This window comes from Anolis sagrei, chromosome 4, assembly GCF_037176765.1.
Source record: "Anolis sagrei isolate rAnoSag1 chromosome 4, rAnoSag1.mat, whole genome shotgun sequence".
Classification (NCBI taxonomy): Eukaryota; Metazoa; Chordata; class Lepidosauria; order Squamata; family Dactyloidae; genus Anolis; species Anolis sagrei.
In genome coordinates, this window is record NC_090024.1 from 121272 (window position 1) to 263327 (window position 142056).

Here is a 142056-nt window from a genome sequence, read left to right on the forward strand (position 1 = left end):
ATTACACAAGGTATTGGAGATTCTATATATACCCTATAAAACACATCTAATTTTAAATCTCTGAGGTATACTTTCTTGTTCCTTCCAATATTGTCATGTCTTCTTCTTCTTTTCTCTTCCAGCTCTTCTTTATTGAAGGTTGGTTTTGGTTGTTCTTGACATGATTATTTATTTTAAATCTTTTCTCTGATTATTAATAGCCTAAAAAGAAAATTCTACGGATCATTTAAGCTGTTAATAGATTCCACAAAAAGAAAGTCATCTCCAACCTCAGCAACGTGGAATGGACGAAGGAAGAGAGGACATCCAACCCCAAATAGGGAAGCAAGTCACCCAGGAATACCTGGCCGCTCTAAACACATCCAAGTCCAACTCTGGCAATCATCTTTGGGAGTTCCTGGAGAATGGGAGAAGTCCCAGCAGATTGGAAGAGAGCCAGTAAGGTCCTTATCTATCTTCAAGACTGGAGTTCTAACTCCAGTATGCTGATGACAATGTCGTCTGTGCGCATTCAGAAGAAGATCTACAAGCCACTCTAAACACCTTCGCAGAAGCATATGAGAAGCTCGGCCTGTCACTGAACATTGAGAAAACCAAGGTGCTCTTCCAGCAGTCACCAGCCAATCCCTCCCCAATGCCAGAGATACAGCTTAATGGTGTAACATTAGAAAATGTGGACCATTTCCACTCCCTTGGCAGCCACCTCTCCACCAAAGTCAACATCGACACCGAAATACAACACCGCCTGAGCTCTGCAAGTGCAGCATTTTCCCGAATGAAGCAGAGAGTGTTTGAGGACCGGGACATCCGTAGGGAGACCAAGGGGCTTGTCTATAAAGCTATTGTCCTCCCAACCCTGCTATATGCCTGTGAGACGTGGACTGTCTACAGACGTCACATGCAACTCCTGGAACGATTCCATCAGCGCTGCCTCCAGAAAATCCTGCAAATCTCCTGGGAAGACAAGCGGACAAACGTCAGTGTGCTGGAAGAAGCAAAGACTACCAGCATTGAAGCGATGGTCCTCCAACATCAACTCCGCTGGGCCGGCCACGTTGTCCGGATGCCTGACCACCGTCTCCCAAAGCAGTTGCTCTACTCCGAACTTAAGAACGGAAAACGGAACGTTGGTGGACAGGAAAAGAGATTTAAAGACGGGCTCAAAGCCAGCCTTAAAAACTCTGGCATAGACACTGAGAACTGGGAAGCCCTGGCCCTTGAGTGCTCCAGCTGGAGGTCAGCTGTGACCAGCAGTGCTGCAGAATTTGAGGAGGCACGAGTGGAGGGTGAAAGAGAGAAACGTGCCAGGAGGAAGGCGCGTCAAGCCAACCCCGACCGGGACCGCCTTCCGTCTGGAAACCAATGCCCTCCTCACTGCGGAAGAAGATGCAGAGCAAGAATAGGGCTCCACAGCCACATACGCACCCACAGGGAAACCCATGATGGAAGACCATCTTACTCGTCCAACGAGGGATCGCCTAAGTAAGTAAGTATCTTCAAGAAGGGAAAAAAGGACAACCCAAACACTGACCAATGTCCAGTCAGCCTCACGTCGATACCAGGCAAGATTCTGGAAAAGATTGTTGAGGAAGTGGTCTGCAGACACTTAGAAACAAATGCGGTCATCGCTAATAGTCAACCTTGATTTCTCAAAAACAAGTCGTGCCAGACTCATCTGGTCTCTTTTTTCAGTAGGTTACAAGCTGGGTAGATGCGGGGAATGATGCCGTGGATGTAGCGTATCTGCACTTCAGTAAGGCCTTCAACAAGGTCCCCCATGACCTTCTGGCAAGGAAACTAGTCCAATGTGGGCTAGGCAAAACTACGGTGAGGTGGATCTGGAATTGGTTAAGCGGATGAACCCAGAGGGTGATTCTCCCCAAGGCTTCCTCCTCTTCATCTTGGAAAGAAGTGACGAGTGGAGTGCCATCAGCAGGGCTCCGTCCTGCTCAGGATCTTTACTAACGACTTAGATGAAGGGCTAGAAGGAAGGATCATCAAGTTTGCAGACGACACCAAATTGGGAGGGAGAGCCAAGACTCCAGAAGACAGGACTCAAAGGGATCTTGACAGATTAGAGAGATGATGGGCCAAAACTAACAAAATGAAGCTCCACGGGGACAAAGGCAAGATACTCCACTTGGAATCCTAGAGTTGGAAGAGACCTCATGGGCCGTCATCCAGTCCAACCCCATTCTGCCAAGAAGCAGGAATATTGCATTCAAAGCACCACCGACAGACGGCAGAAGAAATTGAAATGCAAAGGTACAGAATGGGGGACAATGAGGCCTGGCTCGAGAGCAGTACGTGTGAAAGAGTCCTTGTGGAGAACAAGTTAAACATGAGCCAACAATGTGATGCAGTGGCTAAAAAAGCCAATGGGATTTTGGCCTGCATCAAGAGGAGCCTAGTGTCTAGATCTAGGGAAGTCATGCTCCCCATGCTCTATTCTGCTTTGGTTAGACCACTTTACCTGGAATATTGTGTCTAGTTCTGGGCACCACAATCGAAGGGAGATGTGGACAAGCTGGAATGTGTCCAGAGGAGGGCGACTACAATGATCAAGGGCCTGGAGAACAAGCCCTATGAGGAGCGGCTTAAGGAGCTGGGCATGTTTAGCCTTCTAAAGTGAAGACTGAGAGGAGACATGATGAGGGCCATGTATAAATATGTGAGGGGAAGTCACAGGGAGGGTGCTTCCTTCCTGTTTCCCTGGAGACTGGGACACAATGGCTTCAAACGACAAGAGAGGAGATTCCACCTGAACATGAGGAAGAACTTCCTGACTGTGAGAAGGGCTGTTCAGCAGTGGAACTCTTTCCCTCTCTGCCCCGGAGGGAGTGTGGTGGAAGCGCTTTCTCTGGAGGCTTTTAAGCAGACGCTGGGTGGCCATCTGCCAGGGGTGCTTTGAATGCAATATTCCTGCTTCCTGGCAGGAAGAGGACTGGATAGCCCACAAGGTCTCTTCCAACTCTATGATTCAAAAGAGGAAAGGGAATACTGTGGAACTGAACCTATGGCTTTGCATTTTGAATCAAGCTCTCAATACAGGCAATAATAAGAGGGATAGATTACAAGAAATATAAAAAAAGATAAAAAAATGTGGGTTTTCATGGCACCGTCACTCCCTTCTCTTTGAACTAGCATCTTCTAAGTCACCGTTAGGTAAGATTCCTTTTGGTATTTATTAAATCACAACACTTATACATTTCCACGTAATTGGAGCCTTCCCTCTATTTCTCGTCTCTCTTTCATCTTCCATTATTAATGTATTAATACCTTAATTAATTAATTAGGATCTTCTTGCAGCAACACCAGAAGCACTCCAAGTGGCCAGAGACTGGTCAAAGGACATTTAATCAACTACCATACTCACAAATTTTGTAATCTGCTTCTTTGCTTTGTTCTGTTAGAAATGTAATGTAATTTGACTGGTTGTTCTGACACGACAAATAAAATAAATAAATGTATTAACAACATATTGTGGAAGGCTCTCATCGCTCGAATCAATGGACTGTTGTGAGTTTTTCAGGCTGTAGGGCCATATTTTAGAGACACTTTCTCTTGATGTGTTGCCAACATACATGGGTGGCATCTCTAGAGTATACGAAGGAAATCTAGTGCGGCCCCCTTCGGCCAGTCAGGTGTAGCGGCAGATGCCGGCTGCCAATTTTCAGGATTCGTAGAGATCGTAGAGAATGGAAAAGACCGAGACAGCTTCCAGTTTTTCCAGTTTTATTTCTCACCTAGGAGAGGGTGCCCAGCACTGCAAGACGGCTGGAAAGCACACCCTCTCATAGAATCATAGAATCAAAGAGTTGGAAGAGACCTCATGGGCCATCATCCAGTCCAACCCCATTCTGCCAAGAAGCAGGAATATTGCATTCAAATCACCCCTGACAGATGGCCACCCAGCCTCATATAATCCTAGAGTTGGAAGAGACCTCATGGGCCATCATGCAGTCCAACCCCATTCTGCCAAGAAGCAGGAATATTGCATTCAAATCACCCCTGACAGATGGCCACCCAGCCTCTGCTTAAAAGCTTCCAAAGAAGGAGCCTCCACCACACTCCGGGGCAGAGAGTTCCACTGCTGAACGGCTCTCACAGTCAGGAAGTTCTTCCTAATGTTCAGATGGAATCTCCTCTCTTGTAGTTTGAAGCCATTCCTCCATTGCGTCCTAGTCTCCAAGGAAGCAGAAAACAAGCTTGCTCCCTCCTCCTCCCTGTGGCTTCCTCTCACATATTTATACATGGCTATCATATCTCCTCTCAGCCTTCTCTTCTTCAGGCTAAAGAAGTATTTATAGTATTTATAGAGCGAATATCCAATTCGCTCTATAAACTTAGTATTTATATCAACTTAGTATTTATAGAGCGAATATCCAATTTTCACATGCGTATATTCCCCCTAACACGTACACACTACATAATCATTAACAGCATCCCGTTGGCAGAGTATCATGTCCCAAATATTTGTTTTCCCATTTGCCTTTTGTCCTACACCAAGAATGACGTGGTTTGATTTCTTAATCCTAAAAACAGACCACAACTTTATATGCTTTAATCATACTCATTTCCAAGTAAGTTTCTTATTTATTCTTATTTATTCTTATTAATTAGCTTCACAATCTTGATTTACTAGGTTTGATTTCATTATAAAATGCATCTGAACCTTTTGCCTGTTATTTACTTCGACTAACCAGGAGATGACGCTAGCTGACCTTGAGAAGTTCCAACCTATGGTTTCCTTGAAAGTCAGGTGTTTTCCATGTATCTTTTGCCAAGAACATTTTCTTCTTCAATATGACATTAATTTCTATTGTTTCAAATGACATGTTCCATTTAATATTTAACTTCCTTGATCCTGACCCATGAAGGCTTATTTGCTTTCATCTCATGGAACAAACTACTCCTATTAATTCTAGCGTAGAAATCTTTCTTGCCAGCGTTTCAAAGTAAGCTTTCAATTTTTCAAATATATTTTTATAATCATTATTTTTCATATTTCTCCACCTGACCGCCACAAGGAAGGCCGTCCAGCCCCGGAATGAAAACCCCCATCGCTGCAGAAGTGGAGTGCTGGCGCATTCAAGCGTAGGGACTGTCACAACGTTCATTAAATGCACCAAGTGTTGAATGAATTGAGATATTCTATACATATAAAAATGCTCTGTGCGTCATGAGTACCTTAAAAACAAAGGAACCAATAAACGAAATCACACCAAATTTGGCAACAAAATGTCTCACAACACAAGGAGTGACCATCACTCAAAAATTATGATTTTGTCATTTGGGAGTTGTAGTTGTTGGGATTTATAGTTCACCTATAATCAAAGAGCATTCTGAACTCCACCAACAATGGAATTGAACCAAACTTGGTGCACAGAACTCCCAAGACCAACAGAAAATACTGGAAGGGTTTGGTGGGGATTGACCTTGAGTTTTGGAGTTGTAGTTCACCTAAATCAAGAGAGCACTGCGGGCTCAAACAATGAAAGAACTAGACCAAACTTGGCACGAATGCTCCATATGCTCAAATATAAACACAGATGGCGTTGGGGGGGGGGGGGGGTATAGACCTTGACATTTGGGAGTTGTAGTTACTGGGATTTATAGTTCACCTATAATCAAAGAGCATTCTGAACTCCACCAACAATGGAATTGAACCAAACTTGGTGCACAGAACTCCCAAGACCAACAGAAAATACTGGAAGGGTTTGGTGGGGATTGACCTTGAGTTTTGGAGTTGTAGTTCACCTAAATCAAGAGAGCACTGCGGGCTCAAACAATGAAAGATCTAGACCAAACTTGGCACGAATGCTCCATATGCTCAAATATAAACACAGATGGCGTTGGGGGGGGGGGGGGATAGACCTTGACATTTGGGAGTTGTAGTTACTGGGATTTATAGTTCACCTATAATCAAAGAGCATTCTGAACTCCACCAACAATGGAATTGAACCAAACTTGGTGCACAGAACTCCCAAGACCAACAGAAAATACTGGAAGGGTTTGGTGGGGATTGACCTTGAGTTTTGGAGTTGTAGTTCACCTAAATCAAGAGAGCACTGCGGGCTCAAACAATGAAAGAACTAGACCAAACTTGGCACGAATGCTCCATATGCTCAAATATAAACACAGATGGCGTTGGGGGGGGGGGGGGGGACTAGACCTTGACATTTGGGAGTTGTAGTTACTGGGATTTATAGTTCACCTGCAATCAGCGCATTTTGAACCCCAGCAGTGATACAATTGGCCCACACTTCCCACACAGAACCCCCATGACCAACAGAAAATACTGTTGTCTTTAGTAACCCTTCTGACACCCCCTCATGACCTCCCCAGGGGTCCCAACCCCCAGGTTGTAATAGAGGAAAAAGGACACTGTAATAGAGGATAACATCAGAATCACTAGACTGGGCCACAGCAACGTGTGGCAGAGCATGGCTAGTTACCACTAAAATGGATAACTTTCTAATTGAGAAAATAAAATCTGTAGAGAACAATGTATTGTCGAAGGCTTTCACGGCTGGAATCAATAGGTTCTTGTGGGTTTTTTCGGGCTATATGGCCATGTTCTAGAGGCATTTCTCCTGACGTTTCGCCTGCATCTATGGCAAGCATCCTCAGAGGGAGTGAGGTCTGTTGGAATTAGGACAATGGGTTTATATATCTGTGGAATGGCTGGGGTGGGGCAAAGAGCTCTTGTCTGCTGGAGCTAGGTGGGAATGTTTCAACTGACCACCTTCATTAGCATTTGAAGGCCTGGCTGAGCCTGGGGAAATCTTTTGTTGAGAGGTGTTAAGCTGTGCTTGGTTGTTTCCTCTCTGCTGTTTTGCTGTTGTAATTTTAGAGTTTTTTAATACTGGGAGCCATTGTAGAGACCAATGTTTGTCATGACCACCATGAGGAGCTATAGAGGAAATGACACAAGAATTGCTTATACAGTAACGGCTAAATGAAACTTACCTATATTATGATATTATAATATATATATTGAAAATGTTATAAGGGCTTGTTTTAACCTCCGTTTTGCTAGTTAAACTGAATTATTGTGCCACAAAAGGCTGCAAGCCTAAAAAGAGTGTTGCCAACATGAGAAGTCTGGAAAGCTCTGCCTTGGAGAGTCCCTATGGGGTTAAATACCACTGTTCTCTCCAATGTAAATTCTATGTATATGTAGATTTGATCTCTCAGAGAAGCTCCTTCCGCATGCCGTGTGTTTATAGGTTTTCTCCCCAGTGTTCTCCTCCATGTTGATGTTTATGTAGATTTCTACTGTGAGTGAAGCTCTTTCCACACTCAAGGCATGTACAAGGTTTCTACCCAGTGTGAGTCCTTCGATGACTATTCAGACTTGAACGACAAGTGAAGCTCTGATTGCACTCCAGGCATTTATAGGGTTTCTCCCCAGATTGAGTCCTTTGATGCCTACGTAGAGCTCCACTCCGAGCAAAGCTCTGTCCACACTCCAGGCATTTATAGGGTTTCTCCCCAGAGTGAGTCCTTTGATGCCTATGTAGAACTCCACTTTGAGCAAAGCTATTTCCACACTCCAGGCATTTATAGGGTTTCTCGCCAGTATGAATCCTTTGATGTGAACGTAGACCTGAACTGTATTTGAAGTTCTGTCCACACTCCAGGCACTTATAGGGTTTCTCTCCAGTGTGAGTCCTTTGATGTGACTTTAGATGTCCCCTCAGAGTAAAGGTCTGTCCACACTCCAGGCATTTATAGGGTTTCTCCCCAGTGTGAGTCCTTTGATGCGAACGTAAAATTGAATTACGAGTGAAGCTCTTTCCACACTCCAGGCATGTATAAGGTTTCACCCCAGTGTGAATTCTTTGATGCATACGTAGCGCTGAACTGTAAGTGAAGCTCTGTCCACACTCCAGGCATGTATAGGGTTTCACTCCAGTGTGAGTCCACTGATGGGAATGCAGGCCTGTACTTGTAGCAAAGCTCTGTCCACACTCCAGGCATTTATAGGGTTTCTCTCCAGTGTGAGTCCTTTGATGCAAGCGCAGAGATGAACTGTATTTGAAGTTCTGTCCACACTCCAGGCATTTATAGGGTTTCTCCCCAGCATGAGTCCTTTGATGCTTACGTAAAACTGAATTATTAATGAAGCTCTTTCCACATTCCAGGCATTTATAGGGTTTCTCCCCACTATGAATCTTTTGATGTGAATATAGACCTGAACCGTCGGTGAAGCTCTGTCCACACTCCAGGCATTTATAGGGTTTCTCCCCAGTGTGAATCCTTTGATGTGAATGTAGACCCGAACTATGAGTGAAGCTCTGTCCACACTCCAGGCATTTATAGGGTTTCTCCCCAGTGTGAGTCCTTTGATGTGAATTTAGTTGTGCCCTCTGAGTGAACCTCCGTCCACACTCCAGGCATTCAAAAGGTTTCTCCCCAGTATGAATCCTTTGATGGGAACGTAGATGTCCAATCTCAGCGAAGCTCCGTCCACACTCCAGGCACGTATAGGGTTTCTCCCCAGTGTGAGTCCTGTGATGCGATCGTAAACTTGTGGGATGAGAGAACCTCTTTCCACACTCCAGGCATTTATAGGGTTTCTCCCCAGTGTGAATTGTTTGATGTAAATGTAAACTTCTCCTGCTCGTGAAGCTCTTTCCACACTCCAGGCATTGTGATGTTTTATCCTGCATGTCAACAGTGATATGGGTGTTTAATTACAAAACAGATATTTGACTCTTCTTCTTAAATTTCTTATCTGGAAGTAAGGTCAAGATTTCGGTAAGAATATCACCTTCAGAGGATTACATCTTCTTATAGTATTGGTTTCCTTACTGTATCCAAGAGGTTGCGCCACAAAATCCTTATTTCCCTGGTGAAAAAAAGAAGCAAGGGATTAAGAATGAGAGCCAGAAACCTTATTTACCTCCAAGACCCCCCCCCCCCCCACACACACACACACTTATCATTCATGGGCCGTGTTGAAAATGGGAATACCAAGTAATGTAGGCATCAGGTCTCAAGCACATACATAAAAACCATTCTCTGATTCTGAAAAAAGGGAATGAATCCAGAGAGAAGGAAGAAAAGAAGGGAGGGAGGGGGAGAGAGAAGAATGAATGATAGAAGAGGAAGAAAGGGGAACTGCTTCCAATATTGAAACGTCACATAGATTTCATTGGGTCAATCCCAAAAGTAGCTAAAGGAATGGAAGGCGGGCAGGCAGGAAGACACAATGGGGTTGCGGTGAGTTTTTCCAGCTGTATAGCCACGTTCCAGTAGCCGAAGGCCTGTCTCCACTCCTCCGTCTCCTCCTTTTTCATCTCTATCTCATCCTGAATTTTATCATTTTAACTTACACATCTGGCCCGCCCTTGGGATTGATTTTACATTGAATCATAGAATCATAGAATCAAAGAGTTGGAAGAGACCTCTTGGGCCATCCAGTCCAACCCCATTCTGCCAAGAAGCAGGAATATTGCATTCAAAGCACCCCTGACAGATGGCCACCCAGCCTCTGCTTAAAAGCTTCCAAAGAAGGAGCCTCCACCACACCCCGGGGCAGAGAGTTCCACTGCTGAACGGCTCTCACAGTCAGGAAGTTCTTCCTAATGTTCAGGTGGAATCTCCTCTCTTGTCGTTTGAAGCCATTGTTCCGCGTCCTAGTCTCCAAGGAAGCAGAAAACAAGCTTGCTCCCTCCTCCTCCCTGTGGCTTCCTCTCACATATTTATACACGGCTATCATATCTCCTCTCAGCCTTCTCTTCTTCAGGCTAAACATGCCCAGTTCCCTAAGCCGCTCCTCATAGGGCTTGTTCTCCAGACCCTTGATCATTTTAGTTGCTCTCCTCTGGACGCATTCCAGCTTGTCAATATCTCTCTTGAATGGTGGTGCCCAGAATTGGACACAATATTCCAGGTAAAGTGGTCTAACCAAAGCGGAATAGAGCATGGGGAGCATGACTTCCTTAGATCTAGACACTATGCTCCTCTTGATGCAGGCCAAAATCCCATTGGCTTTTTTTTGCCGCCACATCACATTGTTGGCTCATGTTTAACTTGTTGTCCACGAGGACTCCAAGATCTTTTTCACACGTACTGATCTCAAGCCAGGCATTGTCCCCCATTCTGTATCTTTGCATTTCATTTTTTCTGCCAAAGTGGAGTATCTTACATTGTATTTAGTTTGTGCTGTTCTATTGTATTCTTATGTTTTTATTGATTTAATTGTATTGTTGCATTGTTGTTTTGGTTTTATTTTATTGTAATGTACTGTTGGGCTTTGCCTCAGGAAAGCAGTCCCGAGTCTCCTTTGGGGAGATGGTGGTGGGGTATAAATAAAGTTATTATTATTAGTAGTAGTATTCTCTCCCGATATTTCATCTGCACCTGTGGCTGGCATCTTCAGAGGTTCTGTTGGAGGTGAGGCAAGTGGAGTGTATAAATATCTGTGGAATATTTGCAGACTCGAGGCAAGAAAGGCTACCTCTAGGCAGATACCCTCACTGATTGACTTTGCAAACTTCATGGCTACTCAAATGCCAATCCCTTAGACAAGAGTTCTTTCTTCCACCTTGGCCATTCCACAGGTATATAGACACTCCACTTTCCTCACTAACAACAGAGCCTACGAAGATGCCAGCCACAGATGCAGGCGAAAAGTTAGGAGTGAATGTTATTGGAACATTGCCCTTCGGCCCAAAAAACTGAAAGCATCCCAATGATTCTGGCCATGAAAGTCTTCAACAAGACAAAGAAACGGTTATTTACAACATTAAAAGGTGTCATTAATTCTGGATTCTGTGAATTACCAGGATGTGCTAAATGCTGAGGAACACAAAGATCGCTGGGCCGCCTCCCATCCCACAATGTCCGGGTCCACTTCCTGGATGGAAGGAAGGGAGGGAGGTCCGGAGAGAAAGAACTTGAAGGCCTGGCTGTTCCAATGTGCCTTCCCAGAATAGGAAAACTCCATTAACAAGTCCCAGAAGCACTTTATTAGAATTAAGATGGCTGCACACTGCACTTATCCCATAATCCTTACATACCACCTGCCACATCAGCACTTTTAATCCTGTACCCATTACTCTGCCGGGGGACATGAGAGAAGCCTCCTCGCAGGATTGCAAGATATCCGGCGTCCCCTGGGCAACGTCTTCGCAGACGGCTGATTCTCTCAATCCAGAAGAAACCAGAGACGACTTGCAGCATGCAAGCAAGCAAGCAAAACAACCAACGGACCTTTTCAGGACCAACCATGACAATAATCTCAATCAACATCGAAGGCATGTCAGCCGCCAAAGAACAACTGCTCTATGAGCTGTGTCAAGATAAGAAATGTGATGTGCTGTGTGTCCAAGAAACACACAGGGATGAACAACAGATACGACCCAAAGTTCCAGGAATGGTCTTAGTAGCACAGTATGGAAGCGCCGTCTTTGTCAAACCAGGCCTCCAAGTCAGCAGTGCCCACAACACGGAAGAAAACAATATCAAGGTTATAGTAGTAGAGCTTAATAACATCACCATCACCTCTGTGAACAAGCCCCCAAATGAAGATTTCTGCTTCTCCTCCCCCAAGAACTTTGACAGGCACCAAAGGGCGGTAGTAATGGGTGACTTCAACAGCCATAGCCACGTATGGGGCTATGCCCAAGAGGACAGAAATGGAGAGGCTGTCCTCTCCTGGTCTGAACTGCACAAACTATCTCTCATCCATGATAGCAAGCTCCCACCATCCTACAACAGTGGAGATGGCATCGAGGTTATAACCCAGACCTCCCATTTGTGAGCGACAGCATCATACAGCAATGCACCAAATCAGTGGGAACACCAATTCCAGTATGCCAACTGTTCCCAACTATAAGGCCTCAGGAAGTTTGGTTTAAACGAAGATACAACTTCAGAAAGGCAGATTGGACTAAATTCTCAGACAGGTTAGATGACATGATCACATCGGTCGCGCCAATCCCCGAGGAATACAAGCATTTTATTGAAATAGTGAAAACCTGCTCACGGGCCTCGATACCGAGAGGCTGCAGAACCCACTACCTTCAGGGCATCACTCCTGAAACAGCTGCCTTGTTGGAAAACTATTACAGGCTCCACAACAAAGACCCATTCAGTGAGCAAACCCTCCAGGCAGCGCAGAGCATTGTGTCCTCCATCTCTGAAGCCAAGAAAGAACCGTGGATCAAGCTGATCACAGAGGTCGACATGGGCAGGAGCAGCCAGAAGGCAAGGAGGTTGCTGAGACGGTTGAGCAATGACCCCTCACAAACTAAGACCCATGCCAACATAAAGGCAGATCAGATGGCACACCAACTCTTGAAGAACGGGAAACCCAACCTTGCCACCAAAGTAGGAAAGAAACCAATAGCCAGACAAGCAGAGATTGAGAACAACAACCTCCATGAACCCTTTACATCTACTGAATTGGACATGGCTCTCAACAAATGTAAAAATGGCAAAGCAGCTGGCCTGGATGATCTATGGATGGAACAAATCAAGAACTTTGGTCCCAAAGCAAGGCGCTGGCTGCTGGAGCTGATGAACAACTGCACTGCATCCTGTCAGATCCCCAAAATCTGGAGGAAAGCAAGAGTCATCGCCATCTTGAAGCCAGGCAAAGACCGTAATGACCCAAAAAGCTACAGACCAATCTCCCTGTTGTGCCACCTCTACAAAGTTCTGGAGAGACTTATTCTGCATAGAACTATGGAAAACCTAGACCCATGTCTGATTCCACAGCAAGCTGGCTTCAGGAAAGGCAAAAGCTGCACATCGCAAGTATTGAACCTCACTCAGCACATAGAAGATGGTTTTGAAAGGCAGCAGATCACAGGAGCCGTCTTCATAGACCTGTCAGCAGCCTATGATACAGTGAACCACCGCCTCCTCCTGAGGAAAATGTATAATATCACAAAGGACAACCACCTCACCCGCCTCATAGGAAACCTGCTACAAAACAGGAGCTTCTTTGTTGAGTTCCAGGGCCAGAGAAGCAGATGGCGGAAACAGAAGAACGGCCTGCCTCAGGGGAGCGTGCTTGCTCCATCCATGTTCAACATTTACACAAATGACCAGCCACTGCCAGAAGGGACAGAGAGTTTCATCTACGCTGATGATTGTGCCATCACCGCTCAAGCAGGGAGCTTTGAGATGGTAGAACAGAAGCTTTCCGAAGCTCTAGGTGCTCTTACTGCCTATTACAGGGAAAACCAGCTGATCCCTCATCCATCCAAAACACAGACATGCGCCTTTCATCTCAAGAACAGACAAGCATCCCGAGCTCTGAAGATCACCTGGGAAGGAATCCCACTGGAGCATTGCAGCGCACCCAAATACCTGGGAGTCACTCTGGACCATGCTCTTACCTGCAAGAAGCACTGCCTGAACATCAAGCAAAAAGTGGGTGCTAGAAACAATATCATACGAAAGCTGACTGGGGAGGCACAACCTGGGGATCACAACCAGATACAGTGAAGACATCTGCCCTTGCGCTGTGCTACTCTGCTGCTGAGTATGCATGCCCAGTGTGAAACACATCTCACCACGCTAAAACAGTGGGTGTGGCTCTTAATGAGACATGCCGCATTATCACGGGGTGCCTGCGCCCTACACCACTGGAAAAATTACACTGTCTTGCACCACCTGACATCCGCCGGGAAGTAGCAGCCAATAGTGAAAGGACCAAGGCAGAGACATCTCCAGCTCATCCCCTGTTTGGGTATCAGCCAGCACGTCAACGACTTAAATCTAGAAATAGTTTTCTAAGATCTACAGAGACACTCGCTGGAACACCTCAGCAAGCGAGAGTCCAAAAGTGGCAGGCTCAAACCCAGAACCCGAATCCATGTCTGATACCAAATGAGAGACTCCCCCCTGGGCACACAGAGGACTGGGCGACCTGGAAGGCACTGAACAGACTGCGCTCTGGCACCAAGTCATGCGGAGCCAACCTTCAGAAATGGGGCCACAAAGTGGAATCCTCGACATGCGAGTGGGGAGAGGAGCAAACCACTGACCACCTGCTGCAATGCACCCTGAGCCCTTCTTCCACATGATGCACAAGGGAGGACCTTCTTGCAGCAACACCAGAGGCACTCCAAGTGGCCAGAGACTGGTCAAAGGACATTTAATCAACTCTCATACTCACAAATTTTGTAATCTGCGTGTTTGCTTTGTTCTGGTAGAAATGTCATATAATTTGACTGGTTGTTCTGACACGACAAATAAATAAAGAAATAACTCTGGCCCGGCCCAGTTTTATTGTGTCTTGGTGTATTGTTTAATATTGCTTTAACTGTTTTTAATTTGCTTTAGTAGTAGTAATTTTATTGATTAGCCCTTAGGCCACATCACAATAAGAAACAGAACAACAAGGCCTGACAAGACCTGATCACACTCCACGTAGAAAGTTAAAATAAGACACTTGTAATAATAATACAGTAAATACATATGATAAGACATGATAAAACTGATAAACTGATCAAGCTGAGTATATACATTATCATATTTCATTATCACCCCTACAATTTCCCCCAATCAGCCCTCCATATGTGGTTCTCAGGCGTATTGTTTTGCTGAAGTACAGAGCTGTTTTATATGTTATTTTTGGGTCTTGGCCACACATAAAATATGTTGTTCTGATGTGAGAATCCCAACACATTGTCCGTTTGAGATATGGACCAAGGTGGAAGTCTCTCACCTTTTGATGATACAATTTGCGATCAAACAATATGTGAAATGCTATATCCTCAATTTCGGGTGCACCACAGATACAACTCCGTTCGTTATAAGGGATGCTGTTAAATCTCCCGTATCTCACCATTGTCTGGAGCTGATCCAATCTGGCTGGAGTGAATACTTCCCTGAGATGTTTTGGCATTTGCATTTTTAGGTAGTTAGCAGTTTGCAAGGTACGTTTATATTGACTCAGCCATTTGCTTCAGGTTGTGTATTGTTATGTTGTGTATTGAGGCCTCGGCCTTTGTCAGCCGTATCGAGTCCTGCCAGGGAGATGCTAGCGGGGAACAAATAAAGTTAATAAATAATAATAATAATAATAATAATAAATAAATGTCCCCGGGAGGGAGCGCCTTTCCCTCGAAGAAAGGAAGGCAGGAAGGAAGGAAAGAAGGAAGGAAGGAAAGCAGAAAGGCAGGAAAGAAGGAAGGAAGACAAGAAGGAAAGAAGGAAGGAAGGCAGAAAGGCAGGAAAGAAGGTAGGAAGGCAAGAAGGAAGGAAGGAAGGAAGGAAGGCAAGAAGGAAAGCAAGAAGGAAGGCAAGAAGGAAGGAAGGCAGAAAGGCAGGAAAGAAGGAAGGAAGACAAGAAGGAAAGAAGGAAGGAAGGCAAGAAGGAAAGAAGGCAAGAAGGAAGGAAGGAAGACAAGAAGGAAAGAAGGAAGGAAGGAAGGCAAGAAGGAAAGAAGGAAGGAAGGAAGGAAGGCAAGAAGGAAGGAAGGAAGGCAAGAAGGCAAGAAGGAAGGAAGGAAGGCAAGAAGGCAAGAAGGAAGGAAGGAAGGCAAGAAGGAAGGAAGGAAGGAAGGAAGGCAAGAAGGAAAGCAAGAAGGAAGGCAAGAAGGAAGGAAGGCAGAAAGGCAGGAAAGAAGGAAGGAAGACAAGAAGGAAAGAAGGAAGGAAGGCAAGAAGGAAAGAAGGCAAGAAGGAAGGAAGGAAGACAAGAAGGAAAGAAGGAAGGAAGGAAGGCAAGAAGGAAAGAAGGAAGGAAGGAAGGAAGGCAAGAAGGAAGGAAGGAAGGCAAGAAGGCAAGAAGGAAGGAAGGAAGGCAAGAAGGCAAGAAGGAAGGAAGGAAGGCAAGAAGGAAGGAAGGAAGGAAGGAAGGCAAGAAGGAAAGCAAGAAGGAAGGCAAGAAGGAAGGAAGGCAGAAAGGCAGGAAAGAAGGAAGGAAGACAAGAAGGAAAGAAGGAAGGAAGGCAAGAAGGAAAGAAGGCAAGAAGGAAGGAAGGAAGACAAGAAGGAAAGAAGGAAGAAAGGAAGGAAGGCAAGAAGGAAGGAAGGAAGGCAAGAAGGAAGGAAGGAAGGCAAGAAGGAAGGAAGGAAGGAAGAAAGGAAGGAAGGCAAGAAGGAAGGAAGGAAGACAAGAAGGAAAGAAGGAAGGAAGGCAAGAAGGAAAGAAGGCAAGAAGGAAGGAAGGAAGACAAGAAGGAAAGAAGGAAGAAAGGAAGGAAGGCAAGAAGGAAGGAAGGAAGGCAAGAAGGAAGGAAGGAAGGCAAGAAGGAAAGAAGGAAGGAAGAAAGGAAGGAAGGCAAGAAGGAAGGAAGGAAGACAAGAAGGAAAGAAGGAAGGAAGGCATGGGGGGGGGGGGCGGCCACGGAGGCTTCGTCTCTTCCCGGGCAGCCGTGTAGTTGGGGGGGGGGGGGGGGCTTGAGGGGCTTCAGCCCCCCCCCCAAATTCTGATGGTGGTCCACGAGAAGGCCTTCCTGGTGCATTATTCGAACTGTTATGTTTATTCCTCTCATGATCTGATCACCCTACTACAAAAGGTTTGCTAGGCTAGACCCTCTTTCACTCAGGCTCAGCCCCCCCCCCAAACCCAGCCCCCCCTGAAAAAAACTCAGCCCTCCCCCCCCCCCCCCCGCAACGAAATCCTGGCTACGGGCCTGTTCCCGGGTGAAGCCACCCCCACCCCCCATCCCCAAGGGAGGCCGAGGGAGACATACCGCCTTCCTTCTCTCTCTCTCTCTCTCTCTCTCTCTCCCGGTTTCCCGCTTGACAAAGAAAACAATGGCGGCGGGCGGGCGGGCGGGAGAGGCTGGCTCTGCTGAGGGAAGCCGGAGAAGAAGAAGAAGCCACGCCCCCTCCTCCTCGTCCTCCTCCGGACCGGCCCCCGCCCGCCCTCCCATTGGCCGAGCCCGGGACGCCCCGCCCACCGGAGGCCCCCATTGGCTGCACGCCCGCCCGCCGCTCTGCGCCTTCCCTTGACAGTCTGCGCGGAAAGATGGGAGAGTGAGGAAGGAGGGAGAGAGGGAGGAGAGAGAGACAAATAAATACATGAATGTCTTGTCGAAGGCTTTCATGGCTGGAATCACTGCTCTCTTGTGGGTTTTTCCGGGCTATAGAGCCATGTTCTAGACTAGAGGCATTTTCTCCTGACGTTTCGCCTGCATCTATAGCAAGCATCCTCAGAGGGAGTGAGGTCTGCTGGAACTGGGGGAAAGGGGTTTATATGTCTGTGGAATGATGACCAGGGTGGGACAAAGGACTCTTGTCTGCTGGAGCTAGGTGTGATTCTGGCTAGGTGGTCAGTTGAGTCCAAGGCTCCCTTTGGGGGAAGGCAGGCTCGCAGCTCGGGAGGGATGATGAGGATCCTGGACTCCTCCTCATGGCTGAGCCTGGAAGCCCAGGTCTCCGCGGTGGCCGGGAGAGGTTTCCCACCATTAAAGCTTGTGCGCCAGCTGCACCCTTACCTTGGGAAGCCTCACCTGGCCACAGTGGTCCACACTCTTGTTCCATCCCAAATAGACTACTGCAACGCTCTCTACGTGGGGTTGCCTTTGAAGACTGTTCGGAAACTTCAACTGGTCCAGCGGGAGGCAGCCAGATTGCTCACCGGAGCGGCGTACAGGGAGCATACCACCCCCCTGTTGTGTGAACTCCACTGGCTGCCGATCCAGTTCCGAGCACAATTCAAAGTGCTGGTCTTCACCTACAAAACCCTATACGGTTCCGGCCCAGTGTATCTGTCCAAACGCATCTCCCTCTATGTCCCACCTCGGAGTCTAAGATCTTCTGGGAAGGCCCTGCTCTCGACCCCGCCTCTATCACAAGTGAGGTTGGCGGGGACGAGGAGCAGGGCCTTCTCGGTGGTGGCCCCCCACCTGTGGAATTCACTCCCCGGGGAAATTAGATTTGCGACCTCACTCCTCTCCTTCAGGAAAAAACTGAAAGAAAGGAGATTCCATCTGAACATGAAGAAGAACTTCCTGACTGTGAGAACCGTTCAGCAGTGGAACTCTCTGCCCCGGAGGGAGTGTGGTGGAGGCTCCTTCTTTGGAAGCTTTTAAACAGAGGCTGGATGGCCATCTGTCAGGGGTGATTTGAATGCAATATTCCTGCTTCTGGGCAGAATGGGGGTGGACTGCATGATGGCCCAGGAGGCCTCTTCCAACTCTTTGATTCTATGATTCTATGGTGGGCATTGACCTTGAGTTTTGGAGTTGTAGTTCACTTACATCAAGAGAGCACTGTGGACTCAAACAATGATGGATTTGGACTAAACTTGGAACAGATACTCAATGTGCTCACATGTGAACACTAGCGGAGTTTGGGGGAAAGAGTCCTTGACATTTGGGAGCTCTAGTTGCTGGGATATATAGTTCACCTACACTCAAAGTGCCCCTTGAATCCCACCAATTATAGAATTGGGCCAAACTTCCCACATAGAACCCCCATGATCAACAGAAAATACTGCAGGGATTTGGGAGGAATTGAGAGTGATTTAGGGGAGATGTAGTTCACCTACCACCGAAGAGCACTGTGTTCCTAAGACCATGAAAAATATGTGTTTTCTGATGGTCTTTGGTGACCCCTCTGACACCCTCTCGCGACCCCCTCAGGGGGTCCCGACCCACAGGTTGAGAAACGCTGCCTTAAGACAAGTGGTATTCATAATGTAATAGCACACAGGTAGCTCAGCTGTTAGACCCGAAGCACCGTGTCTTTAAACAGCCAAGGATAAAGACATGCCATTACAAAAATATATTTGGTTAGCAGAGGATGGATGTTTCATCAAAGTGGAATTTGCAGTTGTCATTTGCTGTTGCCCAAAAGATATATTTATTTACTATTATTTAGTAAATAAAGGGAATATACGTTCCCTTAAAACCTCTTCTTTAAAACATGCACTCAAGACACAAAACAAGGCAGCCTTCTTGGAAAAAGAACATATCAGGTTTACTAACAGACTTGTCTACATTCCCCAGGCAGGTCTTTACGTGTCTTGAAGCGTATCATCCACATGTCCACAAGCGGACACACCTGCCTCCAAAGAGGGGGCAAACAGACTGATCACGCCGAAGTCCAGGAGCACAAACACCCCCCTCCCTGAAGTCCAAAAGCACACTGGACACAAACCGGGGTGCCCACGTCTGCACACGCTCAGAACCGTCACGGCTATAGCTCCTCCCACACCAAAGAGGAAGGCCAAACTGGGGAATCAACATACACACAGAATACAGGCTAACCATTGTATACATTAACAAAAGGTCAGTGGAGGCTTCTGGGAGGTTGCTATTCCCAACATCCATTATTCAGAATTTCTTAAATTTTGGGTAAGGACATAATACAAAACACACACACAAGTAATAGTGATATTGTTGTAACTCAGCGTGTGCCTCATGTAGCTACTAGTGATAGTAGGAGGAAACGAGGCTTGGAAGAAGAAGACGCTCAGCAACAGCTGAAGCGCATTAGGGAATTGTTCTTAGAGCCTACGGATGAGGAAGACTTTGAGGGGTTTACTCGTGAGGAAATGGAGGTGGAGGATTACCGTGGTGTAAAGCGAGTAGCACGCAGCTCAGTCAGTGATGGGGAATCTATTTCCAAACGGCTTAAAGATGTAGCAGATTGCGGGGAGTTTGACAGCGAGGATGAAGAGCTGGATTGGACCAGGGTCCAAGAAGTGTTAGATGTGGTTAATGCTCCAACTTCCAGCGATGAGTTCCATGGTTTCACAGACACTTGGGTTTCAGATACTGCTTCGCAGGATGCAGTCCGAAGTGCAGAATGGCAGCAATGGAGAAGTCGTGATTCACCTGTGGAAATGGATGCACCTGGAGGTGAATCCAGTGACTCTGATGAGATTTACGGAGTAGCTTGGGAGCAGTCTAGTTGCAGAGTTCAAAGTGTTGTGTTTCCCTGTGCCTTGTTCCTAAACTCTTGCCTTGAGTTCCTGCTTACAGCTTCGTGGCTTCCTGACTGTGTTGACGACCTTGCCGGAATTGGAATCGTGAGTCTTATCTCCTGCCCTGACCCTTGGACTGCCTTGACCACTCTACGCTCCTGCTTATCCCCTGTGACTTCGTTGGACCGCTCCTCATGCTGAATACTGCTTAATGATTTGTTTGGACTTCAGAATTGACTGAGGTTTGACGCTGACTTCAAGCCTTTTGCCTGTGTTATTCTTGCTTTCCTTTTCGCAGCGCTGACTGCCTGGACCTTTGTTTATTTACATTCCTGCTGGCTGCAAGCTCTTTTGTGTTTATTGCTCTGCTTTTAAGAGCCCCTTTTCATGTGTTAATTGACATTAAAGACCTTCTGTTAACTCTTTAACTGCTGTTCTGCCTTGCTGGTCCGCCTGGGTCTTCACAGATATCCTTTTTCACCCACAGTTCTTGAGCTGTTCTTGCCATTTTTTGTATTATTTTAATTTAAATGGTTGAAATTATTCAAAGCCAAATTTAATTCATTTGATTTGGCCATTTCCTTATTGTACATCTTCCCTCTTTGTACCCCACACATCTTATGTAATTCTATATGACCAATCCAAACGTTTGTATAATCCTTCCCAATCTTCTTCAGTGTTCAATGTATTGTCGAAGGCTTCCATGGCTGGAATCACTGGGTTGTTGTAGGCTTTTCCGGGCTGTATGGCCATGTTCTAGAGGCATTCTCTCCTGACGTTTCGCCTGCATCTATGGCAAGCATCCTCAGAGGTAGTGAGGTCTAATGGAACTATGCCATGTGCCATGTGTTTATAGGTTTTCTCCCCAGTGTTCTCCTCAGTGTTGATGTTTATGTAGATGCTTACTGTGAGTGAAGCTTTTTCCACACTTGAGGCATGTATGGGGTTAATCCCCAGTTTGAGTCCTTCGATGACCATTCTTACTTGAACAACAAGTGAAGCTCATTCAACACTCCAGGCATTTATAGGATTTCTCCCCAGAGTGAGTCCTTTGATGCCTACGTAGAGCTCCAGTATGAGCAAACCTACTTCCACACTCTAGGCATTTATAGGGTTTCTCCCCAGTATGAATCCTTTGATGCAAACGTAGATATGAACTATCAGTGAAGCTCTGTCCACACTCCAGGCATTTATAGGGTTTCTCCCCAGTGTGAGTCCTTTGATGTGAATTTAGATGTCCCCTCAGAGTGAAACTGTGTCCACACTCGAGGCATGTAAAGGGTTTCTCCCCAGTGTGAGTCCTTTGATGTGAACATAGATTTCCAATCTCAGTGAAGCTCCGTCCACACTCGAGGCACGTATAGGGTTTTTCCCCTGTGTGAGTCCTTTGATGCGAACATAAACTTGAACGACGAGTGAAGCTCTTTCCACACTCCAGGCATGTATAAGGTTTCTCCCCTGTGTGAATTCTTTGATGTTTATATAGATTTGAACTTTCAGTGAAGCTCTGTCCGCACTCCAGGCATGTATAGCGTTTCACTCCAATGTGAGTCCACTGATGGGAACGCAGGCCTGTACTATGAGCAAAGCTCTGTCCACACTCCAGGCATTTATAGGGTTTCTCCCCAGTGTGAGACCTTTGATGCCTACGCAGAGCTTCACTTTGAGCAAAGTTCTTTCCGCACTCCAGGCATGTATAGGGCTTCTCCCCAGAGTGAGTCCTTTGATGCTTACGTAGACCTCCACTATGACCAAAACTATTTCCACACTCCAGGCATTTATAGGGTTTCTCCCCAGTATGAATCCTTTGATGTGAACGTAGACCTGAACTATCAGTGAACCTCTGTCCACACTCCAAGCATTTATAGGGTTTCTCTCCAGTGTGAGTCCTATGATGCGAATATAAATTTGTACGGTGAGTGAAGCTCTTTTCACACTCCAAGCATTTATAGGGTTTCTCCCCAGTGTGAGTCCTTTGATGTGAATTTAGGTGTGCCCTCTGAGTGAACCTCCGTCCACACTCCCGGCATTCATAAGGTTTCTCCCCAGTATGAATCCTTTGATGGGAACGTAGATGTCCATTCTCAGTGAAGCTCTGTCCACACTCCAGGCACGTATAGGGTTTCTCCCCAGTGTGAGTCCTTTGATGCGATCGTAAACCTGAAGGACGAGAGAAGCCCTTCCCACACTCCAGGCACGTATAGCGTTTCTCCCCAGTGGGAGTCCTTTGATGTAAATGTAAACATCTACTGCCGGAGAAGCTTTTTCCACACTCCAGGCAGTTTGATGTTTCCTCCATGTCAAGAGTGATATGGGTGTTTATTTACAAAACAGATACTTGACTCTTCTTTTTTAATGTCTTATCTGGAAGTAAGGTCAAGAATTCAGCAAGAATATCACCTTCAGAGGATTACGTCTTCTTATAGTATTGGTTTCCTTACTGTATCCAAGAGGTGGCTCCACAAAATCCTAATTTCCCTGGTCAAGAAAGAAGCAAAGGATTAAAGATTATCTGGGCACCACAATTCAAGAGAGATGTTGACAAGCTGGAAAGTGTCCAGAGGAGGGCGACTAAAATGATCAAGGGTCTGGAGAACAAGCCCTATGAGGAGCGGCTTAGGGAACTGGGCATGTTTAGCCTGAAGAAGAGAAGGCTGAGAGGAGATATGATAGCCATGTATAAATATGTGAGAGGAAGCCACAGGGAGGAGGGAGGAAGCTTGCTTTCTGCTTCCTTGGAGACGAGGACGCGGAACAATGGCTTCAAACTACAAGAGAGGAGATTCCATCTGAACATTAGGAAGAACTTCCTGACTGTGAGAGCCGTTCAGCAGTGGAACTCTCTGCCCCGGAGGGAGTGTGGTGGAGGCTCCTTCTTTGGAAGCTTTTAAACAGAGGCTGGATGGCCATCTGTCAGGGGTGCTTTGAATGCAATATTCCTGCTTCTTGGCAGGGGGTTGGACTGGATGGCCCATGAGGTCTCTTCCAACTCTGTGATTCTATGATTCTATGATTCTATGATTCTATGAGAGCCAGAAACCTTATTTACCTCCCTGCCCCCCCCCCCCCCCCCCCGTGTCCCTCCCCCTTTACCTTTCATAGAGATGTGCTAAAGACGTAGATGTCCATTCCAGCAAATTCCATGTAATCTCACCCAGGACAACCCAGGAAGTTGCATCAAACTTCTGAGCAGGAAATGGACTTCTCTAAGTTTGATGCAACTTCCTGGGTTGTCCGGGGTAGATTACGTGAGAGCCATGAGGCATGCCATCACCATGTTTTGACCAATCTTTAGCTGGTAGTGTACCAGGACAGTTTGTATGTTTTGGACTGTAAATAATGTGTAAATAAAGATAAGAGCCATTCTCCTTTTTGAACTGATGACGGCTGCGAGTGGACTGATGTATGGATTCCCCGTGCTCTTAGGCAGGAGATTCCAGCTCCCCATGCGAAGGGGGCGCGAGAGAATCCTCCCACAGGAAGGATGGCAAGGCATCGCCACACATCCAGGCACCCCCTGGGTGGCGTCCTTGCAGGCGGCCAAGTCTCTCACACCAGAAGCAACTTGCAGATTCTGAAGTCGCTTCTGACACGACAACAAAGGTTTCTATTGGTGAGTCGTGTTGGTGTAGATGAGCTCCCGGGGCAAGTCAGGAGGGGGGCCTGCATTCTTGATCCCTGCCCTGCCCCATAGCTGGTCGCCCAGGCAGGGAGGAGGGGCACTTGGCCTCCAACGCAGACCATTATTATTATTATTATTATTATTATTATTATTATTATCTTTATTTGTCCCCCGCTAGCATCTCCCGAAGGACTTGATGTGGCTTACAAAGGCCAAGGCCGCAAAATATACAACGTAAGGCAAATTAAAAACAGTTAAAGCAATATTAAAACAACAAGCAATAAACAATACACCAAGACACAATAAAACTGGGCCGGGCCAGAGTAATGGGTACAGGATTAAAAGTGCTGACGTGACAGGTGATAGGTAAGGATTAGAGGGTAAGAGCAGTGGTCCAACAATCTTAATTTCTACTAAAGTGCTTCTGGGACTTGTTGTTGGAGTTTTCCTATTCTGGGAAGGCACATCGGAACAGCCAGGTCTTCAAGTTCTCTCTGAAGACTGCCAACGGAGGAGGGGCCTGCCTAAGATCTTTGGGGAGGGCGTTCCAGAGCCGGGGGGGGGCACCACGGAAAAGGCCCTGCCTCATTATGAATGCCTCCCTCAGGGAGAAGAACCTTCCATCCCCCATTGTAAAGAAACACTAGGGAGGCCACTGCTGGGCAGGCCTGGGCAGGCTTGGCCCTTCCCTCCCTCCCCCCCCCCCCGGGTGCCTTGGACTCCAACTCCCAGCAGCACTCCCTCCCTCCTGCCCGGCCGCCCCCCCCCCCTCGGGCCCCTTCCTTTTTTCCCCCTCCCTTGGCCGCTTGAGCTGGGGCCAGGCAGGCTGTTGCGAGTTGGAGGGAGGGAGTGGGGAGGCCCTCCTCCTTTTCCTCCCCCCCCCCCCCCCGCTGCCTCACCTCCTCCTCCTCCTCCTCCTTCCTGCTCTTCTTCCACCCCAAAGGGCGGGGCCAGCGGTGACGTCACTCCCCCCCTCCCTCCGAAGAGCGTCTCTCTCTCTCTCCGCCAGAGGCCGCCTTCTTCCCTCCCTCCCTCCCTCCCTCCCTCCCTCGCGGAGTGTCAATCAAAGGCGCCGAGCGGCGGGCGGGCAGCCAATGGGGGGCTCCTCCTCCGGTGGGAGGGCCAAGGCCGGAGGAGGAGGAGGAAGGGGCGTGGCTTCTCCTTCTTCTCCGTCTTGCTCAGCAGAGCCCCCCTCCCTCCCTCCCCCCTCCCTCCCTCTCCCGCCGCCATTTTGTTCTCTCTGAAGGCGGAAAGCGGCCGGGTGAAGCAGACCGAGAGAGAGAGGGGGAGAGAGGTGTGTGTCTACATGGGTCTCCTTCCCTCGGGAGGGCGGCGGGACCCGAATCCCCTGCTGGCAGGCAAGGCCTCTCCCCCCCCGCCCCCATTCATGGAGAGAGAGGGGGGTGGGGGTGGGGGTGGGAGTGTCCCAGCGCGGCCTTCTCCATCCCGCCTCCTCCACCCAGGCTGTGCTCCGCCCGGGCTGGGCTTCCTTGCTGGGCCCTTTTCTTTCCACAGCCTCCAGTTTCCTGAGGATTTACTTCCTGGAAGCCAAACCTAGAGTTCCATCCCTTTCCTTAGCATGCTTGGAGGGGCTGGGTTATCTGCCCCTTACTGTTTCCAGCCATGGTCACTCAGGCATTTGTGAGTCCGCTTCCATGGCAGGAAGACTGTTCTTCCCAGGTTGGGATCTATGCCTTTGGTTGCTGCAGACACTTCCCTGCAACCCTGCGTGGAAAGCCTGTCTTTCTCTCACTCTCGTTGAGCTCCTGAAAATCTTCCCCTGGAGAGAGGGCAAGGGAGCCAAGGGGGAAGTGGGCCGAGGGGGAAGGAAGGGGCCTTCTTGGTGGAGACGCGCCTGTCTTTGCATCCCATCCTGGGGATCTGCCGAGGGACTGAATGGGCCAAAGGGGGGTTTGCCCAGAAGAGACTCATTTTGGGAACACCTCAACAAGCCTTTGGGAAAATGCGGGCAATTTTGTGGCAACAGGTGCCTCATTTGGGATGCTCAGGAAGCGGACACGGACATTGTGGGATGGGATGCGGCCCAGCGATCTTTGTGTTCCTCAGCATTTAGCACATCCTGGTAATTCAAAGAATCCAGAATTAATGACACCTTTTAATGTTGTCAATAACCGTTTCTTTGTCTTGTTGAAGACTTTCATGGCCAGAATCATTGGGATGCTTTCAGGTTTTTGGGCCGAATGGCAATGTTCCATAACATTCACTCCTAATGTTTTGACTGCATCTGTGGCTGGCATCTTCGTAGGCTCTGTTGTTAGTGAGGAAAGTGGAGTGACTGTATACCTGTGGAATGTCCAAGGTGAGAGAAAGAACGCTTGTCTGTTTAAGGAACTGGCATTTGAGTAGCCATGAAGTTTGCAAAATCAATCAGTGAGGGTATCTGCCTAGAGGCAGCCTTTCTTGCCTCGAGTCTGCAAATATTCCACAGATATATATACACTCCACTTGCCTCACCTCCAACAGAACCTCTGAAGATGCCAGCCACAGGTGCAGATGAAATATCAGGAGAGAATACTAATACTACTACGACTAATAATAAAGTTTATTTATACCCCACCCCCATCTCCCCAAAGGAGACTCGGGGCTGCTTTCCTGAGGCAAAGCCCAACAGTACATTACAATAAAATTAAACCAAAACAACAATGCAACAATACAATTGTGGGATGGGAGGCAGCCCAGTAACCTTTGTTAAAATAACATTTTCATTAATAGGAAGTTGTTTGTTTGTTTATTTACAGCATTTTTACCCTGCTCTTCTCAACAAAGGCAGAAATTCAATGCCACAAATCAATAACACAGTATAAAACCATAAAGACATACAGAGTTAAAACAATAGCAATCAATTATAACCAAATTATCCTAACGATCATTAAAACGATGCTCAGTCCACAAACCCATTGATAGAACAATAAAACCGTATCCTCACATATATCGTCGTGCCAGTCCATTTCCAGTCAAAGTGCTGCTTTATGTTTATTGTCCAAAAACCTGGTCCCAAAACCAAGATTTTAATTTCTTCCTGAACGCCACGAGGGATGGGGTCGATCGTATTTCATTTGGAAGCGCGTTCCACAGGCGGGGGGCTACAGCCGAGAAGGCCCTGTCTCTCGTCCCCGCCAGCCGTGTTTGCGATGTTGACAGGAGCGAGAGCAGGGCCAGATCTTAAGTTACGAGGTGGGACGTAGAGGCAGATGCATTCGGACAAGTAAGCTGGGCCAGAACCGTATAGAGCGTTATAGGATTTTTATAATATGTGTTAAATGTTTTTAATGTTGTTTATGTTCATTGTTGCATCGAATTGTGCCAGTGTAAGTCGCCTTGAGTCACCTTCGGGCTGAGAAAGGCGGCACAGAAATACAGTAAATAAATAAATAAATAAAATATTGTCATAAATACAGTTAAAAGGACATAGAAAAATGGGGGAAAGGATGGGGGAGCAAGAAAGAAAAAAGTAGGAGGGGAAAAGGTTGTTACTTCGTATTGTCGAAGGCTTTCATGGCCGGGATCACTGGGTTGTTGTAGGTTTTTCCGGGCTATCTGGCCATGTTCTGGAGGCATTCTCTCCTGACGTTTCGCCTGCATCTATGGCAAGCCTCCTCAGAGGTAGTGAGGTCTGTTGGAAGTAGGAAAAATGGGTTTATATATCTGTGGAATGACCAGGGTAATGTTTCAGCTGATCACCTTGATTTGCATTCAATGGCCTGGAAGCGCCTGGGGGGAATCTCTTGTTGAGAGTGAATTGATGTGCCGGGTTGTTTCCTCTCTGCTGTTTTGCTGTTGTAATTTTTGAGTTTTTTAATACTGGTAGCCAGATTTTGTTCATCTTCATGGTTTCCTCCTTTCTGTTGAAATTGTCCACATGCTTCTTGTGGATTTCAATGGCTTCTCTGTGTAGTCTGACGTGGTGGTTGTGAGAGTGGTCCAGCACTTCTGTGTTCTCAAATAATATGCTGTGTCCAGGTTGGTTCCTCAGGTGCTCTGCTATGGCTGACTTCTCTGGTTGGAGTAGTTTGCAGTGCAATTTCATGTTCCTTGATTCATGTTTGGGCAATGCTGCTGCGTGTGGTGGTCCCTATGGAGACTTCTTGTCCACAGCTGCATGGTATACAATGGTAGACTCCTGCAGAGGTGAGTGGATCCCTCTTGTCCTTGGCTGAACGTAGCATTGGTTGGATTTTCTTGGTGGGTCTGTAGATTGTTTGTATGTTATGTTTCCTCATCAGCTTCTTCCCTCTGCGGTCAGTGGTTCCCTTGATGTCTGGCAAGAACACTTTCCCTCTGGGTGGATCTTCATCTTGACTCTCGTGGCTTGTTCTCGGTTTTGCAGCTCTTCTGATGCCTGAGGTGGAGTCTCCCTTGGCCTGGAGAGCCCAGAGGAAAAGTGTTCTTGCCTCCAGAACATGGCCATATAGCCCGGAAAAACCTACAACCCGGTTGTTACTTCCATTCTTCGTCTTTGCATTAGGACATATTTTTGTTCTTCATATTTCAGACATTCGCCTTGTCCCCTATTCTTGGGTCTCTTTAGGGAACCTTTCTTTCTTGTATCTTTAATATATGTTTTTATTAATTTGACTCTTTCTACTTAGTTTTCATATAGTCCTTGAAGGGGTGCGAATCTGTGGGTAAGATTGGTCTCCCTGGGTGTCTCTTCGTAAAAAATGTTAGTGAATCCATATCCAGTAATCTTTGTGTGCCTCAGCTTTTAGTGCATTCTGGTAATTCACAGAAACCAATTATCCGGAATTAATTATGCCTTTCAATGTTGCCTTGTTGAAGACTTTCATGGCCAGAATCATTGGGATGCTTTCAGTTTTCTGGGCTGAATGGCAATGTTCAGTAACATTCTCCTCTAATGTTTCGCCTGCATCTGTGGCTGGCATCTTCAGAGGTTCTGTTGTTAGTGAGGAAAGTGGAGTGTCTGTATACCTGTGGAATGACCAAGGTGGGAGAAAGAACCCCTGTCTGTTTAAGGAACTGGCGTTTGAGTAGTCACGAAGTTCACAAAATCAGTCAGTGAGGGTATCTGCCTAGAGGTGGCCTTTGTTGCCTCGAGTCTGCAAATATTCCACAGATACATATATATATACACTGTACTTGCCTCACCTCCAACAGAACTTCTGAAGATGCCAGCCACGGGTGCAGGAGAGAATACTACTGGAACTTACTTACTTAGGCGATCCCTCGTTGGACGAGTAAGATGGTCTTCCATTATGGATTTCCTTGTGGGTCCGTATGTGACTGTGGAGCCCTCTTCTTGCTCTGCATCTTCTTCCGCAGTGTGGGCATTGGTTTCCAGGTGGAAGGCGGTCCCGGTCGGGGTTGGCTTGACGCGCCTTCCTCCTGGCACGTTTCTCTCTTTCACCCTCCACTCGTGCCTCCTCAAATTCTGCAGCACTGCTGGTCACAGCTGTCCTCCAGCTGGAGCGCTCAAGGGCCAGGGCTTCCCAGTTCTCAGTGTCTATGCCAGAGTTTGTGAGGTTGGCTTTGAGCCCGTCTTTAAATCTCTTTTCCTGTCCACCAACGTTCCGTTTTCCGTTCTTAAGTTCGGAGGAGAGCAACTGCTTTGGGAGACGGTGGTCAGGCATCCGGACAACGTGGCCGGTCCAGCGGAGTTGATGTTGGAGGACCATCGCTTCAATGCTGGTGGTCTTTGCTTCTTCCAGCACACTGACGTTTGTCCGCTTGTCTTCCCAGGAGATTTGCAGGATTTTCCGGAGGCAGCGCTGATGGAAACGTTCCAGGAGCTGCATGTGACGTCTGTAGACAGTCCACGTCTCACAGGCATAGAGCAGGGTTGGGAGGACAATAGCTTTATAGACAAGCACCTTGGTCTCCCTACGGATGTCCCGGTCCTCAAACACTCCAGCCAGGGGTGCAGGAGAGAATACCACTGGAACATGGCTATACAGTTCAAAAAACTCACAGCAACCCAATTGTTTCTTCCTGCCTGCTTGCCTGCCTGCCTTCCATTCCTTTAGCCACGTTTGGGATAGACTCAATGAAATCAATGTGATGTTTCAGAATTGGAAGCAGTTCCCCTTTCTTCCTCTTCTATCATTCAATCTTTTCTCTCTCTCCCTTCTCCCTCCCTTCTTTTCTTCCTTCTCTCTGGATTCATTCCCTTTTTTGAGAATCAGTGTTTGCCTTTACTGGTTTGTGTGTGTGTGTCCTTGAGACCCTACATTTCTTGGTATTTCCATTTTCAACACGGCCCATGAATGGTGCGTGTGTGTGTGTGTGTGTGTATTGGGGGCGGGGGCGGAACTTGAAGGTTAAGAAGGTTTCTAACTTTCACCCTTGATCTTTTGCTTCTTTTTTCACCAGGGAAATAAGGATTTTGTGGAGCCACCTCTTGGATACAGCAAGGAAACCAATAATATAGGAAAACATAATCCTCTCAAGGTGATAATCTTCCTGAATTCTTGACCTTACTTACTGATACAAAATTAAGAAAGAAGAGTCAAGTATTTGTGTTGTTATTAAGCACACTTATCACTGTTGACATGAAGGATAAAACATCAAAATGCCTGGAGTGTGGAAAGAGCTTCACGAGCAAGAGAGGTTTACATTTACACCAAACAATTCACACTGGGGAGAAACCCTATACGTGCCTGGAGTGTGGAAAGAGCTTCCCTCGTCTTTCAGGTTTACGATCGCATCAAAGGACCCACACTGGGGAGAAACCCTATACATGCCTGGAGTGTGGACAGAGCTTCGCTGAGATTGGACATCTACGTTCACATCAGACGATTCATACTGGGGAGAAACCCTATAAATGCCTGGAGTGTGGACGGAGCTTTGCTCAGAGAGCATATCTAAATTCACATCTGAGGATTCACACTGGGGAAAAACCCTATAAATGCATGGAGTGTGGACAAAGCTTCACTAATAGGTCAGGTCTACATTCACATCAAAGGATTCATAGAGGGGAGAAATCCTATAAATGCCTGGAGTGTGGACAGAGCTTTGCTAATAGTACAGGTCTGCGTTCCCATCAGTGGACTCACACAGGAGTAAAACCCTATACATGCCTGGAGTGTGGACAGAGCTTCGCTGATCATTCAGGTCGACGTAGACATCAAAGTATTCACACTGGGGTGAAACCTTATACATGCCTGGAATGTGGACACAGCTTCACTCAGAGTTCAAATCTACATACACATCAAAGGACTCACACTGGGGAGAAACCCTATAAATGCCTGGAGTGTGGACAGTGCTTTTCTCAGGGTGAACATCTATATAGACATCAAAGGACTCACACTGGGGAGAAACCCTATAAATGCCTGGAGTGTGGAAAGAGCTTTACTCAAAGTGGAGCTCTACGTAGGCATCAAAGGACTCACTCTGGGGAGACACCCTATAAATGCCTGGAATGTGGACACAGCTTCACTCAGAGTTCAAATCTACATTCACATCAAAGGACTCACTCTGGGGAGAAACCCTATAAATGCCTGGAGTGCAATCAGAGCTTCACTTGTCGTTCAAGTCTGAATAGTCATCGAAGGACTCACACTGTTTAGAAAACTTGTACATGCCTTGAGTGTGGAAAGAGCTTCACTCACAGTTGAAATCTACATAAACATCAACACTGAGGAGAACACTGGGTAGAAACTCTATAAACACATGGCATGTGGAAAGAGCTTCTCTGAGAGTTCAAATCAATGTATATGCAGAGTTTACATTGGCGAGAACCGTGGTATTTAACCCCATAGGGACTCTCCAAGACAGAGCTTTCCAAACTTTTCATGTTGGCAACACCGTTTTCAGGCTTGCATCCTTTTGCGGCGTGATAATTCAGTTTAATTAGCAAAGTGGAGATTAAAACAACCCCACATAACATTTTCAATATATATTATATACTATAATATCATAAAATAGATAAGTTTCATTTAGCCTTTACTGTATAAACAATTCCTGTGTCATTTCCTCTATAGCCGCTCATTGTGGTTCATGACAAACATTGTTACCAACATATTTTATTTTCTTAATTAGGAACATCCGTTTTAGTGGTTATTACTAAATGGTAACTACTGCAACTCAGTCAACAATTGGTGCAAATGATGAAAGCTATAACAGTCCCTACGCTTGAATGCACCAGCACTCCACTTCTGCAGTGGGGAAACCTCTCTGGGTGTTTTTAAGCAGAGGCGGGATGGCCTTCCTGACTGGCCGAAGGGGACCAGACTAGATTTCCTTCTGAAGATGCCAGCCACATACGCATGCGAACCATCAAGAGAAAATGCTACTAAAACATGGCCCTACAGCCCGAAAAACTCACAGCAACCCATTGGTTCCATCGCTGAAAGCCTTCCACAAGACATTGTTTATAACAGTAATAATGGAAGATAAATGGGAGAAGGAGGGAAGGCTCTTCTCGTCGGGGAATTGGAGAAGACACTCGTCCAATACGAATAAAGAATCTTCCCTAATTGGGATTTAAAATTTGCTAGCTCAAGGAGAAGGGAGTGAAGGTGCCATGAGAACCCCCGCTTTTGATTGCATTTGATATTTCTTGTAATCCATCTTATTATTGGCTGTATCGAGAGCCTAATTCAACATTCAAGCGGTCCTCTCAATTCCAGTTTCCCATCCTCTCTTTCTTCTTCCTCTTCTAAATCCTTGCAGATAATCATCCTTTGCATTTTTTCTCTCTCCTTCCAATTAAACATTTTAGTGAAACAGTACAAACAGGGACCCCGCTCCTTCCGCGCAGGCACGTCCTCGGTCCTTCTCCCTCAATTGGTGCGATGACGTGAAGGGGCTCCCCCGCGACGGCCCCGTGCGCATGCTGTTCCCGTGACCCAAAGCAGAGCCGACTGCTGGGTGGGAGGTGGGAGTCAGAGGCCGGCCCTGGGAGACTGCCCCCTCCCTCCCCCGCCCCTCCTCCCCAAAAAGAGAGTTGTTGTCCGGAATCACCCTTATTGGACCAGGTTCCCCCCTCCCCAAGATGCCAATCCCAAACACACGGGCACGGCCTGGGCCAGGCACAGAGGGCGGGGCGGGCCTGTCCAACCCTGCACCCCCTCCCCCCAGGTGTTGTGGACTCCTGCTCCCACCTGCCCTGAGGAGTTACTGTGGGCGCTGAAGCCCTAAAGACCTGGAGGGAGGGAGGGAGGGAGTGCCGAGGTTGCCCAGGCATGCTTGAAGGGCTCCCCCCCCCCTTCCCGGTCTCCCGCCAGATCTCAGAACAAAACCACTAGGCCTGGGTAACAACGGAAAAATTTGTTTCTAAAATCGATTTGTTTTTGGGGGGGTTTTGCGTTTCGTTATTTAAAATAATTACAAAATTTTTCTTAAAAAAAGTTCGATATTTACGAAATTTCGTAAATGGTAAAAAAAAATTACAAAACAATAACGAATCGATTCATTAATGGCGGCCGCGATCGTGCAATACGCTAAAAAAACTTCTGAAGCTTCCCTCTCCCTCTTGTTGACTGTTGGTGTGATATTATAATTTTTTTTTTATTAATTAAACAAAAAACAACTATAAAACTTGCCCCAGACATGTGGAAATAATAACGAAACGACCTCAAACCAATAACGAAATGAATACATAACGAAATACGAAGCATTTACAAAACGTATTTTAAAATTCGTTTCGTTTTTAAGTTGCTCCAGAATGGTTCGTTATCGCTTCATTATTAAAAAATTTACGAATTTTTAACAAATTACGAATTAACGAAACGAAACCACCCAGCCCTAAAAACCACGCTCACAAGAGTAGCTTCTTGAATACGGGGTTGTTATTCAGTCTGAACAGGATGAGGATGAAGACAGATCTGAGAGTCCCCCCCCCCCCCCCAACAGCCGGCAATACATCCCTCCTGGTTCCCCCTCCTCCCTCCCTCCCTCCCTCCCTCCCTCCTTATCTCAAGTTGTGACTACGTTCCATTCTCCCAGGAACAAAGCATTCCCGTTTGCCAGATGCCCCCCCCCCCCATCAAACCACAATTCACATCGATGTCAGGAAGGAGTCTTCGAGGAAAGGAGGATCTGGCTTTGTTGACTTAACTCGAAGGCCACATCCCGACACAGAGAGGATGCCCCCCCCACCCCCGCCTTCATTCACAATAAAAATATAGAATTGAGCCCAAGGGAACATACAAGCAGTACAAACAGACTAGTACCGTTACTCCTTTAAATCCCTAGCTGGTGCCTTTTTATTCTATCCAGCGTGCCTTCTCAGAATAAGGAAAACTCTTGGCAATATGCCCTCAAATGCACTTTCGTATTGATTTAGGATTGACTGCGCGCCCTCCTCTCTCTCCGAAAACCCGGTCCTAGTTTACCCTTCCTTGTTCATGCCCAGCATTATTTTAAATTTTAATTATTACATTTGGCCCGGCCATAGGTCTTTCAATGCTGTGTGTTATTGTTATTGTTTATTGCTTATTGTGCATTTTTTGTTTTTGAGTTTTATTTTAACTGTTTTGTATTGATTTCTTCACAACCGTGGACAGCGAGTGGAGAGGGGAGGCCTGGTCTCTGAGAGGTCCCCCCCCTCTCTCTCTGTTGTGGGGTTCCTCCTCAGGGGGCCATTCTCTCCCCTCTGCTGTGTAACATCTCTATGCGACCACTTGCTCAGCTGGTTCGAGGTTTTGGGCTTGAGTGTTATCAGTATGCCGATGACACTCAGCTGGTGCTGAAGATGGAAGGCCGACCGGACTCTGCACCCGATTGTTTCCATCCGTGCCTCATTGAGGCCGTGACTGGATGGCTGCGTGCCAGCAGGTTGAGGGTGAATCCAGCAAAGACGGAGGAGATCCTATGGCTGGGTCGACAGGGCAGTGGGGACGTCCAGCTGCCTACCCTGGATGGCGAGGCCTTACGCCCGTCATCATTGGTCAAGAGTCTGGGAGTCCTTTTGGACCCTCTTTCTGCTGAGGATGGAGGCCCAGGTCTCTCTCCGCCGTGAGCAGAACCGCCTTCTTTCTTCCACCTGCGGCAGGCTAGACGGCTGGCCCCCTCCCTGTCCAGGGACGACCTAGCTACGGTGATCCAGGCCACGGTCATCTCAAGACTGGACTACTGTAACGCCCTCTACATTGGCCTCCCTCTGCCGGTGATCCGGAAGCTCAAGTTGGTACAAAACGCAGCTGCTCGGCTTCTGGCGGGAATTCCGATGAGATGCCACATAACACAATCTTACTGCAGCTGCATTGGTTACCCATTGAGCACCGGGTCACTTTCAAAGGGATGGTACTCACCTTGAAGGCCTTGCATGGTCTGGGGCCAATGTATCTGAGGGATCGTCTCACCCCCTCCCAACCCCAGAGATCCCTCCGTTCTGAGGACCAAGGTCTATTGGGAGTCCCCAGTGTCAAGACCTTGTGTCTAACGGCTACCAGGCGCAGAGCCTTCACAGCAGTGGCGCCATCAGTCTGGAATGCTCTGCCACCTGAAGTTCGTGCGCTGCGGGACTTGCCAGCTGTCCGCAGGGCATGTAAGACATACGTGTTTCGACAGGCTTTTAATGTTTGATACTGTTGTTTTTAAATTGTTTTAAATGGCTTTAAACTTTGTTAGATTTTAGCTATTCTTGTAAGCCGCTCCGAGCCCCAGGGAAGGGAGTGGCCGCATAGAAGTTGGAATAATAAATAAATAAATAATCTATTACCACTTTTGTTTATTGATGTGCTGTGGGCTTGGCCTCATGTAAGCCGCACTGAGTCCCTTGGGGAGAGTGTGGCAGGGTACAAATAAAGATGATGATGATGATGATTATTATTATTATTATTTCTGTTAACTGGGTCTTGGAAAGCAGAGTCTCTCACATTCCTTGTGAGGGGTCAAATCTTGTTCAGTCTCTGTTGCCTTCCAAAGTCATTACAAAATGGAAATTTCAATACCGAGAGCTGATCATCCTAAGGCAATACAGGGAGATGTGAAGAAGAATGAGTCGAGTGGAGAGGAAATAAAACAGCAACCGGAGCGTATTCAGATAAAAGACCTGCAAGGAAATACACAGACAGAACCACCATTCGTTTGTTTACAAAGACCCCGGCCCAGGTGGGAGGTGCCGAATCCTATGGAAAGGTCCAAATGCAGAAAATGAAGGAGAAGAGGGAGATGAACCAGATGCTGGAGGCAAGCTTTGGAAGTGCCAGGCGGAAAATAACTCTGAAAGAAGGCTTTATACATTCAGAAAATAAGAGTTTGGGAGACTTAGTCTTCAGGTGCCTATTATTATGTTTATTTATTATTCATTTACAGCTTTTATATTGCTTTATATGCTTAATGATTTTGTATTGTGTATACCTAAATTGTTGTAAACCGCTCTGAGTCGCCTAAGGGCTGAGAAGAGAGGTATACAAATAAAGTAAATAAATAAATTATATTTATTTATTTATTTACTACACTTATATACCACGATTCTCAGCCTACTGGCGACTCATTGCGGTGTACAACATAGAAAAAGGTGCAAAATACAACATCAAATAAAATATCCACAGTACATAACTCTCAACATCACCAAAACATCAACCTTACTACAAGATCATTCCGAGTCGTCTCATCGTCCAATTCACAATCCGATACCATTTCTGTTGTTCCATTCCTATGGTCAAGTTACCAGTCATTGCACTTCTATTCAAATGCCTTCTTAAACAACCAGGTCTTCAGCTTCCTGCGGAATATCAACAGGGAGGGGGCTTACCTGATGTCTACGGAAGGGCGTTCACAGCCGAGGAGCCACCACCAAGAAGGCCCTATCTCTCGTCCCTGCCAGCCGTGCCTGAGATGCAGGCGGGATCGAGAGCAGGGCTCCCCGGAAGATCTCAAAGTCCTCGTGGGCTCATAGGCCGAGAGGCGGTCAGTTAGGTATTTTGGGCCGGAACCGTTTAGGGCTTTATAGGCCAATGCCAGCACCTTGAATTGAGCCCGGTAGCAGATCGGCAGCCAGTGGAGCTGGTACAGCAGGGGGGTTGTATGCTCCTGCGTCCCGCTCCTGTTAGCATCATGGCTGCCGCGCGTTGGACCAGTTGGAGCTTCCGGGCCGTCTTCAAGGGCAACCCCACGTAGAGAGCGTTGCAGTAGTCTAAACGGGACGTAACCAGAGCGTGGACTACCGTGGCCAAGTCAGACTTCCCAAGGTACGGGCGCAACTGGCACACAAGCCGAAGCTGTGCAAATGCTCCCCTGGTCACCACCGAGACTTGAGGCTCCAGGCTCAGCGATGAATATATTCCGCCCTTCTCCTCACCCCATAGCAGGGGACTCAGGGCGGATTACAGTGTCCACATATATGGCAAACATTCAATGCCAATTTTTGACATACAAACATATACAGACATACACAGAGGCTATATTTAACTTTTTTTCTGGCCGCCAGGGAGCTGTCGCTTTCCTCGTCCATCTGCAATGCTGATGAAGCACTTCCGCATTCCCCGCATGCTTCCCCGCTGGAATGCTTTGCTGGAGTCTTCTTCTTTATGGCCTCATAAATCAGTTAATTTAGCCTCCCCACACTTTGAGGTGGTACCTAATTTTCCTACTTGACAGATGCAGCTGTCTTTCAGGTTGCAAAGGTCGACAACAGGCTACACACAATTGGTTGGAAAACCCACTCCAACCCGGGCTGGCTTTTGGTCAGAGTGATCTTAATGCAGCTGACACTCAGCCAGCTGCGTCACAATCCCGGTGCTTGTTTTTGCTGTTAATTTATAACACACTTTATCTCTCTCGAAGGAGATTCAAAGTGGCTTACGTAATGGATTGGCCTACTTTGCAGGGTTGGTGTAAAAGTCAGACCACAGGCCTGGCTTGCAAGGCCAAGGAGTAAGGGATGGAGCCATCGGGCCGCCTCATAGCTGGTAAGTGGAGTCTGATTGGCTAGAGACAATTGGAAGGAGTTGATTAGCAACTGGAGATGGGCGGAGCCAAAGGGAGGAGGTAGACTCTAAGGCAGCCATTTTATGTCAATTAGGAGTTTGGTTTTGAAGAAGATAGTTGGGAGATTTGAAGGGGAAGGAAGAAGAAATTTTGGGAACTGGTTTGTTAAGAAGTGTTGCAACCCAGAGCAGGAAACGAGGCCCTAAGGTAACCCTCCGCCACACGTGACTGGGAAAAACAATCCTTTTTATTGATGAAAAATGGTTACAAAATAATGGAAAAATGCAAAGTCAAAAGCCACAGCAAAATCAGCAAACATGAATGTCCATGAACAAGATCAAAACCCAAAGCCACACTATAAAATACTGGAACCTGTTAGCAATCCACTAACCGTACTTGGTGTCCTAGAAATCTCTCAAGACGATGGCCAGAGGAACCGGGAGAACTGCCAAGGTCTTCATCAATCTAAAACGATGCCTGAACTGAGAAAGGCATCCCAGCGGAAGGCACTTAAAGCTGAGAATTGGTTTCGTGATACGCCTCCCTGCTTTGAAGCCCTTGTTTGTTTTTCTTTTAATCTGGAAGACCTTCGCAAGCTGAGTGATTCACTCCTGTCTCGACAGATCTGGCCCCTTCTATTCTCATTAAGGTTCCGAGGTGCAGAAGGGAGTGAAAGGTCATGGCTTCCCTCTGAAACCTTCTCATGAACACTGGTACTTTCATTTTCCAAATCTACAGAAGTTTCTTCCTCACTAATTTCAGGAGCATTGTCACTAGTTTCAGGATCATTGACATCAAGAAGTACATCAAGAAGTAAATATATTTTCATTAGCATCAGGAGGTACAAACAGAGAATCAGGTTCAAACTCAGAATCAGGTTCAAACTCAGGTTGAACCCCAACAAGAAAGCCACAGGGAGGAGGGAGCAAGCTTCCTTTCTGCTTCCCTGGAGACTAGACGCAATGGAACAATGGCTTCAAACTACAAGAGAGGAGATTCCACCTGAACATGAGGAAGAACTTCCTGACTGTGAGAGCCGTTCAGCAGTGGAACTCTCTGCCCCGGAGTGTGGTGGAGGCTCCTTCTTTGGAAGCTTTTAAGCAGAGGCTGGATGGCCATCTGTCAGGGGTGATTTGAATGCAATATTCCTGCTTCTTGGCAGAATGGGGTTGGACTGGATGGCCCATGAGGTCTCTTCCAACTCTTTGATTCTATGATTCTAAGAAGAGACCTCTGAGGGAAAATAGTTAAAAACCTTCAGGGAGAAGGAATAAAAACAATTCTAGGCCTCTGTAGAGATCGAGAGCTGAGGTGAAGCGGATTCACAAGGGTTTAAAAGATCCTGTCTGTATTCCTACTTGTGTGGAACTTTGTTTTGTTTTGGTCATGTCAGGAGTGACTTGAGAAACTGCAAGTCGCTTCTGGTGTGAGAGGAGCCCCCGGTGGCGCAGTGGGTGTTTAAGACCAACAGGTCGCTGGTTTGAATCCGGGGAGAGGCGGATGAGCTCCCTCTGTCAGCTCCAGCTCCTTATGCGAAGGGGACATGAGAGAAGCCTCCCACAGGGATGATAAAAGCATCAAATCATCCGGGCAACGTCCTTGCAGACGGCCAATTCTCTCGCACCAGAAGTGAAACACCGGCGGGAGATGCTGACGGTGAAATGGCCATTCACTTCGGGTTGTTTTGATTTCCCATTTGCTGCTTAGAAGGTGCTTTGTTTTAAGTTTATCACGAAGACTGCAAATACGTTGCACGGCTGATTTTTGTTTTGCAGCCTTGCCAGTTGTGTTTCATCTCTGCGAAGTTAAGAGAGTAAAGATTTTCTGTTCACTTTGACGCTTGGTCTGAGACTATTTTGCATTCTGCGTTACGCAGCGCGTGTTTTAATCCCAAATACCCAGAATGCAAAATAGTCTCAGACCAAGCGTCAAAGTGAACAGAAAATCTTTACTCTCTTAACTTCACAGAGATGAAACATAACTGGCAAGGCTGCAAAACAAAATTTGATTTCTTCATTTGGGAGTTGTTGTTGCTGGGATTTATAGTTCACCTGCAATCAAAGCGCATTCTGAACCCCACCAACGATGGAATTGAACCAAACTTGGCACACAGTTCTCCCATGACCAAGAGAAAATACCGGAAGGGTTTGGTGGGCAGTGTCCTTTGGTTTTGGAGTTGTACTTCACCTACATCCAGAGATCACTGTGGACTCAAACAATGATGGATCTGGACCAAACTCTACATGAAGACTCAGTATGCTCAAATGGGAACACTGGTGGAGTTTGGGGAAAATAGAATCTTGACATTTGGGAGTTGTAGTTGCTGGGATTTATAGTTCAGCTACAATCACAGAGCATTCTGAACCCCACCAACAATAAAATTGGGCCAAACCTCCCACACAGAACCCCGATGACCACCAGAGTGGGCCACAGCAACGCGTGGCAGGGGATGGCTAACAATAATAATAATAATAAACCTTTATTTATACCCCGCTACCATCTCCCGGAAGACTCGGTGTGGCTTACAAGACGCCGAGCTCAAATACATCAGTAAAAACAACAACAATACAACAAACTAAACTCAAAAACAAAGCAATAAACATTAACAACACACCATGCCGCATTAAAATCTATGGCAGGCCAAATGTAATAATTAAAATTAAAAAATATGCTGGGCATGACCAGGTGAAAAGGGCAGGTGTTTGGAGGGGGGTGGGCGTGCAGGTATCCTGGGTCTCTAGTAAGGTGCATTTGGGGACATGAAGCTTGGCCCCTCCTCTTCCTCCGCCTTCTTGAGGGACAGGAAGGGAGGGAGGAAGAATGGAGACCTTCCCCTGTCCCTCCTTCTTGGCAGGGGGTTGGACTGGATGGCCCATGAGGTCTCTTCCAACTCTTTGATTCTATGATTCTATGATTCTTCTTCTTTGGAGGGGGGGAGTGACTTCACCGCAGGCCCCAGCCCCCCCTCCATTTTGGGAGGGAGGGGGGAGGAGGAGGGGGAGAGACCCCAGGAGAAGAACTTCCAGGGAGGAGGGGTCTCCACAGGTGGGAGGGAGGGAGAGAGGGAGGGAGAAGGCGGGCCAAGGCTCCCAGAAGGAAGCCCAGCCGGGGGGACACCTCCCTTCACGGGGGACGCCCCCAGAGACAGGGTGGGTGGGGGGCCGGGAGGGAGGAAGGAGAGAGGCCTGGCCCACCGCAGGACGCCCGGGAAAGGTGAGCTGGGAGGAAGGAGGAGGGAAGGAAGGAGGAAGAGAGAATGAATGAGGAGTGAGGGATGAAAGGGTGGAAGGGAAGGAGGAAGAAAAGAGAGAAGGAAGGAAGGAAGGACGAAAAGGAGGAGGAAGAGGAGGAGGAGGAAGAAGAAGAGGAGGAGGAGGAGTAAGAGGAGGAATACAAGGACGAAAAGGTTGAAGGAAATGGAGGGAGAGAGAAAACAAAGGAGGAGAGGGAGGGAGGAAGGAAGGAGAGAGAGGGAAGAAAGGACAAGAGTGGAATGGAAGGAGGAAAGAGAGAAGGAAGGATAGGACGGTGAGGGAGAGGGGGGCCTGAGAGAAGGGCCACATCTGGCCCGAGCCCTGGCTTTGCCCCTGCCTGGTGCTGATGCGCCCTAAATATGGATGGATGGTAAAAGCAGGAGCTCTAAAGGCAAGTCGTGGTGAGGGTGCCCGGGTGACCTCACGGCCTCGCAATCCAATCCTAACTCATATTATTGATTTCGATGGCTGGGGTGACTCAGAGGAGTGCCTTTTCTCAGAAGGCGGGGGGGGCAGGAAGGCCATGCGGCAGCTGGAACAGCCCAGGGATGATGATGATGTGGTCTTCCTCCTCTTCCTCTTCCTTCTCCTCCTCTTCCTCATCCTCCTCCTCTTCCTCTTCTCCTCCTCTTCCTCGTTTTCCTCCTCCTCCTCCTCCTCTTCCTCCTCTTCCTCCTCCTCCTCCTCTCCTCCTCCTCTTCCTCCTTTTCTTCTCCTCCTCCTCTTCCTCCTCCTCCTCCTCTTTCTCCTCCTCCTCTTCCTCCTCCTCTTCCTCCTCTTCCTCTTCCTCCTCCTCTTCCTCATCCTCCTCCTCTTCCTCCTCCTCTTCCTCCTCCTCCTCTTCCTCCTCCTTCTCCTCTTCCTCCTCCTTCTCCTCTTCCTCCTTTTCCTCCTCTTCCTCCTCCTCCTCTTCCTCCTCCTCCTTCTCCTCTTCCTCCTCCTTCTCCTCTTCCTCCTCCTCTTCCTCCTCTTCCTCCTCCTCCTCTTCCTCCTCCTTCTCCTCTTCCTCCTCCTTCTCCTCTTCCTCCTTTTCCTTCTCCTCCTCCTCCTCCTCTTCCTCCTCCTCCTCTTCCTCCTCCAAGTAATCCTGGATTTGATCAGCTATTATGCCTGTCAGTAGTTTGAACATTGTAAGCTGACATGTTGTTGGCCTGTAGTTTCCTGGTATTGTCTCTTTTGCTAGATCTTTCTGTATCAAATATGTCTTTCCAGTTGTTATTGCTTTATTTATTTATTGTTATTGTTTTTGCTTTATTTTGCTGTATTATTGTTGTTGTTGTTTTATTGTTGTTTTTTGGGCTCAGCCTCATGTAAGCCGCACCGAGTCCTTCAGGAGATGGTAGCGGGGTACAAATAAAGGATTATTATTATTATTATTATTATTATTATCCACTGGCTGATGTTTCCAGTTTGCAGCATCTCATTGAATTGTTCGGCCATTTTTGAGTGCAGGCTGATCAGATATTTAAGCCAAAATCCATACAGTTGATCACTGCCAGGTGATGTCCAGTTCTTGACTATCTTCACTCACTCTTTCAGTGATCATTTCTGTTGTTATTTCCAAGGTTCTCATTTTGTTCTTTGAAAAATTATTTTCAAAATCTTTTATCAACTTAGCTTTTTTGTCATAACCTTTCTCTGTTTCCCACAGATCTTTCCAGAATGCATTTGTAGCTGTTTCTTCTGGTTTTTCATTTTTCACGGCCACCTGCTGATTCAGACTCTGGTAGAACCGCCTCTGATCAGATTGGAAGAGTTTTTCTTTAGCTTCATGTCACTCAATTTTTTCTGGCTGTTGCCGTGATTTGTTGTTTCACAATTTCAAGAGCTTCTTCAATTTTTCTTGTGTTCAGCCACTGTTTTTTAATCAGGTTATTCTTTATTTTGACATTCTTCAGTTTTTGCTCCTTCGTGTTCTTTAGATTGTTTGCATCCGATTGTAGGCTCTTGATTTTTAACTCCAGCCTTATTTTCCATTTTGGTTTTCCAATCACTTGTCTTGCGGGTTTCAGTTGTTGTATCCCCAGTTCTTGTGTTACAGTCACTTCTGTGCTGTATGCAAGCTGGTTGGTTTCTTCCATTGTTGCTATCTCAGTCGTTGCAAGTGCAGCATTCACATCAGCCATTAGAGGTGCCAGGTGTGTTCTTGGTACTGTCTTCAATGTTGGGAGTCTTTGCCTTTCTTCCTTCAATTCAGGGTCAATTGTTTTCTTTAAGTTCTTGTTGCTTCATGGTCAATGTGCCAGGTGAAGTATAAGCAATGGCCACAGGCTCTTCATGCTTGGGGGATGCTTGGCTCGAGAGCAGTACGTGTGAAAAAGATCTTGGAGTCCTCGTGGACAACAAGTTAAACATGAGCCAGGAATGTGATGTGGCGGCAAAAAAAGCCAATGGGATTTTGGCCTCAGGCATCAAGAGGAGCCTAGTGTCTAGATCTAGGGAAGTCATGCTCCCCATGCTCTATTCTGCTTTGGTTAGACCACATCTGGAATATTGCGTCCAGTTCTGGGCACCACAATTCAAGAGAGATATTGACAAGCTGGAATGTGTCCAGAGGAGGGAGACTAAAATGTTAAAAGGTCTGGAGAACAAGCCCTATGAGGAGCGGCTTAAGGAGCTGGGCATGTTTAGCCTGAAGAAGAGAAGTCTGAGAGGGGATATGATAGCCATGTATAAATATGTGAAAGGAAGCCACAGGGAGGAGGAGGAAGGGAGCTTCCTTTCTGCTTCCCTGGAGACTAGGACGCAATGGAACAATGGCTTCAAACTACAAGAGAGGAGATTCCATCTGACCACGAGGAAGAACTTCCTGACTGTGAGAGCCGTTCAGCAGTGGAACTCTCTGCCCCAGAGGGAGTGTGGTGGAGGCTCCTTCTTTGGAAGCTTTTAAGCAGAGGCTGGATGGCCATCCGTCAGGGGTGATTTGAATGCAATATTCCTGCTTCTTGGCAGAATGGGGTTGGACTGGATGGCCCATGAGGTCTCTTCCAACTCTTTGATTCTTTGATTCTATGATTCTATGATTCATCGTCTTGAAGAATTCCTGCGTTTTCTTCTGGCTCCATATGTTCAGTGGGCTCAGAAGTCATTAGCTCTTCTGCAGGTGTCTCCACAGTTGTTTCTTCTTCTGTTTTGCAGTTACTTTTTATTTCTTCAAGTTCGACTCCACTGAGCACCTTTTTCCTGGTGATGTATCTCCTCCGGTCAGCAAGCCTCTGTTCAGTTACAGCTGAATCTGGATATTCACGTTTCCATAGCTGGTACATCTGTTTTCGGTATCCACGTTTTTGTGGTTCTGATCTATAATCGCAGTTCATGACAGTTCGGTTCTGTGGCATTGAAAATTTCTGCCGCTTCTGTAGTTGTTTTGCTTCCAGTTGCCCTACAGGCCCATGCCCTGGTTGCCCAGCAGTGGGTCCTGGTTCCTGTAATTTCCCCCTTATCGTGTTTCTATCATCATCATCATCATCATTATTTGAAACACAGTAAGATGAGTCCACAGCAAACAAGATCACTCTGCTGGCTGTTGCATTGGATCACGAGTCGGACACTTCCCAAGTGTCTAGGATTATTATTATCATTATCATTATTATTATTATTATTATTATTATTATTATTTCGTGTTGACCAATGAATTCATTGTGACCCTCTAACATGGACAGTGGTTCCCTTTCTTTCATAGAATCATAGAATCATAGAATCAAAGAGTTGGAAGAGACCTCCTGGGCCCTCATCCAGTCCAACCCCATTCTGCCAAGAAGCAGGAATATTGCATTGAAATCACCCCTGACAAATGGCCATCCAGCCTCTGCTTAAAAGCTTCCAAAGAAGGAGCCTCCACCACACTCCGGGGCAGAGAGTTCCACTGCTGAACGGCTTTCACAGTCAGGAAGTTCTTCCTCATGTTCAGATGGAATCTCCTTTCCTGTAGTTTGAAGCCATTGTTCCATTGCGTCCTAGTCTCCAAGGAAGCAGAAAACAAGCTTGCTCCCTCCTCCTCCTCCCTGTGGTTTCCTCTCACATATTTATACATGGCTATCATGTCTCCTCTCAGCCTTCTCTTCTTCAGGCTAAACATGCCCAGTTCCCTAAGCCGCTCCTCATAGGGCTTGTTCTCCAGACCCTTGATCATTTTAGTCTCCCTCCTCTGGACACATTCCAGCTTGTCAATATCTCTCTTGAATTGTGGTGCCCAGAATTGGACACAGTATTCCAGATGTGGTCTAACCAAAGCAGACTAGAGCATGGGTAGCATTACTTCCCTAGATCTAGACACTATGCTCCTATTGATGCAGGCCAAAATCCCATTGGCTTTTTTTGCCGCCACATCACATTGTTGGCTCATGTTTAACTTGTTGTCCACGAGGACTCCAAGATCTTTTTCACACGTTCTGCTCTCGAGCCAGGCCTTGTCCCCCATTCTGTACCTTTGCATTTCGTTTTTCCTGCCAAAGTGGAGTATCTTGCATTTGTCACTGTTGAACTTCATTTTGTTAGTTTTGGCCCTTCATCTCTCTAATCTGTCAAGATCGTTTTGAATTCTGCTCCTGTCCTCTGGAGTATTGGCTATCCCTCCCAATTTGGTGTCGTCTGCAAACTTGATGATCATGCCTTCTCGCCCTTCATCTAAGTCCTTTCTTTCCTTCTTCTATTACTGTCTTTCTTCTGTTCTTTTTCACCCGCCTTCCTTCTCTCACTCTGTTTTCCTTCTGTCGACTCTGTCGTCATTATTTTATTGCTTCCTTTCTTCTGTCTTTCCTACATACCTTCCTTCCACCCAACTATCTTTCCCTCCTTATTCCTTCGTTCCTTCTTTCCTTCCTTGTTCTGTGTTTGTTGAGTCACCTTTGAACCATGACCGACGTGTCTCTGTTCTGTTTACTCAGTGTCGGAATCGGTTCCTTCTTTTTTACGAATCTCTGATAGATTTTGTTGGTTTCTGCGTATGTCTTTGAGACACTTCATGGCTTTATTTCTTGGTACTTCCATTGTCAACATAATCCATGAAGGGAAAATAGGATAATGTTGGGGATTAAGGAGGTTTGTGGCTTCATGTTTAACCTTTTGCTTCTTCTTTCTTGTCCAGGGACATAAGCGTCCTATGGATCCACCCCTGGCGTGATGAGAAGCAAACCCGCTTCCAGTGGACATTGAGGAATTTGGAAACCAAAGTGGAATAAGGAAATCAGTCCTGTAGGAAAAGGAAACCCTCTTAAAGTATTGATCTTGCTGAATTTTTAAACTCCCTTTAAAAGAGTCAAGTGCCCATATTGCAATTCTATTAACATAACACTGTCGACATGGAGGAGAAAGCTTATAAATGTATTGAATGTGGAAAGAGTTTTAGTCAGCATGGAAATCTGAAGAAACATCAAAGGACTCACACTGGGGAGAAACCCTATAAATGCCTAGAGTGTGGACTGCGCTTTACTCAGGGCGATAATCTATATAGACATCAAAGGACCCACACTGGGGAGAAACCCTATAAATGCCAGGATTGTGGACAGAGCTTTACTGAGGGGGGAGGCCTACGTATACATCAAAGGACTCACACTGGAGAGAAACCCTATAAATGCATGGAGTGTGGAAAGAGATTCACTTGCAGTGGAAATTTACATTCACATCAAAGGACTCACACAGGGGAGAAACCCTATACATGCCTGGAGTGTGGAAAGAGCTTCACTCAGAGTGGACATCTAAGTTTACATCACAGAAGTCACACTGGAGAGAAACCCTATACATGTCTGGAATGTGGACAGAGCTTCACTCATAATTCAAGTCTAAATAGCCATCAAAGAACTCACACTGGGGAGAAACCCTATACATGCTTCAAGTGTGGACGGGGCTTCACTGAGATTGGAAATCTACGTTCACATCAAAGGACTCACACTGGGGAGAAACCCTATAAATGCCTGGAGTGTGGACAGAGTTTCACTGTGAGTTCAGGTCTACGTTCACATCAAAGGGCTCACACTGGGGAGAAACCCTATAAATGTCTGGAGTGTGGAAAGAACTATGCTCAAAGTGGAGCTCTGCGCTACCATCAAAGGACTCACACTGGGGAGAAACCCTATACATGCCCGGATTGTGGAAATAGCTTTACACGTGGTCACAGTCTACGTAGACATCATAGAATTCACACTGGAGAGAATGGTGTTAATTGACACCAGAATCTCTCTAACACGTACAAAGCCAATTTTTGTAAATGTTTCAAGTGCAAGCACAAAGTTTGGACATTTTATCACTAGCTTGGGGGCCCGGCATTGCCTGGGTTATTTGAGAAAGGAATTGTGTATCAAGGTTGGTCTTTATCAGTTATTCATATGGCTCACAGTGGTCTCATGAAGTTAGTGAAGGTACTGCGAGTCCCATCATCTGTGGTTCATCCTCCTCCAAATTGCACCAGGATGGAGAGTGGGTCATGGGGGCTCTGTGCGCCAAGTTTGGTCTTGATCAGTCATTGAATGAGGGCCACAGCTGTCTCAGAAAGTAAGTGTGTCCCATCATCCATAGTCTGTTCAAACCTCACCAGAATGTTGAGTTGGCCATGGGGGCTCTCTGTGCCAAGTTTGGTCTTTATTGGTATTTGGATGAGTGTCGCTATGGTTTCAGGAATGAGTGAAGGTACTGCAAGTCCCATCATCCATCGTCTGTCATCCAAACAGCACCGGGATGTAGAGTGGGTCATGGGGGCTCTGTGTGCCAAGTTTGATCTTGATTGGTCTTTAGATGAGGGTTGCAGCAGTCTTGGGAAGTGAATGGAGGTATTTGAAGACCCATCACCCATGGTCTGTCCTCCTCGAAAGTGCACCAGAATGTAGAGTGGGTCATGGGGGCTCTGTGTGCCAAGTTTGGTCTTGATCACTCATTGGCAAGGGTCTCAGTCTCAGGAAGTGAATGAAGTGACTGCAAATCCCGTTATCCATCTCCAAATTCTTCCAAACCGCACCAGGATGTAGAGTGGGTCATGTGGGCTCTCTGTGTGAATTGTGATTCTGATCCATCGTCGGCAGTTGTAATGGTCTCAGGAAGGGAGTGCGGGTATTGCAAGTCCCATCGTCCATGGTGCATCCTCCTCCAAACCACACCAGGATGTAGAGTGCGTAATAGAGACTCAGTATGCCAAGTTTGGTCTTGATCAGTCATTGGATGAGTGTCACAGTGGTCACAGAAAGTGAGTGAAGGTACTGCAAATCCCTCAGGCCCTTTCTTTTCTCATCTCGTCCACTTGAGAGTGTTAGAATGTTGTAGTTGACCCATCAGAAACCATATGCAAATTTCTTTTCCCCTCTCAGCCACTTGAGAGTGTTGGAATGTTGAGGCTGGCCAATCAGAGACCATATGCAAATAGAGTGAGGCTTCTAGCAATGAAGCCATGTCTGTGTGTTCGTTCAGTTTGTGTCTCTGTTTCATTGGTATGTTTGTTTCAGATGTAGTTTTGTATATTATGTTATAGTTAGTTTGCAGTGTCGTTCAAGCATGATTTACAGTTTCTGCCTTTTTATATTGTTGTTTTTAACCTCTTTCTTGATTTTCATTTTGTTTTTTGTAAAAAAAAGGATTTCTAAGGGTCAAAACTGCTGAAACCGGAGAGTTGGATAGACCTGGTTTCAGCCCTAAATGGGGTTTAATGTCTATTCTAGAGTGCCTTTGAACCATCATTTCCTGCCTCTGTGTTGGTGGCATGCGTTTGGATTCAGTTGTTATACTTTAAATATTATTATTCCTATTCCGTTATGGAGAACGTATGTTCACATCCTTTGATCTCTCTCTGTTGCTTTTCACTGTTGTCTGTTGTCCCAATAAATCTTGAATGGATCCTCTTTTTGTTATGTGTTCAGTTTTCACACACCTTAATTCAGCATTTAAACACAGCACGTCCTCCACATTTGCAGGTTTAATTCTCACGGATTTATTTATCCCCAAATTTCTCATCCGTAAGAAAGGGGGGAGGGGATTGTTGGGAGCCTTGCAGCCTTTTCTGGTAAATCACAGCTGCAAATGAGCAAAATCAATTAGAAGTTTGGTGAATCATCAATCGATAAGATATATCGTGCTTTTTGTGTGCTAAATATGGTCAGCAGGATTAAGAAGGTGTGGGGGTATTATAAAGATCTTTCTACTTTTGTGGGGGTCATAGAATCCTAGGATCCTAGAGTTGGAAGAGACCTCCTGGGCCATCATCCAGTCCCACCCCATTCTGCCAAGAAGCAGGAATATTGCCTTCAAAGCACCCCTGACAGATGGCCACCCATCCTCTACTTAATAATAATAATAATAATAGAGTTGGAAGAGACCTCGTGGGCCATCATCCAGTCCCAACCCATTCTGCCAAGAAGCAGGAATATTGCATTCAAATCACCCCTGACAGATGGCCATCCAGCCTCTGTTTAAAAGCTTCCAAAGAAGGAGCCTCCACCACACTCCCTCCGGGGCAGAGAGTTCCACTGCTGAACGGCTCTCACAGTCAGGAAGTTCTTCCTCATGTTCAGATGGAATCTCCTCTCTTGTAGTTTGAAGCCGTCGTTCCATTGCGTCCTAGTCTCTCTCCAGGGAAGCAGAAAGGAAGCTTGCTCCCTCCTCCTCCCTGTGGCTTCCTCTCACATATGTATACATAGCCCTCATCATATCTCCTCTCATCCTTCTCTTCTTCAGGCTAAACATGCCCAGTTCCCTAAGCCGCTCCTCATAGGCCTTGTTCTCCAGACCCTTGATCTGCTCCCTCCTCCTCCCTGTGGCTTCCTCTCACATATTTATACATGGCCCTCATCGCGTCTCCTCTCAGCCCTCTCTTCTTCAGGCTAAACATGCCCAGCTCCTTAAACCGCTCCTCATAGGGCTTGTTCTCCAGACCCTTGGTCATTTGAGTTGCCCTCTTTCTCTTGACACATTCCAGCTTAGAGTCAATATCTCTCTTCAGTTGTGGTGCCCAGCATTGGACACAATGTGATTCCAGGTAAAGTGGTCTAACCAAAGCGGAATAGAGCATGGGGAGCAGGACTTCCCTAGATCTAGACACTATTCTCCTCTTGATGCCTGAGGCCAACATTAAAAGGCCCGCCATAATAGTGAAATGCAACCACTGTATACACTGTATACCATTGTAAGGCTCCCATCGAGCTGTTGTCCTTGTTAATTAATGTCAGTTAAAGACATTATTTTGGTCATTTCACAGAATCCTAGAGTGGGAAGAGTCCTCTCTCTCTCTCCAGGAAGTTCTTCCTCGTCTTTTCAGTGGAATCCCTTTCCCTTCATGGCTCCCTTCTTGGGCCCTGGTCAGCCTCTAGAGCCGCAGAAAGTCTGGCTTCCCCCTCCCTCCCTCCCTCCTCCTCCTCCTCCTCCTCAATAGGAGGGACACCCTTTGGAATCTGGACACGTGGTTCTCTTCCTCCCTCTCAACGGCCTCTTTTCCTGGGTAAACATCCCCCAGGAGGAAGGAAACAGGGAAGGAAGGAAGGAAGAGCAGAAGGGAATGGAGGAAGGGGAGGGAGGGAAGACGGGAGGAAGGAAGGAAGGAAGCTTCCGGACCCAGCTATCATACTATCACCAGGCCGCTTCCCCTTTAAACATGCAAATGAGCTTATCAGCCAGCCTCCCGGGAGGGCGGCCAATCAGGAGCGAGGCTGCTCTGCAGAGGCCCCGCCCACCCTCTCGCTCTTCTTCTCCTGAGGGAGTCGCTCAGGCCCCGCCCCCTTGGCAGTGGCCGCCATTTTGGGAGGAAGAGCCGGGAGAGACTGAGGTGAGCGGAGAGGGAGGAAGGGAGGGAGGGAGGGGTGGAGTGTCACCGGGAGAAAGATGCCTGCCTGTAGCGGGCGCCGTTGCCATGTTCCTTGGAGTGAGGGCTTAACAGGCAAATAAGGGGTTGGGCCGCGTCCCCTTTAAACATGCAAATGAGCTTATCTGCGTCAGCCAGCCTGCCTCCCGGGCGGCCAATCAGGGCTCCCGCGCCCGAGAGCGGGAAGGGTGACGTCACTCAAGCCCCGCCCCCTTCTCAGCGGCCGCCATTTTCGGAGGAAGAGCCGGGAGAGACTGAGGTGAGGTGAGGTGAGGGAGCGGGTGGAGTGTTCCCCGCATGGCCGAGTCCCCGGGAGAAAGAGGCCCAACCCGTTCACGGCCGGCCACACGGGGAAGGCTGGCCTGGCCCTCCCTCTTCCAGAAGCATCCCTCTTCCGAGGTCTGTTGGGAACGAGGCAAGGGAGACAAGGGGGGGGGGGGGAGCTAGGGCGTCCCCGTGGAGTTATTTATTTGTCGTGTCAGAACAACCAGTCAAATTATATTACATTTCTAACAGAGCAAAGCAAACAGGCAGATTACAAAATGTGTGAGTTTGGTAGTTGATTAAATGTCCTTGGACCAGTCTCTGTCCCCTTGGAGTGCTGCCTCTGTTGTTGCCGCAAGGAGGTCCTCCATGGTGCATCATGTGGAAGAAGGGCTCAGGGTGCATTGCAGAACATGGTCAGTGGTTGGCTCCTCTCCACACTCGCATGTCGAGGATTCCACTTTGTAGCCCCATTTCTGAAGGTTGGCTCTGCATCTCGTGGTGCCAGAGCGCAGTCTGTTCAGCACCTTCCAAGTCGCCCAGTCCTCTGTGTGCCCAGGGGGGAGTCTCTCATTGGGTATCAGCCATTGGTTGAGGTACTGGGTTTGGGCCTGCCACTTTTGGACTCTCGCTTGCTGAGGTGTTCCAGTGAGTGTCCCCGTGGAGTGATGCCCAGGGCCACGTGGGAGGAAGAGGACCCTCTGCCCTGGGGAGGCAAGTGGGAAGAAGGGGGCCCGTGGACACCTTGAATAGCACTGAAGAGCCTTGCAGCTTCATAGCCTGGCTGCCTCCTGCCTGGGGGAAGGCCCTGATGGTGCCATGTCTGGAATCCCCCTGTTTTCTGAGTGCTGGTCTTCATTTACTGTCAGGCATGTAGCGGGGGGGGGGGGGGGCTTGAGGGGCTTCAGCCCCCCCCTCCCCCCCCAAATTCTGATGGTGGTTTGCGAGAAGGCCTTCCTGGTGCGCTATTTAAACTGTTATGTTTATTCCTCTCATGATCTGATCACCATACCCAATATATCCCATATGCATGATGGGGGTCTTATTGGGGTAATGATACAAAAGGTTTGCTAGGGTAGACCCTCTTTCACTCAGGCTCAGCCCCCCCCCCCCCAAAAACCCCCACTCTGAAAAAAAACTCAGCCCCCCCCCCCCCCCCCCGAAATGAAATCCTGGCTACGGGCCTGTTTACTGTTACGATTTTAAAGGGTTTTTTTTTTTTTTTTACCACTGGGTGCCAGAGAGTGCTCATTTTCATGGCTTCCTCCTTTCTATTGACATTGTCCACACACTCCTTGTGGATTTCTCTGGCTTCACAGTGGTTGTGAGAGTGGTGCAGCATTTCTGTGTTCTCAGATAATAATACTCTGTGCCCAGAAGTCTTGTCTGTTGGAGGCATGGCTGGATGGTGCCATTGGCCACCTTGATTAGCATTGAATGGCCTTGCAGCTTCAAAGCCTGAAGGCCTACCTCTTCAACCCCGTTTTTATGAGCTTCTCCCTCACAAAGAATTTGCTCCACTCCTATCTCACCCTGAGTGTTTAGTATTTTATCTTGTACATGCGGCCCGCTCATTGTCATTTTGTTTGTGAATGGTTTCTCATTGTATTATTTTATATTGCTTATTGTATTCTTGTGTTTTATTGACTTTATTGTGTTGATTGTTTTGTATTCTGGTTTTGTATTATTGTAATGCTCTGTTGGGCTTGGCCCATGTAAGCCTCCCCGAGTCCCCATTGGGGAGATGGTGGCGGGGTATAAATAAAGTCTATTTTTAGTATTATTATTATTAAAAGCGTGGCTGCTTCCTGCCTGTGGCAGTCCTTTCTTGCGAAGTGTTAGCTAGCCCTGGTTGTTTCCTGTCTGGAATTCCCCTGTTTTCAGAGTGTTGTTCTTTATTTACTGTCATTTATTTTTATTTATCATAACAGAAGCAAACCAAGGGTACAGTTGTAATGTGTTTATTTATTTATTATTTACAGTATTTATATTCCGCCCTTCTCACCCCGCGGGGGACTCAGGGAGGATTACAATGCACATATAGATGGCAAACATTCAATGCCATTAGACATACAACATATATAGACAGGCTCAGAGGCAATGCAACAGTCCAGCTTTACGGCTTCATGAGGGTATGCTTGATTCTGGCCACAGGGAGAGCTACTGCTTCACTGTCCGCTTGTGACACCAAGTCCTTAATGGAATACTTCCTCATTCTTTCGCATGCTGCTGGAAGGTTTTATGACGTCGTAAATTAGTTAAATTAGCCTCCCCGCATAAAGCGGTACCTACATTTCCTACTTGACAGATGCAACTGTCTTTCAGGCTGCATAGGTCAACAGCAAGCCAGACTATTAATGGTCGGGAGCTTACTCTGACCTGGGCTGGCTTTGAACTCATGACCTCTTGGTCAGTAGTGATTAATTGCAGCTGGCTACTAACTATGACTGACTTCTCTGATTGAGATAGTCTGCAGTGCCTTCCATGTTCCTTGATACGTGTTTGGCAATGCTGCTGGTTCCTCTGTAGCCTGGTCCACAGCTGCACGATGCGCAACAGACTCTGGTAGAGGGGAGAGGGTCCTCTTGTCCTTTGCTGAACTGAGCATTTGCTGGATTTTCTTGCTGGATCTGTACATAGTTTGTAGGCTGTGTTTCTTCATCAGCTTTTCAATGCAGTCAGAGGTTCCCCTGATGTGTGGTAAGAACATTTTTCCTCTGGGTGGGTCTTGGTCTTGACTCTCGTGGCTTGTTCTTGGCCTTGCATCTCTTCTGATGCCTGTTGAAGAATACATACCCACTGACAAGGAAGGAGATTCCACCTGAACATGAAGAAGAACTTCCTGACTGTGAGAGCCGTTCAGCAGTGGAACTCTCTGCCCCGGAGTGTGGTAGAGGCTCCTCCTTTGGAGGCTTTTAAACACATTGGATGGTCATCTGTCGGGGGTGCTTTGAATGCTATTTTCCTGCTTTTTGGCAGAATGGGGTTGGACTGGATGATGGCCCAGGAGGTCTCTTCCAACTCTTCTAGGATTCTATGAACAAATAAACAACAAAACATGGCCTGTAGAGCCTGGGTTCGGTGGTTCAGTTCGCCTTGGCGGAGGTGGGCTTTGCAGATCCTTTTTTCACGGTCTGCCAGGGCTTTAATTGTGCTTCTTTTTTGACTTGGGTGATGGTTGGAGTTTTTGTGTGTATATAGACCAGGGATCCTCAAACTAAGGCCCGGGGGCCAGATACGACCCTCTTAAGGTCATTTACCTGGCCTTGCTCAGGGTCAGCCTAAGTCTGCAACGATTTGAAAGCACACAACAACAACAATCCAATCTCATCAACTAAAAGCAGGCCCACACTTCCCATTGAAATACTAATAAGTTGATATTTGTTAAAATTGTACTTCATTTTAATTATTGTATTGCTTTTAAGTGGTTTTTTTTTTGCACTACAAATAAGATGTGCGCAATGTGCATAGGAATTCATTTATGTTTTTTTTTTTTTCAAATTAAAATCTGGCCCTCCAAAAGTTTGAGGAACTGTGACCTAGCCCTCTGTTTAAAAAGCTTGAGGGCATAGGTTCTTCTTATTGCAATTTCCAGTGTGAGAAGGTATATCAGATTACAGGAAAACATTTAGACATACAGATTCTATGCAACTACATTGGATTTACAATTACATTGGTTAACTAACAAACAAAGGGGAATTACATTTTCACTCAACATTCACACACGTGTACACGCATTCATCCACATGCATCCAAGATATTACCATATCATTTTCTCCCTCCTTGGAGAAGAACACCTGTTAGGCCAGAGCCTGCTTTCCTGCAGCCGGCCAATGCATAGTTCGACAGGGAGTCAGGTTCTGCTTTATGGAAAACAGAGATCTGGTCCTTGGCATTGTTCTCAGGGAAAGAAGTGTTGGCATCTCAGCGTTTTGAAGGTTTGGCATTATGGAAGTTGTGGTTCTTCCTCTTCCCTTGAGAAAGAAGCCCCAAAGTGTCCAGAGTAATCCTGCTTTCCCAGAGCATATCTGCCACTCTCCGAATACACCACCTCTCTCCTTCCCATGGAGCAGAGCGTGGCGGGTGGACAGACTCCTCAGGTCTGCCACGATTTGAGCATTATTATTAGCCTGAGTCTTTGATAGAAACATTCTGTTGATGTCGTCCCAAAGTTGTAAATGAATGATAGACGTCTTCCATCCTGGATCCATTTCAGTTTCCTGGCCAGATGTTGATCTTCTTGATTGGTGTTAACAAACACAAGGCTTGTGTTGACTTCCTTCTTAACATAAGGAAGGCTGCAAACATTTCCTTTCTCACTGTCCCGTTCTTATCAGAGTTTACTCTTCAGATCTCATTAACAGGTTTTAATCACAAAGCAGCAAGCAGGTAGTTGGTCATTGCAGGCCTTAATATTATACTGGTGTTTGCAAAATGATTAACTCCATTCATCCATCCTTCCATTCATTCCCACACATCATATTAAATTCACATTTATCAAATTTGCACATTGAATTTCTTACTACACCATTTTCAACATGACCCATGAAGGGAAAGAGGGAAAATTTTGGAGGTAACCATAACCCTATAAAATTAGGATTTCCCCTTTTTTCCTTCTATCATTCATTCTTTTCTTTCTCCATACATCCATCCCTTCTTTCTTTCTGGATTAATTCCCCTCTTTTCAAGGAATGATTGATTCCCTTTGCTGGTATCTATGTATGTGCTTGAACCTTGATGTCTGCATTTCCATTTTCAACATGACTCATGAAGGCAAAGGAGGGAAATCTTGGAAGTAGAGAAGGTCTCTGGCTTTCATCCTTGACCTTTTGCTTCTTTCTTCACCAGGGAAGTGAGGACTCTTTGGAGCGACCTCTTGGATGCAGTAAGGAAGCCAATAATACAGAGAGAAGAAATCCTCTTGAGGCGATGATCTTGCTGAATTCTTGACTTCACTTACAAATAACAAAGGAATAAAGAGTCCAGTATCTGTATTGCAATTAAACACCCATATCATTGTTGACATGGAGGAGAAAGCATCTAAACGCCTGGATGGTGGAAGGAGTTTCACTCGGAGGGATCGTCTGCAGCAACGTGAAAGGACTCACGCTGAGAAGAAACCCTATGAATGCTTGAAGTGTGGGAACAGCTTCACCAATAGTTCAAATCTACGTAGACATCAAGAGACTCACACCAGGGGGAAACCCTATAAATGCAAGGAATGTGGACAGAGTTTCACTCATATTTCAGGACTATGTTCTCATCAAAGGTCACACACTGGGGAGAAACCCTTTACATGTCTGGAGTGTGGAAAGAGCTACACTAATAGTTCAAGCCTATATAAACATCAAAGAACTCACACTGGGGAGAAACCCTATAAATGCTTAGAATGTGGACGTTGCTTTACTCAGAGTTCAGCGCTATGTTCACATCAAAAGACTCACACTGGAGAAAAACCCTATACATGTGTGGAGTGTGGAAAGACCTTTGCTCGTAGTTCAAGTCTACATACACATCAAAAGACTCACACTGGGGAGAAACCCTATAAATGCATGGAGTGTGGACAGAGCTTCACTCTGAATTCAAGTCTACAATCGCATAGAAGGTCTCACTCTGGGGAGAAACCCTATACATGCCTGCAATGTGGACAGAGCTTCACTCGTAGTACAAATCTACGTTCGCATCAAAGGATTCACACTGGGGAGAAACCCTATAAATGCCAAGAGTGTGGACAGAGCTTCGGTTATAGTACAAATCTACGTTCACATCAAAGGATTCACACTGGGAAGAAATCTTATGAATGCCTGGAGTGTGGGAAGAGGTTCACTCATAATGCAGGTTTATGCCGACATCAAAGAACACACACTGGGGAGAAACCCTATACATGCCTGGAATGTGGACAGAACTTCACTTATCTTTCAAGCCTACATTCACATCAAAGGACTCACGCTGGGGAGAAATCCTATACGTGCCTGGAGTGTGGAAAGAGCTTCATTCACAGTTCAAATCTACGTAAACATCAAAGGACTCACACTGGGGAGAAACCCTATACATGCCTGGAATGTGGAAAGAGCTTCGCTCGTAGTTCAATTCTACGTTCACATCAAAGGATTCACACTGGGGAGAAACCCTATAAATGCCAGGAATGTGGACAGAGCTTTGCTCATACTTCAGGTCTGCATTCACATAAAAGGACTCACACTGGGGAGAAACCCTATACATGCCTGCAGTGTGGACAGAGCTTCGCTCAAAGTTCAGCTCTACATTCACATCAAAGAATTCATACTGGGGAGAAACCCCATAAATGCCTGGAATGTGGACTTAGCTTCATTAAGAGTTCAAATCTACGTACACATCAAAGGATTCACACTGGGGAGAAACCTTATAAATGCCTGGAATGTGGTCAGAGCTTCACTCAGAATTCACATCTACATTCACATCAAATGACTCACACTGGAGAAAAACCCTATAAATGCCAGGAATGTGGACAAAGCTTTCCTCAGATTTCAGGCCTGCGTTCCCATTGGAAGACACACACAGGGGAGAAAACCTACAAATGCCTGGAGTGTGGTCAGAGCTTCACTCATAGTTCAGGTCTACGTACACATCTAAGAATTCACACGGGGGAGAAACCCTTTAAATGCCTGACTTGTGGACAGAGCTTCGCTCAGAATGTAACTCTGCGTTCACATCAAAGGACTCACACTGGAGAGAAACCCTATAAATGCCTTGAGTGTGGACAGAAGTTCACTCATAGTTCAGGTCTACATAAACATCAAAGGACGCACACTGGGTAGAAACCCTTTACATGCCTGGAATGTGGTCAGAGCTTCACTCATAGTTAGGTCTACGTTCCCATCAAAGGGACTCACACTTGGCAGAAACCCTATAAATGTCTGGAATGTGAACAGAGGCAGAGCTTCACTCAGAGTGGACTTACATTCACATCAAAGGACTTACATTAGGGAGAAACCCTATACATTCCTGGAGTGTAGAAAGTATTTCACTCAGAGTTCTCATCTACATAAACATTATAGGACACAACTGGGGAGAAACCCTATGAATATTTGGAGTGTGGGAACAGCTTCTCTCATAGTTCAGGTCTACATTTACATCAAAAGACTCACACTGGGGAGAAACCATATACATGCCTGGAGTGTGGAAAGAGCTTCAGTGAGAGGGGAAATGTACATTTGCATCAAAGGATTCACTCAGATTTCAGGTCTGTGTTTGCATCAGAGGACTCACACTGGGGAGAAACACTTTACATGACTGGAGTGTGGAAAGAACTTTACTTAGAGTCCTCATCTACATAAATATCAATGACCCACACTGGGGAAAATGGTTTAAATGCCTAGAGTGTGGAAAGAGCTTTACACGTGGTCACAATCTATGTAAACATCGTAGAATTCACACTGGAGCAAATGATGTTAATTGACACCAGAATCTTTCTAACGTGTACAAAGGCAACTCTTGTAAATGTTCAAAATGCAAGCACAAAGGTGGGATATTTTAACATATGTGGTGCATTGTTGAAAGATTGAACTAAAATTCATTTCATCCCAGAAGTAATAAAGGTGAAATGAAACCAGGGATTGATTTGTTGAGACTGCTGGACGATCACGTAGAGAGAAAACATGGATAGATACCACGATACACTACAGTAAGAATTGACAGAGATGGAAGGGATGCCTTATTCCAGCACAAAAGGAACGGCTTAGGAAGATCTGCAGATTAGCCAAAATGAACAAACGCCAGTTGTAAGACGTATTAATTGGAAGAGTGTTATCAAAAGTAGAAGTGTGATTATGTAACATTACCTAAAGAGAGAAGAGCAATAAGGGATAAACATCAACAGATGGAACGAGGCTTCTAGCAACGAAGGCATGTCTGTGTATTCGGTTTGTATTCTCTGTTTCATTGGTATGTTTCACATGTTTTGTGTATTATGTTGTAGTTAGTTTGCTGTGTAGTTCAAGCATGATATACAATGTCTGCCTTTTTATATTGTTGCTTTTAATCTCTTCTCTCTTTTTTATTTTCATTTTGTTTTTTGTAAAAGAGGATTTACAAGGGTCAAAACTGCTGAAACCCGAGGGCGGAGAGACCTGGTTTCAGCCCAAAATGGGGTTCAACGTCTACTCTAGAGTGCCTTTGAGCACCATTTCCTGCCTCTGTGTTGGTGGCATGCGTTTGGATTCAATTGTCTTACTTTAGACACTACTTTTCCTTTTTCATTATGGAGAATGTATGTTCACCCCTTTGATCTGAACATATGTTCTCCATATTCTGCTTTGGTTAGACCACACCTGGAATATTGTGTCCAATTCTGGGCACCGCAATTCAAGAGAGATATTGACAAGCTGGAATGTGTCCAGAGGAGGGCGACTAAAATGATCAAGGGTCTGGAGAACAAGCCCTATGAGGAGCGGCTTAAGGAGCTGGGCATGTTTAGCCCGAAGAAGAGAAGGCTGAGAGGAGACATGATGAGAGCCATGTATAAATATGTGAGAGGAAGCCACAGGGAGGAGGGTGCAGATCAAGGGTCTGGAGAACAAGCCCTATGAGGAGCGGCTTAAGGAGCTGGGCATGTTTAGCCTGAAGAAGAGAAGGCTGAGAGGGGATATGATAAATGCCATGTATAAATATGTGAGAGGAAGCCACAGGGAGGAGGAGGGAGCAAGTTTGTTTTCTGCTTCCCTGGAGACTAGGCCACGAAACAATGGCTTCAAACTACAAGAGAGGAGATTCCATCTGAACATGAGGAAGAACTTCCTGACTGAGAGAGCCGTTCAGCAGTGGAACTCACTGCCCCAGAGTGTGGTGGAGGCTCCTTCTTTGGAATCTGAAACAGAGGCTGGATGGCCATCTGTCAGGGTTGCTTTGAATGCAATATTCCTGCTTCTTGGCAGAATGGGGTTGGACTGGATGAGGGCCCAGGAGGTCTCTTCCAACTCTTTGATTCTAGGATTCTATTCTCTCTCTCTGTTGCTTTTCACTGTTGTCTGTTTTCCCAATAAATCTTGAATTGATCCTCTTTTGTTATGTGTTTGTTTTTCACACACCTTAATTCAGCATTTAAAAACAGCACACCCTCCACATTTGCAGGTTTAATTCTCACGGATTTCTTTATTCCCAAATTTCTCATCCATAAGAAAGGGGGGGAGGGGATTGTTGGGAGCCTTGCAGATTTTGTTCATTTTCTGGCTCCCAGTATTAAAAAAAACTCTAAAATTAGAACAGCACAACAACAGAGAGGAAACAAACAAGGACATCTAATCACCTCTCAAGAAAAGTTTGCTCCAGGCACTGCCAGGCCATCAAATGCTAATCAAGGTGGTCAGTTGAAACATTCCCACCTAGCTCCAGCAGACAAGAGTCCTTTGCCCCACCCTGGGCATCATTCCACAGATATATAAACCCATTTTCCTAGTTCCAACAGACCTCACTACCTCTGAGGATGCTTGCCATAGATGCAGGCGAAACGTCAGGAGAGAATGCCTCTAGACCATGGCCATATAGCCCAGAAAAAAATACAACAACCCAGTGATTCCGGCCATGAAAGCCTTTGACAATACATTGAACAATTTCTATGTTGTAGAAGGCTCTTCATCAATGCATAACGTCAGGAACGGTAACACAACAAGGTCTCCCGGGTTGTTTCCCTTGTTTCGTAATACCTTCTTCGGGTGTTATTCTGATCTAGGATGCTTGAATTCAATTCTGATTCCTGTGAACTGCTTAGGATCTGCCGTGAGAGGAGTTCTCTAACGAGCAATGGGAATGGTAACGGGGTGACTCTTCAGTAGTTGTTGTTTGTTTGTTTATTTATTTATGGCATTTATACGCCGCCCTTCTCACCCCAAAGGGGACTCAGAGCAGCTTACAATATATATTTCCTACAATCTATCATATTATTAGCATTGCACCATATCAGTATTATGCATCACCATATTGCACTGACTATACCATTATATTGTACTATTATTAGTAATATTACATGTAAGGTAAATATATAATTACTAGCTGTCCCCTGCCACGCGTTGCTGTGGCCCACTCGAATGGTGATGGGGGTTCTGTGTGGGAGGTTTGGCCCAATTCTATCGTTGGTGGGGTTCAGAATGCTCTGTGATTGTAGGTGAACCATAAATCCCAGCAACTACAGCTCCCAAATGTCAAGATTCTATTTTCCCCAAACTCCACCAGTGTTCACATTTGGGCATATTGAGTATTCATGTAGAGTTTGATCCAGATCCATCATTGTTTGTGTCCACAGTGATCTCTGGATGGAGGTGAACTACAACTCCAAAACCAAAGGACACTGCCCACCAAACCCTTCCAGTATTTTCTGTTTGTCATGCGAGAACTGTATGCCAAGTTTGGTCCAATTCCATCATTGGTGGGGTCCATAATGTTCTTTGATTGTAGGTGAACTACAAATCCCATCAACTACAACTCCCAAGTGGCAAAATCAATAATTTTTGAGTGAAGGACGTACATTGGGTTGTGAGGTGCCTTGTGTCCAAATTTGGTGTCCATTCGTCCAGTGGTTTTTGCGTCCTGTCAATCCCACGAAGGAACATGGCATTTTTATTGATCTAGAAGATAATAATAATAATTATAAAATTGTATTATTATTACTAGTATTATATTGTATGACATGATAAATATTACAAATATGTCTATACAACACATACTATATTATATGAGTAGTATGAGACAAGATGGAAGGAAGGGTCTTCAGCTCCCTTCTGCCTTCATTCTGCCCTGGAGGGAGTGTGGTGGAAGGAGCCTCCTTCTTTGGAAGCTTTTAAACAGGGGCTGGATGGCCATCTGTCAGGGGTGCTTTGAATGTGCCTTTCCTGCTTCTGACTGAGAGCCGTTCAGCAGTGGAACTCTCTGCCCTGGGTGTGGTGGAGGCTCCTTTGGAGACTTTTAAAGAGACTAGATGGTCATCTGTCGGGGGTGCTTTGAATGTGTCTTTCCTGCTCCTGACTGTGAGAGCCGTTCAGCAGTGGAACTCTCTGCCCTGGGGTGTGGTGGAGGCTCCTTTGGAGACTTTTAAAGAGACTAGATGGTCATCTGTCGGGGGTGCTTTGAATGTGTCTTTCCTGCTCCTGACTGTGAGAGCCGTTCAGCAGTGGAACTCTCTGCCCTGGGGTGTGGTGGAGGCTCCTTTGGAGACTTTTAAAGAGACTAGATGGTCATCTGTCGGGGGTGCTTTGAATGTGTCTTTCCTGCTTCTGACTGTGAGAGCCGTTCAGCAGTGGAAGTCTCTGCCCTGGGGTGTGGTGGAGGCTCCCTCTTTGGACACTTTTAAAGAGACTGGATGGTCATCTGTCGGGGGTGCTTTGAATGTCTTTCCTGCTTCTGAGTGTGAGAGCCGTTCAGCAGTGGAACTCTCTGCCCCGGAGGGAGTGTGGTGGAGGCTCCTTCTTTGGAGGCTTTGAAGCAGAGGCTGGATGGCCATCTGTCAGGGGTGCTTTGGATGCAATATTCCTGCTTCTTGGCAGAATGGGGTTGGACTTGAGGGTGGCCCAGGAGGTCTCTTCCCACTCTAGTATTCTAGGATTCTATGACTGTTCAACAGTGGAACTCTCTGCCCTATGGAGGCTTTGAACCAGAGGCTGGATGGCCATCTGCCAGGGGTGCTTTGAATGCAATATTCCTGCATGTTGGCAGAATGGGGTTGGACTGGATGAAGGCCCAGGAGGTCTCTTCCCACTCTTTGATTCTATGAGGGAAGGGCCTTCGTAACCTCATGGGCCTGCCCACGCCAGAGCTCCCTGCCGGCCGTCGCCACCCCCAGGGTCTCCTTCAAGGGCAAGTTAGTTACCATGGCAACAGCTACTAATGAGGCGGCGCCCTGGGAAGGCTCCTCCCTCCCTCCCAAGCCTTTCCTCATTGGCTGAGCAGCAGCCGGGACGGCTGCTGCTCAGCCAATGGGGAAAGGCTTGGGAGGGAGGGAGGAGCCTTTCCAGGGCGCCGCCCCCCTCTCTCCGTCTCTCACATTGGCACATGCAAATGAGCTCCGCGGACGACCAATCACGAGCGCGGCCCCGCCCCCTTCGAAGATATTGTTGACGTCATTCGGGCCCCGCCCCCTCGGTGTCCGGCGCCATTTTGGGAGGAAGAGGCGGAGGAAGGCGGTGAGTCTTTTGGGGGGGAAGAGGGGGGTCTCCTCAGGCCCCGCCCCCTTCCTGCCTGCCTGCCTGCGGTTCCTCTCGTGTTCCGAAAGGAGGCGCCCTGGCTGGGCCCGGAAGGCCTTTTCCTGCCCCCTCTCCCAGAAGCACTCCCTCCTGACCTTTCGCCCACATCCCTGGCAGGCCTCCTCAGAGGGCGGGGGGGGGGGGAGTCTTGGAAACTGGGGAAATTGGGTGTGTGTGTATATATATATATATATCTATGGGGAATGATGCCCAGGGTGCCTGCCAGAGGCAGGTGTGAATGCATTGTCGAAGGCTTTCATGGCTGGAATCAATAGGTTCTTGGTTTTTTCGGGCTATATGGCCATGTTCTAGAGGCATTTACTCCTGACGTTTCACCTGCATCTATAACAAGCATCCTCAGAGGGAGTGAGGTCTGTTGGAAATAGGAAAGTGGGTTTATATATCTGTGGAATAATGACCAGGGTGGGGCAAAGGACTCTTCTCTGCTGGAGCTAAGTGGGAATGTTTCAACTGACCACCTTGATAAGCACTGGATGGCCTGGCAGTTTTTTGGTGTGGCTTTTTAGTGCCTGGGGGAATCTTTTGTTGAGAGGTGATTAGCTGTCCCTGATTGTTTCCTCTCTGGAGCATCACAGGCGCACCTGGCGGGGACAAGAGACACGGGCTTCTCAGTGGTGGCCCCTCGGCTGTGGAACGCCCTTCTTACAGATATCAGATCGTCCCCCTCCCTGTTGGCGTTTCGGAGGAAAGTGAAGACCTGGCTGTTCGAACGAGCATTCGATCAAGCCTGCGGGGAGGCCCTCCCTCTCCCAGAAGCACTCCCTCCTGACCTTTCGCCCACATCCCTGGCAGGCCTCCTCAGAGGGAGGGGGGGCAGGTCTCTTGGAAACGAGGGAAATTGTGTGTGTGTGTATATATGTATCTATCTATGCATTGTCAAAGGCTTTCATGGCTGGAATCAATAGGTTCTTGTGGGTTTTTTCGAGCTATAGGGCCATGTTCTAGAGGCATTTCTCCTGACATTTCGCCTGCATCTATGGCAAGCATCCTCAGAGGTAGTGAGGTCTGTTGGAAGTAGGAAAATGGGTTTATATATCCGTGGAATGACTGGGGTGGGGCAAAGAGCTCTTCAGTGCTGGAGCTGGGTGTGAATGTTTCAACTGACCACCTTCATTAGCATTTCAAGGCCTGGCTGAGCCTGGGAGAATCTTTTGTTGAGAGGTGTTAAGCTGTGCTTGGTTGTTTCCTCTCTGCTGTTTTGCTGTTATAATTTTAGAGTTTTTTAATACTGGTAGCCAGATTTTGTTCATCTTCATGGTTTCCTCCTTTCTGTTGAAATTGTCCACCTGCTTCTTGTAGATCTCAATGGCTTCTCTGTGTCGTCTGACATGGTGGTTGTTGGTGTGGTTCAGCATTTCTGTGTTCTCAAATAATATGCAGGTGTGAATGTTGCCATTGGCCACCTTAACGGCCACTGAAACGCCTCGCAGCTTCAAGCCCCGGCTGCTTCCTGCCTGGGGGAGTCATCCTGGGTTGGGAGATGTTAGCTGGCCCTGATGGTTTCAAGAGCTGGGCATTAGGAGCCTGCAGAAGAGAAGGCGGAGGGGGAGGAGACAGGGGGAGGGCCAGGGGTCTGGGGGGGGGGAGACTTGTGCTCCCTGCCCTGGATTTATTTGTCGTGTCAGGGCAACCAGACCATTGTGTTACATTTCATAGAATCCTAGAATCAAAGAGGGCCTAGAGCAGTGTTTCCCAACCTGGGGGTCGGGACCCCCGGAGGGGTCACAAGGGGGTGTCAGAGGGGTCACCAAAGACCATCAGAAAAAACAGTATTTTTTGTTTGTCGTGGGGTTTCTGTGTGGGAAGTTTGGCCCAATTCTATAATTGGTAGGGTTCAGAATGTTCTTTGATTGTAGGTGAACTATAAATCCCAGCAACTACAACTCCCCAATGTCAAGGTCTATTTCCTCCAAACTCCACCAGTGTTAACTTTTAGGTATATTGAGTATTCATGCCAAGTTTGGTCCAGATCCAGCATTGTTTGAATACACAGTGCTCTCCGGATATAGGTGAATTACAACTCCCAAACTCAAGGTCAATGCCCACCAAACCCTTCCAGTTGTTTTTTTCCTGTTGGTCATTGATGTTCTAAGTGCTAAGTTTGGTTCAATTCCATCACTGATGGATTTCAGAATGCTCCTTGATTGTAGGTGAACTATAAATCCCAGCAACTAGAACTCCCAAATGACAAAACCAACCCCCTCCAACTCCACCAGTATTCAAATTTGTGTGTATTGGATATTTGTGCCAAATTTGGTCCAGTTAATACATCAGATCTTATTATTACAATTGATAACAGTAGCAAAATGACAGTTATGAAGTGGCAACGAAAATTATTTATTTATTTATTTATCTGTCGCGGTTGCTTCTACCCCGCCCTTCTCACCCGGGGGGACTCAGGGCGGCTTACACACACAAGGCACAATTCGATGCCTGTATTACAAAAACATAACATCAAAAAAACATAAAATCAATAATAGCAGTAATTATAACAATGATAACAATTAATGTAAACAATCAATGTTATCGGCAAGAGCAGCCATAAAACCCGTAAGAAACAATTAAAACAATAAAAGCAATACAAACCTCATTGCTGGTCAGCGTTTAACCGACTCCTAGTTTAGATTCTACTTTCCGCATATTGTTGGTCCTATCCGTCTGGTTCCGTATCTACTTGTCAGGGTGCCCAAAGGCCTGGTCCCAGAGCCACGTCTTTACCTTCCTCCTGAAGGCAAGGAGGGAGGTTGAAGCCCTGATTTCCCCCGGGAGTGAGTTCCACAGATGGGGGGCCACCACTGAGAAGGCCCTGCTCCTCGTCCCCACCAGCCTCACTTGTGATAGCGGTGGGGTCGTGAGCAGGGCCTCCCCAGAAGATCTCAAACACCGAGATGGGACGTAGAGGGAGATACGTTCGGACAGATACGCTGGACCAGAACCGTAAAGGGTTTTGTAGGTCAAAACCAACACCTTGAATTGTGCTCGGAACTGAATCGGCAGCCAGTGAAGCTGACTTAACAAGGGGGTGGTATGTTCCCTGTATGTCGCTCCAGTAAGCAGTCTGGTTACCGCTCGTTGGACTAGTTGGAGTTTCCGAAGAGTCTTCAAGGGTAACCCCACGTAGAGTGCGTTGCAGTAGTCTATACAGGATGTGACAAGAGCAAGTGATTCTATGTTTGGGGGTCACCACAACAGGAGGAACGGTATTAAGGGGTCGCGGCATTCGGAAGGTTGAGAAACACTGACCTAGAGCATTCTCGGATGGAGGGCGATTAATAAGTTATTAAATGATGATGATGATGATGATGATCCTCCCTAAACTGGACCACAGTGTTGAGTTGGCCACGAGAGCTCTCTGTGCCAAGTTTGGTCTGTCTAGGTAATTGGATGAGTGTTGCTGTAGTTAAAGGAAGTGAGTAAAGGTATTTGAAGTCCCATCGTCCATGGTTTGTCCTCCTTCAAATTGAACCAGGATGTAGAGTGGGTCATGGGGGCTCTGTGTGCCAAGTTTGGTCTTTATCGGTCTTTGTTGGGGGCCACAGTGGTCTGTGGAAGGCGAATCATAGAATCCTAGAGTGGGAAGAGACTTCGTGGGCCATCATCCAGTCCAACCCCATTCTGCCAAGAAGCAGGAATATTGCATTCAAAGCACCCCTGACAGATGGCCATCCAGCCTCTACTTAATAATAATAATAATAATAATAATAATAATAATAATAGAGTTGGAAGAGACCCCTTCCTGGGCCATCATCCAGTCTAACCCCATTCTGCCAAGAAGCAGGAATATTGCATTCAAAGCACCCCTGACAGATGGCCATCCAGCCTCTGTTTAAAAGGGTTGAAAGTACTACAAATCCATCATCCTTTGTCTGTCCTCCCCCATACCTCACCAGGGGGTCATGGGGGTTATGTGTGCCAAGTTTGGTCCAGATCTATCATTAGAATCCTAGAATCCTAGAGTTGGAGAAGACCTCATGGGCCATCATCCAGTCCAACCCCATTCTGCCAAGAAGCAAGAATACTGCATTCAAATCACCCCTGACAGATGGCTATCCAGCCTCTGCTTAAAAGCTTCCAAAAAAGGAGCCTCCACCACACTCCGTGGCAGAGAGTTCCACTGCTGAACGGCTCTCACAGTCAGGAAGTTCTTCCTCATGTTCAGACGGAATCTCCTCTCTTGTAGTTTGAAGCCATTGTTCCATTGCGTCCTAGTCTCCAGGGAAGCAGAAAGGAAGCTTGCTCCCTCCTCCTCCACCCTGTGGCTTCCTCTCACATATTTATACATGGCTCTCATCATATCTCCTCATATCATATTTCTGCCATCATATTTCTAACAGAACAAAACAAACAGATTTAAAAAACACAAAGTTTGCAAAGAAGCACAACCAAAGCCCTGGCAGACTGTGCAAAAAGATTCTGAGAAGCCCACCTCCTGGTTCTCAACCTTCCTAACACCGTGACCCCTAAATAAGGTTCCTCATGTTGTGGTGACCCCCAACCATAAAATTATTTTCGTTGCTCCTTTATAACTGTAATTTTGCTACTGTTATGAATCGTAATGTAAATATCTGATATGAGGGATGTGTTTTCATTGTTACAAATCCAACATAATTAAAGCATCATGATTAATCAGAAAAAAATATGTTTGGGGGAGTATGGAAAACAGATGATGGGATTTGCAGTGCCTTCAACCGATTCAGCACTGACTTCCACAGGCCACTGAGACCTCCACACAGAACTCCCATGTGAAACAAAAAATACTGGAGGGGTTTGGGAGGAATTGATAGTGATTTAGGGGAGATGTAGTTCACCTACATCTGGAGAGCATTGTGAACCCAAACAACTATGGATCTGGACCAAATGTGGTACGAATATGCCCAAACTGGTGGAGTTTGGGGAAAATAGACCCTGACATTTGGGAATTTTAGTTGCTTGGATGTATAGTTCCCATGCCATTAAAGAACATTCTGAACTCCAACAACCATGTAATTGAACCAGACTTGGCACACAGAATTCCCATGATCAAAAGGAAATACTGCAGATGTTTGGGGGAAATAGACCCTGACATTTGGGAGTTGCAGTTGCTTGGAGATATAATATTATTGGAGATATAATAATGCTTGGAGTGTGGTGTGGGCTCCCTCTTTGGAAGCTTCTAAACAGAGGCTGGATGGCCATCTGTCAGGGGTGCTTTGAATGCAATATTCCTGCTTCTTGGCAGAATGGGGTTGGACTGGAGGATGGCCCAGGAGGTCTCTTCCAACTCTTGGATTCTATGAGGCTGGATGGCCATCTGTCAGGGGTGCTTTGAATGCAATATTCCTGCTTCTTGGCAGAATGGGGTTGGACTGGAGGATGGCCCAGGAGGTCTCTTCCAACTCTATGATACTATGATTCTATAATTCCCCTGTCATTAAAGAGCATTCTGAACACCAACAATCATGGAATTGATCCAAACCTGGCATACAGAACTCCCCTGATCAATATAAAATACTGGAGAAGTTTGGGGAAAATATACATACCTTCCCACAGATATTAGACTAGCTCCATCATTAATGGTATTCCGCAAAAAAGTGAAGACCTGTTTGTTTGAGCAGGCGTTCGAATAGTTAGTGCAATGAGTGTAATGAACATAGGAATGGAGCAATGGATGACGGACCTGGATCAAGTTTTCAGTGATGAGACGCTAGTGAATGGCTATTGTTGTTAATTATACAGGACTGTATAAGGTGTTATGATGTTACTGTTTTTTACCGTGTACTGTAGTATCGCATTTTTGCTGTTCTGTTGTTAACCGCTGTGAGTCGCCTAAGGGCTGAGAACAGCGGTATACAAATAAAGTAAGTAAATAATTGACATTAGGGTTCCGTCCTGGACCCGGTCCTGTTCAACATCTTTATTAACGACTTAGATGAAGGGCTAGAAGGCAGGATCATCAAGTTTGCAGACGGGACCAAATTGGGAGGGAGAGCCAATAGTCCAGAGGACAGGAGCAGGACTCAAAGGGATCTCCACAGATTAGAGAGATGAATGGCCAAAACTAACAAAATGAAGTTCAACAGTGACAAATGCAAGATACTCCGCAGGAAAAATGAAATGCAAAGATACAGAATGGGGGACAATGAGGCCTGGCTCGAGAGCAGTACGTGTGAAAAAGATCTTGGAGTCCTCGTGGACAGGAAGTTAAACATGAGCCAGGAATGTGATGTGGCGGCAAAAAAAGCCAATGGGATTTTGGCCTGCATCAAGAGGAGCATAGTGTCCAGATGTAAGGAAGTAATGCTCCCCATGCTCTATTCCGCTTTGGTTAGACCACACCTGGAATATTGTGTCCAATTCTGGGCACCACAATTCAAGAGAGATATTGACTCTAAGCTGGAATGTGTCCAGAGGAGGGCGACTCAAATGACAAAGGGTCTGGAGAACAAGCCCTATGAGGAGCATTTCTACCCTTTGCTGGTATCTACCTATGTGCTTGAGACCCCAATGTTGGCATTTCTTGGTATTTCCTATTTTCAACATGACCCATGAAGGGAAAGAGGGAAAAATTTGGAGGTAGAGAATGTTTCTGGTTTTCACCCTTGACCTTTTGCTTCTTTCTTCACCAGGGAAGTGAGGACTCTTTGGAGCGACCTCTTGGATGCAGTAAGGAAACCAATAATATAGGAAGGAAAAATCCTCTCGAGGCGATGATCTTGATGAATTCTTGACTTCATTTACAGATAATAAAGGAAAAAGAAGAGTCAAGTAGCTTTATTGCAATTAAACACCCATATCACTGTTGACATGGAGGAGAAAGCATCTAAATGCCTGGATGGTGGAAGGAGGTTCACTCGGAGGGATCGTCTGCAGCAACGTGAAAGGACTCACGCTGAGAAGAAACCCTATGAATGCTTGAAGTGTGGGAACAGCTTCACCAATAGTTCAAATCTACGTAGACATCAAAAGACTCACACCGGGGGGAAACCCTATAAATGCAAGGAATGTGGACAGAGTTTCACTCATATTTCAGGACTATGTTCTCATCAAAGGTCACACACTGGGGAGAAACCCTTTACATGCCTGGAGTGTGGAAAGAGCTACACTAATAGTTCAAGCCTATATAAACATCAAAGGACTCACACTGTGGAGAAACCCTATAAATGCTTAGAATGTGGACGTTGCTTTACTCAGAGTTCAGCGCTATGTTCACATCAAAAGACTCACACTGGAGAAAAACCCTATACATGTGTGGAGTGTGGAAAGGCCTTTGCTCGTAGTTCAAGTCTACATACACATCAAAAGACTCACACTGGGGAGAAACCCTATAAATGCCTGGAGTGTGGACATAGCTTCACTCTGAATTCAAGTCTACAATCGCATAGAAGGACTCACTCTGGGGAGAAACCCTATACATGCCTGCAATGTGGACAGAGCTTCACTCGTAGTACAAATCTACATTCGCATCAAAGAATTCACACTGGGGAGAAACCCTATAAATGCCAAGAGTGTGGACAAAGCTTCGGTTATAGTACAAATCTACGTTCACATCAAAGGATTCACACTGGGAAGAAATCTTATGAATGCCTGGAGTGTGGGAAGAGGTTCACTCATAATGCAGGTTTATGTCGACATCAAAGAACACACACTGGGGAGAAACCCTATACATGCCTGGAATGTGGACAGAACTTCACTTATCTTTCAAGCCTACGTTCACATCAAAGGACTCACGCTGGGGAGAAATCTTATGAATGCCTGGAGTGTGGGAAGAGGTTCACTCATAATGCAGGTTTATGTCGACATCAAAGAACACACACTGGGGAGAAACCCTATACATGCCTAGAATGTGGACAGAGCTTTACTCAGCTTTCAGGTCTACTTTCGCATCAAAAGACTCACGCTGGGGAGAAATCCTATACATGCCTGGAGTGTGGAAAGAGCTTCATTCACAGTTCAAATCTACGTAAACATCAAAGGACTCACACTGGGGAGAAACCCTATACATGCCTGGAATGTGGAAAGAGCTTCGCTCGTAGTGAAACTCTACATTCACATCAAAGGATTCACACTGGGGAGAAACCCTATAAATGCCAAGAATGTGGACAGAGCTTTGCTCATAATTCAGGTCTGCATTCACATAAAAGGACTCACACTGGGGAGAAACCTTATAAATGTCTGGAATGTGGACAGAGCTGCACTCATAGTTCAGCACTACGTTCACATCAAAGGATTCACACCGGGCAGAAACCCTATAAATGCCTGGAATGTGGACATAGCTTCACTCGGAGTTCAACTCTGCGTACACATCAAAGGATTCACACTGGGGATAAACCCTATACATGCCTGGAGTGTGGACAGAGCTTCGCTCAGAGTTCAGGTCTACATGCACATCAAAGGACTCACACTGGGGAGAAACCCTATAAATGCCAGGAATGTGGAGAAAGCTTTCCTCAGATTTCAGGTCTACGTTCCCATGAAAAGACACACACAGGGGAGAAAACCTACAGATGCCTGGAATGTGGAAAGAGCTTCGCTCGTATTGAAACTCTACGTACACATCTAAGGATTCACACTGGGGAGAAACCCTATAAATGCCAGGAATGTGGACAGAGATTTGCTCAGATTTCAGGTCTGCATTCACATAAAAGGACTCACACTGGGGAGAAACCCTATACATGCCTGCAGTGTGGACAGAGTTTCACTCATAATTCAGGTCTGCATTCACATAAAAGAACTCACACTGGGCAGAAATCCCATAAATGCCTGGAATGTGGTCAGAGCTTCACTCAGAGTTCTCATCTACGTACACATCAAAGGATTCACACTGGAGAGAAACCCTATAAATGCCTGGAATGTGGACAGAGCTTCACTCAGAGTTCAGGTCTACATAAACATCAAAGGACTCACACTGGAGGAGACGACAGAGATTGAGCAACTAATATTGGAATTAACAGCAAAGACATTAGGCAAAACTGAGGAAGAAGCAGAAAAGGAAATTGACCAGATGTTTAGGGTAAGATCAGCCTATGCATCAAAATATAAATTGCCTAGGGACATTATAGTTACATTTACAAGGAAAAAGATCAGAATCATCTAAATACACCTGTACAATTGGAAGACCACGAAGTAACATTAATTAAAGACCTCCCGCCATCAGTTATACAGAAAAGAAAACTATATTATATTCTAACTGAGAAGCTTAAACAATACCATATAAGATTTAAATGGCTGCCGTCTGAAGGAGTTATGATTACTTATAAAGAACGGAAACATTGGATTACATCAGATATGAAAGCCTAGGACTTTATGAAGACAATAATTCTAGATCTAGAACTGGATCTGGATAAAGATCAGTGTAGTTCATCAAAAGGAAAACCACAGAAAGCCACCAACCAAAAGATTCAAGGAAGTCACACAAACTCTTCACCTTGGTGGTAACTGCTGCAAGAATCATTTACGCACGAGCCTGGAAATTGGAGGAAACACCGGAACTGGAGGAATGGATCGTGGAAGTGGCGGAAGTGGCAGAGATGGACATTCTGACGGGAGATCTCCAGACCCTTCAGAATTAAGGAAAGACTGGGAAACCCTCAAAAGGTTTTCAGAAGGAAAGGCCATTTCAACATGGGGATTTCAAGTCTGACTAATACAAAATCCTAACTTTCAAATAGTTTAATTTCAAATAGTTTTAATTCCTTCTGAGGAAAGACATGATGAAGAATCCTTTGACGCTCTTTTGGTGTGACTTCCTTTTCCATGGTATATGTGTTATGGTGGAACTCTTGAGATGTGAACGCGATGTTGATGTTTAGAAAAGGGATTGTGTAAGGTTGTCAAGAAAAGAACGGGAAGGGAGAAAAGGGGGAAGAAAGAAGAAAAGGGAAAGGATTTAAAAAAAAAGAAATATGTAATACTATGTGGACAAGCTGGAATGCTACAATATAGAAAAGGTGATTCCTGGAAAAGTTAAATACGTTGGCATAATGTTAATGAAACATTTGATTATGATTTTGGACATCTTTCAATGTATGCAAATTGGGTTTTTTGCAGTTGTCCATGCCTGTGTATGTAAAATAGTCAGAAAGCGCTCGTACTCACTTTGTTGCCTGCCCCATTCTTAGGTTTTGTTTTTTATTGATGTGATATCAGGATGTATTTGGACATACTCTGAAACTCTCTTGATCATGAAGATACAGGGTGCAGCAGCATAACTTCCTTTTTTCAAAACTTAATAAAACCCATTGTATGAATCAGAATTATTTTTTGTAATGTAGGCGCATACCTAAAGTTTTGTTTTACGTAGTTTTGAAGATCAAATTAGGTAGGTGACGTCCCCCATTCTCCATACACTGAGTAAACCGATTTCTGGCATTTGTCATGACTCTTGCCAGCATCGCAGGCGTTACGTTGGCAATTTCTTCCTGAATCATAGAATCATAGAATCCAAGAGTTGGAAGAGACCTCATGGGCCATCCAGTCCAACCCCATTCTGCCAAGAAGCAGGAATATTGCATTCAAATCACCCTGACAGATGGCCATCCAGCCTCTGCTTCAAAGCTTCCAAAGAAGGAGCCTCCACCACACTCCGGGGCAGAGAGTTCCACTGCTGAACAGCTCTCACAGTCATAGAATCCTAGAAGAGTTGGAAGAGACCTCCTGGGCCATCACCCAGTCCAACCCCATTCTGCCAAGAAGCAGGAATATTGCATTCAAATCACCCCTGACAGATGGCCATCCAGCCTCTGCTTAAAAGCTTCCAAAGAAGGAGCCTCCACCACACTCCGGGGCAGAGAGTTCCACTGCTGAACGGCTCTCACAGTCAGGAAGTTCTTCCTCATGTTCAGGTGGAATCTCCTCTCTTGTAGTTTGAAGCCATTGTTCCATTGCGTCCTAGTCTCCAAGGAAGCAGAAAACAAGCTTGCTCCCTCCTCCCTGTGGCTTCCTCTCACATATTTATCCATGGCCCTCATCATATCTCCTCTCAGCCTTCTCTTCTTCAGGCTAAACATGCCCAGTTCCCTAAGCCGCTCCTCATAGGGCTTGTTCTCCAGACCCTTGATCCTTTGAGTCGCCCTCCTCTGGACACATTCCAGCTTAGAGTCAATATCTCCCTTGAATTGTGGTGCCCAGAATTGGACACAATATTCCAGATGTGGTCTAACCAAAGTGGAATAGAGCATGGGGAGCATGACTTCCTTAGATCTAGACACTAGGCTCCTCTTGATGCAGGCCAAAATCCCATTGGCTTTTTTTGCCGCCACATCACATTCCTGGCTCATGTTTAACTTCCTGTCCACGAGGACTACAAGATCTTTTCCACACGTGCTGCTCTCGAGCCAGGCCTCATTGTCCCCCATTCTGTATCTTTGCATTTCATTTTTTCTGCCAAAGTGGAGTATCTTGAATGTTGGGGAGAATGTTGGGGAGAATGTTGAATGTTAGCCTTCACATCTTGTAGGGTCCCTTCACCGTCGTTCACATAAACACGGGATTTCAAGAAACCCCATAGAAAAAAATCACAAGGGGCCAAATCTGGAGAGCAGGCCGGCCACTCCAAATCCGCTCGAAAAGTAGGCCTCAACGGCAAAAGCCCACTCCTCACTGTTCCAATGCAGGTTGGCGACTGAACTGTGTCAGGACAAAATATGTGAGAGGAAGCCACAGGGAGGAGGAGGGAGCAAGCTTGTTTACTGCTTTCTTGGAGACTAGGACGCAATGGAACAATGGCTTCAAACTACAAGAGAGGAGATTCCATCTGAACATGAGGAAGAACTTCCTGACTGTGAGAGAGAGCCGTTCAGCAGTGGAACTCTCTGCCCCAGAGGGAGTGTGGTGGAGGCTCCTTCTTTGGAAGCTTTTAAACAGAGGCTGGATGGCCATCTGTCAGGGGTGATTTGAATGCAATATTCCTGCTTCTTGGCAGAATGGGGTTGGACTGGATGGCCCATGAGGTCTCTTCCAACTCTTTGATTCTATGATTCTATGATTCTATGATTTATTTAGCATATGATATGGGGGGGGGGGAGGGGGTAGCTGATGGCACTATTGCTGTTATCTAGATGGAAACAGTTCTAGTTAGGAATAGTTTGCATGGATTTTCCTTAGAAAATGTCTTAAACTCGAGTGAATGGTAAAGTATGTTATACTTATTTTGTACAAGTTGCCATCTTCATACAGATCTAGAGAAGTTTCATTATTTTTGAATGCATATTTTCTGATTATATATGAGGTTGTTTGTGTCAAATAATTAATAAAAAATAAAGGAAATAAAAGGACTCGCACTGGGGAGAAACCCTTTCCATGCCTGGAATGTGGACAGAGCTTCACTCATAGTTCATTCAGGTCTACGTTCCCATCAAAGGGACTCACACTTGGGAGCAACTATAAATGTTTGGAATGTGGATAGACCTTCACTCATAATCCAGGTCTACATTCACATCAAAGGATTCACACTGGGGGAGAACTTTATAAATGCCAGGGATGTGGACAGAGCTTCGCTCATAGTTCAGGTCTACATTCACATGAAAGGACATACACAAGGGAGAAACCCTATAAATGCCTGGAATGTGGAAAGAGGCAGCGCTTCACTCAGACTGGGGATTTACATTCACATCAAAGGACTTACATTAAGGAGAACCCTATACATTCCTGGAGGGTGGAAAGTACTTCACTTCTCATCTACATAAACATAGGACACAACTGGGGAGAAACCCTATGAATATTTGGGAGTGTGGGAACAGCTTCATTCATAGTTCAGGTCTACGTTTATATCAAAAGACTCACACTGGGGAAAAACCCTATACATGCCTGGAGTGTGGAAAGAGCTTCACTGAGAGGAGAAATCTACATTCGCTTCAAAGGATTCACTCAGATTTCAGTTCTATGTTCACATCAGAGGACTCACACTGGGGAGAAACCCTATACATGCCTTGAGTGTGGACAGAGCTTCACTGAGAAGGAAAATCTACATATGCATCAGTGACTCCCACTGGGGAGAAACACTTTACATGACTGGTGTATGAAAATATCTTTACTCAAGAGTTCTCGTCTACATAAACATCAAGGGACCCCACTGAGGAGAAACCCTATGAGTGCTTGGAGTGTGCTCAGTGCTTCACTCAGAGTGGAGGTCTCCATTCACATTATAGGACTCACATGGACACTAGCTGTGCCTGTACCTTGGGAAGTCTGAGTTGGCCACAGTGGTCCATGCTCTGGTTACATCCCGTATAGATTACATGCCGTATAGATTACTGCAACGCGCTCTATGTGGTGTTGCCTTTAAAGACTGTTTGGAAGCTTCCAACTGGTCAAGCAAGTAGCAGCCAGGTTGCTCATTGGAACAGTGCTCAGGGAGCACTTATTTATTTATTTGCTTTATTTCTATACCGCATTTTTCAGCCTAAATCGGCGACTCAATGCGGTTTAACCCCTTGTTCCACTGGCTGCCAGTTTCCTACAGATTCAAAGTGGACCAATTCCTTATTCAAGAGCGATGTTCACTTATTCTGATTTTCAGGGGTCTAGTGGTCATTCCAACATATAGTAATTTGCAAAGACATTGAATTATATAAACAACATTATCGGTAGAACATGGGGTGAAATGCTGTAAGGTAATGTTCATATTTAATGTAGGATGTGTACATGTTTTGCCCCTCAAAGATTGAGAATAGCAGTCACAGTGGACACAGCTAGTGTGACCCCTAACAGTTTGTTTTTGGAACGTGGTTGGAGAGTGGTACTCTGAATGGATCATAAAGTCTCTTTAAGTTTTTGGATCTTTTGTGGGCAATCATAGGTGTGCTTTGGCATCCCGAGATGTCTTGTACTAGATGCCAGTGTTTAAAGATGATCTTTTTAATTTCAGATGTGTATTGTGTTAGGCCAGATCATGAAATATGGACTCTGAGTTGGTGAACGCTGAGCTGAGATTGGTTTATTGACTGTGACATATATTGATTCTTTTTAACTGTTATAACTGTTTTAATTGCTGTTTTCGTTTATCTGTATTATTGTGTAGGCATCAAATTGTGCCTTTTTGTAAGCCGCCCTGAGTCCCTCCTCGGGGGTTGAGAAGGGCGGGGTAGAAGTACACGAAATAAATAAATAAATAAAATCATGCGGATGTTTTGCTTCCTAGGGCGTTGCTGCAGTAGCTCATTCCTGTTAATGGAGTTAGCCTTGCTGATGGCTGTGTTAAGTATCCTATTGGGGTATTCTCGCTCTCTGAGTTGTTTTTTCAGGATACCTGTTGAAGGGTCAAAATCGTTTTGAGTGCTAGAATTACGTGTCAGTCTTAAAAGCTGTATGGTAAATTGGATTTCAGTGAATGGTGGTGAAAACTAAAAAAATTATGAAGGATTGAATTACGATATATTGGCATGACCACTAGACCCCTGAAAATCAGAATAAGTGAACATTGCTCTTGAATAAGGAATGGGTCCACTGGCTCTTGGTTATATGTACATTTTCAAGAAAAAGCACACACATAACATAGCTTTACGTTTTGTACTTTAGAGAAAGTATCGCTGAATCCTAATGCAGATGTCAAAAGATGCCATTTGCAGAGAGACAATTTGGATTTTCAAACTACACACACTTTTCCCTCAAGGGCTTAATGATAGAATTGATGACGCTTGAGAGCTCTACTACTGTGAATTTTGAGGTCTTTTCAACATAGTAATACAGCATGAGGTAACCTACTCTGAGGCAGAATTTTGCGAGTCATGCACATACATTGTTGTTTTGTTGGTTGTTGCCATAGATATCTGTGCATTACACACTTTAGCTGATCAAGCCCTAAATGGTTCTGGCCCAGGCTCCTTGTCCGAACGTATTGCCCCCTGTTAACCAGCATGGAGACTAAGATCATCTGGGGAGGCCCTGCGCTCAGTCCTGCCAGCCTCACAAGCATGTCTAGCGGGGACGAGAGACAGGGCCTTCTCTGTGATGGCCCCTCAGCTGTGGAATTGAACCAAACTTGGCACACATTTCTCCCATGACAAACAGAAAATACTGGAAGGGTTTGGTGGGCAGTGTCCCTGGGTTTTGGAGTTGTAGTTCACCTACATCCAGAGAGAGCAGCATGACAGATCTGGACCAAACTTGGCATGAATACTCAATATGCCCAAATGTGAACGCTGGTGTAGTTTGGACAAAATTGAATATTGACATTTGGGAGTTCTAGTTGCTGGTATATATAGTTCAACTCCAATCACAGAGCATTCTGAACCCCACCAACGATGGAACTGGGCCAGACTTTCCACACGGGGCTCCCATGACCAACAGAAAATATTGGAAGGGTTTGGTAGGCATTGACCTTGTGTTTGGGAGCTGTAGTTCACCTACACCCAGAGAGCACTGTGGACTCAAACAATGATGGATCTGGGCCAAACTCTACACGAATACTCAATGTGCCCAAATGTGAGCGCTGGTGGAGTTTGTAGAAAATGGAATCTTGACATTTGGGAGTTGTAGTTGCTGGGATTTATAGTTCACCTCCAATCACAGAACATTCTGAACCCCACCAACGATGGAATTGGGGCAAACCTCCCACACAGAACCCCCATGACCACCAGAGTGGGCCACAGCAAGGCGTGGCAGGGGAAGCCCCCCTTGCCTGGTTTCCAAGAGACCCCTCCACCCCTGGGGATGCCTGCTGGAGTGTGAACTTCCTGACTGTGAGAGCCGTTGAGCAGTGGAACTCTCTGCCCTGGAAGGAGTGTGGTGGAGGCTCCTTCTTTGGAGGCTTTGAAGCAGAGGCTGGATGGCCATCTGTCAGGGGTGCTTTGAGTGCAATGTTCCTGCTTCTTGGCAGAATGGGGTTGGACTGGATGATGGCCCAGGAGGTCTCTTCCAACTCCTTGATTCTATGTTCAGCAGTGGAACTCTCTGCCTTCCCCGGAGGGAGTGTGGTGGAGGCTCCTTCTTTGGAAGCTTTGAAACAGAGGCTGGATGGCCATCTGTCGGGGGTGATTTGAATGCAACATTCCTGCTTCTTGGCAGAATGGGGTTGGACTGGAGGATGGCCCAGGAGGTCTCTTCCAACTCTTCTAGGATTCTAAGATTATCTGAGCGAAAGGACGAGTTACTCTACGAGGGGTCAAAGCAGAAGGACGCGGGGAAGCCAAATGGAAGGGTCTCATTCCCAGGATCAAGAGCGAAAGAGAAATAGAGGGAGTTGAATAAGACTCTTCTCAGGACTGAACCAGTGTCGTCAACACAGCCAAAGTGCTTAACTGTTCCTGGGTGTGTGTGTGTGTATTGGGGGGTAGGGTTGTGGTGGTGGTGGTGGTGGGGGGATTGGGGAAAATACTGGTACTTTTAATGTTGCTGAGCTTGTTGACCAAAAGGTCGCAGGTTCGATTCCAGGGAGTGGCATGAGCTTCCGCTGTCAGCCCTAGCTTCTGCCAACCTTGTGGTTGTTGTTCATTCGTTCAGTTGTCTCCGACTCTTCGTGACCTCATGGACCAGCCCACACCAGAGCTCCCTGTCAGCCGTCACCACCCCCAGCTCCTTCAAGGTCAGTCCAGTCCCTTCAAGGATGCCATCTATCCATCTTGCCCTTGGTCGGCCCCTCTTCCTTTTGCCTTCCACTTTCCCCAGCATCATTCCCTTCTCTAAGCTTTCCTGTCTTGTCATGATGTGTCAGCCCTCACCACCCCCAGATCATTCAAGGTCAGTCCAGTCACTTCAAGGATGCCATTCATCCATCTTGCCCTTAGTCGGCCCCTCTTCCTTTTCCCTTCCCAGCATAATTGTCTTCTCTAAGCTTTGCTGTCTCCTCATGATGTGGCCAAAGTACTGCCAACCTAGCAGTTCGAAAACATGCAAATGTGAGTAGATCAATAGGTACGGCTCCGGCGGGAAGGTAACAGTGCTTCATGCAGTCCTGCCAGTGGCCACCTGACCTTGGAGGTGTCTACGGACAACGCAGGCTCTTCAGCTTAGAAATGGAGATGAGCACCAGAGTCCCAGAGTCGGACACGACTGGACTTAATGTCAGGGGACAACCTTTACCTTTACCTATGTTTCTATGTATTACACAATTAAAAAACTTTTTTAAAAAGGGAAAACGAGAGAGTGGAAATGGTAGATTTCCCAATCTCAAAAAATAAATAAAGTTACTGATTTACTTTTTAAATAAAAGATGCGGGCGAAATGTCAGGAGAGAATGCTGCTCCTAACGAGACAGTAAAAATGGTAGATTTCCCAATCTCAAAAAATAAATAACGTTATTGATTTACTTTTTAAATAAAAGATGCGGGCGAAACGTCAGGAGAGAATGCTGCTCCTAACGAAACAGTAAAAATGGTGGATTTCCCAATCTCAAAAAATAAATAAAGTTACTGATTTACTTTAAAAAAAAAAATAGATGTGGGCAAAACGTCAGGAGAGAATGCTGCTCCTAACGAGACAGTAAAAATGGTGGATTTCCCAATCTCAAAAAATAAATAAAAGAAGATGCGGGCGAAACGTCAGGAGAGAATGCTGCTCCTAACGAGACAGTAAAAATGGTAGATTTCCCAATCTCAATAAATAAATAAAGTTACTGATTTACTTTAAAAAAAAAATAGATGTGGGCAAAACGTCAGGAGAGAATGCTGCTCCTGGAAGGTGGCCAGGCAGCCCTGCGGAAGAAGAAGGCTCCCCGGCGCCACCCAGCCTGAGTTCCGGCCAAGAAAGCCTTCCAGAAGACCCTGAACAATCTAAGCGAGCACCTGCTGCTGGGCGGGCCTCTGCTAGGAGGGCTCTGGTCGTGCGGCCGAAGGAAGGAAGGCCCCACCCTCCCTCCTTCCCTCCTTCCAGCTGGGGCGTCCAGAGGGGGAGGGGCCAATCGGGGAGCGGCTCCCCCCCATCAAAGCAACCGTGCCCCGCCCCCCCTGCTCCCTCCCTCTCTCTCTCTCTCTCTCTCTCTGTCTCTGTCTCTGTCTTCTTTCCTGTGAACTTCGGAAGGGAGAGGAGTGAGTCCCAGGTGAGTGTGGGGGGGGGGGGAGGAGTTCTCTTTGGGGTCACGAGGGAGGGAGGGGGGATGAAGAAGGGGGGGGAGACTGAGGCCGGGAGCGGGGAGGGGCGCTGGGCTCGGCAGTCGAGGTGGGGGGGCAGGGGGGAGGGAAGGCAGGCAGGGGGGCCGAGGGGGCAATCCCCGAAGTTGGGGGGGGGGGAGAGAGGTCAGCCTGGCTGCTGCTGGGGGTCCCCGCCCACACTCTCCTGGCCGAAGCTGGGATCATAGAATCAAAGAGTTGGAAGAGACCTCGTGGCCATCCAGTCCAACCCCTCTCCCCCCCCCCCAACTTGGCCCGCGCCAGCCTAACGCCCCCCCCCACTGCCCCCTCCCCGCCCGGGCCCCCCTCCCCCCCCCTCTCTCTGCCATTCTTTGGATCCTGTGCCCGGCGGGGGTGGGGGAGGGGTGGGGAGGGGGTGACTATTGTGTCTATTGCTCATGCCAGGGGGGGCAACCAGACCCTTGTATTGCATTCCTAACAGAACAAAACAAACAAACAAAACACAAAGTTTGCAAGCTTGGAAGTGGATGAAATGCCTGGGTTGTTGTAGATTTTCCCAGGCTATAGGGCCATGTTCTAGAAGCATTCTCTCCTGACGTTTCGCCTGCATCTATGGCAAGCATCCTCAGAGGGAGTGAGGTCTGTTGGAAGTAGGAAAATGGGTTTATCTATCTGTGGAATGATGTCCAGGGTGGGACAGAGGACTCTTGTCTGCTGGAGCTAGGTGGGAATGTTTCAACTGACCACCTTGATTAGCATATAATGGCCTGACAGTGCCTGGGGCCTTCTTTTGTTGAGAGGTGATTAGATGTCCTTGTAGGTTTTTCCGGGCTGTATGGCCATGTTCTAGAGGCATTCTCTCCTGACGTTTCGCCTGCATCTATGGCAAGCATCCTCAGAGGTAGTGAGGTCTGTTGGAATTAGGACAATGGGTTTATATATCTCTGTGGAATGATGTCCAAGGTGGGACAAAGGACTCTTGTCTGCTGGAGCTAGGTGGGAATGTTTCAACTGACCACCTTGATTAGCATATAATGGCCTGACAGTGCCTGGAGCAAACCTTTGTTGAGAGGTGATTATATGTCCTTGTTGTAGGTTTTTCCGGGCTGTATGGCCATGGTCGAGAGGCATTTTCTCCTGACGTTTCGCCTGCATCTCTGGCAAGCATCCTCAGAGGGAGAGAGGTCTGTTGGAAGTAGGAAAAGGGGTTTATATATCTGTGGAATGATGTACAGGATGGGACAAAGGACTCTTGTCTGCTGGAGCTAGGTGGGAATGTTTCAACTGACCACCTTGATTAGCATATAATGGCCTGACAGTGCCTGGGGCTTTCTTTTGTTGAGAGGTGATTAAATGCAATATAATGAGATTAAATGCAATATAATGAGATTAAATGCAATATAATGAGATTTCAGCTTCCAAAACAACAATTTCTATGGGTTATTGTAGGTTTTTTCGGGCTATATGGCCATGTTCTAGAGGCATTCTCTCCTGACGTTTCGCCTGCATCTATGGCAAGCATCCTCAGAGGGAGTGAGATCTGTTGGAAGTAGGAAAACGGGTTTATATATTTGTGGAATGATGTCCAGGGTGGACAAAGGACTCTTGTCTGCTGATTCAATGCCCTTTGACGGGTCCCTGTCCCCTTGGAGTGCCTCTGGGGTGTCCGCAAGGAGGAGGGGGTCCTCCCTGGTGCATCACGCGGGGGGGGGGGGCTGAGGGGGGGCATGGCAGCAGGGGGAGGGGGGGGTGACTGGCAGGTGGAAGCCCCCCCCTCCCCCCTCCCTCCTTATCATTGTGCAAATAATGGAGAGCGCAGCGGATCGACTTGGCCCGGGGTCAACATGAAGGCAAGCCGGGGGAGGGGAAGGGGAGGGAGGAAGAGGGGGGGTGGCGGCACGGACGAGGAAGACCCCCCCCTTGGCTGACTCCCCCTTCTGCGCCCAAAGGAACTCGGCAGGAAGGTTTCCTCAACACGGGAATGGGGGGGGGGGGGGGAAGGGATCCTGTGCCAGGTTGTCATCCTCCTGGTTGAAGGCGGGGGGGGGGGGGGAGGGAGGGAGGGTGTGATTGACAGCTGGAAGCGGACTGGAAGCGGGGGGGGGGGATCTCATCTTAGTGGGCCTGGCATGGGGTGTGCCCCCCCTGGCCGCTGCACACCTGGCCCACCTGCTGGGCTCTCAGGAGAGGCCCCTCCCTCCCTCCCTCCCTCCCTGCCTGCCTGGCTCTGGCGGCGCATTTCACCTGGTGTTAGGTAATGGAGGGTTGAAGGACTGCAAGGTGGGGCACCCTGTCACTCAGGCCCCTCGCCAGGAGTTTGATTGGGGGGTGGGGGTGGGGGTGGGGGTGCTTTCTTTCTGCTTGTGAGTAAACAGTATTTCTTGCTCTTTCTTTGCCAGTGTTGATGTGGAGAGGGCCTGGTTTGCCCACTCGGGAACATGTAACATATCATTGCCCTTCTTTAGGGGTCTCTTTCAAATCTATGATACTATGTGTGAGTGAGAGAGAATAATTTCTATCTATCTATATTTATGACTGGATGGCTCTCTGCCAGGAGGGCTTTGATTACGTTTTCTTGCCCTGGTGAAGAGAGTTGGACTGGATGGCCTTAAGCATTTCCTGCTGGTCAGGGGGGTTCTCTGTGGGAAGTCTGCCCCATTTCTGACGTTTGTGGGTTTCAGAATGCCCTTTAACTGTAGTGAACTATAAATCCCAGTGACTACAACTCCCAAATGTCAAGGTCTATTTCCCTTAAACTCCATCTGTGTTCATATTTGGGCATATGGAATATTCGTGCCAAGTTTGGTCCAGATCCATCATTGTTTGAGTCCACGGTGCTCTCTGGATGCAGCTGAACTACAACTCCAAAGCTCATCAGACCCTTCCAGTATATTCTGCTGGTCATCCAAGTTCTGTGTGCCAAGTTTGGCCCAATTCCATCATTGGTGGAGTTCAGAATACTCTTTGATTGTAGGTAAACTATATATCCCAGCAACGACAATTCCCAAATGACAAAAATCAATGTTTTTGAGTGGACATAAATTGGACTGTTAGGTGCCTTGTGTCCAAATTTGGTGTCAATTCCCCCTGTGGTTTTTGAGTTCTGATGGGAGCACGAACTAACATTACATTTTTATTTATATAGATGGGGAGCAGATTGTGATATGAATAAACATAACAATTTAAAGCGGGGGTCCTCAAACTAAGGCCTGGGGGCCAGATGCACCCCTCCAAGGTCATTTACCCGGCCCTCGCTCAGGGTCAACCTCAGTCTAAAATGACTTGAAAGCACACAACAACAATAACAATCCTATCTCATGAGCCAAAAGCAGGTCCACACTTCCCATTGAAATATGAATAAAATAGTTCTTCATTTTAATTATTGTATTGCATTTAAGTGTTTTCTTGAACTCCAAATAAGAGATGTGCAGCGTGCAGAGGAATTCATTCATGGTTTTTTTCAAATTATAATCCGGCCCTCCAACAATTTGACAGACTGGCCCTCTGTTTACAAAGTTTGAGGACCCTTGGTCTGTATTTTCCGTAATTCTATGCAGAATAAGTCCCTCCAGAACTTTGTAGAGGTGGCACAACAGAGAGATTGGTCTGTAGCTTTTTGGGTCATTGCGGTCTTTGCCTGGCTTCAAGATGGCGATGACTCTTGCTTTCCTCCAGATTTTGGGGATCTGACAGGATGCAGTGCAGTTGTTCATCAGCTCCAGCAGCCAGCGCCTTGCTTTTGGACCAAAGTTCTTGATTTGTTCCATCCGTAGATCATCCAGGCCAGCTGCTTTGCCATTCTTACATTTGTTAAGAGCCATGTCCAATTCAGTAGATGTAAAGGGTTCATGGAGGTTGTTGTTCTCAGTCTCTGGTTGCCTGGCTATTGGTTTCTTTCCTACTTTGGTGGCAAGGTTGGGTTTTCCGTTCTTCAAGAGCTGGTAATAGCACCATGATATCTCGGATTAATAATTGCCATCCGTATCCGTGCCCTGCTCACCCTGCCAGCTCAATCGATCTCTTGAGCAATGATTAACCAATTTGCCCCAAGGAAATGGGAAATCAATGTTTCCATTTGATGTTGGATGTTTTGCCTTATGCTGTGCTTTTTATTTAATTTGAGTTTGTTAAGTTATACGTCATATTTATATGTTGGGTTGTATAAATTGTGTTAGCATGGAGGTATTGTTGTTGTATTCAGGCACTGAATGTTTGCCTTTTATGTTTGGAATCCACCCTGAGTCTCTTTGGGGAGACAGAGAGGAATAGAAATCAAGTTTTCATAGAATTATAGAATCATAGAATCAAAGAGTTGGAAGAGACCTCCTGGGCCATAATCCAGTCCAACCCCATTCTGCCAAGAAGCAGGAATATTGCATTCAAAGCACCCCTGACAGATGGCCATCCAGCCTCTGCTTAAAAGCTTCCAAGGAAGGAGCCTCCACCACACTCCCTCCGGGGCAGAGAGTTCCACTGCTGAACGGCTCTCACAGTCAGGAAGCTCTTCCTAATGTTCAGATGGAATCTCCTCTCTTGTAGTTTGAAGCCATTGTTCCGCATCCTAGTCTCCAAGGAAGCAGAAATCAAGCTTGCTCCCTCCTCCTCCCTCTGGCTTCCTCTCACATATTTATACATGGCCCTCATCATATCTCCTCTGAGCCTTCTCTTCTTCAGGCTAAACATGCCCAGTTCCCTAAGCCGCTCCTCATAGGGCTTGTTCTCCAGACCCTTGATCATTTGAGTCGCCCTCTTTCTCTGGACACATTCCAGCTTGTCAATATCTCTCTTCAATTGTGGTGCCCAGAATTGGACACAATATTCCAGATGTGGTCTAACCAAAGCAGAATAGAGGGGTAGCATTACTTCCTTAGATCTAGACACTATGCTCCTCTTGATGCAGGCCAAAATCCCATTGGCTTTTTTTGCCGCCACATCACATTCCTGGCTCATGTTTAACTTCCTGTCCACGAGGACTCCAAGATCTTTTTCACACGTCCTGTTCTCGAGCCAGGCATTGTCCCCCATTCTGTCTCTTTGCATTTCATTTTTCCTGCCAAAGTGGAGTATCTTGCATTTGTCACTGTTGAACTTCATTTTGTTGGTTTTGGCCCGTCATCTCTCTAATCTGTCAAGATTGTTTTGAATCCTGCTCCTGTCCTCTGGAGTATTGGCTATCCCTCCCAATTTGGTGTCATCTGCAAACTTGATGATCCTGCCTGTCACTCAACCCCCTTGCTGGGGTCCTCCTCCTCCTCCAAGATTCCCTTCTAGGGTAACTCCTCTAAACCCACTCTCCGCTGCTCCCTGGAAAGATACTGGTATTCCAGCTTCTATCCCTCCTCCTATTTGGAAGGACAGCTGTTGTGACATAGTCTCCGTAGCAGTCAGTTTCTCCCCTAGAAAGAAAAGTGTTGGTGGGAAAAGGTCAGTAGTGTCTTAATGTCAGACTGTAGGATCTACATAGCAATATTAAATAACCACTCACAAGCCGTTTGGCTTTGAAATGGATATATAGCTTGTATCTCTGCAGCAAAGAAAGACACTATGGACTTTTTCCCACCGCCACTTCCTTTTACACACCTTTGCTGCCCATCTCCCCCTCTTCTCAGTGTCCTTATTAGACCTTGTTGCTTCACAAGTTCCAATATAAGGTTTCCAGCACCCTCTGCTGCCTTCAAAATGTCACAGAGAGAGAATTGATTCAGCCAGGATGATTCAGTCAGGATGTCATGGAGGGAATTTGTGATGTCTTCATGCCATCAGAAATTGACCCTTGACAATCCCATCCTGGGGCTGAGCCAAGGGAATGAATCACCCCAAGGGGATTTCGTTCAGCAGAGACTCGCGTGAACATCTCAACCAAGCCTCAATGTGGTTTTGAATTAGGTGACTGGAAAGGCAAAGGCTTGGTTAGCTGCAGGAAAATATAGAAAATTTTGTGGCAGCGTGCATCTAGTTTGAGTTGCTCAGAAAGTAAACCTGGGACCCATTATGTATGTGCTTGAGGCCCCAGCGTCTGCATTTCTTGGTATTTCCATTCCCAACGTGACCCATGAAGGGGAAGGGGGAAATCTTGGAGGTAGAGAAGGTCTCTGGCTTCCACCCTTGATCTTTCTCTTCTTTCTTCACCAGGGAAGTGAGGACTCTTTGGAGCGACCTCTTGGATGCAGTATGGAAACCAATAACACAGGGAGAAGACATCCTCTCGAGGCGATGATCTTGCTGAATTCTTGGCTTCACTTACAGATAACAAAGGAATAAAGAAGAGTCAAGTCTCTGTATTTAAAGGAAACACCCATATCATTCTTGACATGGAGGAAAAAGTGTCTAAATGCCTGGAGTGTGGAAAGAGCTTCACTCAGAGGGATCATCTGCAGGAACATGTAACGACTCACACTGGGGAGAAACCCTATAAATGCCTGGAGTGTGGACAGAGCTTCGCTCATTCAGTTCTGCATTCACATCAGACCCACACTGGGGAGAAACCCTATACATGCCTGGAATGCGGACAGAGCTTTGCTCAGATTTCAGGTCTACGTAAACATCAAAGGATTCACACTGGGGAGAAACCTTATAAATGCCTGGAATGTGGTCAAAGCTTCACTCAGAGTTCTCATCTACGTACACATCAAAGGATTCACACTGGGGAGAAACCCTATACATGCCTGGAATGTGGTCAGAGCTTTACTCATAATTCAAATCTACGTAAACATCAAAGGATTCACACAGGAGAGAAACCCTATACATGCCTGGAATGTGGACAGAGCTTTGCTCAGATTTCAGGTCTACGTACACATCAAATAACTCACACTGGGGAGAAACATTATAAATGCCTGGAATGTGGTCAGAGCTTTACTCAGAGTTCAAATCTACGTACACATCAAAGGATTCACACTGGGGAGAAACTCTATAAATGCCAGGAATGTGGTCAGAGCTTCACTCATAATTCAAATCTACGTACACATCAAAGGATTCACACAGGGGAGAAACCCTATAAATGCCTGGAGTGTGGACAGAGCTTCACTCAGCATTCTCATCTAAATAATCATGAAAGGACACACACTGGGGGAAAACCTTATGAATGCTTAGAGTGTGGACAGAGCTTCACTCAGAGTTCATATCTACGTACGCATCAAAGGATTCACACTGGAGAGAAACCCTATAAATGCCTGGAATGTGGACAGAGGTTCACTCAGCATTCTCATCTAAATAATCATGAAAGGACCCATACTGGGGAAAAACCTTATGAATGCATAGAGTGTGGGCAGAGCTTCACTCAGAGTACATCACTACGTTCACATGAACGCACTCACGCTGGGGAGCAACCCTATAAATGCCTGGAGTGTGGACAGAGCTTCACTCGTAGTTCACATCTACGTTCACATGAAAGGACACATAGTGGGGAGAAACCTTATAAATGCCTGGAATGTGGACAGAGGTTCACTCAGAGTTCAAGTTTACGTACACATCAAAGGATTCACACTGGAGAGAAACCCTATCAATGCCTGGAATGTGGACAGAGGTTCACTCAGAGTTCTCATCTAAATAAACATGAAAGGACCCACACTGGGGGAAAAACCTTATGAATGCTTGGAGTGTGGACAGAGCTTCACTCAGAGTAGACCACTACGTTCACATGAAAGCACTCACCCTGGAGAGCAACCCTATAAATGCCTGGAGTGTGGACAGAGCTTCACCCGTAGTTCACCTCTACATAAACATTCAAGAACTGACTCAGGGGAGAAACCATATATAGACATAGGGTTTTAATATTTGTATGTTTTAAGTTGTATTGCAACGCTGTTAATTTGTGAGCCGCTTTGAGTGTCCAAATGGAGAGAAAAAGCGGGATATGAATAAATATAACGAGAACCCCCCCCCCCCCCGCCATGCAGGAAAAGCACAATCCAAGTATCCCTGAGGGATGGCATGTGGAAAGAGCGTCCCTGAGAGTTGACATCTACATAGACCTAAATTCCCATTGGAGGGAACTGTGGTCATCAATCCCAGAGAGTCTACGACAGCGCTTACAACCATTGACTCCTGCACTTATTCTGATGCAAAAAGCGCCAGGATGGAAAGACATTCTGCATCCAGTTCCGGACGGATCTCACCATGCCCTGTGGAGACAGGTGCAGATCTTAGCCAACCACTTCTGGAAGAGGTGGAAGGCCGAGTATTTAAGCCAGCTTCAAATGAATGTCTTTGTCCTTTAGCAACACAAGGTTGCCCACCTTAATATTGGCAAAACCCACAGGACAATATTAAGGTGGGCAACCTTGTGTTGCTAAAGGACAAAGACTTGGCCCGCCATGCCTGGCCCATGGGCATCATACTAAAGACCTTTCCTTGCCCTGATGTAAGGTCACGAAAGTTCAATTAAAGACTTATAACAAAGACAAAATGTCTGTCCTGGACAGACCAATCAGCGATCTTGCATTGCTTGTTGAAAGTGTTTAAGATTTATACTGTTATATTGGAATGTATACAAAGGTATTTTTGTGTGTTTTTAAGTGGTAAATTTCCATATCCTGGGAAATTGAAGCGGGGAGTGTTCCGTCTTCCAGGAGCATAGTTTGCATTACCCTTTAGTTGCATGGGGTAGTGTTCTTTTACATTTCCCCAGGGTTAGAATCATAGAATCATAGAATCATAGAATCAAAGAGTTGGAAGAGACCTCATGGGCCATCCAGTCCAACCCCATTCTGCCAAGAAGCAGGAATATTGCATTCAAATCACCCCTGACAAATGGCCATCCAGCCTCTGCTTAAAAGTTTCCAAAGAAGGAGCCTCCACCACACTCCAGGGCAGAGAGTTCCACTGCTGAACGGCTCTCACAGTCAGGAAGTTCTTCCTAAGGTTCAGATGGAATCTCCTCTCTTGTAGTTTGAAGCCATTGTTCCGCGTCCTAGTCTCCAAGGAAGCAGAAAACAAGCTGGCTCCCTCCTCCTCCTCCCTGTGGCTTCCTCTCACATACTTATACATGGCTATCATATCTCCTCTCAGCCTTCTCTTCTTCAGGCTAAACATGCCCAGTTCCCTAAGCCGCTCCTCATAGGGCTTGTTTTCCAGACCCTTGATCATTTTAGTCGCCCTCCTCTGGACACATTCCAGCTTGTCAATATCTCTCTTCAATTCTGGTGCCCAGAATTGGACACAATATTCCAGGTGTGGTCTAACCAAAGCAGAATAGAGGGGTAGCATTACTTCCTTAGATCTAGACACTAGGCTCCTATTGATGCAGGCCAAAATCCCATTGGCTTTTTGGCCTGCATCAATAGGAGCATAGTGTCTAGATCTAAGGAAGTAATGCTACCCCTCTATTCTGCTTTGGTTAGTTGCATGGGATAGTGTTCTTTTACATTTCCCCAGGGTTGCTGCAGACCCAGCAGCACCCTGGAAGATAAACAGCATCAGAGGCTGGAAAGTCAGCCTGCAGGCCCTTTCTGCAGTTATTGGTTTAGAAAAGTATCTCTTTGGGTCTAGGGACCACCTTTTTCCAGGGGTTGAGATCTCCATTTTGGAATCTCCCCTGCCTCCTTCAGTAGAGAAAGAAAGCTTCAGATGTGCTGCTGGCTAGGCAGGTAACTCTGAAGAAACCATTGTAAGAACCGTTGAGTGATTGAGATTGAGATATAGATTGAGAAATAGATGGAGCAATTGAGTTATAGATAGCAATTGAGATATAGAAAAGTTATTGAATATTATTGAGCATTACTTCCTCTCCACTGTAATTCAGTTTAAGTAGCCAGACAGAGGTTAAACCAACTCATATAAGATTTTCAATACATATAATAATCTATACAGATAAGATTCATAGAAGTGTCATAAATAAATAAAATCCTTGTGTAGTTTCCTCTGTAGCTGCTCCATGTGTTTTGTCACAAACATTGACAAGGTTGTGTTCCGCACATTTGGTGAGAAGCAGGATGCCATTCGAGTTGCTGTTTCCAACCCCGTCCTTTCCTATGGTCCCTGGCCACAGGCCGAAGTCTCACCTGACTCTTGCATTGAAGTCCCCCAGGAGGAGGATTTTGTCCTCCTTAGGTATCCCCGATAGGACGGTGTCCAGCTGACAGTAGAATTTCTCCTTAATGTCTTCATCAGCATCTTGGGAGGAGGGAGCAAGCTTGTTTTCTGCTTCCCTGGAGACTAGGACGCAGAACAATGGCTTCAAACTACAGGAGAGGAGATTCCATCTGAACACGAGGAAGAACTTCCTGACTGTAAGGAGAGCCGTTCAGCAGTGGAACTCTCTGCCTTCCCCGGAGGGAGTGTGGTGGAGGCTCCTTCCTTGGAAGCTTTGAAACAGAGGCTGGCTGGCCATCTGTCGGGGGTGCTTTGAATGCAATATTCCTGCTTCTTGGCAGAAGGGGGTTGGACTGGAGGATGGCCCAGGAGTTGGTCTCTTCCAACTCTAGGATTCTAGGATTCTATGAGGAGGAGGAGAGCCCCTTGGCTAAAAGCCTCCCCGCTCAGTTCCCCCTCTCCCTCCCTCCCTGGAAGCCTTCTGTGACGCGCCCCCTGCCGGCCTGGAGGAGGAAGAAGAAGGGCAGGGCCCAGCGAGGGCGGGAGGGCGCCTCCTCCTTCCTCCTTTCCTTCCTTCCTGCGTCCGAAGCGGAGCTTTCAGCATGCAAATGAGTCTCCCGGGAGGGAGGGCGGCCAATCGGGAGCCAGGCTGCTCCACTGGCGCCCCGCCCACACCTCCCTCCCTCCCTGGGAATCTTCTGTCCTCCAGGCCGGCAGGGGGCGCGCGAGGAAGAAGAAGGGGAGGGAGGGAGGGAGGGCGGAGCAGGGCCAGATTGGGCGCCCACTCTTTCCTTCCTTCCTTCCTGCGGCCGCCTCCCCTTGAAGCATGCAAATAAGCCCCCCCTGGGGCCAATCGGGAGCGAGGCTGCGACGCCGAAGCCCCGCCTACCTCCCCGCGTCCGAGGGAGGGAGAGAAGGGTGACGTCATTGAGGCCCCGCCCCCTTGTCCGCGGGCGGGCGCCATTTTGGGAGGAGGAGGAAGAAGAAGAAGAGGCAAAGGCGGCAGAGAGAGAGAGAGAGGCTGAGGTGAGCGGAGAGGGGGAGAAAGAAAGGGAGAGAGAGAGAGAGGCCTGCCTGCCTGCCTGCCTGCCTGCGGCGCCAACCTCGGCCTTCCATCCTTCCGTCAGCTGCCAAGGAGGAGGGGGAGGCGCCCGGGCCTAGGCAGGCAGGCAGGTGGGCCCTCTCCGCCACCACCACCACCAGGCGGGACCCCCCTCCCTCCCTCCCTCCCTCCTCCCCCCCAAGGGCCGGCCACCCTGTCACTCTGCCACAAGAGGGAGGGTCGGTCAGCACTGTCGCCATCTCCTCACTGGCTCCATCCTTCAAACATGGGGGGGAAAGAGGGGAAGGAAGGAAGGCAGGCTTCCCTGGCCAAAATCCCTCATCCTGGGTGGCCGGGAGTGTCCCCCCCCTCCTCCCCCCCCCCCCCCCGTGTGGCCATGGCCTGGCCGTGCTCCAGAGAGAGGTGGGGGGGGCACTCTCTCCTGACCTTTCCCCCACATACAGTCTGAGACTGGGGAGGCACCTGGGGGCCCCTTCAGCCCACACCCAGGGCAGGCAGGTCTCCTCAGAGGTGGGGAGGGAGGGAGGGAGGCCTCCTGGGAGGGAGGGGCACGGTCATGAATCCCTTCCCAGTCCCTTCCAAGCAGGGCTTCCATTTCTGGCCATTCCCAGGGGGAGGCTGGATGGCCATCTGCCAGGGGTGATTTGAATGCAATATTCCTGCTTCTTGGCAGAATGGGGTTGGACTGGAGGATGGCCCAGGAGGTCTCTTCCAACTCTAGGATTCTAGGATTCTATGAGGGAGAGAGGAGACCAGGTGACAGGAAAACACTATTGGTTAGTATTTATCCTCTCAGGAGAAAAACAAACAGTTGTATTGCAGTTTTTAACAAACAAACAAAACACAAAGTTTGCAAGCTTGATATTCCATTAAATGTCCCTTGACCAGTCTCTGGCCTCTTGGGGTGCCTCTGGTGTTGCTGCAAGAAGGTCCTTACTGGTGCATCATGTGGAAGAAGGGCTCAGGGTGCATTGCAGCAGGTGGTCAGTGGTTGGCTCTTCTCCACACTCGCATGTCATGGACTCCTCTTTGTGGCCCCATTTTGGAAGGTTGGCTCTGCATTTCGTGGTGCCACAGTGCAGTCTGTTCAGCACCTTCCAAGTCTTCTGTGTGCCCAGGGGGAGTCTCTCATTTGGTATCAGCCATTAGTTGAGGTGCTGGGTTTGAGCCTGCCACTTTTGGACTCTCACTTGCTGGGGTGTTCCTGACAGTGTCTCTGTACATCTTAGAAAACTATATCTTGATTTAAGCCTTCGCTGTTCTGGCTGATATCCAAACAGAGGTTGGGTCAGAGATGTCACTACCTTGGTCCTTTCATTACTGGCTGCTACTTCCCGGTGGACTCCACTTTGTGGCCCCATTTCCTAAGGTTGGCTCTGCATCTCGTGGTGCCAGAGTGCAGTCTGTTTAGCGCCTTCCAAGTCGCCCCATCTTCTGTGTGCCCAGGGGGGGAGTCTCTCATTTGGTATCAGCCATTGGTTGAGATTCTGGGTGTGAGCCTGCCACTTTTGGACTCTGGCTTGCTGGGGTGTTCCTGAGAGTGTCTCTGTGCATCTTAGAAAACTATTTCTTAGGACATGAACATTGACACATACAGATTCTATGCAACTACCTTGGATTTACAACTACATGGCTAAGAAATAAAGGGGATTTATATGTCCACTCACCATTCACACACATGTACATGCCTCCATCCTCATGCTCCCAAATAATATCCTATCTGTTTCTCCCTCCTTGGAGAAGAACACCTGTTCGGCCAGACCCTGCTTCCCTGCAGCCTCACAACACACACTTCCAAAACTTCCAAAACTTTTTTCTCTGAGAACAATGCCAAGCTTTAGGTTCTTGTGGATTTTTTCGGGCTATAGAGCCATGTTCTAGAGGCATTTCTCCTGACGTTTCGCCTGCATCTATGGCAAGCATCCTCAGAGGGAGTGAGGTCTCTTGGAATTAGGACAATGGGTTTATATATCTGTGGAATGGCTGGGGTGGGGCAAGGAGCTCTTCCCTGCTGCCGTTAGGTGTGAATGTTTAGCTGATCACCTTCATTAACATTTGAAGGCCTGCCTGAGCCTGGGAAAATCTCTTGCTGGGAGGTGTTAATCTGTGCCTGGTTTTTTCCTCTCTGTTGTTTAGCTGTTATAATTTTAGAGTTTTTTTAATACTGGTAGCCAGATTTTGTTCATTTGTCCAATGCCAAGCTTTAGCTATTGCCCCCCTCAACACTTTGACCTAGGAGAACCCCCCTCCCCCCGGTACGGCGGTATGTTTCTTACACTTTTTCAATGAGTTCCCCATGCAAACGACCGACTCCTTTGATCTCACCCTGAGTTTTTAAACCATTTCATTGCACATGCGGCCCACTCACTGTCATTGTGTTGTTTGTTGCTTTCTTAAGCTGTGTGTATATTGCTTGTTGTATTTATATGCTTTGTACTTGAGATGTTGTCTGTTTAATTTTATTGTAATTTGTTGTTTGGGCTTGGCCTCATGTGAGCCGCCCCGAGTCCCCGTTGGGGGAGATGGTGGCGGGGTACAAATAAAGTTTATTATTATCATTATCATTAAGGACCAGATCTGTGTTTTCCACACAGCAGAACCCGACTCCCTGCACAAAATCCCGGACTCCAAAAGCGCCCTCCTTCTTCCTCTTCCCTTGAGAAAGAAGCCCCAAAGGGACCGGGCTGCTCCCGTGCACATCTGCCACTCTCCATAGGGACACCACCTCTCTCCTTCCCACGGAGCAGAGCATGGCGGGTGGGACAAACACCTCAGGTCTGCCACACTTTGAGCATTACTAGACTGAGTCTTTTGTAGGAATATCCAGCTGATGTCGTCCCGAAGTTGTAAATGAATGATAGGCATCTTCCATCCTGGCTCCATCTCCATTTCCTGGCCAAATGTTGATCTTCTTCATTGGTGTTGACAAACACCGGGCTTGTGTTGACTTCCTTCTTAACATGAGGAATGTTGCAAACATTTTCTTAACTTGAAAGAACCATTGTCACAGTTGTTATCACTGTTTACTTTTCAGTTCTCATTAGCAATTTTTAATTACAGTTCCAGCAAGCAAGTAGTTAGTCATTGCAGGCCTTAATATTTTACTGGAGCTTCCCAAATTAATAGCCCCATCCTTCCATTCATTCCCACGCATATATTAAATTCACATTGATCAAATCTGCACATTGTATTTCTTATTTCAAAATGGGGTTGATCTATCTATCCCTGTGGAATGAGATCCAGGGTTGGGGGGGGGGGGGAGAGAAAGAACTCTTGTCTGTTGGAAGCAAGTGTGAATGTTGCCATTGGCCCCCTTGATAAGTATTGAATGGCCTTGTAGCTTCACAGCCGGGCTACTTCCTGCCTGGGAGGATCCTTTGTTGGAAGGTGTTAGCTGGCCCTGATTGTTTCATGTCTGCAATTCCTCTGTTTTCAGAGTGTTGTTCTTTATTTACTATCATTTATTTTTATTTACCGTGTCAGAAGAGAACCAAGGGTACGGTTGTAATGTATTTAAATACACAAACAATTTTTTTAAACTCAGTAAAAACACTTTCTGTCCTGATTTTACAGTTTTTTTACGACTAGGAGCCAGATTGTGTTTATTTGCATGGTTTCTTCCTTCCTGTTGAAATTGTCCACATGGCCAACAATGTGATGCTGCCGCTAAAAAAGCCAATGGGATTTGGGCCTGCAAAAACAGGAGTGTGATTGTGGACAGCCTGAATGGTTGTGCCCAGATATCCAGGGAAGTCCTGCTCGCCCTGCTTAATTCTGCCTTGGTTAGACCACGTTCCCTGGAATCACAGTGTGTCCACTTCTGGGCACCACAACGGAAGGGAGAGGTTGACTCTGAGCTGGAATGTGTCCAGAGGAGGGCGACTAAAACACTCAAGGGTCTGGAGAACTAGCCCTATGAGGAGCGGCTTAAAGAGTTCTGGTTGTTTAGCCTTCAGAAGAGAAGGCTGAGAGGAGACATGGTGATGGAAGGGAAAGCCATGGGGAGGAGTGAGGGAGCTTCCTTTCTGCTGCCCTGGAGATTAGGACGCAATGGAACAACGGCTTCAAACTACATGAAAGGAAGGAGATTCCACCTGAATATTAGGAAGAACTTCCTGACTGTGAGAGCTGTTCAGCAGTGGAACTCTCTGCCCCGGAGTGTGGTGGAGGCTCCTTCTTTGGAGGCTTCTACACAGAGGCTGGATGGCCATCTGTCAGGGGTGCTTTGAATGCAATATTCCTTCTTGGGGTTGGACTGGACGATGGCCACGAGGTCTCTCCCAACTCTAGGATTCGATGAATCGATTTCCATTTGCCTCATTATTTGCATCCATCCAGTGTGTTTTCCTTCATTTCAAACAAGTTTATTATGAAAATACAGGCGCCCTCCTTAGTTATTTATTTGTTTGTTTGTTTATTGTCCGCTGGGCGTCGTATTTCCACAAGTTTCCAATTAAATTTCTTTTATAAGCACACCCCTGTTGTGATGGCACGCCGGGAAGATTGATAAGGAAACTATACGTGTCCGGCTATTTTCCCCGTGACCATCGGTATGCCCAATAGTTGAACCTGGTTATTTGAACAGGCAGTGCAATGAATATAGGAAAATAGAACTACGGATGACGAGCTGGATCATGATTCTAGTTATGAGACGCTAATGAGTTGTTTACTGCTGTTTAATTACTTAGTGTGTTATTGTGTTAATTGTTTATAAATGGTTTGAATGATGTTAGCATTGAATTTTTGCTGCTGCTGCTGTTAACCGCTTTGAGTCGCCTAAGGGCTGAGAAAAGCGGTATACAAATGAAGCAAGTAAATAAATAAATATATGTAACACCTCCAATATAAGACTCTAAAGACAAGACTAAATTTAATCAATTAAGATTATTATTATTATTATTATTATTATTATTATTACTTTTTTTGTACTCCCAAGGGATTCTGGAGTATGTGTCCAGAGGAGTGCGACTAAAATGATAAAAGGTCTGGAGAACAAGCCCTATGAGGAGCGGCTTAAGGAGCTGGGCATGTTTAGCCTGAAGAAGAGAAGGCTGAGAGGGGATATGATAGCCATGTATAAATATGTGAGAGGAAGCCACAGGGAGGAGGAGGGAGCAAGCTTGTTTTCTGCTTCCCTGGAGACTAGGACGTGGAACAATGGCTTCAAACTACAAGAGAGGAGATTCCATCTGAACATGAGGAAGAACTTCCTGACTGTGAGAGCTGTTCAGCAGTGGAACTCTCTGCCCCGGAGTGTGGTGGAAGCTCCTTCTTTGGAAGCTTTGAAACAGACGCTGGATGGCCATCTGTCGGGTGATTTGAATGCAATATTCCTGCTTCTTGGCAGAATGGGGTTGGACTGGATGGCCCATGAGGTCTCTTCCAACTCTTTGATTCTATGATTCTATGATTCGATGCTGCTTACACAGGCCGAAGCCCCAAAAACACAATACAACAATACAATACCAAGCAAATTAAAAACAATTAAGCAGGAAAACAATAACAGTAACAATACAACAAGACACTATTTACCGAATAATCAAGGTGAATCAAAACAAGGTATACAAAAGTGTCGTTGGATTCTTGATGGCATAGAATTAGAATAGTAAGGTACAGGTATAAGGCACAACTCTGAGGGAAATAACAAAACGATATTCTATGAAAAGTACATCTATACATTCTGGGACATGTACTGTTTAGGTCTTTGGCATGTACAACTATAAACTTTGGTCCCTGAGGCAAATACGTGCTAAGGATTGCCTCCTCCAGACCGCAAGCCAGGCCAGACACTTTCTGGCTAACTACTACAAGCTCTGACCAAAAAGAATGGCAGGAAAAAGTCCTTCCACTGGACTCTGAGCCAGAATAGGCCGAACCCACAGAGCTCGGCCTCTCGGGGGATCCTAAGCTCCGACTCTAAAACTTAGCAGAATGGAACAGTCCACCTCCAGGGAGCAAACAGGGAAATAAACAGAGGGGAAAAACTAGGCCAAGACTTCACACCTGTATTGGGTGACGCCCCCAGACAGTGTGATTGTGGACAGCCTGAATGGTTGTGACTGCAGTCAAGGCCATTCTAAAGAAAGTGACCCTGCCCCTGCTTTCACTTCCATCCATTTGATTCACTTCTAATCCCATTAATTACGCCTCATTCTTTGTTGAATTTCAGTTTGTATCTATAAATCTGGAAATTAAAAATTATGATTGTGACGATGTGTAACTTTTATTCTCATGTTTATGTGTTGTTTAGACAGTGGTTGATAAATGGGAAGTATAAAGGAATATATTTTGTTGGAGATGGTGGCTTGGCATTAGCTGAGTTGCCATAGCAACAGGGGCGGAGCCAACTGCCTCTTCACGGCGCAGCTTTTTAAAAAGAGTCAGTCAGTAAGCCAGTGAGCTACTGGGAAGACTGAGTCTCTGGGTGGAGATTCAGGGAATTAATTGGTGACCAAAGGGGTTACAAAAAAGGACCTGATAGTGATAAAACTACAGGGATTTATTGATTCTGAGTTAAGAATCAAGGTTTGGCTGGGAGCAAATTCTGTTAATAAGCCTTTTAACTTATTTGTTTTATTAGGACAGTTGTCCAGAAGAGTTACATCTGCTTATAGAAACCTCTTGAAGTCTGTGCCTGAGATTACTCATGAAACCTTGCTAATGTAACCAATCAAGATTTGTGCCTCTTGTGAAGAAACAGTTAAACGTGTTATACTCCTGTTAAAATAAACTTGTTACTGTTTTCCTCAAGCCTTGCCTGATACAGTTTCTCTCAAGGCAAACAGCCTGCATAAGAAGTAAAGTCAAGCCAGGGACAGTAAATGCTACGCTATCAATTGAATAAAGCCTTCTGTAATTAATAGTCCCTTTATAAAATAGCTCCTAAGCCGATATTGATCGTTGCCCGGCTTTCCTCACAGATTAGGTGGCAGTAAGCTTTAACCACGCTTCTTCACAAATTGGTGGCATTCGGTGGCATTAAAACGGTCTTCTTCACAACGATTTTCCTCCATCATTGGGGAGGGAATAGTCCTCAAGCCTCAATCACTGGCCGATCCTTAAAAGTTGGTCCTTTCATTGATTCCTTGACAGCAGGGGTCCTCACAGTTTGTAAACAGAGGGCCAGGTCACAGTCCCTCAAACTGTTGGAGGGCCAGATTATAATTCAAAAACAAAAAACATGAATTCCTACGCATACTGCACATATCTTACTTGTAGTGTATACACACACACATATACATACATACACTACACACTACAATAATTAAAATGAACAACAATTTAAACAAATATAAAGTTATTCGTATCTGAATGGAAAGTGTGGGTGATGAGATAGGATTGTTGTTGTTGTGTGATTTCCGATCTTTTCAGACTTAAGCTGATCCTGAGCGAGGGCTGGGTAAATGACCTTGCAGGAAACTTGGAGGTAGAGAAGGTCTCTGGCTTTCATCCTTGATCTTTCGCTTCTTTCTTCACCAGGGAAGTGAGGACTCTTTGGAGCGACCTCTTGGATGCAGTAAGGAAACCAATAATACAGGGAGAAGAAATCCTCTCGAGGCGATGATCTTGCTGAATTCTTGACTTCACTTACAGATAACAAAGGAAAAAAAAGAAGAGTCAAGTCTCTGTATTGGAATTAAACACCTATTTCATTCTTGACATGGAGGAGAAAACATCTAAGTGCCTGGAGTGTGGAAAGAGCTTCACTCGGAGGTATTGTCTGCAGGAACATGTAAAGACTCACACTGGGGAGAAACCCTATTCCTGCCTGGAGTGTGGAAAGAGCTTTGCTCATAATTCAGTTCTGCATTCACATCAAAGGACTCACACAGGGGACTTCCGGGGAGCTAAGATGGCGGCAGGCAGGACGCGTTAGGAGCTCCTAAGCGTCAACCTTCCAACTCTCGACTGGTGGGCGATTGTACGCCCCCCCCCCCCACAGCGGAAGAAAGCTGAAGGGGAGCGCCAAGGCCCAAAGACCCTGCTGACCCCAAGAACCTTCTCCCCTCAAGGGAGGGGGTCGGTGGGTAAGCGGGGCGAGGCCAAGCGAGTCGAGGGGAAGGGAAGCTTGGCTCGGTCCGAGCCTAGCAACAACTGCAGCCCGGCTCTTTTTATTCCAGAAACGCAATATAAAAGAAGGAATGGCGGCAAACAAGGCGGCAAACAAAACAACAAACAAGGCTGTCTATGGGGAAGAAACGTAAGTGCCTTTCCCACCTTTACCGCCTAATTTATATTAAATTTCCACCTCTCCACGGTGGGTCTGTCTCTTAAGAAGTGCACTTTGAATTGAGGTCTCGAGGAGACGCGGAAACGCGGAAGCGAAGGGCCACTCCTAGCCCAGGGAAAAGTTCTATCCAACCCAGCTACTGAGACGGATTTTAACCTGCCCAGAACTCAAAAGAACTCAAAAGAAGAGAAAGCGAGAGAGATTCCCCCCCCCCTTCTTCCCGAAAACCCCTTGGAAAGATACTCTAGATAGAAGGGGCCAAACAAACTCACCTACAGTGGGAAAACCCGATCCTCTCCTCTCCTAGGGGAGCGATCCGACGGGGACCAGTCTCCTTTGGAGCCGGCCCGGCAGAAACGCCGAGCCGACCAGGGCGAGCGAGACACGATCTCGCGCAAACTCGCGAGAAGGCGCGGGAGGACGCTCACCAAAGCACGGGAGAGGAGGGAAGAAGCCGCTGTAAACCCCTTTGAAATCAGAAGCCCAGAGCTCCCAAGGGAGGGGGCCTGAAGAGGAAGTGCAGCTCCCCGCGTATAAGGAACCAGACTGAAAGGAATTAAACCGAGAGGGCCCGCGGAGAGAAGAAAGGGGGAAAGAGGTAAAGGCTCTTCTTTCTTTCCAGCCTCTTAAAAACGCGGCGTGGGTAAGGGAGAAGGGAGGAGGGTCAAAGACTGTGAAGACTTCCAGGTCTAAGAAGAAAGGGGTTTGGAGACAGAGAAAGGAAAAAAGGGAAAAAAAAAATCCGAAGGAAAAAGCAATAGAAGAAAGGAGGAAGAGAAGAAGGGGAGTAGAAAGAGCTAATTTGAAAAAACAAAGAAGGGACGCGAGGAAAACCAGCAAGAGTGAGGGGCTCATGCCTGGCATAGCCAAATAGAGTATAATACTCAACACCTAGCAAATTCCCCTCCCCCCCCTCTAACCTCCCTCTTGACCAACTAAGACTTTCCCACCCCCACTCCCACATCTATATAAGGAAGAAGGAGTAAAGGGAGGGAAGAAAGGAAGAAGGGAAGAAGGGAAAGAGAAGGAGAGAGAAGGGGAAAAAAAAAACCATCTGGAAACTCAAAAGACTGAACATTACCCCTCTCTCCCAACGGAATCTTTCCCCCCCCCGCTCAAACTTCCCCATCCTTGAAGACCTTCCCCCCCCCCCACCTCCTCAAAGGTGCCTTGGGGACTCAAAAGAAAGCAGAGAAGGAAAAAAAAAGTGTGAAGACTCCCCACACGCAACTAAACACCAGCGTACCAACTCTGCAGACTTTCAATCTCAAACTCTGCTACCCACATTACTCAAAACAACATGACGACCCCCAAGAATAAAATGGAGAAAACTGACAAAACGGACAAAGAAAATAAGGACACCAAAGAAGCCAAAGAAATGAAAGATCCAAAAATGCAAATGAGAAAGGGCTCGTCGACAGAAGACCCAATTAATAAAGAGATCCTAAAAGAGATATTGAAAATAGCAGAAAAACAAAACGAAATCCAGGCAGACCTCAAAAGGATTGAGACAAACCAAGAAACCCAACAGAAAAACCTACAAGAAGAACTAAAATCTCTAAGAAAAGAACTAACCTCAGAGGTGAACTCAATGAAAGAGGAGATGAACAACATGGCCAAAGATATTAAAACAATTAAGGAAGAGAAGAAAAAATCAGAAGAAGAACAAAGAAATATCGACCTGAAAGTAAAGAAACTAGAATCGGAGATGGCAAGAACTAAGGAAACTCAAGAAAGACTAGAAATGAAAGATCTAGAGTTCCAACTGAGATATAGAAACATCAAAGAGGACCCTAATGAGGACTTGAGGCAAATAATTATTGATATGACGGCGACCATGCTGAATAAGGAACAAAAAGAGGTCGACCCAGAATTAGATAGAATATACAGGATTTCGACAAACTTCTCGAAGAAAAACAAAACTCCAAGGGACACAATAGTACATTTTACGAGGAAGAAAACCCGGGACGAAATTCTGAAAATTAACAGTAACTCTCCACCTTCCTATAAAGACAACAAAGTAACCATTATGAAAGAATTCCCCCAGTCAATCTTAGCCAGGAGAAGGAAATATTTCTTTCTCTCAGATGCCTTAAAGAAAGCGGGCATAAGATTTAGATGGGAATTCCCAGAAGGTATGACGGTGACCTTCAAAGAGAAAAAATACCAAATAACCAACGAAGAAAAGGCAGAGGAGTTTTATGAAACCCTCAGGAAGGATCAAATAAACTGGCCATCAGATCACAGACTTCTAGGGGGGAAGCAGAAAAAGAGGCGCTTCAGCTCACCAGAGTATGACAGACAACAAAGGCCTAAAATGAAAGAAGTTCCTGTTAAACACCCAGAAGGCGACATCGGATTCGACAGTAAGGAAAAGACTCAAAATAATCAAAATGGAAATGAACGACTGTAAGACACAAATAAAGATTTTTTGCAATAATGTAAATGGTCTTAATTCTCCCTCTAAAAGAAAGAAACTATTTAGAAAAATTAAGAAAGGAAATTACGACCTGGTAGCCTTGCAGGAAACCCATACGGCGCAAAAACACGCATTCCACCTAACAAATAGAGAGATAGGCAGTGAATTCTACTCTTTAGCAATGGAGAAGAAAAGGGGAGTAATAGTCTACGCAAAAGAGAAACTAGCCCCGAAATTAGCATTCAAAGATATGGAAGGGAGAATAATAGGCATTACTATAAAACAAGGATTTAAAACCATATTAATATGCAATTTGTATGCGCCTAACGGCCCAAAAATAAAATTCATAGCAGAACTAAATGAAAAAATCCAAAAGACACAATTTGACCACCTAATACTGGTTGGAGACTTTAACGGAGTTATAAACAGCAAGTGGGATAAAAGTAGAGTAGAGAAGAAAAATAAAGGAGACAAAACCAGCACCCTCCCACAGAAATTCATTAGATTTAAAGAAGAATGGGACCTAGAGGACTCCTGGCGAACCCTAAATAAAGACAACAGGGACTTTACTTTCTATTCGGGAAGGCATAACAGCTGGTCCCGTATAGATATGATCTGGTCCTCAAAATCCATCAACCCCCAAATTTCTAAAATTAGCATACTCCCCAGGGACCTGTCAGATCATTGTGCCCTAGAACTAACTCTCAATCAGAGGAAAGACATCTTCAGATGGCGCTTAGACGATAACTTACTTAAAGAAGAAAAAGACATAAAGAGTAACGCCGACCTCCTAAAAGAATATTTTGTTCTGAATGACACGGGAAACATCACAACAGAAACCCTATGGGATGCAGGTAAAGCAGTTATGAGGGGTCACCTCATAAAACAAAAAGCCAAAAAGAACAAGCTAAGAAAGCAAAAAATGGAAGAACTGAAAAATGCACTTGAAAAAATGGAGCAAAAATTTAAAAGGAATGTAGAAGACAAGAAAGTAAAGAAGGAACTAGAAGCCTTAAGGAAACAGAGAAACATCCTGGAAACAGAAGAGATGGAGAAACAACTAAAATTTATAAAACAGAAAGAATTTCAACAGGCCAATAAACCTGGGAGGTGGCTTGCTCGGAAAATAAGAAAGAAAAAACAAGGGAGCCACATCGTGAAGATAACCACCAACGAGAAAGATGTAACCACGGACTATGACATCTTACAGGAATTTGGCAACTACTACGAACAACTATATGACGAGAGACAAAATAAGAAAGACGAAATTATGACTTATCTCGGACACCAGAAACTAGAGAAGATCTCGGACCAGGATAGAGACCAATTAAATAAAGAGATCACAGAAGAAGAGATAAGAAAAGCGATTAAGAAGCAGAAACCATCAAAAGCTCCAGGCCCAGATGGGTTCACGGCCACTTATTATAAAACATTGAGCGAGACAATTATCCCCTATCTGAAGAGAACTATGAACAAAGCATTATCAGAAAAGAAGATCCCCGACTCTTGGAAAGAAGCCACCATCACGGTCATACATAAAGAAAACACGGATGCTTCGGGAGTGAAAAACTACAGGCCTATCTCTTTACTTAACCAGGACTATAAAATATTTACATCAATATTAAGTGAGAGATTGAAGACCTATCTATCTAAATGGATAGGCGAAGAACAAACTGGTTTCCTCCCAGGGAGACAAATGAACGAGAACACAAGGAACATCTTAGACTTAATCGACTATTACGATTACCACCACCAGATTGAGGTAGCCTTTATTGCGGTCGACGCCGAGAAGGCGTTCGACAACTTGAGATGGGAATTCTTCTTATCGATCTTAGAAGAAATGGATTTTGGGCACAACTTTATTAATGCCATAAGAGCAATTTATAACGAACAATATGCTACCTTATGGATAAACGGATGCCCTTCAAAAAAGATAACCATAAAGAAAGGCTCCAGACAGGGGTGCCCCCTGTCTCCCCTCATCTTTATATTATCCCTAGAGATTTTGTTAAGAAACCTCAGATCCGACAAATCGATCCCACCACTAAGCGTCAGCAAACACGCCCTAAAGTTTCGAGCATTCGCAGATGACCTGATATGCGTCATAGAAAATCCAAGAAAACAGGCCCATAAATGGCTCTCAAAAATAGAGGCGTTCGGAAGATTAGCAGGATTTAGGATCAATAAGGAGAAATCAAAAATCCTAACAAAAAATATAACAAAAGAACATCAGGAAGAACTCCAACTTCAGACGGGTATGTCGATAGTCCCAAAATTAAGATACTTAGGTATAGTCATCTCAGCCAATAATTCCCAGCTCTTCAAAAACAACTATGAACCAGTCTGGAAAAAGATTAAAGAAGATCTGAAGAATTGGACCAAATTAAAAATATCCTTACTTGGAAGAATTGCCATCATTAAAATGAACATCCTACCGAGAGCTCTCTTTCTCTTCCAGAACCTCCCAATTATACAAAACAAAACTCCATTCAAGAACTGGAACAAGATAATAAGAGAATTCATCTGGAGTGGGAAGAAACCCAGAATAAAACATATACACATGGTAGATACAACCACGAGAGGAGGTTTAGGTCTTCCGGACCTGACCCTCTACCATGACGCTTGCGCCTTAACCTGGGTCAAAGACTGGATCCTCCTAGAAAAAGATAAATTGCTAGCGCTTGAAGGATATAATCTAAGGGTAGGGTGGCACGCCTACCTATGGCAAAACCAAACTAGGAAGGAAAAAAACTTTAATAACCATGCACTAAGGAGACCTCTCCTCAGAATTTGGAACAAATATAAAAGAAGTTTTTACCCAGGAAAAACACCCATGTGGTTATCCCCATTGGAAGGGGAGCAAAGGAGGCTACTGGGATGGAGAAATTGGCCCACCTATAGAACTTCAACTAAGAAGAAAGAAGGCTCATTACAACTGAAATCAAGAGAAGAACTGACTAAGGAATTCTCACCATTCTCATGGCTCCACTACTTCCAATTAAAAGAACATTTCAATAAAGATCAAAAAGAGGGCTTTATGGAAAAAGATATATTCTGGGAAAAGGTCCTACGCAAGGGGAAAAAAAATGTAACATCAACATATAATCTACTTCTAGAAAGGGAAACAGAGCAAGAAAAGGTCAAAGAGTGTATGATCAAATGGGCGAGAAACATCAGGAGGCCAATAAGATTAGAAGAATGGGAACAGATATGGAAAAAGAAGATAAAATACACCTATGCCACCGTATTAAAGGAAAACTGGTATAAGATGTTCCACCGTTGGTACATGACGCCCCAGAGAATAGGCCAGATGTACAAAAAAGCCAACAATAAATGCTGGAAATGTGCAGACCAAGTGGGCACCTTCTTCCACCAATGGTGGTCTTGCCCCATAGCCCAGAAATACTGGAGAAGAATTAACGAAACCTGCGAAAAGATTTTCAAAATTAAGATCAAAGATAAAGCAGAATGTTATCTATTGGGTATCTTCAAAGAGGAATGGAAGCTAGAGGTAAATAATGACATACTATTTACATACTTAACAACTGCGGCAAGATTGGTTTTCGCTAGAAAATGGAAATCAAAGGATATTCCATCAGAGCAAGACTGGATCAATAAAGTAATTGAAATCAGGGAAATGGATAGACTGACCTACGCACTGAGAGAATCGAACGGCCGTCCTCTGAAGAGGACAGACTGGACCCTTTTAAATGACTTCCTCTTAACTTAAGAGAAAGTTTACTACCGACACAAATTAGAGGAGTGACTACTCCAAACAGGAGAAAACCAAGATTCCAAAGAGATAGACTACAATCAAAATCCCACTTAGAAGAAATCCATCAGAGAACGTGGAGATGTTGGATTAGGAAGTCCTCCCTCCCTCCACCCCCTCCTCCTCTCTCCTACGACCCCCCCCTCCCCCCCTTCTCCTACCCCTTCCCCCCCTCCCCCCCCCTCCCCTCCCTGGTCTTTTTAACTTTTTTGTATAAATCTTTTTCACCTTTCCCCTTTACTGTGTTATAATATATTCTGTGAAAAAACTTTTTCAATAAAAAAATCATTAAAAAAAAAAAAAAAAAAAAAAAAAAAAAAAAGGACTCACACAGGGGAGAAACCCTATACGTGCCTGGAGTGTGGACGGAGCTTTGCTCATAATTCAGGTCTACATTCACATGAAAGGACTCACACTGGAGAGAAACCTTTTAAATGCCTGGAATGTGGAAAGATCTTTGCTTATAGTTCAAGTCTACATTCCCATCTAAGGACTCACACTGGACAGAAACCCCATAAATGCCTGGAATGTGGACAGAGCTTCACTCATAATTCAAATCTACGTAGACACCAAAGGATTCACATTGGGGAGAAACCTTATAAATGCCTGGAATGTGGTCAGAGCTTCACTCGGAGTTCAAGTCTACGTACACATCAAAGGACTCACATTGGGGAGAAACCTTATAAATGCCTGGAATGTGGTCAGAGCTTCACTCGGAGTTCAAATCTACGTACACATCAAAGGATTCACACTGGGGAGAAACCTTATAAATGCAATGAATGTGGACAAAGCTTTGCTCGGATTTCAGGTCTACATTCACATGAAAGGACACACACTGGAGAGAAACCTTATAAATGCCTGGAATGTGGACAGAGCTTCACTCATAGTTCAGGTCTTCGTTCACATCAAAGGACTCACACCAAAGAAAAACCCTATACATGAATGGAGTGTGGAAAGACCTTTGCTTATAGTTCAGGTCTACGTTCCCATCTAAGAACTCACATGGAGGAGAAACCCTATACATGCCTTGAGTGTGGAGAGAGGTTCACTCAGAGTTCCCATCTAAATAAACATGAAAGAACCCACACTGGGGGGAAAACCTTATGAATGCTTGAGCTTCACTCAGAGTAGACCACTATGTTCACATGAAAGCACTCACACTGGAAAGCCACCCTATAAATGCCTGGAGTGTGGACAGAGCTCCACTCGTAGTTCACCTCTACATAAACATCAAAGAACTCACCCTGGGGAGAAACCACGTAGAGATATAGCATAAAATCATAGAATCATAAAATAATAGAGTTGGAAGAGATGACATGGGACATCCAATCCTGCGATGATTTTATAAGCTTCATGTGCTTTTATGGATTTGACTATTTAAAAAAACTATTAATGATGTTCAATACAGTTTTAATATTTGTATATTTTAAGTTGTATTGCGACGCTTTTAATTTGTGAGCCGCTTTGAGTGTCTGAATGGAGAGAAAAGTGGGAGATAAATAAATATAATGGGAACCCCCCGCCATGCAGGAAAAGCTCAATCCAAGTATCCCTGAGAGATGGCACGTGGAAAGAGCGTCCCTGAGAGTTGACGTCTACAAGACATAGAATTCCCATTGGAGGGAACTGTGGTCATTGATCCCAGAGAGACTCTAAGGCAGAGCTTGCCAAACTTTTCATGTTGGTGTCACGTTTTAGACACGCATCCTTTTCTGACACTGTAATCCAGTTTAAGTAGCCAGACAGAGGTTAAACCAACTCCATATAAGATTTTCAATACATATAATAATATATACAGATAGGTGTCATATACTCTTTCTGTATAAATAATCCTTGTGCAGTTTCCTCTGTACCTACTCCATGTATTACATCGCAAACATTGTTACCAATAGATTTTATTTCCTTATTTTTATAAACTTATTCATTTTAGTGGTAATTACTGCAATTCAATCAACAAATTGGGCAGATAAACATGTCATAGCAGTACTTAGACATGAATGCACACGCACTCCACATCTGTCGTGATTATCTGAGGGGAGGAGAATGACCAGGGACACAATCAGCCCGGTGGGAAGTTCTCAGAATTAGACCCAGGTCTGCTTGTTCATTGGTTCGTGTACTTTGTGTGTCCGTACAGGAGTGTTTGAGTGGTGTGTGCTTTTCCGTATTTGTAGTTGTGGCAGCCCCTCAATGAACTGTATGGTTTTAGCATTATGTATTGTAAACATACTATGTTTCTCTTTTCCTTAATGAAAGGCATGTTTACGAAAAGGGGATTTTGAAGGGCGTAAACCTCCTGTGGGAAAGGCAGATGGAGCCGGGGTTGAAGGCATCCTCTAAGGCAGTGGTTCTCAACCTGGGGTCCCCAGATGTTTTTAGCCTACAACTCCCAGAAATCCCAGCCAGTTTACCAGCTGTTGATGAGGTTTATTTATATTCCTGTGGAATGATGTCCAGGGTGAGAGAAAGAAAGAGAGAGCGGCCAAAGTAGGATAGCTGGGACACTACGCTACTTGCGCAACGTGGGTCTGAATTAATGAGGCCTGCTTTTGGGTGATGAGATAGGATTGTTGTTGTGTGCTTTCCAATCTTTTCAGACTTAGGTTGAACCTGAGTGAGGGCTGGGTAAATGACCTTGGAGGGCCGCATCCGGACCCCGGGCCTTAGTTTGAGGACCCCTGCTTCACACACTCTCCCGTCGTTTTCCTTTGAAGTTCATCAAAAACTCTTCTCTTGTCTAAATCCCACTTCCCAGGACTTTCCCCCTCTCAGGCTGTTTTGCATATGCTTATTTGGGCATTGTTGAGGTGGCTTCTATGAGAGGATCCCTCAGAGCAGATGCCCTTTCTTCCCAGGTTGGGATTTATTGTGTTGGTCACTGCAAAGACAAGGAAGAAAAGGGGGAAGAGGGCAAGGGTGGAAGGTGCTGTGCGGAAAAGGGAGCTGTGCTTGCCTTTGCATGCCATCCTGTGACTGTGCCAAGGGAAGGAATGGCCCAAAGGTTTTGGATTCGGTGGTGGAGAGGCAGGGTCTTGGTCAGATGCAGGATTCCTTGGGGAAATGGCAGAAAATTTGGTGGCATCTAAATTTGGTGTATTGTCAAAGACTTTCAGGGCTGGAATAACTGGGTTATTGTAGGTTTTTTGGGTTGTATGGTCATGTTCTGGAAGCATTCTCTCCTGATGTTTTGCCCGCATCCCTGGCAGGCATCCTCAGAGGTTGTGAGGTTTGTTGGAAACTGGAAAGTTGGGTTTATATATCTGTGGAAGGTCCAGGGTGGGAGAAAGAATTATTCTCTGTTGGAGTCAGGTGTGAATGTTTCAATTGGCCACCTTGATTTATCAAACCTCACAACCTCTGAGGAAGCCTGCCACAGATGCAGGTGAAACGTCAGGAGAAAATGCTTCTAGAACATGGCCATACAACCTGAAATACCTACAACACCCCATGTAATTTGGGATTCTCAGAAAGGAGACCTGGGACTCCTGAGGGGAAAGGAGGCAGCACAGTCATCTTGGTGTCCCTTCTGAGCATTGAGCCCATTCCTGGTCATTCAGGGACACACATGATCCAGCGAATGGAGCCCTTGAGTCTTGCCAAGGACCGCTCCTTTCTCCCGGCCTGCCAGCCTTCCATTCCTTTTCCACATTTCTCTTCATCCCAATAAAATCAATATGATGCTCCAGAATTAGGATTTCCCCATTTTTCCTTCTCTCGTTCCTTTTTTTCTTCCTCCATCCCTCTCTTCTTCTGAATTCATTTCCTTCTTTTCAAAGAACCATTGATTCCCACGGCTGGTCTCTGGATATGTGCGTGAGGCCCCAGTGTCTGCCTTTCTTGGTATTTCCATTCTCAACGTGACCCATGAAGGGGAAGGGGGAAATCTTGGAGGTAGAGGAGGTCTCTGGCTTCCATCCTTGATCTTTCTCTTCTTTCTTCACCAGGGAAGGGAGGACTCTTTGGAGCAACCTCTTGGATGCAGTAAGGAAACCAAGAACACAGGGAGAAGAAATCCTCTCGAGGCGATGATCTTGCTGAATTCTTGACTTCACTTACAGATAATAAAGGAATAAAGAAGAGTCAAGTCTCTGTATTGGAATTAAACACCCGTATCATTCTTGACATGGAGGAGAAAGCGTCTAAATGCCTGGAGTGTGGAAAGAGCTTCACTCGGAGGAATCATCTGCAGCAACATGTAAGGACTCACACTGGGGAGAAACCCTATTCCTGCCTGGAGTGTGGAAAGAGCTTTGCTCATAGTTCAGGTCTACGTTCACATCAAAGGATTCACACTGGGGAGAAACCCTATAAATGCCTGGAGTGTGGAAAGAGCTTCACTCGAAGGCATAATCTGCAGCAACATGTAAGGACTCACACTGGGGAGAAACCCTATTCCTGCCTGGAGTGTGGGCAGAGCTTTGCTGAACGTTCACATCTACGTATACATCAAAGGATTCACACTGGGGAGAAACCCTATAAATGCCTGGACTGTGGACAGAGCTTTGCTGATAGTTCACATCTACGTAGGCATCAAATGACTCACACTGGGCAGAAACCCTATAATTGCCAGGAATGTGGACAGAGCTTTGCTCAGATTTCAGGTCTACGTTCACATGAAAGGACCCACACTGGGGAGAAACCCTATATATGCCAGGAATGTGGACAGAGCTTTGCTCAGATTTCAGGTCTATGTAGACATGAAAGGAAACACACTGGGGAGAAACCCTATAAATGCCTGGACTGTGGACAGAGCTTTGCTGATAGTTCACATCTACGTAGGCATCAAATGACTCACACTGGGCAGAAACCCTATACATGCCTTGAGTGTGGACAGAGGTTCACTCAGAGTTCTCATCTAAATAAACATGAAAGGACCCACACTGGGGGAAAAACCTTATGAATGCCTGGAGTGTGGACAGAGCTTCACTCGTAGTTCACCTCTACATAAACATCAATGAACTCACCCTGGGAAGAAGCCATGTATAGACATAGCATAAAGTCATAAAATGATAGAACAATAGAGTTGGAAGAGATGACATGGGACATCCAATCCTGCAATGATTTCATAAGCTTCATGTGCTTTTATGGATTTGACCAATTTTAAAAAATATTAATGATGTTTAGTACATTTTTAATATTTGTATATTTTAAGTTGTATTCCAACGCTGTGCTCACACTTTGTAAACAGAGGGCCAGGCCACAGTCAGACAACAACAATTCTTTATTGATTAGTCAATTTTGGCCATATCAAAACATGCAAAACATACAAAAAACATACACACTTGCCCATACATACAGTAAAACCATATATGAATACAAGGCATCCCGGCCTACTGGCCTGTCAACCCACTCCTCAATGATTGTGCAACTACAAGATAAAAAAAATTAAAAGATTAAAAATGGATTCATTCCTTAAAGTAGGGTTTGGGCAGGGGCGCGGGTAGGTTAAACTAGTGGCATGTCCATATTAAGTTTATAAGTTTGAATTTTGTTGATGGCAGCAAGGTCACCTCTCTCTGCTTCTATCTCCTCACGGATGGCTAGTGCTTGTTGCGTAAAAAGGGTGCCAGGCCACAGTCCTTCAAAGTCTTGGAGGGCCAGATTATAATTCGGAAAAAAAACCCACCATGAATTCCTATGCACACTGCACATATTTTATTATTAGTGCGTATATATATATACACACAATACAATAATTATAATGAACAACAATTTTAACAAATGTAAAGTTATTAGTATTTCAGTGGGAAGTGTGGGTCTGCTTTTGGGTGATGAGACAGGATTGTTGTTGTTGTTGTTGTTGTGTGCTTTCCAATCTTTTCAGACTTAGGTTGACCCTGAGCGAGGGCTGGGTAAATGACCGTGGAGGGCCGCATCCAGCCCCTGGGCTTTAGTTTGAGGACCCCTGCTGCACAGTCTCTCCCGTCGTTTTCCTTTCAAGTTCATCAAAAAGTGTTCTCTTATCTAAATCCCACTTCCCAGGACTTTCCCCCTCTCAGGCTGTTTTGCATATGCTTATTTGGGCATTGTTGAGGTGGCTTCTATGGGAGGATCGCTCAGAGCAGATGCCCTTTCTTCCCAGGTTGGGATTTAGTGCGTTGGTCACTGCAAAGACATTCCTCGGAAGGACCCTGGATGGAAAGCCCGTGTTTCTCGAGCTCTCCTTCCGCTGCTGGAAACCTTCCCTTGGACAGAGGACGAGGAAGAAAAGGGGGAAAAGGGCAGAACGTGGTCAGGAAGAAGACCTTGTGGGTGGAGCTGTGCTTGTCTTGGCATGCCATCCTGGGGCTGAGCCAAGGGGTGAGTGGCCCAAAGGGGACTTCCTCCAGCAGAGACTCATCATGTAAACGTCTCCACCAAGCCTCAACGTGGTTTTGGATTATGTGGTGGAGAGGCAGGGTCTTGCTCAGCTGCAGGATTCCTTCAGGAAAAGACAGAAAATGTGGTGGCAGTAGGCATCTAATTTGGTGTATTGTCCAAGTCTTTCAGGGCTGGAATAACTGGGTTGTTGTAGGTTCTTTGGGTTGTGTCCAGATGTGAACACAATGATGGACAGGGTATAGGGATTTTATCTTTGAAGATCCCCACCGCTGTCACCAATTGTCCAGTTATGCGCGAACCAATTGTACAGGTGTGGATGATTATGGAGGGAATTAATCTCAGGCCTCAATTGTGTATAAGAATATATTATAGAGGAGGCCAATTATTACTTGTAAATTAAGGTAACTGCCACCAACGTGAGGTATTTGAGGTACCACCGATGAGATCTGGCTTTACAGATGCAGATTAATTGAGATGAGACGGTCTTCAACAAAAGATAACAAGTTTATTGTGTACAAAGCGTATGCTTGCAGGCTGTTAAATAACTTATAGAACTTTGAATATCACTTGGTTTGTAATACAGTCCACTCTTCCAAATAACACAGCATGTGGCTAACTTTTACTGAGGTGAAGCTCTTTAGTGAACAACGTTTCCTACTATGAATAGCCTTCCAATTTGATCTTTCCTTGATCAAATATCTGATCTCTAGTCCTTCCTTGACTAGGGACCTTAACAAGCTTCCTTAGTCTTCCTTGTCTAAAGAAACTGGCCAGGTTTCTCTCTTCAGCCCTTCTAGACTGGAAAAACCTCCAGCTGCTCACACACACCTCTCTCCCAGGCTTTTCAAGCCTCCACACTCACTCACACCCTCTCTCACTGCCCCTTTTCCAAAGACGCACATAACTTTTCCTGCTTGGCTCCGCCCACTTCTCACTCTCCTGAGCTAGCCTGCCCGGTCTCCTTGGCAATGCTCACTGTGGATTCAAACCACATAACTCTAGTTTTAGCTACTGTTACAAACACAAACATACAACCTGTGCAGAAGTCATTGATACTATGTATGTGTTTAACAGTTAAACACATACATAGTATCAATGACTTCTGCACAGGTTGTATGGCCATGTTCTAGAACAGTGGTTCTCAACCTTTCTAACACCGTGACTCCTAAATATGGTTCCTCAGGGTGTGGTGACCCCCAACCATAAAATTATTTTCGTTGCTCCTTTATAACTGTAATTTTGCTACTGTTACGAATTGTAATGTAAATTGTAATGTAAATATGCAGGATGTGTTTTCAATGTTACAAATTCAGCATAATTAAATAAGATTAATAAGAAATGAATATGTTTGGGGGGATATGGAAAACAGATGATGGGATTTGCAGTACCTTCAACCGATTCAGCTCTGGCTTCCACAGGTCACTGAGACCTCCACACAGAACTCGCATGTGAAACAAAAAATACTGGAGGGGTTTGGGAGGAATTGAGAGTGATTTAAGGGAGATGTAGTTTACCTACATCTGGAGAGCATTGTGAACCCAAACAACTATGGATCTGGACCAAACGTGGCATGAATATTCAATATGCCCAAGTTTGAACACTGGTGGAGTTTGTGGAAAACAGACCCTGACATTTGGGAGTTGTAGTTGCTTGCTGAATAGTTTTCATGCCATTAAAGAGCATTCTGAACTCCAACAACCATGGAATTGAACCACACTTGGCATATAGGATTCCCATGACCAAAAGAAAGTACTGCAGAGGTTTGGGGGAAATAGACTCTGACATTTGGGAGTTGTAGTTGCTTGCTGAATAGTTTTCATTAAAGAGCATTCTGAACTCCAGCAACCATGGAATTAAACCACACTTGGCATACAGGATTCCCATGACCAAAAGAAAGTACTGCAGAGGTTTGGGGGAAATAGACTCTGACATTTGGGAGTTGCGGTTGCTTGGAGGTATAATTCCCCTGTCATTAAAGAGCATTCAGAACACCAACAATTATGGAATTGATCCAAACCTGGCATACAGAACTCCCATGACCAACATTAAATACTGGAGAACTTTGAGGAAAATATACATACCTTGACATTACGAAGTTGCTGTTGCTTAGTGCATTACGGAGGAGTCTGGGCTCACGTGGGAGGATCCACCACGCTGCCTAGCCTTACATGGAGCCTCTTGCCTGGCTCACATCCCTGCCGGCTGCCAAGTGGCGAGATCCAGGCTTCACACTTTGGAGCCCTCGGCTGGCAAAACCCCAAGGCAGCCGAAGGAGGATTCACGTGAGGCCAGGTCTTCCAGTTAGAAGCCCTCGGCTGGGCTGCGACCTTGCCGGAAGGCAGGACTGCACCTCAGCCGAAGGAGTCTTCGCGTGAAGGGAGGCCTCACCTGGGTCGTGGTCTTGCCGGAAGGTGGGACCGCGGCCCAGCCGAGGGCGTCTTAGCTCTAGGCAAGCCCTAGGCTGGGTCGCGGCATTGCGGGTTGGGCCTAAGGAGACGGCCTCGCCTCCTTAGGCCCAAATAAATGGTCAAATGAAATGGCCAAACAAATAGTCGCAATGCCGAGGTTGAGAACCGCTGTTCTAGAAGCATTCTCCTGATGTTTTGCCTGTATCTCTGGCAGGCATCCTCAGAGGTTATGAGGTTTGTTGGAAACTGGAAAGTTGGGTTTATATATCTGTGGAAGGTCCAGGGTGGGAGAAAGAACTCTTGTCTGTTGGAGCCAGGTGTGAATGTTTCAATTGGCCATCTTGATTTATCAAACCTCACAACCTCTGAGGAAGCCTGCCACAGATGCAGGCGAAACATCAGGAGAAAATGCTTCTAGAACATAGCCATACAACCCGAAAAACCTAGAACACCCCATCTAATTTGGGATGCTCAGAAAGCAGACCTGGGACTCGTGATGGGAAGGGAGGCAGCACAGCCACCTTGGTGTCCCTTCTGAGCATTGAGCCCATTCCTGGTCATTCAGGGACACGCGTGATCCAGCGAACAGTGCCCTTGAGTCTTGCCAAGGACCGCTCCTTTCTCCCGGCCTGCCTGCCTTCCATTCCTTTTCCACATTTCTCTTCATCCCAATAAAATCAATATGATGCTCCAGAATTAGGATTTCCCCATTTTTCCTTCTATCGTTCATTTTTCTCTTCCTCCATCCCTCTCTTCTTCTGAATCCATTCCCTCCTTTTCAAAGAACCATTCATTCCCACGGCTGGTCTCTGGATATGTGCGTGAGGCCCCAGTGTCGGTCCTTCTTGGTATTTCCATTCTCAACGTGACCCATGAAGGGGAAGGGGGAAATCTTGGAGGTAGAGAAGGTCTCTGGCTTCCATCCTTGATCTTTCTCTTCTTTCTTCTCCAGGGAAGTGAGGACTCTTTGGAGCGACCTCTTGGATGCAGTAAGGAAACCAATAATAGAGGGAGAAGACATCCCCTCGAGGCGATGATCTTGCTGAGTTCTTGACTTCACTTACAGATAACAAAGGAATAAAGAAGAGTCAAGTCTCTGTATTGGAATTAAACACCCGTATCATTCTTGACATGGAGGAGAAAATATCTAAATGCCTGGAGTGTGGAAAGGTTTTCACTCGGAGGGATACTCTGCAGCAACATGTAAAGACTCACACTGGGGAGAAACCCTATAAATGCCTGGAGTGTGGCCAAAGCTTTGCTTTTAGTTCAAGTCTACGTAGGCATCAAAGGACTCACACTGGGGAGAAACCCTATAAATGCCAGGAATGTGGACAGAGCTTTGCTCATAGTTCAGGTCTGCATACACATAAAAGGACTCACACTGGAGAGAAACCCTATAAATGCCAGGAATGTGGACAGAGCTTTGCTCAAAGTTCATGTCTACATAGACATCAATGGATTCACACCGGACAGAAACCCCATAAATGCCTGGAATGTGGTCAGAGCTTCACTCAAAGTTCAAATCTACGTACACATCAAAGGATTCACACTGGGGAGAAACCCTATAAATGTCTGGAATGTGGACAAAGCTTCAATCAGAGTTCTCATCTACGTACACATCAAAGGATTCACACTGGGGAGAAACTCTACAATTGCCAGGAATGTGGTCGGAGCTTCACTGAGAGTTCAAATCTACGTACACATCAAAGCATTCACACTGGGGAGAAACCCTATAAATGCCAGGAATGTGGACAAAGCTTCACTGTGAGTGGCCATCTACATAGACATCAAAACACTCACACTGGGGAGAAACCCTATATGTGCCTGGAGTGTGGACAGAGCTTCGCTCATAATCCAGGTTTGCATTCACATAAAATGACTCACACTGGAGAGAAACTCTATAAATGCCTGGAATGTGGACAGACTTTCACTCATAATTCCAGTCTACATAGACATCAAAGGACTCACACAGGGGAGAAACCCTATACGTGCCTGGAGTGTGGACAGAGGTTCACTCATAATTCAAGTCTACGTACACATCAAAGGATTCACATTGGGGAAAAACCTTATAAATGCCTGGAATGTGGTCAAAGCTTCACTCATAGTTCAAGTTTACGTACACATCAAAGGATTCACACTGGGGAGAAACCCTATTCCTGCCTGGAGTGCGGAAAGAGCTTCACTCGGAGGGATAATCTGCAGCGACATGTAAAGACTCACGCTGGGGAGAAACCCTATACGTGCCTGGAGTGTGGCCAGAGCTTTGCTCGTCGTTCACATCTACTTTCACATGAAAGGACTCACACTGGGGAGAAACCCTATAACTGCCTGGAGTGTGGACAGAGCTTCACTCAGAGTTCAGGTCTGCATTCACATAAAAGGATTCACACTGGGGAGAAACCCTTTTCCTGCCTGGAGTGTGGACAGAGCTTTGCTCATCGTTCACATCTACATTCACATGAAAGTACTCACACTGGGGAGAAACCCTATACATGCCTGGAGTGTGGACAGACTTTCATTAGTAATTCCAATCTACATAGACATCAAAGGACTCACACAGGTGAGAAACCCTATAAATGCCTGGAATATGGTCAGAGCTTTACTCAGGTTTCAGGTCTGCATTCACATAAAAAGACTCACACTGGGTAGAAACCCTATTCCTGCGTGGAGTGTGGACAGAGATTTGCTCATCCTTCACATCTACATTCACATGAAAGGACTCACACTGGGGAGAAACCCTATACATGCCTGGAGTGTGGTCAGAGCTTTGCTTTTAGTTCAAGTCTACGTAGGCATCAAAGGATTCACACTGGGGAGAAACCCTATAAATGCCTGGAATGTAGACAGAGTTTCACTCAAAATTCGGGTCTACATAAACAACAAAGGACTCACATGAGGGAAGAAACCCTATACATGCCTTGACCCACACTGGGGGAAAAACCTTATGAATGCTTGGAGTGTGGCCTGAACTTCACTCAGAGTAGACCACTACGTTCACATGAAAGGACACACACTGGGGAGCAACCCTATAAATGCCTGGAGTGTGGACAGAGCTTCACTTGTAGTTCACCTCTACATAAACATCAAAGAACTCACCCTGGGGAGAAAACATATATAGGCATAACATAAAGTCATAGAATCATAGAGTTGAAAGAGATGACATGGGACATCCAATCCTGCTTTGATTTTATAAGCTTCATGTGATTGTATGGTTATTACTGATGTTCAATACAGTTTTAATATCTGTGTATTTTAAGTTGTATTGCAACACTGTTAATTTGTGAGCTGCTTTGAGTGTCCGAATGGAGAAAAAAAGCAGGATATAAATAAATATAATAATGATAATCCCCCGCCATGCAGGAAAAGCACAATCCAAGTATCCCTGAGAGATGGCACGTGGAAAGAGCGTCCCAGAGAGTTGACGTCTACATAGCCTTCCCATTGGAGGGAACTGTGGTCATTGATCCCAGAGAGATTCTTAAAACAGAGTTTTCCAAACTTTTCATGTTGGTGTCACGTTTTAGACACGCATCCTTTCGTGACACTGTAATTCAGTTTAAGTAGCCAGACAGAGGTTAAACCAACTCCATATAAGATTTTCAATACATATAAGAATACAGATAGGTTTCATATAATATTTCTGTATAAATAATCCTTGTGTCGTTTCCTCTGTAGCTGCTCCGTGTGTTTCATCGCAAACATTGTTACTACTAATTTTATTTCCTTACTTTTATCAACTTATTCATTTCAGTGGTAATTACTGCAGTTCAATCTAGAAATTGGGCAGATAAACATGTCATGACAGTACTTAGACTTGAACGCCCCCGCACTCCACTTCTGTCGTGAGTATCTGAGGGGAGGAGAATGACCAGGGACACAATCAGCCCGGTGGGAAGTTCTCAGAATTAGACCCAGGTCTGTTGGTTCATTGGTTCCTGTACTTTGTGTGTCCGTACAGGAGTGATTGAGTGTTGTGTTCTTTTCCTGATTTATTTTTGTAGTTGTGGCAGCCCCTCAATGAACTGTATGGTTTTAGCATAATGTGTTGTAAACTTACTATGTTTCTCTTTTTCTTTTTCTTTTTGAATAAATTTTTATTGATTTCCATTATAAAAAAACTATTAACAGCACATACAAAAAACAGACATCGCAACATTACAAACTTTACAAACACCTCAACAAATTTTCCAACGACTTGAAAGATCTACTGCACTAGTTGCACATATTACTACCTTCCTAATTTCATTGTCCATAAATACATTGTGTTCTTGCCTACCTTTCTACCTACCCCCCCTTACCCGACCGACCCCCTACTATGTTTCTCTTTTTCTTAATTAAAGGCATGTTTACGAAAAGGGGATTCGGAAGGGTGAAACCTCCCACTGGAAAGGCAGGTGGAGCTGGGGCTCAAGGCATCCTCTCAGGCCCTTTTCAGTACCATTTTTCAACTTATTGTGTTAGTCGCATCGCTCTGGGTTTGAGTTTTATGCTTCAGTTCTTGAATATATATTGTCTTTACACCATCTATTGTTTTTTTCAGATATGACTTTAGTTTTAATTACCACACATCTGAATCCCACATTTGGAGATAGCGGTCCCTCTGTGTTTGCAGGTGTCGTTTTCATGAATTAGGATGATGATGGTGATGATGATGATGATTTTATTTTGTTCCCGCCTCTCCTCGTGGCTCTCCTGAAGGCAGGTTACGACAGCAAAAACATAAAGTCATCTAAAACATTCTTTAAAATATGCGTATTAAAGCATATCTCTATGAAACGCATATTCAAATACGTAGAACAAAGATTAGAACACAAGGCGTGGTTTTTCAAATTCCTGGCTCAAACTGACTGGGTGTGACTGGAGTGTTGGTGTCTTGAGATAAATCACCTTCCTCATCTCAGTCTCCTTCGACCTCTCAAGCGTCTTCCTGAAGGCACAAAGGGAGCAAACACACCGGACTCCTTGAATCCGCTTCTAAGCCGGAGCGGCTCTTCTCTTTATTGCAATATTTACACGATATACGTGAGCACTGTAAATCATGTCTGCTTGGATCAGGACACTCCGCCAGAACTGCATTCCAGCCTTATCAGGTCTTCTTCATCCAGCTTCCACAGGAAATGTCTACAGCAGGGGTCCTCACACTACGGCCCGCGGGCAACATGCGGCCCACTGAGGGCATTTATCCGACCCGCCAAGGAGGAGGCCTCCCCCTCAGTGCCCATTGGGCCTGGCAAGCGGTGTCGCGCAGGATCAGGCCATGCTGTTCAGCCTCCCTCGCCTGACTCACGTCGCCCAACAAGCCTGGCAAGCGGGAGGCTGTACCACGCGGCCCGCTAAGTGCGAAGCCCCTTGCCTGGATTGCGCCACCCGTTGAGCCTGGTAAGCAGGTGAAGGAAGCTGCCAGGTGAGGGAAGCCAGGTGAAGGAAGCTGCACAGTGCCACCTGGCCTTTCTTGAAGCCACTCACCACTTGCCTGGCCTAACGGACAGTGCAAGCCAGGCGAGGGGCTTCACATGAGTCCAGGCCACACAATGCAGCCTCCCTCACGTGGTTTTCGCCGCTTGCAAAGCTTGATAATAAATAATGATAAACTTTATTTATACCCCGCCTCCATATCTATATCTCCCAGCAACTCCCACATGCCAAGGTCTATCGTCCCCAAGGCTTTCCACTATTTCCTGTTGGTGATGGGAGTACTGCATGCCAAGTTTGGTTCAATTTAATTCTTGTTGGAGTTTAGAATGCTCTTGGTTGGCAGGGGAACTATACATCCCAGCAACTCCCACATGCCAAGGTGTATTTTCCCCAAACCTCTCCAGAATGGGTCGAGTGCTATTGAGGTGGTGTGGGCAAGGAGGAAGAGCGGTCACTCTTTACCCAGGAAGAAGCGCAGCAGAGTACTTGTGACACTGGAGAAGGTTAGGTGCGGTAGTCTCCTTATTTACAGCATTTCTTTTCCGTCCTTCTCACCCCGCAGGGGACTCAGGGCAGATTACAGTGTACACATATATGGCAAACATTCAATGCCAATTTTGACATACAACATATACAGACATACACAGAGGCTATTTAACTTTTCCTGGCCGCCAGGGGAGCTGTTGCTTTCATCATCCATCTGCGACACTGATGAAGCACTTCCGCATTCCCCGCATGCTTTTGCTGGAGTGCTTTGCTGGAGTCTTTTTTATGGCCTCATAAATTAGTTAATTAAAGGAATCAGCACTGGACCCCACTCACTTGGACAACTACTGGTCAGTATCTAATCTCCCCTTTCTCGGCAAGGTGCCTGTCATCAGTAATGGGCCCCACAATTGAAGAGAGATATTGACAAGCTGGAATGTGTCCAGAGGAGAGCGACTAAAATGATAAAAGGTCTGGAGAACAAGCCCTATGAGGAGCGGCTTAAGGAGCTGGGCATGTTTAGCCTGAAGAAGAGAAGGCTGAGAGGAGACATGATAGCTATGTATAAATATGTGAGAGGAAGCCACAGGGAGGAGGAGGAGGGAGCAAGCTTCCTCTCTGCTTCCCTGGAGACTAGGACGCAATGGAACAATGGCTTCAAACTACAAGAGAGGAGATTCCACCTGAACATGAGGAAGAACTTCCTGACTGTGAGAGCCGTTCAGCAGTGGAACTCTCTGCCCCGGAGGGAGTGTGGTGGAGGCTCCTTCTTTGGAAGCTTTTAAGCAGAGGCTGGATGGTCATCTGTCAGGGGTGATCTGAATGCAATACTCCTGCTTCTTGGCAGAATGGGGTTGGACTGGATGGCCCACCAGGTCTCTTCCAACTCTAGGATTCTATTATTATTATTATTATTATTATTATTATTATTAAGCAGAGGCTGGATGGCCATCTGTCAGGGGTGATTTGAATGCAATATTCCTGCTTCTTGGCAGGGGGTTGGACTGGATGGCCCATGAGGTCTCTTCCAACTCTTTGATTCTATGATTCTATGAATGAGGGCCAACAAGTTGAAATTAAATCCAGACAAGGCAGAGGTGCTCCTAGTCAGTCGAAAGGTAGGTCAGGGTGCAGTGTCACGGCCTGTGCTGGACGGGGTCACACTCATAGAATCACAGAATAGAATCCTTGAGTTGGAAGAGACCTCATGGGCCATCCAGTCCAACCCCATTCTGCCAAGAAGCAGGAAACGTGCATTCAATGCTCTCCCCCTGAAGGTGCAGGCTTGCCATCTTGGGGTGCTCCTGGACTCACTGCCAGGCATCAGTAGTGGCCAGGAGGGCCTTTGCACAATTAAAACTTGTGCGCCAGCTGCGCCTGTACCTTGAGACACCAGATCCGACCATGGCTGCCCATGCTTTAGTCACTTCCCACCTGGACTACTGCAATGTTCTCTACGTGGGAGTGCATTTGAAGACAGTTTGGAAGCTTAGACTGGTTCAGAGATGGGTAGCCAGATTACTGACCAGAGAGCCGTACTGGGAGTGCAGAAGTCTTATGTTAAAGGCCCTCCACTGGCTGCCGGTCTGCTTCCAGGCTAAATACAAAGTGCTGGTCATCACCTATAAGATATTAGGCCCAAGCTCTTTGACATCCCACATTCCTGTTTGTAATCCTGCTCAGAGTCTGCAATCCACATGTGACGGTCAGTAGGAGAAATATTAGACTTAAAATTATAAAAATATATTTAAAATGAATAGAGAAACTGTACCTTGAATGCTGGCAAGATTTCTGCGGCAAAATTCAATAGGAGTGGTTTGTTCCATAGATGAAAGTAAATGTTGACTGAACAGGCTAGAAGCTTCACGGGTCAGGATCAAGGAAGTTAAATATTAACATGACATTTGGAAACAATAGTATGTGTTTGGCGTCATGCCATTGCGAAGGGAATGTTCTTGGCAACAATACATGAAGAACACCTGTGTAAATGTCAAGGCTAAACAATAGTAATTGATCTAAGATTGAAACATTTAAAAGTCAGCGCCATCTCCTGTCCAGTTGGTGTAAATAGCAGGCAAAGTTCAGACGTATTCTATAAAAGAAATCAATTCTAATGAAATGAGATTATGAAAGTAATTACAGAAGAGTTAATAAGAGAATTACTTTGAATAAGTATGATTAAAGCATATATGAAGTTGTGATTCGTTTTAAGGATTAAGAAATCAAACACGTCATCTCGGTGTAGGGCAAAAGGCAAATGGGAAAACAAATATTTGCCAACAGGATTCTGTTAATGATTATGTAGTGTGTACGTGTCAGGGTGGATATACGCATGTGCAAATTGGTGATTCGCTCTATAAATACTGGGTTGATTTGGAGGAGTGGGCTGTGCCTCATCAGCCGTGTTGGAGAGCTGGGCACCCTTACCTAGGTAAGAATAAATACTGGATATCTGAAAGCTGTTAAGGCTGGCTTGAGATTTCCCCTTTGTCTCGCCGGCCACATGGCATTATTTTTTTCACATTCATTCATAGATTCCTTTGTGTCCTTTCATCCCGCCTCCCTCTTTTCTGATTTGCTATCGCCGCTAGATGGCAGAAGCCTCCCCATTGGACCCTGCGGACCGCTGGAGCTTCCTGATTGGTCCAGAGGTGCCGGGGGCAGGAGGGCCGCCTCCCAAATGTTCGCCTCTACCTCTACCTCTACCTCTGAGGATGCTTGCCATAGATGCAGGCGAAACGTCAGGAGAAATGCCTCTAGAACATGGCTCTATAGCCCGAAAAAACCCACAAGAACCTATCTGAAAGCTGTCTCTGTCTTTTCCTTCTCCACGATTCTCTCTGAATCCTGAAAATTGGCAGCAGGGGTCTGCCGTAACACACAGAGGGGCTCTATTCTTGGTCCCCCCCACCCCCCCCTCAAGCTATGGAACTCCCTTCCTAATGAGATCAGGTCAGCCCCCTCCCTCTTGTCCTTCAGAAGGCTGATAAAAACATGGCTGTGGGATCGAGCTTTTGGGAGTGTGCAATGAGGCAGCGATAGGAACCCTTAGTGTGATGCCAACCAAATTCGATATGGTTGTTGAGACAGTTTTAACTAGAGGATTTTAACGTCAAGATAAGGATTTTAATGCTTTGGTATGTGTATGGTGTAATATGTTTCGGCACTGAATGTTTGCCGTTTATATGTTGTGCTCCGCCCTGAGTCGGGGTGAAAAGGGCGGAATATAAATGCTTTAAATCTATACAAATAAAAATGTAATGTTCGTTTGTGGGATCAACAGAACTCAAAAGCCACTGGACGAATTGGCACCAAATTTGGCAGCAAAACACATTCTAATCCGATCTATGTCTTTCAAACAAAAAATCTTAAAAAATGAAGGGGAAATAACTTTAAATCCTCCCCCCCCCATATACTTAACAGAGCATGTGCAAAAGCCCCCCCCCCCCCTGCGTGCGAGAAGAGTGACGCGCCAACCGTTGTGAGGAAAGAGAAGGCAGAGTCCTTTTTCTTTTGGGGAAGGGAGGGATTGAGGAAAGGGAAGAGGGAAGGAAGGAGAGACGGAGGGTGTGGAGGCTTGGCGAAGGAAGCCCTGGCCACCGTATAGGCTCCTTGAGGCCCAAGTGGCCCCCAGGCAACCCTCCCTGCAAAACCGGAGGATTGCAAGACAAGCCTGGCTGAAGGAGCGGCTGCACACAACCTCCCCCCCCCCCGGGAGGATGCAAACCATGGGAAGACCAGCAACTCCCCCATTTGGGCTCCACATCTCCCACCCTTTCATCCTCTCCCCCACCAACCCCCCTCCCTTTAAAACCCCTTACAAACTGCCACGGAAGGAAGGGGGAAGGAAGGGAAAGAAAGGGAAAGGAGAGAAGAAAGGAAGAAAAGGGCTGGTGAAGAGAAGGATATGAGTGGAAGGAAAGGTAGAAGAAAAGAAAGAGGAAGGAAAGGAAAGGAGGCAGGGATGGGAGAGGAAAGGAAGAAAGGAAGGAAGGGAAAGGAGAGAGTGATACAGAGGTAAAATTTAGGGATCTTTGCCAGGAAGCAAAGACCAATTAGACTCATCAAAGAGTTCTTTTTCCCTGGCGAGACAGAGAAGTATCCCATATTTTTCCCTAATTTCCCAATGAAAAGTCTCACCAGTTGAAGAAAAGCCATCGAAGTTTAATGCGATTCAGCTGAAACCGGATGCAAAGCTGCAATCATTTGCCAAAGCTAAGCATAAAGAAATACATTTGATACAGCCATTTATATCGAGTTTTCAAAGTTGCAGAGTTCAAACTTCCTGCCCCAGCCTCCCTGCCGCCCTCCACTGCGATTGGACAATGGGTGAACAGCTGGGAGGCTCCTGTCCGGGCTCCCGTCCCCGGCGCCTCTGGACCAATCAGGAAACTCCAGTGGTCCGCAGGGTCCAATGGGGAGGCTTCTGCCATCTAGCGGCGATAGCAAATCAGTAAAGAGGGAGTGAATGTGAAATGAATGTGAAAAAAATAATGCCATGTGGCCGGTGAGACAAAGGGGAAATCTCAAGCCAGCCTGATCTATTGTGTTTTGAGTGGAATGAATAATCAGAGCGAAGGCAAAAGGTTTTTCGAGGACCTTTTGTCCTTTAGGAGGAAATTATTTATTTATTTATTTATTTGGGGTTCTTTTACCCTGCCCTTCTCACCCCGAAGGGGACTCAGAGCGGCCTTACAAAAGCAAAGGCACCATTCGATGCCTGCATCATGAAACAATCATACATAAACTTACATCATATCATAATATAATTCACAAAAGTGAATAAAATCAATAAAAACAAATACAAACCCAATTTCTCCTTTTACATGGTCAGCGTTTCGCTCATAGATCTAATTTTACATTCCATTTCATCAATCCTGCTGGTCTTACTCGCCTGATTGTCTGATTTAATTGCCAAGGTGCCCAAAGGCCTGGTCCCACAACCACGTCTTCACCCTCCTCCTGAAGGCGAGGAGGGATGGTGCTGCTCTGATTTCCCCCGGGAGTGAGTTCCACAGGTGAGGAGCCACCACTGAGAAAGCCCTGCTCCTCGTCCCCACCAGCCTCACTTGTGAGAGTGGTGGGGTCGAGAGCAGGGCCTCCCCAGATGATCTTAGAGTCTGGGGTGGGACGTAAAGGGAGATACGTTCGGACAGATACACTGGACCAGAACCGTACAGCACCTTGAATTGTGCTCGGAACTGAATCGGCAGCCAGTGGAGCTGACACAACAGGGGGGTGGTAGGCTCCCTGTATATCGCTCCGGTGAGCAATCTGGCTGCCACTCGTTGGACTAGTTGAAGTTTCCGAACAGTCTTCAAGGGCAACCCCACGTAGAGTGCGTTGCAGTAGTCTATTCGGGATGTGACAAGAGCATGGACCACCGTGGCCAGATCAGACCTCCCGAGGTACGGGCGCAACTGGTGCACAAGTTTTAATTGTGCAAAAGCTCTCCCGGCCACCGCTGAGACCTGGGGTTCCAGGCTCAGCGATGAGTCCAGGATCACTCCCAAGCTGCGAACCTGCGCCTTCAGGGGGAGTGTGACCCCGTCCAGCACAGGCTGTAACCCTATACCCTGTTTGGCCTTACGACTGACCAGTAGAAATATGATTAAGATTTTTGCCAAAGGGGCAAGCTGAGGGCTGGGCAATTTCTCCGAGGGCCACCAGCTGCCCAGGCTATTGTTCATGCAAAAGGAAGTTGTGGATAAACAATTCCTGGAATGTTTGGGGCTTTGTAGTCCCTTTGATGGAGTTTCTTCATGTATCTAGGGGAAACAAAGGGCAGAGGAAAAGGGGAAAGGCTTCTGCCACACAAAGAAATCAGAAAACACATTTCATACATCTAAAGTTCATAAAAGGCAAGATTTCATAAGGTTTGTCCATGTGGGGGGAAAGAGTGTCCATAGGGGATGGCTAAAACGCAAGGGTGTTGCACAAAGGTCCTGGCAGGAGTTCTTGAGTGGCCCAAATGGACCTGGTGTCTCTAGAAACAAGCTTTGCTCCCCGTCCTTGGAGAACTACAGCTCCCGAGAGAGGCAGAGACCCCAAGGTCTAGCTATTCCCGAAGTTTCATGGGGTCCTCATTGTTGTTAAGGCCTTGGCAAATTGACCAAGACTTAATCCCTATTGTGCAGTCTGGTACCTTTATCCTTTGCAGAACTATAAGTCACCATCCCTTGTTGGGGGGGGGGGGGCATGCTCAACTTCATTAGGAAGGAAGGGAGGAAGAAAGGAATTGTTGTTGTTGTTGTTATTATTATTATTATTATTATTATTATTATTAGTCTAAATGGCTATCTATCAGGAGTGTTTTGATGTGCTTTTCCCTTATGCCAGAAGGAGGTTGGACTGGATGGCCCTTGGAGGTCTCTTGCAACTCTAGGATCCTATTACTGTGAACTCCTCCCAAACCCCTCCAGTATTTTCTGCCGGTCATGAAGGTTCTGATCTGTCATTCATGGGGGTCTTAGTGGTTTGTGGAAGTCTGAGCTGAAACAGTTGAACGTACTCCAAATCCCATCATCCATTGTCCATACTCCCCAAACTTATTGTTTTTGTGATTAATCAGTATGCTTTAATTATGTTCAATTTATAACAATGGAAATACAATGTATTGTCGAAGACTTTCAACGTAAATACATTTTGCATATCAGATATTTACAGGGGTTGTGGCGTTAAAAAAGTTTAGAAACAGTGCTAAAGACATTCTATAAAAATAAATAAAATACTGTCCGTGTATTTATGATTAATATAAATCAAAAAACCACTGGGTGAATAGACACCAAATTTGGACAAAATACATATATCAGTTAGGCCTGGGTAACAACGGAAAAATGTGTTTCTAAAATCGATTCGTTTTTTGGGGTTTTTTGCGTTCGATATTTAAAAGAATTCCGAAATTTTCCTTTAAAAAAGTTCGATATTTACGAAATTTCGTAAATGATAAAAAAATTACAAAACAATAACGAAACAATAACGAAACAATAACGAATCGATTTGTTAATGGCGGCCGCGATCACGCAATACGCTAAAAAAACTTCTGAAGCTTCCCTCTCCCTCTGTTGTTGACTGTTGGTGTGATATTATAATTTTTTTTCACTAATTAAACAAAAAACAACTATAAAACTTGCCCCAGACATGCGGAAATAATAACGAAACGACCTCAAACCAATAACGAAACGAATACATAACGAAATACGAAGCATTTACGAAACGAATTGAAAAATTCGTTTCGTTTTTAAGTTGCTCCAGAATGGTTCGTTATCGCTTCGTTAACAAAAAAAATAACGAATTTTTAACGAATTACGAATTAACGAAACGAAACCGCCCAGCCCTAATATCAGTCCAACAAGTGACCGTCACTCATAAAAACACTGAATAACACGGCAGAAGAGACTTAAAAAGACAAAAAATAAAAAATACATTACAATGCATGCGCAAAACAACATATTTACACATATACACAAATATATACACACACAAAATACACATACACAGACTGGGCCACAGCAATGTGTGGCAGGGGACAGCTAGTACATAATAAATAAATAAAAAACAGGGGAATCCCAGAGAGAGAGTCCTGGAGCTGGAAGAGACCTGGCGGTCCACCACCCAGCCCAACCCCCTTCTGCCCAGAAGCAGGGAAATCTCTTTCAAAGCACCCCTGACAGATGGCCACCCAGCCTCAAAGCCTCCCTCCACCACACTCCGTCCGGGGCAGAGAGTTCCCCTGCTGAACAGCATTCTCGCTCTTCCAGTAAGGAGGTTCTTCCTCATGTTCAGATGGGATCACCTTCCCTTCCTTTCCTTTGAAGCCACGGTTCCCTTGTGTCCTGGTCTCTTTCCAGGGCAGGGAACACCAGCCTGCCCGCCCCCTCCCCGCTCTCAACCCCTGCCCCCCTGTCTCCTCTCTCTCAGCCTTCTCTTCTACAGGCTCCACATGCCCCCAGGCAGGAAGCAGCCAGGACTTGAAGCTGCGAGGCGTTTCAGTGCCAATCCAGGTGACCAATGGCAACATTCACACCTGCCTCTGGCAGACAAGAGCTCTTTCTCTCAGCCTGGGCATCATCCCCCATACACACACACACCCCTCTGAGACCTCCCACCCTCTGAGGAGGCCTGCCAGGGATGTGGGAGAAAGGTTAGGAGGGAGTGCTTCTGGAAGAGGGAGTGCAAGGCAGCGAGCCCTATGGAGGCCTCCCCCGCAACCCAGCCTTCCCCATGTTGTTATGACAGAACCAGCCAGGCTACAAGGGCGACGATGGGCCCAGGGGCAGGCCGGACCCGAGCGAGGCGCCTTCTACTCTGAGTGAAGCTCTGTCCACACTCCAAGCATTCATAAGGTCTTTCCCTCAGTGTGGGTCCTTTCATGATTATTTAGATGAGAACTCTGAGTGAACCTCTGTCCACATTCCAGGCATTTATAAGGTTTCTCCCCAGTGTGTGTCCTTTCATGTGCACGTAGAGCTGAAATCTGAGCAAAGCTTTGTCCACATTCCTGGCATTTATAGGGTTTCTCCCCAGTGTGAATCCTTTGATGTCTATGTAGACTTGAATTATGAGTGAAGCTTTGACCACATTCCAGGCATTTATAAGCTTTCTCCCAGTGGGAATCCTTTGATGTCTATGTAGACTTCAATTATGAGTCAACCTCTGTCCATATTTCAGGCATGTATAGGGTTTCTCCCCAGTGTGTGTCCTTCCATGTGAACGTAGATCTGAACTATGAGCAAAGCTCTGTCCAAATTCCAGGCATGTATAGGGTTTCTCCCCAGTGTGTATCCTTTGATGTGTCCATAGATTTGAACTCTGAGTGAAGTTCTGACCACATTCCAAGCATTTATAAGGTTTCCCCCCAGTGTTAGTCTTTTGATTTCCATGTAGATGGCCACTCACAGTGAAGATCTGTCCACATTCCAGGGATTTATAAGGTTTCTACCCAATGTGAATCCTTTGATGTTTACGTAGATTTGAATTATAACTGTACACCTGTCCACATTCCAGGAATGTATAGGGTTTCTCCCCAGTGTGTCCTTTCATGTGAATGTAGACCTGAAATCTGAGCAAAGCTCTGTGCACATTCCAGGTATTTATGGGGATTCTCCCCAGTGTGAGTCCTTTCATGATTATTTAGATGAGAACTCTGAGTGAACCTCTGTCCACACTCCAGGCATTTATAGGGTTTCTCCCCAGTGTGTGTCCTTTCATGTGCACGTAGAGCTGAAATCTGAGCAAAGCTATATCCACATTCTTGGCATTTAAAGGGTTTCTCCCCAGTGTGAATCCTTTGATGTGTACGTAGATTTGAACTCTGAGTGAACCTCTGTCCACATTCCAGGCATTTATAAGGTTTCTCCCCAGTGTGAGTATTTTGATGTCTATGTAGATGGCCACTCACAGTGAAGCTCTGTCCACATTCCAGGCACTTATAGGGTTTCTCCCCAGTGTGTATCCTTTCATGTGAACGTAGACTTGAATTATGAGCAAAGCTTTGTCCACATTCATGACATTTATAGGGTTTCTCCCCAATGTGAATCCTTTGATGTGTACGTAGATTTGAACTCTGAGTGAAGCTCTGTCCACATTCCAGGCATTTATAAGGTTTCTCCCCAGTGTGAGTCTTTTGATGTTTATGTAGATGGCCACTCACAGTGAAGCTCTGTCCACATTCCAGGCACTTATAGGGTTTCTCCCCAGTGTGAGTCCTTTCATGTGAACGTAGATCTGAACTATGAGCAAAGCACTGTCCACACTCCAGGCATTTATAGGGTTTCTCCCCAGTGTGTGTCCTTTCATGTGAACGTAGACCTGAAATCTGAGCAAATCTCTGTCCACATTCCTGGCAATTATAGGGTTTCTCCCCAGTGTGTGTCCTTTCATGTTTATGTAGACTCGAATTACGAGTGAAACTCTGTCCACATTCCTGGCATGTATAGGGTTTCTCCCCAGTGTGAGTTCTTTCATGTGAACGTAGATCTGAACTATGAGCAAAGTTCTGTCCACACTCCAGGCATTTATAGGGTTTCTCTCCTGTGTGAGTCCTTTGATGTGAACGCAGATTTGAACTCTCAGTGAAGCTCTGACCACACTCCAGGCATTTATAAGGTTTCTCCCCAGTGTGAGTCCTTTTATGTGAATGCAAACTTGAAATCTGAGTGAAGCTCTGTCCACACTCCAGGCATTTATAGGGTTTCTCACCTGTATGAGTCCTTTGATGTCTATGTAGATTGGAATTACGAGCGAAAGTCTGTCCACATTCCAGGCATGTATAGGGTTTCTGCCCAGTGTGAGTCCTTTCATGTGAATGTAGATGGGAACGACGAACAAAGCTCTGTCCACACTCCAGGCAGGAATAGGGTTTCTCCCCAGTGTGAGTCTTTACATGTTGCTGCAGATTATGCCTCCGAGTGAAGCTCTTTCCACACTCCAGGCACTTAGACGCTTTCTCCTCCATGTCAAGGTGTTTAATTCCAATACAGAGACTTGACTCTTCTTTATTCCTTTGTTATCTGTAAGTGAAGTCAAGAATTCAGCAAGATCATCGCCTCGAGAGGATGTCTTCTCCCTGTATTATTGGTTTCCTTACTGCATCCAAGAGGTCGCTCCAAAGAGTCCTCACTTCCCTGGTGAAGAAAGAAGAGAAAGATCAAGGATGGAAGCCAGAGACCTTCTCTACCTCCAAGATTTCCCCCTTCCCCTTCATGGGTCACGTTGAGAATGGAAATACCAAGAAATGCAGACACTGGGGCCTCACGCACATATCCAGAGACCAGCCGTGGGAATCAATGGTTCTTTGAAAAGAAGGGAATGAATTCAGAAGAAGAGAGGGATGGAGGAAGAGAAAAAGGAACGAGAGAAGGAAAAATGGGGAAATCCTAATTCTGGAGCATCATATTGATTTTATTGGGATGAAGAGAAATGTGGGAAAGGAATGGAAGGCAGGCCGGCCGGGAGAAAGGAGCGGTCCTTGGCAAGACTCAAGGGCACCGTTCGCTGGATCACGCGTGTCCCTGAATGACCAGGAATGGGCTCAATGCTCAGAAGGGACACCAAGATGGCTGTGCTGCCTCCCTTCCCATCAGGAGCCCCAGGTCTGCTTTCTGAGCATCCCAAATTAGATGGGGTGTTGTAGGTTTTTCGGGTTGTATGGCCACATTCTAGAAGCATTTTCTCCTGACGTTTCACCTGCATCTGTGGCAGGCTTCCTCAGAGGTTGAGAGGTTTGATAAATCAAGGTGGCCAACTGAAACTGTCAGGAGTCAATTTCTGACGGCATGAAGACATCACAATACAATACAATTGTTTGGTTGCTCCTGACACGATAAATAAATGAAGTGACCAATGCAATAAATCCCAACCTGGGAAGAAAGGGCATCTACTCTGAGCAACGCCCCAATAAAAGCCACCTCATCCATGCCCAATTAAGCATATGCAAAACAGCCTGAAAAGGGGAAAGTCCTGGGAAGTGGGATTTAGATAAGAGAACAGTTTTTGTTTGAACTTCAAAGGAAAACGACGGGAGAGACTGTCAAGGAGTCAATGAAAGGACCAACTTGTGAGGATCGGCCAGTGATTGGGGCTTGAGGACTATTCCCTCCCCAATGAGGGAGGAAACCGTAGTATTTAATTTCCAGATTTATAGATACAAACTGAAACTCAACACAGAATTGACGCCAAACATGACCCCCCCCCCCCCCCATAAGAGATTGTAACTTATAGTTTTGCTAAGGGCAAGGACGCCAGGCTGGATAATAAGGGTTAAGCCTTGGTCAATTTGGTGTGTATCATTTGATCAAGGCTTTGTGCCCTATTTTCATATGTTTACAGCAGAGAGTAACCAATTTATTACTGAAAATCATGCCACAAAAGTATCTGAATTTTCCCACCGGAGGCACACCTGGGCTCCTGAGGGTCCCCCACCTCACAAACAAGGGACTCTCTTTCCCCCTCATGGAAATATTTCCCTTTATGGACCTTCCTATGAGTAATATAAACTATGGACACTGGGGGAAGGTCGTTGGGTTTACTCTCTGTGTTATGACTTCTATATTTTCATATTTTCTCCTGTATTTCTATATTTCCCTTCATGTATTTGATCTTCTTTTCTTATGTCACAGGGTTCCGTCCTGGGCCCGGTCCTGATCAGGATCTTTATTAATGACTTAGATGAAGGGCGAGAAGGCAGGATCATCAAGTTTGCAGACAACATCAAATTGGGAGGGAGAGCCAATACTCCAGAGGACAGGAGCAGAATTCAAGACGATCTTGACAGATTAGAGAGATGAAGGGCCAAAACTCACACAATGAAGTTCAACAGGGACAAATGCAAGATACTCCACTTAGGCATAAAAAACGAAATGCAAAGAGACAGAATGGGGGACGATGAGGCCTGGCTTGAGATCTTGGGGTCCTCGTGGGGAGGAAGGTGAACATGAGCCAACAATGTGATGTGGCGGCAAAAAAAGCCAATGGGGTTTTGGCCTGCATCAAGAGGAGCATAGTGTCTAGATCCAGGGAAGTCATGCTCCCCATGCTCTATTCTGCCTGGAATATTGTGTCCACTAGGTTCTTGTAGGTTTTTTCGTGCTATAGGGCCATGTTCTAGAGGCATTATTATTGTGTCCAATTCTGGGCACCACAATTCAAGAGAGATATTGACTCTAAGCTGGAATGTGTCCAGAGGAGGGCGACTCAAATGATCAAGGGTCTAGAGAACAAGTCCTATGAGGAGCGGCTTAGGGAACTGGGCATGTTTAGCCTGAAGAAGAGCCGCTCCTCATGGGGCTTGTTCTCCAGACCCTTGATCATTTGAGTCTCCTTCCTCTGGACACATTCCAGCTCAGAGTCAACCTCTCCCTTCCGTTGTGCTGTCCAGAAGTGGACACGCTGTGATTCCAGGTAACGTGGTTTAACCAAGGCAGAATAGAGCAGGGGGAGCAGGACTTCCCGGGATATCTAGGCACAACCATTCAGGCTGTCCACAATCACACTCCTGTTTTTGCAGGCCCAAATCCCATTGGCTTTTTTAGCGGCATCACATTGTTGGCCACGTGGACAATTTCAACAGGAAGGAAGGAACCACGCAAATAAACACAATCTGGCTCCTAGTAGTAAAAACAAACAAAGTGTAAAATCAGGACAGAAAGCGTTTTTGCCGATGTATTGTCAAAGGCTTTCATGGCCGGAATCACTGGGTTGTTGTAGGTTTTTTCGGGCTATATGGCCATGTTCTAGAGGCATTTCCTCCTGACGTTTCGCCTGCATCTATGGCAAGCATCCCTACAACAACCCACTGTTTTTGCCGAGTTTTAAACACTTTGTTTGTGTATTTCAATACATTACAACCGTACCCTTGGTTCGCTTCTGACACAGTAAATAAAAATAAATGATAGTAAATGAAGAACAACACTCTGGAAACAGGGGAATTGCAGACATGAAACAATCAGGGCCAGCTAACACCTTCCAACAAAGGACACCCCCCCCCAGGCAGGAAGCAGCCAGGCTTTGAAGCTGCAAGGGCATTCAATGTTTATGAAGGGGGCCAATGGCAACATCCACGCTTGCCTCCGACAGACAAGAGTTTATTTATTTATTTATTTATTTTATTTGGGGTTCTTTTACCCCGCCTTTCTTCTCACCCCGAAGGGGACTCAGGGCGGCTTACAGAGGCAAAGGCACAATTTGATGCCTGCATCATAAAAACAATCATACACAAAATCACATCAATTCACAATTCACACTAGTTCATGCATTATATCAATAAAATCAATAAAACCAATACAAACCCAATTCCTCCTCTTACATGGTCAGTGATCGCTAACTCATAGTTCTAGTTTTCCGTTCCACTTCCTCAATCCTGTTGGTCTTACTCGCCTGGTTGTCTGATTTAATTGCCTGGTTGCCCAAAGGCCTGGTCCCACATCCACGTCTTTACTTTCCTCCTGACGGAGAGGAGGGATATCGATGACCTGATTTCCCCCGGGAGAGAGTTCCACGGGTGAGGGGCCACCACTGAGAAAGCCCTGCTCCTCCTCCCCACCAGCCTCACTTGTGATAGAGGCGGGGTCGAGAGCAGGGCCCCTCCAGATGATCTCAAACTCTGGGGTGGGACGTAGAGGGAGATCCGTTCGGACAGATACACTGGACCGGAACCGTACAGGGTTTTGTAGGTCAAGACCAGCACCTTGAATTGTGGTAGGAACTGAACCGGCAGCCAGTGGAGCGGAGTTCTTCTGGCCAAAGGATGACAGCCGGGACCCTGTAAGGGAGTGATTCTTGGCCCTCTTCCTCGTTCCCAGGAGGCCTCCCTCTCTGCCTCTGAGGAGCCCATAGGCTTGCCCGCCTGCCTGCCAGGTGCCTCCCTTCCTCCTCTCAGGTTCTGTGTGGGGGGAAGGTCAGGAGAGAGTGCCACCCCCTTCCCTTGTCTGGAAGATGTCCAGGCAGGGAGGGAGGGAGGGGGGCACTCACGGAGACCCACCCTGAGGGATTCCGGCCAGGAAAGCCTGCCTGCCTTTCCCCGGGGGTCGAGGATCGGGACAGGGTGGCCCCCCTCGGAGAGGAGGAGGGAGGGAGGCCGAGGGGGGGGGGCTTCCCCGCTTCTATCTTTCTTTCTTTCCGGGCTGAGGCGGGGGTGCTCCTCCTCCCCCTCCCCCTTCTCCTCTTTGGCGGAGAAGCAGTTCCACACAAGGCAGGCAATGCGGAGGGGACACTCCCCCCTCCCTCCCTCCCTCCGCTCACCTCAGCCTCTCTCTCTCTCTCTCTCTCTTCCTCCTCCTCCTCCCAAAGGGGAAGGGGGCGGGGCCTGAGGGACTGCTCTGGCTGAGTGGGGGCTCCTCATTTGCATGTTTAAAGGGGAAGCGGCGGCACAAGCAGGGAGGGGGGGACGGAGGGAGGGGGACTCGGCGGGCGGCAGGGGGCGCTCCAGGCACGGCGTCACGCGGGGGGAGGGGGGGGAGGGGGCTGTGGGAGGCCCCCCCACCCTCCTCCTCCTCCCTGGCCTGCCCCCCCCTTCCCGGCTCCCCCCCTCCTGCCCCCCCTTCTTTCCCCTCGGCTTCCCTCGCCCCCAAAGGTGTATGGCTGCTCTGTGATACGCCCAAAGAACACCCAGGATGGGGGTACTGCTGCCCCCCACGTGTGTGTCTCCCCCCCAGTGTCCACTCTGGCCGGAGGAATGGGGCCAAGGGGGAGCTGGAGCAGGACAGGGAGGAGGAGGAGGAGGAGCCCAGGAGGGGACCCCTCAGGGGAGGGAGGGAGGACCCCCCCCCAGGCATGTAGCCAGGGGGGGGGCTCGGGGGGCTTCAGCCCCCCCCGAAATTCTCACGGTGGTTCGCGAAAAGGCCTTACTGGTGCATTATTTAAACTGTTATGTTTATTAATATAATGATTTGATCACCATTCTCAATATATCCCATATGTATGGGGGTATTGGGGTAATGATACAAAAGGTTTGCTAGGCTAGACCCTCTTTCACTCAGACTCAGCCCCCCCCCGAAACTCAGCCCCCCCCCGAAACCCCCCCTGAAATTTTTTTAGCCCCCCCCGAAATGAAATCCTGGCTACGGGCCTGCCCCCCCCCCAGGGCTGCCCTCAGGAAGGACTGGGCAGAGGGTCCAAGGGGAGGCCCAGCCCCCCTTCTGGAGCAGCCCGTGGAGGACCCTGGCCCCCTTCTTCTTTCCCCTCCCTGCCTGCCTGCCTCCCTTTCTTGCCCTTGGAGGATTGCGCACTCACTAGATGGCCACCCAGCCTCTGCTTAAAAGCTTCCAAAGAAGGAGCCTCCACCACACTCCCTCCGGGGCAGAGAGTTCCACTGCTGAACGGCTCTCACAGTCAGGAAGTTCTTCCTCAGGTTCAGGTGGAATCTCCTCTCTTGGAGTTTGAAGCCATGGCTCCATTGCGTCCTAGTCTCCAGGGAAGTTGTTGTATGCCTTGGGTCACTTCTGACATATGGTGACCCCAAATCCTAGAAGAGTGGGAAGAGACCCCCTCCTGGGCCATCCTCCAGCCCAGCCCCCTCCCCCCACAGATGGCCACCCAGCCTCTGTTTCAAAGCTTCCCAAGAAGGAGCCTCCTTCCACCACACTCCCTCCGGGCCAGGCAGAGAGTTCCACTGCTGAAGGGCTCTCTCTCACACACTCAGGAAGTTCTTCCTCAGGTTCAGCAGGAATCTCCTCTCTTGTAAAAAAAGGTAAAGGTAGTCCCCTGACATAAAGTCCAGTCACGCCTGACTCTGGGGGATGGTGCTCATCTCCATTTCTAAGCCCAAGAGCCAGCGTTGTCCGTAGACACCTCCAAAGTCATGTGGCCGGCATGACTGCATGGAGCGCCATTACCTTTCCACCAGAGCAGTACCTATTGAGCTACTCACATTTGCATGTTTTCGAACTGCTAGGTTGGCAGAAGCTAGGGCTGACAGTGGAAGCTCACACCGCTCCCCAGAATTGAACCTGCGACCTTTCGATCAACAAGCTCAGCAGCTCAGTGCTTTAACCCACTGCGCCACCGGGGGCCCCTTATAATATAATATATAATAATATAATATAATATACAATATACATCATCAGAGAATCCTAGAATCCTAGAGTTGGAAGAGACCTGGGGGGCCATCCTCCAATCCAACCCCCTTCTGCCAAGAAGCAGGAATATTGCATTCAAATCACCCCTGACAGATGGCCATCCAGCCTCTGCTTAAAAGCTTCCAAAGAAGGAGCCTCCACCACACTCCCTCCGGGGCAGAGAGTTCCACTGCTGAACGGCTCTCCTTACAGTCAGGAAGTTCTTCCTAATGTTCAGATGGAATCTCCTCTCTTGTAGTTTGAAGCCATTGTTCCTTTGCGTCCTAGTCTCCAAGGAAGCAGAAAACAAGCTTGCTCCCTCCTCCTCCTCCCTGTGGCTTCCTCTCACATATTTATACATGGCTCTCATCATATCTCCTCTCAGCCTTCTCTTCTTCAGGCTAAACATGCCCAGTTCCCTAAGCCGCTCCTCATAGGGCTTGTTCTCCAGACCCTTGATCATTTGAGTCGCCCTCCTCTGGACACATTCCAGCTTAGAGTCAAACTCTCTCTTGAATTGTGGTGCCCAGAATTGGACACAATATTCCAGGTAACGTGGTCTCCCCAAAGCGGAAGAGCGCATGGGGAGCAGGACTTCTTCCCTGGATCTAGACTGGGCATCCTCCAACTGGGGCCCTCCAGCTGTTTCAGCCTCCAGCTCCCAGAAGGCCTAACAAGCTTGTTCAATTACCAGGAATTCTGGGAGTTGGAGGCCCAAACAGGGTGCCTGGCCTAGGCACTGGGCTCCTCTTGAGGCAGGCCAACATCCCCTGGGCTTGTTTTGCCGCCACATCTCATCCCTGGCTCATGTCTGACTTGAGCAAACCATGGAGGTGAAATCCACTCTGGAGGAATTATGAGGGGAGGGGGCCCTCGACTGAAGCTTGATCCCAATCCCCGTTCCCACCACAAGCCCAATTCCGCAGGGACAGAAAGGGAGGTGGGGTACGATGTCCTTGGGCCCAGGCAGCTGGACTCACTGGACTTCAATGCACCCCTGAATCGGATGCGCAGCTGGACTCCCAAAGCTCTGAAGCCCAAAAGGCCTTTGCTGCTGACGGCCACGCACACTGGCCACAGGGGCCCCTAGGAAGGCATGTTGCGCTGAGTCAATTTGTTGCACAGTAGCAATGTCCAGTATGCCCAAAAATAAACCCAATGCCAGAGACACAGACCAGTCAGAAGAAACAAAACAGTAGAACTTTACTCTTGGATGCAGAGTTGAAAAATAAAACAGTTTGGCACACTTACATAGTCACTGTAAGTAATACAGAATAAATCTTCTGTGTCATAAATCATAGAGCATAACAAAATAAAACATGGTTACTTCACCATAGCATAAGTTTCTTGCTTCTTCTCTCCAGCAATTCAAACTTCCAACTGCCAGCCGTCTGCACAAGCCTCAAATTGTTACAATTTAAGAGGTGTGGCCTAGCTGAGCTGAGCTAGCATTCTGCAGCTGTAGTTAATCATTAACAAGGCTTTTCTGCAAGATTTCCTTTAACACACACACACTGGACTTAAAGCAATATACCGTAATAAGGCACCCCCCCCCCTTCCTTGCCCTGGTTCCTTGCCGGGGAGGCTTGGGTGCTGTAGTTTTGCAAGGTCTTGAGCAGGCCCGGGTGGTTGGACTCCCACAATAACTCCTACCAGCTTTCCCTCTCTTAGGAGCTCTTGCGGGTGTTGGAGTCCAGGAACCCCGAAGGAGGAGGAGGAGGAGGAGGGCCGAGGTTGGCCCAGGCATGAAGCCTTCTCTGCCAGACTGCAAATGGACGCAGCAGCGCTGTATTGTGAGGGGGGGAGGGGGGTCAGTGGCTGAAAGGACTTGAAAGCACACAACAACAACAACAACAGTGCTATCTCATCATCCAGAAGCAGAAGCAGGCCCACACTTCTAATACTAATCAGTCTATACTTGTTAAAACTGTTCTTCATTTTAATTATTATATTGTTTTTAAGTGTGTTTGGCACTACAAATAACAGATGTGCAGTGCGCATAGGAATTCATCAATTTTTCCCCCAAATCATAATCTGGCCCTCCAACAGTTTGAGGGACTGTGACCTGGCCCTCTGTTTAAAAAGTGTGAGGACCCCCTGGTTTGGCATTCCTATGGAACACAACTCTGGTCTCGTTGTAAATGTCACCTTAACGATTTTCATTCGGCATCATATGCATTAGAGTCCAATATTCCGGCCGTTTTGAGAGATGGGCCAAAACTAACAAAATGAAGTTCAACAGGGACAAATGCAAGATACTCCACTTTGGCAGGAAAAACGAAATGCAAAGATGCAAAATGGGGGACAATGCCTGGCTTGAGAGCAGGACGTGTGAAAAGGATCTTGGAGTCCTCGTGGACAACAAGTTAAACATGAGCCAGGAATGTGATGTGGCTGCAAAAAAAGCCAATGGGATTTTGGCCTGCATCAATAGGAGCCTAGTGTCTAGATCTAGGGAAGTCATGCTCCCCATGCTCTATTCTGCTTTGGTTAGACCACATCTGGAATATTGTGTCCAATTCTGGGCACCACAATTCAAGAGAGATATTGACTCTAAGCTGGAATGTGTCCAGAGGAGGGCGACTGAAATGATCAAGGGCCTGTAGACCAAGCCCTATGAGGAGCGGCTTAACGAGCTGGGCATGTTTAACCTGAAGAAGAGAAGGCTGAGAGGAGATATGATAGCCATGTATAAATATGTGAGAGGAAGCCACAGGGAGGAGGAGGAGGGAGCAAGCTTCCTTTCTGCTTCCCTGGAGACGAGGACGCAAGGGAACAATGGTTTCAAACTACATGAAAGGAGATTCTACCTGAATATTAGGAAGAACTTCCTGACTGTGAGAGCTGTTTAGCAGTGGAACTCTCTGCCCCAGAGTGTGATGGAGGCTCCTTCTTTGGAGGCTCTCTCTTCCCATTCTTTTCCAGTTATCATTATCTCTTCCCATTCTTTTCCAGTTAGCACCGGGATTGTGGCGCAGGTGGCTGAGTGTCAGCTGCATTAAGATCACTCTGACCAAAAGCCAGCCCGGGTTGGAGTGGGTTTCCAACCAATTGTGTGTAGCCTGTTGTCGATCTTTGCAACCTGAAAGACAGTTGCATCTGTCAAGTAGGAAAATTAGGTACCACCTTAAAGTGTGGGGAGGCTAAAATTAACTGATTTATGAGGCCATAAAGAAGACTCCAGCAAAGCATTCCAGCGGGGAAGCATGCGGGGAATGCGGAAGTGCTTCATCAGTGTCGCAGATGGACGATGAAAGCGACATCTCCCCTGGCGGCCAGAAAAAGTTAAATAGCCTCTGTGTTTGTCTGTATATCTTTGTATGTCAAAAATTGGCATGGAATGTTTGCCATATATGTGTACACTGTAATCCGCCCTGAGTCCCCTGCGGGGTGAGGAGAAGGGCGGAAGAGAAAAGCTGTAAATACATAAATAATAAATAAGTAAATATCATTGTTCCTACTTCCTCCTCCCATAATTCTCTTAATGTTCGTCTTTTCTCTTTTCCTGTGTCTTTAATTAGTATTTTATATATTTTACTTGTTGTTCCTTTTAATTGCTCTCTATTTTCTCTTTTTAATTCCTTTATCAATTTCTCAAATTGTGTTATTGTTTCCCAGTTTTATTTCAGGCCCACCCATTATTATTCCATTTTTCTCACTGAATCCAATGGAGCCAGGAAGTGTTTATTCCTCTCCATTTTTCTCTCATATTTCCCTTTTCCATTTTACGTTCTATCCCATTTCCTATCCTTTTTAGTTCCCTTTTTTCTAATTCTTTATCTGAAATTCCTTTTAGTACCTTTGGGAAATCTTTTCCCATTATTATTGGTGTTAAGACCGAATTCTTATTATTAATCCGTTGTCCTTTCTGCTTGCTCCATATTTCCATTATATTTCTTAATGATCTATTTCCAATGTGTTTGATCTCTTTCTTTGAAATGTCCTTAAAGAACATGTTGTCCTTTCTCCACCCAATGGCCTGATTCCCTGCCTTCTCCATCCATTCCAAACCTTCTCCATCCATCATCTTTTCTACTACATATCTTAATTGGTTTGCTTCATAACAACTACCGATGTCCGGTCAGCCTCACGTCGATACCGGGCAAGATTCTGGAAAAGATTGTTAAGGAAGCGGTCTGCAAACACTTAGACACAAATGCGGTCATCGCTCATAGTCAACATGGATTTATCAAAAACAAGTCATGCCAGACTAATCTGATCTCTTTCTTCGATAGAGCTACAAGCTGGGAAGATGCGGGGAATGATGCCGTGGATGTGGCGTGTCTGGATTTCAGGAAGGCCTTCTTTGACAAGGTCCCCCATGACCTTCTGGCAAGGAAACTAGGCCAATGTGGGCGAGGCAAAACTACGGTGAGGTGGATCTGGAACTGGTTAAGTGGACGAACACAGAGAGTGCTCACTAATGCTTCCTCTTCATCTTGGAAAGAAGTGACGAGCGGAGTGCCACAAGCAGGGTTCCGTCCTGGGCCCGGTCCTGTTCAACATCTTTATTCATGACTTAGAT

General features: G+C 46.4%; 9 protein-coding genes and 1 pseudogene across 11 annotated transcripts; 7 read left to right on the forward strand and 3 right to left on the reverse strand.

Moving 5' to 3' along the window:
* Positions 1–4588: 4588 nt before the first annotated feature.
* Positions 4589–14977, reverse strand: LOC137096885 (zinc finger protein 420-like). The gene is made up of 4 exons (XM_067467166.1): positions 14816–14977; positions 8780–8857; positions 6143–8672; positions 4589–6055 (listed from the first exon to the last, which is right to left on the reverse strand). Exons 1-3 carry the CDS (start codon positions 14879–14881, stop codon positions 7326–7328), a joined length of 1491 nt encoding a protein of 496 aa, XP_067323267.1. The 5' UTR covers positions 14882–14977; the 3' UTR covers positions 4589–6055; positions 6143–7325.
* A 4891-nt stretch (positions 14978–19868) lies between these two features.
* Positions 19869–22246, reverse strand: LOC132775221 (zinc finger protein 135-like). The gene has a single exon (XM_060776068.2). The coding sequence runs from the start codon at positions 22149–22151 to the stop codon at positions 20859–20861; it is 1293 nt and encodes a 430-aa protein (XP_060632051.2). The 5' UTR covers positions 22152–22246; the 3' UTR covers positions 19869–20858.
* Positions 22247–24698: 2452 nt separating this feature from the next.
* Positions 24699–32768, forward strand: LOC137096894 (zinc finger protein 436-like). The gene is made up of 2 exons (XM_067467175.1): positions 24699–24768; positions 29823–32768. The coding sequence occupies exon 2, from the start codon at positions 30002–30004 to the stop codon at positions 31016–31018; it is 1017 nt and encodes a 338-aa protein (XP_067323276.1). The 5' UTR covers positions 24699–24768; positions 29823–30001; the 3' UTR covers positions 31019–32768.
* A 12665-nt stretch (positions 32769–45433) lies between these two features.
* On the forward strand, positions 45434–47399 carry LOC137096896 (zinc finger protein ZFP2-like). Its single transcript, XM_067467178.1, has one exon. It carries the CDS (start codon positions 45883–45885, stop codon positions 46744–46746), a length of 864 nt encoding a protein of 287 aa, XP_067323279.1. The 5' UTR covers positions 45434–45882; the 3' UTR covers positions 46747–47399.
* Positions 47400–50402: 3003 nt separating this feature from the next.
* LOC132775210 (zinc finger protein 160-like) lies at positions 50403–75788 on the forward strand. 3 transcript variants are annotated; one of them, XM_067467146.1, is made up of 3 exons: positions 50403–50616; positions 55470–57383; positions 75170–75788. In XM_067467146.1, the coding sequence occupies exons 2-3, from the start codon at positions 55646–55648 to the stop codon at positions 75511–75513; spliced, it is 2082 nt and encodes a 693-aa protein (XP_067323247.1). In that variant the 5' UTR covers positions 50403–50616; positions 55470–55645; the 3' UTR covers positions 75514–75788. The 3 variants fall into 3 exon arrangements, with proteins under 3 accessions (XP_067323247.1, XP_067323248.1, XP_067323249.1); XM_067467147.1 differs by lacking the exon at positions 75170–75788 and adding an exon at positions 57467–59654 and having other exon boundaries at positions 50406–50616; XM_067467148.1 differs by lacking the exon at positions 75170–75788 and having other exon boundaries at positions 50406–50616; positions 55470–59654.
* Positions 62741–73346, forward strand: LOC132773576 (zinc finger protein 850-like). Its single transcript, XM_067467145.1, has 2 exons — positions 62741–62770; positions 69457–73346. The coding sequence occupies exon 2, from the start codon at positions 69635–69637 to the stop codon at positions 71756–71758; it is 2124 nt and encodes a 707-aa protein (XP_067323246.1). The 5' UTR covers positions 62741–62770; positions 69457–69634; the 3' UTR covers positions 71759–73346.
* Positions 75789–80629: 4841 nt separating the features above from the next.
* LOC132773572 (zinc finger protein 135-like) lies at positions 80630–88694 on the forward strand. Its single transcript, XM_067467171.1, has 2 exons — positions 80630–80801; positions 86965–88694. The coding sequence occupies exon 2, from the start codon at positions 87144–87146 to the stop codon at positions 88416–88418; it is 1275 nt and encodes a 424-aa protein (XP_067323272.1). The 5' UTR covers positions 80630–80801; positions 86965–87143; the 3' UTR covers positions 88419–88694.
* Positions 88695–91802: 3108 nt separating this feature from the next.
* LOC137096897 (zinc finger protein 436-like) lies at positions 91803–113736 on the forward strand. The gene is made up of 2 exons (XM_067467179.1): positions 91803–91887; positions 110290–113736. Exon 2 carries the CDS (start codon positions 110469–110471, stop codon positions 111243–111245), a length of 777 nt encoding a protein of 258 aa, XP_067323280.1. The 5' UTR covers positions 91803–91887; positions 110290–110468; the 3' UTR covers positions 111246–113736.
* Positions 110499–119124, forward strand: LOC137096884 (zinc finger protein 420-like). The gene is made up of 2 exons (XM_067467165.1): positions 110499–110540; positions 116027–119124. Exon 2 carries the CDS (start codon positions 116206–116208, stop codon positions 117724–117726), a length of 1521 nt encoding a protein of 506 aa, XP_067323266.1. The 5' UTR covers positions 110499–110540; positions 116027–116205; the 3' UTR covers positions 117727–119124.
* A 10922-nt stretch (positions 119125–130046) lies between these two features.
* Positions 130047–135768, reverse strand: LOC137096888 (zinc finger protein 135-like; annotated as a pseudogene).
* Between the last annotated feature and the right edge of the window lie 6288 nt (positions 135769–142056).

Coding starts and splice junctions, on each gene's coding strand:
- LOC137096885 (XM_067467166.1), bottom strand. CDS start 14,881: ATGCAAATGCCAAAACATCTCAGGGAAGTATTCACTCCAGCCAGATTG. Junction 8,858..14,815: donor TGGATCAGCTCCAGACAATG/GTGAGATACGGG, acceptor TTTTTTCACCAG/GGAAATAAGGATTTTGTGGC. Junction 8,673..8,779: donor GAAGATGTAATCCTCTGAAG/GTGATATTCTTA, acceptor GTTGACATGCAG/GATAAAACATCACAATGCCT.
- LOC132775221 (XM_060776068.2), bottom strand. CDS start 22,151: ATGGAGGAAACATCAAACTGCCTGGAGTGTGGAAAAAGCTTCTCCGGC.
- LOC137096894 (XM_067467175.1), top strand. CDS start 30,002: ATGAAGGATAAAACATCAAAATGCCTGGAGTGTGGAAAGAGCTTCACG.
- LOC137096896 (XM_067467178.1), top strand. CDS start 45,883: ATGGAGGAGAAAGCTTATAAATGTATTGAATGTGGAAAGAGTTTTAGT.
- LOC132775210 (XM_067467146.1), top strand. CDS start 55,646: ATGGAGGAGAAAGCATCTAAACGCCTGGATGGTGGAAGGAGTTTCACT. Junction 57,384..75,169: donor GAAGTTCACTCATAGTTCAG/GTCTACATAAAC, acceptor TAGTTCATTCAG/GTCTACGTTCCCATCAAAGG.
- LOC132773576 (XM_067467145.1), top strand. CDS start 69,635: ATGGAGGAGAAAGCATCTAAATGCCTGGATGGTGGAAGGAGGTTCACT.
- LOC132773572 (XM_067467171.1), top strand. CDS start 87,144: ATGGAGGAAAAAGTGTCTAAATGCCTGGAGTGTGGAAAGAGCTTCACT.
- LOC137096897 (XM_067467179.1), top strand. CDS start 110,469: ATGGAGGAGAAAGCGTCTAAATGCCTGGAGTGTGGAAAGAGCTTCACT.
- LOC137096884 (XM_067467165.1), top strand. CDS start 116,206: ATGGAGGAGAAAATATCTAAATGCCTGGAGTGTGGAAAGGTTTTCACT.